This window comes from Corythoichthys intestinalis, chromosome 16 (assembly GCF_030265065.1).
Source record: "Corythoichthys intestinalis isolate RoL2023-P3 chromosome 16, ASM3026506v1, whole genome shotgun sequence".
NCBI classification, from domain to species: domain Eukaryota; kingdom Metazoa; phylum Chordata; class Actinopteri; order Syngnathiformes; family Syngnathidae; genus Corythoichthys; species Corythoichthys intestinalis.
The window spans coordinates 29403459-29530558 of NC_080410.1; the positions used below are offsets into that span (position 1 = coordinate 29403459).

Here is a 127100-nt window from a genome sequence, read left to right on the forward strand (position 1 = left end):
GGGGACACAACGAGGCGGTCGGGATTGATTGTGAATTGATTTGTGGCTTAAGACACTGAAGTCTTCTTCTGGTTGTCAGTGTGTCAGACTGAGAACTCCCTGAATGCCCCGTTCAGAATCAGCTAGTGAGTTTTGTGCAGTGGTTATCATTATTTGAAGATTTGCCTCAGGCTTTGCCTTCACTTGAAAAATATCCAACCACAGCAGGGAATTCTGGGGAGAAACTCAAAAAGCATTTTCTTGTTGTTTAAGGCTTCTTTTTCATTTGGTGTACAAGTTGTAGTTCAAGTGTTACGGTCTGAATGTCTATTTCTTTCAATGGCAGTGAATGAGTTAAGGATTCCCATATATTTTTTTGTTTGAATGCACGTAACATCATTTTTGTGAGTCGATTGTATTAGTAGACAAAGAAGAAGAAGCATTATGTAGCAAATGTCTGTGCGGAAATGATAAGCGGCCGTGTTGTTGAATGAAGTTGTGTAGTCATCAATTGTTTGGCACGCGTGCTGGGCCACCAAAGCAAAGCTCTCCCGATAGATTTACACCAGGAGCACAGCCAGGTGTGTCGTTCATCATCTGATAACACACACACTCACACAAACACACACCCACACACCATCAGCAGCAGAGTCAATGAAGAGACAACAATTGTCTCACCTCAACAAGCTCTTAATCAGGACTCATTCCAAATTCAGCTCAAGCACTGGAATCAATTAGGCTGCCATTGACGGCAATAGTCGTTCAATCTGAAAACCCCCAATCAAATCAACGGCAGTGGAATGCAAACAGGAAGTGGAACCCAATTCCAATAAAATAAAATACGGAAGTTCAAGTTGTGCTTTTGTTTTGCGTGCTAGTTATACAATATACTGTATTTCCATTCCTACATTTGATACCATGTTGTGTGGGAGGCGTGACGATGAGCTGAAATTCAATTGAAAAAGGACAAATATTCCTCTGCAGGCTGCAAGTAATAAAAGTCATAAAACGACAAAGACGACTTCCATAATGACAGATCGACTTCAATAGTGTGGAAAAAGTTTTTTTATGCTCCTCTTTTTCCTGTCTTGTCCATATTCATTCTTCTCGTTTGGGTTGGCTTTTTCTGAAGTATTAGGCTTCAAAAATTGGTGTCGGAACAAAACATGCAAACGTGCAGAGCATCATGGTCAGCAGGTGTTGTTTTCGTCAACAAAGTGAATAATGAAATACAGTGGTACCTCGACATACGATCGCTTTGACACACGATCTTTTCAACACCCGACGTAAAATTTGACTCAGGATTTGTTTTTACAGCCAACGACATGCTCGAAATACGACGATTTATGACAGTGCTTCAGTTTCATTGTTTTCCCGCAACACAGACACACGGCCGATTTTCTTGTGAGAGAAATCAACATGGGTTCCAAGAATGTTAGTGCAGGTGGTGAAAAAAAGGAAAAAGGTGAAGCTTACTATTGAAATGAAGATGAAAATGATAGAAAAATATGAGCGTGGTGTGCGCGTCCGTGAACTAGCTCGACAATACGGCTTATAATGTCTAGGATCTCGACAGTCCTCCCCTGACCTCCGTTCGCCAGTCTTTATAAGTTAAGGTAACATTTATTATGATTGTAACATCGCCAAAAAATCGCCAGCCTCGTCATATCAAGAAACAATGTGATTTCCTTTTTTTTCCACATTCCGTCTCTCGTGGTTGAGGTTTACCCATGTTGCCAATTACAGGCCTCTCTAATCTTTTCAAGTAGGCGAACTTGCACAATTGGTGGTTGACTAAATACTTATTTGCTCCACTGTATATAGCTGTGAGGTGCATTACCTGTGAGTGTGTGCGGAGAAAAATAAAGGTTGAAAAGTGAGCTAGACTCCTGTGCTGATTTACTGAAGCACCATTCAACTGCCAATTTCTGCAAGCGCTACAGTATTAAATTACAAACTTATATAATCTACTTAATTAGACCAACAAAATTGTATTCTGTACCATTATGCAACGAAACTCAATGAACAACAGGTGTCTAGCCAATAATACGATACAGTTCACTTCACTTAAGCTACACAGCTAATCATAGCATTGACTGTGTTGCGCATAAGTGCCCTGCCAATACACGCCGTGCAGGTTCGCTAGTTAACAACAGTACAGCGGAGTTAACAAATGCTAACCCGTTATCATGGCGAAAGGAACAGGCAGCAATACTACACTCATCAAGCCAAAGTAAAAAATAATTTGCGGTTCTTTTTTAAATGGAATGACTGTCGGGGTATGTGCAAATAGAAGAACAAGCTATGAAACTGAGATTTTTTTTTTTTTTTTTTAAACCTGTCCTATATAGCTTCTTAGGCACAGAGAACATGAATCTTGAGTGTCCTTTATTGTCTGAACAGTTTTAATGTTAGAACTTGATGTACTCCCATTGTGGTTGTCCATCCATTATGTTTAATTTATTAACTCACCCATGCCACAACAGGCTCTTCCTACTACTCTTCCTATTAGAGATGTCCAATCATGTCATTTTCAAAGTATAGGAATCGGCAAAAAAATATCGGCCATGCCTTTCTTTAATATATATATATATATATATATATATATATATATATATATATTTTATTAAATCGTTTTCTAATTGTATTTAACGTTACAGACATAATATGTTACACTCATCCAGAGTCTTTAGTGTAGGCTTAAGGTAGGGTTATCAAATCTATCCCAATGACGGCGGTATTTAAAAAAAAAAAAAAAAATTATGTATCACGTTAAAATATTTAACGCAATTAATGCATGCGTTGCACAACCCATTCACGCATTGTCGCGCTCAATCTGTAATGGCGCCGTTTTAACTATATAGAGAGATAAAAGGCAGCGTAAAATGAGTAGAGTGAATTTTGGCTGCCTTTGGAGCCTTTTTTTTTTAATAGGCTAAAGCCTTACAATCCCTCACCCTACGATTAGAAATATCATGGGAAGCAATGTGGGGAAGCAAGGTAACAATTGACAATTTTCTTAACACCTTATGTTATTCCCAACGCAGAGAACATATATCAATTGGTAGCACTACGCACAGTCATGGTTCCACTTCCCATCACGCATTTGGGTTGAATGGCTGCAGTATCATTTACTGAAAGCCCAACAAATACACTAGATGGCAATATTTAGTCACAATATACAAAGTCACAAGTCTTTCTATCCGTGGATCCCTCTCACAGAAAGAATGTTAATAATGTAAATGCCATCTTGAGGATTTATTGTCATAATAAACAAATACAGTACTTATGTACTGTATGTTGAATGTATATATTTGTCCGAGTTTTATTCATTTTTTTCTTAATGCATTGCCAAAATGTATATGATCGGGAAAAATTATCGTGAATGATTGGAATTGAATCGGGAGCAAAAAAAAAAGCAATCGGATTGGGAAATATCAGGATCGGCAGATACTCAAACTAAAACGATCGGGATCGGAGCGGGAGCAAAAAAACATGATCGGAACAACCCTACTTCCTATAGTTAAAGCAGCACTCTCGCGTATAACATAGTACACATCTCATGAACATCGAGATTTTTCTGTTTTTTTCATTTTAAATGGGCAAAATCAATTATACTAAAGGTAAACTAATAAAAATTGCCGCTGTAATTTAATTCTTTTAATAAGCCATGTAACCTGCTCTGATCCAAAATTTTGAACAGGCGTGATACTGATGTGTGGCCAGAGAATACACATCTGATGTTGCTCACAGTGGTCCTCAGTGTGTTTAAGGAGCTTGTGTATCTGCTCAGACACATGAAAAAATAGAGTGAACATTGATCATAGCAGTGTTTGGGTCGTGTCACTCATGTGAAATGTGCTGCCCCTCTCCCTCACCCTCCTCACTGGAGGTTAGAATGTGCTTCAAGCTAGACTGCGCTCCATCTTGATTGTTTGGAAACACATGATTTGTTTTCTTATCTTGGCAAGACAGAATATGCAATGTTGCTTTAGCCTTTAAATGTCTGTGCTGACTGATCATCACACACTAAGGCCATGTCTACACATAGCAGGGTTTTTTTTAAACTGAGGATCCTGCCCTAATACATCGGGGGAAAATAATTATGTCCACACAAGCACATTTGTAGAAAAAAAAGCTTCCGCAGCCAACCGCAGTCTCATTTTTAAGTACATTCATAGCAATGCACGAAAAAAATAATTGTCCACAATACCCCCGTCCTTCGCATGTATTCTTCAATATGAAGCACTGCAACAGTTTGTAAATAAATGGAAACCAAAAAAGCATCTGTCTAATTTACTCCAAATGTAACCATTGGTCTCATGTGTGACGTAGGGACAAAGTTTGTTGCAGTCAGTGATGTTTCCACAGTTAAATCTTCGGTTATCTGTGTCCACATGATAGCACCACAAACGCAGAATTTGCACATATTGTTCTTTGACGGCGTTTTAAAGAAACCCTCGTTTGCGTGTGGATGATAGGCGAAACCTAGAAAAAGTTCTTTTTGCCAAATACCCTGCTAGGTGTAGACATGGCCTAAATGTAACTTGGCGCTTTAGCGTAGCGTTTGTGTTCGCGTTAGCATTAGAGATGTCCCGATTGATCAGCATCCCGATCGATCGGGTCCGATCACGTCATTTTCAAAGTATCGGAATCGGCAAAAAAATATCGGCCATGCCTTTTTTTAATATATATATATATATATATATATATATATATATATATATATATATATATATATATATATGTATGTATGTATTTTAATTAAATCGTTTTCTAATTGTATTTAACATTACAGACATAATATGTTACACTCATCCAGAGTCTTTAGTTTAGGCTTAAGGTAGGGTTATCAAATTTATCCCGATAACGGCGGTAATAAATTTAAAAAAAAAAAGTATCACGTTTAAATATTTAACGCAATTAATGCATGCGTTGCACGACCCACTCACACATTGTTGCGCTCAATCTGTAATGGTGCCATTTTACCTATATAGAGAGATAAAAGGCAGCGTAACATGAGTAGAGTGAATTTTGGCAGCCTTTTCAGCCTTTTTTTAATAAGCTAAAGCCTTACAATCCCTCTCCCTATGATTAGAAATATCATGGGAAGCAATGTGGGGAAGCAAGGTTGCAATTGATCTTTTTCTTAACACCTTATGTTATTTCCCAACGCAGAGAAGATATATCAATTGGTAGCACTCCGCACAGTCATGGTTCCACTTCCCATCACGCATTTGGGTTGAATGGCTGCAGTATCATTTACTGAAAGCTCAACAAATACACTAGATGGCAATATTTAGTCACAATATACAAAGTCACAAGTCTTTCTATCCGTGGATCCCTCTCACAGAAAGAATGTTAATAATGTAAATGCCATCTTGAGGATTTATTGTCATAATAAACAAATACAGTACTTATGTACTCTATGTTGAATGTATATATTCGTCCGAGTTTTATTCATTTTTTTCTTAATGCATTGCCAAAATGTATATGATCGGGAAAAATTATCGGGAATGATTGGAATTGAATCCGGAGCAAAAAAAACAAACAATCAGATCGGAAAACATGCAATTTGTGGCTTCTACGTGGATTTTATTTCAAAATAATCTACTGCTTTTCCTGCTGAGTGTGTATTATCGTCACAAAGTTAGTGTTGTTCTTGTAGATGCTACAATATATCTATGTTCGTTGAAAATTTTTGGAAACCTTTACTTATTTTTGGCCATTTTTTTTCTTTTAATTATAGACAAGTTTCCAAGGTACTTCCACTTTACTTTCTTATTTTTGCAAGCAACTTCCGTTTTAGGATTTCTCCATTTAAAACAACGGTGGAAGCTGGAGTAACATTACTCATCAAATCCCTTAAAAAAGACAATTTGGAAATACCACATCCATTGCCATCATCACAACAGGGGAGAGCAACATGTTCGTGAAAGCAGAAGCTCGTGCCACCACAAAGATCGGGTAGCCATGTTGCCACTGTGTTATGGAAGGTATGTCTACATTTTCATGTGTCCGGTGCTCAAAAAATATTAAAGCTAAAATCTTGCGCATGAAACAACTTGTTGCCTTTGATACTGTTATTACGATGATGATTGTAATTATGATGTTCTTTAATATTATTTACTATAACTACTGTATCTGCTGCTAGCCTGTTGCTAATCAGTCGCGTAGATGACACAATTATGTCAATGCATAAAAGCAAGTGTTACAAGTTTTTTGTTCATTTGTTTACAGGTGGAAAACAATGTTAAGCAAGGGAAAATAAGTTGATGTGCCTCACTTACTGTACGTTGATGGACATACAGTACTGTGCAAAAGTTTTAGACAGGACACCTGCCTAAAACCTTTGCACAGTACTGTATATATTTTCTTTTAATTATTAAATTTATTAGGATCATGGAAGCCTCCACTTGGGGAAAATATATACATACAGTATATCCTGTATATACATAATATAATAAAAATATACAGTACTGTGCAAAAGTTTTAGGCAGGTGTCCTGCCTAAAACTTTTGCACAGTACTGTATATCGTGACTACATGCATTCTCCCCGTGGGCGGCAGAGAGCTTGGGCCTGGAGACGGTGGCTCGCCTTACTGAGGATAGCGAGGAAAAAGCCCGTCTGGAAGCTGCCGAGGGTCTGTGTAATGTCGGGTCAAAGTTTGGCGAGGCTCTTAAGCCGCTCCGGAGCTCTGCTGAGTGATATCACATTCTCGTATGCTATTTTTCAAATTTTTATAAAAATTGTGATTTATTGACCTGTTTTGCACATGCACCGATCCTTTTAAATAAAACAAAAAATGGAATCATGTTGTCCAAATGTTTTATTGCGATCAATATCTGCAATAAAAAAGAATGACATAGTATTTTTTTTATATGTACAATACATACCTTTTAGTATTTCCTTGTAACAAAATCCGTGTCAGCCCTTCTGCATTTGGAAAATGTAATATAATTTGTAATTTCACCTCATTTTGGTCAGTTAAGTGGCCGGCATATCAATCTATACCTCACGTCAACACAGGCTGACAGGTTGTTGTAATTTTGTCCACGAATGATCAACGAAGTGATAAGAACAATCATACAATCTCATCTACGTCTCATCTACGTCGTGTTGAATTCATTTTTGGAGATTCCGTGGGTTCTTCTGGCTTGATTTTGCAGTTTTAACTTCGCAAACACGCTGCTAACTTCAACCGCAACTCATGAGATTTTTTCTAAACCGGAAGTTCGAAGCAGAAATTTTCCAAGATGGCGCCGCCCATATTTCGCTCAGGAAACTTGTTTATACAGACAAAAACATTTTGAGTTACTGTCGACTAAAACTAGACCAAATTTGTGTGACATTTCGTCGACTAAAACTCAACATAGACGAACCCAGTTTAAAATGATGTAAATAAAGAGTAATAAGTATTTTCGTCCAAAAGACAAACACAAATAATAAAAGTGCTGCCAAAAACAACACTGGAGTCAGCACGTTAACAAAAGCATTCGTATCACAGTACAATTGTGAAAAACATGATGTCAAGGTCAAATCATTTTCAAAAATTGATGTCATGGCACAAAACATCGATGTCACCTTGCCGCTCAGTTTCACGCATTTTGTATTCCGAGGAACAAGCGACTTGTTTTCACTTGTTTTTTCTTTTGCTCCCGCGGCAAGATGCCACCGCGCCGTTTATGGATCGATCGGTCGTCAGGGGCCGGCGAACTGGACTTTGTCGGAGGCACCGGGCCTCGGGCTGTGTTTACCGCCACGAGGCGAAACGAGTGTCGAGAGACGAGCGGCCGCCGTCCTCCCAGGAAGCCGCCGGCCAAACAACAAATTGTGGCTAAGCGCGCTTAATGAGGACAAACGGAGTGCCGTGCGTGATGTGACCTCGGGCCACCGCAGATGCTTGCACGCTAACATCTAATTGGTGGCCGTTCATCAGACTCAGAGAAAATAAAAAAAGACCAAAGACTCTCATCCAGTTGCTTGTTCACATCCCTGTACTAGTGTAATCTCTGAACTCAATAGTGGACCAATTTACTGTATACGTGTCCGCTTGATATCAGTTTGAAGGTCCATGTACAAGTGGTGTTAGTGTGAATTGTTAAAACACTACAGTACACTAGTGTAATGACAAAAGCACACTTGTAGAACAATTGAAACTACTAAATATTAACTAGTGGTCACATTTTTTTCTTTTTTTGTATTTGTTAAAATTATTTGTTTTTTCTATTTATACTTTTTAATTTTTTTGCAACAAGTATTTTTTTTTTTTTTCCTTAATCTTTTTTTTTTTTTTTTACAATTCCCATTTTTGTCACTTTTAAATGTTTGTTTTCAAGTCTTTTTTTTTTTCAACAATTCCCATTTTTGTCACTTTTAAATGTTTGTTTCAAATCTTTTTTTTTTTTTTTTTTTTTTTTTTTGGCATTTGGTTTGTTTGTTTTTACGAATATTTTTTTTTCCACTGCTTTTTTCAATTCCTACACCAGTCAGACAGTTTTGGCATCCTATGTTTCGCGAGTTGTTTGTTGTTCGTATGTCAGTGTAGTAATCTAAGACACGTTTTTTTCTTTTTTCAGCCCCATTAATCTCAGTTCAAGTCTTGTCCTGTGACTAAAAGGATTAAACAAAGAAGCTTTTTGGAGGTTTTTTTTTTTTTTTTTTTGCGTACAGATTTAATGTCCAACCGCCTCACCTGTCGCCAGTTCGACTTCACTAGCTTTCCGCGCGCGTACATGAATTATTTAGCTGAACATTATGCAAATGAGTCAAAACTCCCCACGCGTGCGAAGCCTTTTGACATTTTGATGAGACTCGTTTTCCTTTTGCTTTTTGTCGACGGAATAATAAGTACATTTGCAACATTTACGCTAATCCAAAAGGATGCATTGAATGATTTGGGAGGGTTAAATACAAAGTACTCCATGTTAAAAGGTAACACTCGCTCGCTTGAGAACTCACCAATTCTGAAATTGATACATCGAGGCCATGAAAAGCCAGGAGTGCAAAAACTAAATAAATAAATACATCTTTAAACTAGGGGAGCACTCAGAGAGAAGACGTCCAGCTAAGCAGTCAAATTCAAAGCATCACCATTTTTGGTAGATTGCGCACTCTCCTTTAAGTATGAAACACGTTATTATGAAATCCCTTTTCTGACTTAGGTGACACCAAAGGCAAGGCAAGGCAAGGCAAGGCAAATTTATTTATATAGCAAAATTCAACACAAGGCAATTCAAAGTGCTTTACATCACATGAAAACCATAAAAATCACATTTAAATCAACACAACGTAAAAACCAAGACAAAAGATCGCATTTAATCACAGAATAAAAATAAATAAATAAAAATAAAACATAAATAGAAATAAAGCAAAAACTACTACTACTAATAATGATTGAAATCAGCAATGGAGATAAGCACAAGAGGAATAGAAGGCAGGTAGATTGAAATATATAGACAGTTATGGATATGCAGTGCTAAACAAAAGCGTTTTTAGCCCTGATTTAAAGGCAGTTTGAGCATACTTCAGACGTTCGGGTAACTTGTTCCAGAGGTGAGGAGCATAATAACTAAATGCTGCCTCACCCTGCTTGGTTCTTGTTCTTGGAACATGCAGAAGACCCGTTCCAGACGACCTTAGGGGTCTAGATGTCTCATAGGAATCTAACAAGTCAAGCATGTATTTTGGTCCAAGGCCATTAAGTGTTTTGTAGACGAGCAGTAGTATTTTATAGTCTATCCTTTGACTCACTGGAAGCCAGTGTAGCGATTTCAAAACCGGTGTAATGTGGTCCAGCTTCCTTGTATTTGTGAGGACTCTGGCTGCAGCATTCTGTACAAGCTGCAGCTTCCTGACTGATTTTTTATCAAGACCTGTAAATATACCGTTGCAGTAGTCCAATCTGCTGAAAACGAATGCATGCATAAGTTTTTCCATGTCTTGTTGAGTCAGAAGCCCCTTAATTCTGGTTATATTTTTTAGGTGGTAATAAGCGGATTTAGTGACAGACTTTAGATGGCTATCAAATTTTAGGTCTGAGTCAATAATTACGCCAAGGTTTCTGACTTGATTTGTAGCTGTAAGTGACATTGTGCTAAGTTGGCTGCTTATCTTTGACCTTTCCTTTTTTGGCCCAAAAATGATCACCTCTGTTTTCTCCACATTTAACTGGAGAAAATTCTGGCACATCCATTCATTGATTTGATGAATGCATTTACTCAGGGAGACTAAGGGACTATAATCATGTGGGGACACAGAAATGTACAGTTGTGTGTCATCTGCATAGGCGTGATAGGAGATGTCATACTGTTCCATTATCTGAGCTAACGGAAGCATATAGATGTTAAATAAGAGCGGTCCAAGAATTGACCCTTGAGGGACTCCACAAGTGAATTTGGTTCGTTCTGACTGATAATTTCCGATTGACACAAAGAAATCCCTATCATGTAAATAGGATGTGAACCACTGAAGAATAGTGTCAGTAAGCCCTACCCACTGTTCCAATCTGCTGAGTAGTATGTTGTGATCAACCGTGTCAAATGCGGCGCTGAGATCCAATAGTAGCAGAACAGATGATTTGCCTGCATCGGTATTCCGACGAATATCATTTAGGACTTTGATAAGCACAGTCTCGGTGCTGTGTTGTGGCCGAAATCCAGACTGAAATGAGTTAAAAAGATTGTTTTGGATCATAAAAGTCTGGATCTGTTCAAACACAACCCTTTCGATAATTTTCCCCAGGAATGTCAGATTTGATATTGGCCTGTAATTACTAATGGTTGAGGCATCCAGATTAGGTTTTTTTAGGAGAGGTTTTATTACTGCAGTTTTTAAAGTCTGAGGAAACTCTCCTGTTTGGAGGGAAGTATTTATAATCTGAAGTATGTCTGGGGCTATGCAATGAAAAACAGTTTTGAAAAAGTTTGAAGGAAGGATGTCAAGGCAGCATGTTGTGGGCTTTAATTTCGACACAATTTCTGTTAAAGTGGCATAGTCCAAGAGGCTAAACTGTCTAAGATTGACGTGGGGGACATGTTGGGAGGCATTTAGTGTAACATTTGTTAATCCGGAGTTGCACACAGTCTGTCTAATCTTTAGTACTTTGTTTGTAAAGAATGCTGCGAAATTATTACAGGACACCTCAGATGCCAATTCCTGAGGTATTGATGCTTGTGGGTTTGTCAGTTTGTCTACAACAGAAAATAGTGTGCGAGTATTGTTGGTGTTTCTACTAATGATCTCTGAAAAATATGATTGTCTAGCATTTTTCAGTTCCTGGTTGTATTTGCGAAGACTCTCTTTGTAGATATCATAAAAAACTAGGAGTTTGTTTTTTCGCCATCTGCGTTCTGCTCGTCTACAAACTTGCTTTTGTTTTATAGCTAGTATGGCATTTCTCCAGGGTGACCTCTTCTTTCTTGACAAAGTTTTTGTCTTAATCGGGGCAATAGTGTCCATTACAGTCATCACACCGGAACTGAAACTATTTACAAGTTCTTCCACTGGAGCTATTGTAGGGGTTAATAATGAGGCATAGGCCTGTGTGAATAACGCACATGTGTTATCACTTATGTAACGCTTCCTAATAAACTCTGTTTCCCTTTTCAGAGGATGGACAGGGGTGGTCATTTTAAACATAATGCAGTAGTGATCAGACAGAGCAACATCATTCACTGTGACCTCAGAGATGTTAAGACCTTTGGATATTATTAAGTCCAGTATGTGCCCTCTGTTATGTGTTGGAACTGTGACATGCTGAGATAAACCAAATGTATCCAAAATATTTAAAAGCTCTCTAGCACATCCTTCTTCAGGATTATCAACATGAATGTTAAAGTCACCCACTAAAACAACACAATCAAAGTCCATGCACACGGAAGACAGTATTTTGGTAAACTCATCAAAAAACATTGTGTTATACTTCGGTGGTCTGTAAATTGTTACCAAGGCAGCTCTGCAAGGGCTTTTTAGCTGACTACACCAAATTGTGATGACTAGGGATGGGGATCGAAATCCAATTCCGAACCGGAATCACAATGAAAAAGCCTAAACGATCCCTTTAACGATTCCCAAAGACGCGTGTTGCGTCATCACGTGACGTGTCTTGTTGTCCAGATGCATCAAACTAGCATGGCACCAAGAACCACTCGCTCCAAAGTTTCGCTACACCAGGAAAGAGGGTGGAAATGAAAGGTTACGATTGGGGTTGTTCCGATCATGTTTTTTTGCTCCCGATCCGATCCCGATCGTTTTAGTTTGAGTATCTGCCAATCCCAATATTTCCCGATCCGATTGCTTTTTTTGCTCCCGATTCAATTCCAATCATTCCCGATAATTTTTCCCGATCATATACATTTTGGCAATGCATTAAGAAAAAAATGAATAAAACTCGGACGAATATATACATTCAACATATAGTACATAAGTACTGTATTTGTTTATTATGACAATAAATCCTCAAGATGGCATTTACATTATTAACATTCTTTCTGTGAGAGGGATCCACGGATATAAAGACTTGTGACTTTGTATATTGTGACTAAATATTGCCATCTAGTGTATTTGTTGAGCTTTCAGTAAATGATACTGTGGCCATCCCAAATGCATGATGGGAAGTGGAACCATGACTGTGCAACGTGCTACCAATTGCTATATCTTCTCTGCGTTGGGAAATAACATAAGGTGTTAAGACAATGATCAATTGCCACCTTGCATCCCCACATTGCGTCCCATGATATTTCCAATCATAGGGAGAGGGATTGCAAGGCTTTAGCCAATTAGAAAAAGGTTCCAAAGGCTGCCAAAGTTCGCTCTACTCATTTTGCGCTGCCTTTTATATCTCTATATAGGTAAACCGGCGTCATTATAGATTAAAGGTGACAATGAGTGAGAGGGTTATGCAGCGCATGCATTAATTGCGTTAAAATATAAAAATTAATTGCCGCCGTTGTCGGGATAAATTTGATAACCTTACCTTAAGTTTAAACTAAAGACTCTGGATGAGTGTAACATATTATGTCTGTGACGTTAAATACAATTAGAAAACGATTTAATTAAAATATATATGTATATTAAAAAAGGCATGGCCGATATTTTTTTGCCGATTCTGATACTTTGAAAATGACGTGACCGGCATCTCGATCGATCGGGACATCTCTAGTTACGATCGTTTAGCACGAACATTGCAGCCGTAAACATAACAATGACAGCACGTAGGTTCAAACGCTCGAAAGTGTGTATTCACTTCACAAGGAAAAATTACAACAAAGAGACATGTAGTCATTGCAAGGTGGAGATAACTGCGTCGGGAGGGAATACGACTGTACTGTCCTCACCGAGACGCTAAGTCTCAGTCCTGGCTATACAGCGAGCTAAACTCCCAAATGACGATGCAGAAGACGTTGGTATAATATGCTGACTTTATTTAGCCGTCGTTATGACACCATCACTTGAAGAGTGAAACTAAAAATAGAAATTAAACAAATCAATTTCGTCCCCAATAACAAACAGGTTTGCATCAACATAAATCAGCGATGATTAGCTGCTAACACAATAATAACACAAACGGTTAGCATGCGTTCGCTAGCATTAGCACATCGTTCAAACCACTACACAACTGGATTTAAGTGTCCGATCGCGAGTGGAAACACACAACAACAACACAAAAGATGATACGTACAGGCGTTGCCTCTGTAAATATTTTACAAACATTAACAAAGAATGTAGGCTCGTAGCAGCGTTTCCCTCTCTCACTAACTCGCTCACTCGCTTGGATGCTTTGTAGCTGCACTTCTTCTTCACGTGTGAGCGCGCTTTTCTTCACGTGAGCGCGTTCTTCTTTGCGTAAGGAAGCGCAAGGGCGCCCCCACTTGAGCGTGAAAGCACACTAAAAACTAAAAGGCATGCATTTCAATATAATGGTAAATAATCCACTTTAACACATATTGCCAAAGGCAGAACAATGACCTGTATGCCAATATATACCTTTTTTTTTTTTTTCTATTAGAAAAATGTTTCAGTAAAATGTTACACATTCTTGTGTATTTGCCACTTATTTCCACAGTTAACATTGAGACTTTGGGCCTCTTTTGACCTCGTTATGAGTTTGTAAGGTTGTGACTTCTGATTAAACAAATGCGATGCCAATCAAAACGTTTGTTCTTCTTTTTCCCCCAATTTGAATCGATAAAGAATCAAATCGTTAAGCAATATCAATAATGGAATCTGAATCATAAAAATCGTATCAATTCCCACCCCTAGTGAGGACCTCTGTTTTACATTTAAAAAAATATCTTGTAAATTTGATAATAATCTCTGTCTTCGTCCTTGAGTTATCATGAAAATCCTTTTCTGTCCTCTGTGACCTTTGACCTCATGACCCCAAAATTTAATCACATCTACGGTTTCATATTATAAATGTAATTTAGTAATGCAATTTAGATAATAATTCATTTGTTCTAGAGTAACCGCGGAATTCCATTTCTGACCTCTGAGACCTTTGACATCATTAACTAAAATGTAATCACCTCCTTTTTTCCCATATTACAAACATATTCCATGGGAGGCACTGGTTCATGAAACACCTATTCCAATGTGGCTAAACAGTATAAAAATACTACTTATGTGGCCATGCGGCCAGAAACGCGCTGCCCACTGATCACTTGTCACGGACACCCTTCAGGCCAATTAAGATGGAGGAGTAGCCTTTAATGGCGCTGCGCCTGCAAACAATCATTGTTATTCCACACTTCACACATTCATGCCGTATGATCATCGATCATCTTGTCGAACCTGAAAGGTGATTGCAAATACTTTTACAGTTGTATGGTAATAAATTTTCAGCAAGATTTGTGAATGAGGAAAGTTTTTATATACAGCGTCATCATGGATCATCATGGATTTTTGATGAAAACACCCAAAATATGTATAGCTGAATTGATCTATGAAAAATGAAATCAGCTATGTTAAATCAAAGCTATTTGCCCATGAAGGAGAATTATTTGTCATGTTTTGTTGCCAAAATGTGTAAATTGATACTGTCATTGGAATGTGTTTCGTTGAATAAATTGTTCAATTGTTATAGACCCTACTCACCAACGTCACAGAATGACGTGTCGCTGTATCCAGCCGCCATATTGTCCGTCATTGTTTATCCGTATTCTCAATGGTTTCAATTTGTCGTGCAATTTATAGTGCAATTCATGGAAGCCCCGGTGCTTTCAGACGCTGTAAACTCATTGGATGCGTTGCATAAAAGGCGTTATGTGGAAAAGCTTCAGTCTATCCATTCGCCAGATCCATATTTGATGGCTAAATCGATATTTTTCGACCCGCTGTCTTCGCCCTCTCTGCCTGACATCTGCTACCCTGATATCTACAACTATCTTGTCCACAGAAAATCAGCCTATCCTCACGAAAGTTTGAAAAACTTTAACAGCAGCACTCTAAGCAATATTACCCCGTGTGACCCTTTACTTCCAATTTTCTAAAATGGCGACAATCAATTAAAAAAAAAGTTGACTGTGATGGCCGACGCTTCAAGGATAGGTGGATATTGGACTATTTCTTCAATAAAACACGCAACAACTGTGTCTGCCTCATTTGCAAAGAGACAGTCGCTGTTTTCAAAGAGTTCGATGTGACGCGATAATGATATTACCGAACAAGACACGCTGACATGTACGACATTACAGGGAAGATATGCAGCGAGAAATTATAGCAACTTGAAGCTAGTTTAATTTCACAGCAGCAGTATTTCGCAAGAGCCCGAGTGTTGAAAGAGAACGCCACAAAGACGAGACTGTTGAAATTATGAATTAAAAAAATAATAAAGTAAATGTGACACACAGAAGGGCTTGCTAACATTTGTTTAAATATATTGTTCTATGTAAATCAGCCAAGGTAGCCCCCCGCATTTTTACCACACCAAATCTTGCCCCCTTTGCAAAACTTTTGGACATACCTGTTTAACTGATGATCCGTAGACGAGGCCAGCTTCTTTCACAATGGTACCAGCTAAATATTATTCAAAATATAATGATGGTGGAAGAAATAAGCATCTTGAATTTGAAACTGTATGTTGTCAGCGATTAGCCTCGCAATGATCTTAATTGTGGTTGTCAGCCCAAAACCCTTTAAATATATATTAAATGCATCTTACCAGATATAAAATGACTACTACATAATCTGTTGTAATCGTTTGGAGCCCAGTTTTCTTGTCGAATTGCAGCAGTCCATCTTGCTCTCCTCTCCGGGTCTCTCCCGTCTATCTTCTCTGTTATTGCAACCAACCGCCACACACGCCTTCACCATTATGATTATTAATGTTAATGAGCAGAAAAACACGCCATAATAGGAGGAATTTACGTAGCGGTAATGCGTCAACATGATGAGTTGACGGACAATATGGCGCGGAGGCGTGGTTGTGACGTCATGTGAGTAGGGTCTATAGCAATTCATTGCGTAATTTCAGCATTAATAGTTTATTAGAAGCCCCTTTAAACATTATCAAAAAAATGATACATTGTGCATAATTCTTCATTTAATATTAAGGGAATTAATTTCACTAAATTATTATATATTATAATTTCTCAATTATTCATATTTTTAGGCAAAACTAGGTAACCTTTCAACCTTTATAAAATCTTTTCATAACATTTGTGATAATAGGTTGTCTGACAACTAGTTGAACGACACCTCTCTTATTTCTTCAGTGGGTCTGTATCGCTTTCACCAACACTAAAATAGAAGAGGGTGGCAGGAATCCTGCCACACACACAAAAAAAAATTACAAATGTGCTGAGTGCTTTACGGCATAAGTCACCTTCCCCTTTCCCCATTCATTATAAAGACCGAAGTCGATGCTTTCGTGTGAATTCTGTAAAGATGGCAGAGCAACAAAAGAGACAAAAAGTTTTTTTGAGGAGGAAAAAAAGGAAGGCTACCAGGATATACAGAATAAACATTGGCCAGGCTTTCAATCGCTGGCGTGAAACCCGAAACTCGTTTGCGCTGACGAGTTCAAATAGGATGGGGGGGTGGGGGGTAACTACACTAAGCCACACGTCATGTGCTATTATTTAGCCACAACTTGATTCTTTACCTTATTTCATTTCATCCTTCACACAGCCGCTTGATAGCAGAAATGTTTAATCTATTTGCAGGCAACCGGGAGATTTTTTTTTTTTTTTGATTGATTGATGAATTTACGACACTGTGGGTGTGCACTGGTCCCCATGTGAAATACAGCGCTGGTCCTCATGGGAAACGCAGTCTTCCTTAAGGCAAAACACTACCGCAAAACTGAAACCTACCAAGTGTTGCTTTAAGGTGTTTATTTTGTAACATTTCGCAAATCTGGCAAAAATGTAGCTCAAAGCTTAGTTTATTTCAATTTAGTAATTATATTGACAGGATTACTTGTGTGTATTTTCAGCAGGTTCTGAATTTGTTCGCAGAGGATTAAAATTTTCAGGAATCACAAATTTTTGTGAAAGAGGCACTTCGTCATCTGTGCTTTTAAAAAAAGCTTTCCCTTCCATCCACAAACGCTCGCTAATTAAGACTTTTATGCTCCTACAACATTGTATAATTGTGTGTGTCGTAAAAAGCCTGCTGTCACCACAAAAAAACACACACACTATTGTTTGTGTGTTGTTGACAACGGCATCCGTCCCAGTCGGTTTTTGTCTCTTTGCCGAGTCGGTGCTCGCGTGCTTTTGCGTGCGCCGTTTCATCAAAGTGGTCTTTTAATTTCCCCCGACCGCACTTTGCATGCGTAACAATTGATTATTGCACACTTTTATTCATTTGGGCTGCACTCACACACTTTGGCACACATGAGAGCTTTCATGCAGGCTCCTTGTTGCTCTCTAGAGTGGGTAGTTTAAAAAAAAAAAAAAAGAAGGAAAATGTTCCTTTGCACAACAAAAACTGGTTCTGTTTTAGTTATCAATGATCTTATTGGCTGCCACAGATGGTGATAGACATCCCATCCATTTGGAGTGAGACGATTGGCAGTGAATCCAAATGGATGGCACTGAAACAGGGTAATTCCCAGTTGTACCTAGAGACGCACTGAGAGAGCAGACCTCCGCCTATTTGGCCCTAGTGTTTGAACTCTACACTGCTGGCCTAAAGTATTGGCACCCCTCCAATTCTGTCAGATAATGCTCAATTTCTCCCAGAAAATGATTGCAATTACAAATGCTTTGGTAGTAATATGTTCATTTATTTTGCTTGCAATGAAAAAAAAACACAAAAGACAATAAAAAAATAAAATTAAATCATTATCATTTTACACAAAAGTCCCAAAATGTAGCACAAACTTTAGACAAAATAACTGCGAACAACCGCTTCTGGTATCCATCAATGAGTTTCTTACAATGCTCTGCTGGAATTTTAGACTACTCTTCTTTGGCAAATTGCTCCAAGTCTCTGAGATTTGAAGGGTGCCTTTTCCAAACTGCCATTTTCAGATCTCTCCACAGGTGCTCTATGGGATTCAGGTCTGGACTCATTGCTGGCCACTTTAGAAGTCTCCAGTGCTTTCTCTCAAACCATTTTCTCGTGCTTTTTGAAGTGTGTTTTGGGTCATTGTCCTGCTGGAACACCCATGACCTCACACTTTGCCCTACGTTATGCTGCAAAATTTGTTGGTAGTCTTCAGACTTCATAATGCCATGCACACAGTCAAGCAGTCCAGTGCCAGAGGTAGCAAAGCAACCTCAAAACATCAGAGAACCTCCACCATGTTTGATTGTGGGGACCATTTTCTTTTCTTTGACGGCCTCGTTTTTTTCCTGTAAACTCTATGTTGATGCCTTTTCTCAAAAAGCTCTCCTTTTTTCTCATCTGACCAGAGAACATTCTTCCAAAACGTTTTTGGCTTTCTCAGGTAAGTTTTGGCAAAGTCCAGCCTGGCTTTTTTTATCTCTCTGGGTCAGATGTGGGGTCTTCCTGTGTATCCTCGCATTGAGTCCCTTTTCATTCAGACGCTGACGGATAGTACGGGTTGACACCGTTGTACCCTCGGACTGCGGGACAGCTTAAACTTGTTTGGATGTTAGTCGAGGTTCTTTATCCACCATCCAGGCAATCGTTCGTTGAAATCTCTCGTCATTTTTTCTTTTCCGTCCACATCTAGGGAGGTTAGCCACAGTGCCATGGGCTTTACACTTATTGATGACACTGCGCACTGTGGACACAGGAACATTCAGGTCTCTGGAGATGGACTTGTAGCCATGAGATTGCAAATGCTTCCTCACAATTTTGCTTCTCAAGTCCTCAGACAGTTCTTTGGTCTTCTTTCTTTTCTTCATGCTCAATGTGGTACACACAAGGACATAGGACAGAGGTTGAGTCAACTTTAAAAGTGTGATTTAGTTATTGCCACCACCTGTTATGTGCCACAGGTAAGTAACAGGTGCTGTTAATTACACAAATTAGTAAGGGTGTAACGGTACATGTAATAGTATTGAACCATTTCGGTACGTGGCGCTCGGTTCGGAATGGACGCGTACCAAACAAGTTTCTGACGTAATATAACCCTTACTTTTCGAGGCTGTGAGTTGTTCGGGCTACAGTTTCTTTGTGTAGATTACATATTTACTCCGTCTTCTCTACTATAATGAGGACCAACAGGGTAGGACAGTATAACCCATAAATGTCAACGGGGCGACAACGTGGCCGCCGCGAGAACGCAGTGAAACGCGGGCGTGAGAGTCAGTCAATGCACACCAGTCGCAGTGCTGTCGCGTTTTAGACGCGTTCCAGAAGCGGCTCAATGCGACGCACGCAAAAAGAACGGCAGAGTTTATTATTTGACGTGAGACGCGGCCCTTCTGCGTCAATACTACTACTGCCGGTAGCCACTCGTGTAAAAATATGGTGGATCCGGTCGATTTTCAAACTTATATGCAATGGTAACCTACTTTTAGAGTCCATCAGATCTCTTGAGTGGTAGATCGGGGCACAGTTGACTTGTCTATGTTGATTTATTGCTGTCTTCTCTGCTATAATAATAACCAACACGGCCCCGTGTTCGATACAAAACCCTCCTACCACAACAAAACAAGTCGGAACCAGTATTCACATAGGAACTAAAGTTATACAACATAAAATATACAATATAAATGAATACATCACATTTGACAAATATAAACACATAATAAAATAAATAATAGCCCATTTAAATAAAATAAATTGAAATGAGCTAAAACACATGTAATTAAATAAAAAGAATAATACACACATCCTGCTTACACAATTAAATTTATTAATTTCTGTGTGGCGCTTTAACTTCAGAAAATCCACCAATAAAGCTTTTGAAAACCGTTCATAAGACCAAAAAAAATGTTTCATTGAGACATTTCCTTTGTAAAATACATGTTAAAATCTTTGTCATTGGGATTGCTATTTTCTTTAGCACAGGACTTCTTTTTTTCCTCTTTCTTTCAGAAATAAAGCTGACCAATACGCGGGGTCTGAAAGGCAAATTGTTGTTGGATTATCTTTAAATACCCGCTACTTTTGGAGCAGAATTCTAGCTTTGTATAGGCTAATGTGCCTATTGTTGAAAGCACAAAAGTGTGTAATAAACAACTAGCACATATGTATTTTGCATTTTGTTTTCTTACTGTACCGAAAATGAACCGAACCGTGACCTCAAAACTGAGGTACGTACCGAACCGAGATTTTTGTGCACCGTTACACCCTTACAAATTAGAGAAGCATCACATGATTTTTCAATGGGTGCAAATACTTTTGTCCGGCCCATTTTTGGAGTTTTGTGTAAAATCTAGGGCTGTCAAACGATTAAAATTTTTAATCGAGTTAATCACAGCTTAAGAATTAATTAATCATAATTAATCGCAATTCAAACCATCTCTAAAATATGCCATATTTTTCCTGTAAATTATTGTTTGAATGGAAAGATAAGACAAGACGGATATATACATTCAACATACTGTACATAAGTACTGTATTTGTTTATTATAACAATAAATCAACAAGGTATGGCATGAACATTATTAACATTCTGTTAAAGTGATCCATGAATAGAAAGACTTGCAGTTCTTAAAAGATGAATGTTAGTACAAGTTATATAAATTTTATATTAAAACTCTTAATTTTTTTTGTTTTAATTAAGTTTGTAAAATTTTCATTCAAAAAATAAATTAGTAGCTCGCCATTGTTGATGTCAATGATAATTATAGTGCTGAAACCCATAAAATCAGTCGCACCCAAGCGCCAGCAGAGGGCGGCAAAACACCAAAAAACAGGTAACAAGTAGAAATGACACTTTGCTGTCATTTTAAACTGTTTGAGCGGGGCATGTGCGTTAAATGCGGCTAATATTTTATCGTGATTAATTTACAAAATTAATTAACGCCTGTTAACGCGATCATTTTGACGGCCCTAGTAAAATGATAATGATTTTTTTTTTTTCACATTCTCTTATGTGTTTTTTCATTTCAGGCAAAATAAATGAAGATATTACTACCAAAGCATTTGCAATTGCAATCATTTTCTGGGAGAAATTGGGCATTATCTGACAGAATTGCAGGGGTGCCAGTTAGAGCTGGGAATCTTTGGGCACTTAACGATTCGATTACGATTACGATTCAGAGGCTCCGATTCGATTATAAAACGATTATTGATGCACCCCCCTCCTTTTTTTTTTGTTTTAATGTTTTGTGCATTAGTTCTAAAATTGTTCAAAAATACTCTCAGGCTAAACCAAACTACTATTTCAGTATCAAGTTAACATATAGCAGTAAACAAATATACAAAAATAACAGAATAAAAAACTCCTGTCCCCATTCTGTATCAGCAGCTTTAAACTACATTCAATTAATTTAATGTTGTGAATCAACCGTTAAAGTTGTTAAAATTGCTCCCGTTATTCCATAATTTCCCTTTTGTCTACTTTCGACATGTGAAAGTTTTAAAACTATTTTAAAGATAGATTCAAGTCAATATTTTACCGATTTGGGAGTATTTTAGATAAAAAGTTAATTAGGTTCGCTTGGAAGGTTCGCTACAACAGCCTTGCAGGAAAGTGTACTGCTTTAAGATGGCGGCCGTTTACTAACGCCCCTATCTAGCTTTTTGTAGATGTGCTGCTAACGCTACCGAATCTATAATGCATCTAGTCCTATATAAATGATATCTACCGTAACATTTTGCGGATGTACTTTTGTAGCAGCTTTTCGGCAGCAGTCAGGTATGTTGTTGTGTTTTTTATCTCGTGGCATGAGTTGAGCTAGAGCCGTGAGTTGAGCATTGGCATTACCCGAGGGGCCGGGTAATGAGAAGCATGATGTTTAGCTACTCTCACTCAGTTCTTCATTGTGCCGAAGACCGCGCGGCACGCTGAGTGTTTTGTACTTTCGCTTTACTTGGCATATTTCAATAATCGGAATTTGGATGTTTGTGAATCGTTCTCGAATATTCCACGGCCGAATCGCGAATAATCTAAGAATCGGAAATTTTGCACACCTCTAGTGCCAATACTTTGGGCCAGCAGTGTATTCTGTAAATTTGATAATAATCCTTTTGTTTGTTCTTGATTTACCTTGAACACAAACATACAGACTAGAAAAAAACCCCACTGCAAATGGAATTAACTCTTCCATGTAATTACAATTACAATTATACCCTGCAACTTATCTTGAACTCAAATATACAGAAAAATTCAATTTGGGCCTGTGACCGCATGACTCCAAAATGTAATCACATCTTTCAGTTCATGTTCCAAACACCTACTGTAAATTTGATAATCATCCCTTTATTTGTTCTTCAGTTATCTTGAACACCAACATACCGACAAACGGACATATTGAGCCGAATACATAACCTCCCCTTCCTTAGGTTTTGGTGGAGGTAATAAAATGGAGGTTTATTGCCATCAGTGTCGTCGTTGGGAAGGTGACAGCATCTGGCATTGTCTTCTGTGTGTCCAGGAGCGCTAAGGGAGGTGAGATGAGGATGAGGATGAACAGGCACCACCTGAATGATGACGTGGAAGAGAGAGAGAGGGCGAGCGAGAGGGCGAGCAAGCAAGCAAGGGAGGGAGGAGTCTCCTCCCTCCCTCCTTGACTCCTCTTTCAGTTTGATCAGCAGAGCAGTCAAGTCGCAAGTGGTAAGTTCTTATCTTTGGCATTTTTGCATCACCCGTACAAGGACTAGCTTTTCTTACTAGTGACGTTTTCCCACAACTCTTAAGTATTGCATGACTTTTGTGCAGAAACAACCAAGGCACACCTCACCACCACCATTTCTGTACACTAGTAGACTGTCTGTGTTCCAAGGGATGTTCTTTCCACTACTTTGTGAATAGAAGAAGGATTTGAGTGCACTAGTAGAGTAGTAGTAAACTAGTTGGGGATATTCTTTCCACTAGTATTTGTCGTTTCAGAACACTGGAGGAATGACTACTTCTTTCTAATAGTGATGTTCTTGGTCCATCCGGAGGGAGGACACCATATCTCACTCGCTTTGTTGTTCTTTTTCTTGGTGAGGACACTGACTTAAATTGCTACCCCTCCATTTTTCGTGGAGGATGCAGAAATTTTGGGGGGTTAGTATATTCTAGGGATCCAATCCAGGGCTTCCTGTGTGGAATTTGCATGTTCTCCCCGTGCCTGCGTGAGTTTTCTCCAGGGACTCTGGTTTCCTCCCACATCCCAAAAACATACGTGGTAGTCTGATTGAACACTCTAAATTGTCCGTAGGTATGAGTGTGTGCGTGAATTGTTGTATTTTTCATTGCACCCTGCGATTGCCTGGCAACCAATTCAGGGTGTACCTGCCTACTGCCCGGAGTTAGCTGGGATAGGCTCCAGCACCCCTGCGACCCTCGTGAGGAAAAGCGGCATGAAAAATGAATATTTGAATATTCTAGGGATGTATATGCATTGATTCTGAGAGCCAGACTTTTCATTTTTGGCTTTGTGCTGATTAACTTGATTATTTAACTGCGGACTTATTGTTACCTGTAAATTCCAAGTTAGCCAGCAGAGGGCAAGTGCGCTCTTCAGTTGTGCTTGTCGTGTCTCTGAGATGATGAGACATTTTTGGAGTGAGCCTGGCGGTTGTAGTTTATTTGAACTTGTTTCCTGTACTGCACTAGAAGAATATCCATGTGATTTCTGCGAACTAGCAAAAAAAAAAAAAAAAAAAAAAAACTAAGGTGCTTTAGCAAAGTGAAAAAAGTGCCATAGAATTTCTGCACGCGACAATAGTTGAACGACTAGATTGAACTTGTAGAATGTGTGATTGAAATGCACACTAATGAAAAAAAAAGTGAATTTGTAGAGTGTCTTATTAGGGATGATCTTTTCACTACCGTTTGCCATTTCAGTGCACTAGTCGAACAACTGCCTATTTCCCACTTCTGTTTGACATTTCAGTACTACAGTTCTAGAACAACTAGGGTACACACGTATGTCTGTTATACTAGTTATTTTCTTTACACTACTTTCTGCCATTTTGGCAAACGAAGTAGTTTGACTTTCTCTTTCTAATTGTGATGTTTTTTCCACTTCTGTTTACATTTCTGCACACTACAGTCAGAGAATGACTAGTGTGCCTTAGTAGAATGCACTTCTGAAAAAGAAAAACTGGAGTGCACTAGTAAAGCAACAAGCACTGTAATCGTGCCATGTTTTCCTACATTTCATTTCATTTCTGCAGTTGTAGAACAACAAAGAGACAAGGATGGTACGTAGATTAAACCGTGACAATTAACAGAAGTGTTCGCGTTTTGTGGCAAAGGTCCGCTGGCTGACAATCCCGAGCACGATTCCGAGGATGCTGCGGCGCACGGCGCCAGACCTCTGCGCCGGGCCGGGCGCCCGAGAGAATCTCCCGGAAGTGAGACGGCGCCGGGGGCGGGCAGCATGAAGCCCCTCCTGCCGTTGCTGGCGCTCCTGCTGCTGGCGGGCCACGCCCCTGCCGACAGGCGCCCGGGAAAAGCCGGCGGCGGTGGGAGCTCTGGCGCCCCCGGGCTCCGGCACGACACGTGCCTGGGCTACTATGACGTGAGCGGGCAGTTCGACAAAGAGTTCAGCTGCAACAACACGGACCACCGCTTCTGCTGCGGCAGCTGCTTCCTGCGCTTCTGCTGCGCTGACCGCGCCAAGCGTCTAGAGCAGAAGGTGTGCACCAATTACAACACCCCCGACTGGATCAAGACACAACCGCCCTCGCCGGCGCCCACCGGTGATACCTATGACCCCGAGCTGGACCGCACCAACACCACCGTCTATATCAGCTGTGGCGTGGTGGCACTGGTCGTCGCTGTTGGAATCACCGCCAAAGTGGCCTACGACAAGGCCACCAAAACCCCCCAAGAGATGAACGTGCACAGGTGGGTCCCATCACTCTTTGCCTGCCACGGATGTCCAATTCATTTGGACTGGGAGCGACGTGACTTCATGTTTCCATCAAACGGATTGGACGTCTATTGTTGTCAATGGCACTAAAACAGAATCATCCACTGCCAGTCCTACCAGTCCGAATGGATTGGACGTCTAACACCGTCAATGGCAAGCAATTAGTTAATTTGCGTTTATTGAGAAGACCACTCTAAGCAATGTAATGACCATGCAAAAATATCTATCAAAAAATATGAAACAATATCACACATTAGAATAATAATACCGTATTGGCCCGAATATAAGACGGTGTTTTTTGCATTGAAATAAGATTGAAAAAGAGGGGGTCGTCTTTATATTCGCGGTCTAGACATTATACCCATTCACGACGCTAGATGACGCCAGATATCATTGAAGCGCTGTACTGTTATGACAGATCTGAGTTACTCTCCCCATTCATGACGCTAGATGGCGCCATATATCATTGAAGCGATGTTCTGTCATGACAGGTCTCAGCTACTAGTTTAACCAGGTTGCATTATTTTATTCCAATGTTTTTCCTTATTCAGATTTGTTTCAAGACTACAGTTACATTTAGACTTCACTTTGATGGTTAATGCAGTTATTGTATTGTTGTTTCATCACAATAGATTGGTTCATTTACGTTTCAAAAACCAGAAGCCATTCATTTATGAATGTGATTGGACTTTAGTTTAGGGTTGTTCCGATCATGTTTTTTTGCTCCCGATCCGATCCCGGTCGTTTTAGTTTGAGTATCTGCCAATCCCGATATTTCCCGATCCGATTGCTTTTTTTTTTGCTCCCGATTCAATTCCAATCATTCACGATAATTTTTGCCGATCATATACATTTTGGCAATGCATTAAGAAAAAAATGAATAAAACTCGGACGAATATATACATTCAACATACAGTACATAAGTACTGTATTTGCTTATTATGACAATAAATCCTCAAGATGGCATTTACATTATTAACATTGTTTCTTTGAGAGGGATCCACAGATAGAAAGACTTGTAATTCTTAAAGGATAAATGTGACTTTGTATATTGTGACTAAATATTGCCATGTAGTGTATTTGTTGAACTTTCAGTAAATGATACTGTAGCTATCTGTTCTGCCCAAATGCATGATGGGAAGTGCACCCATGACTGTGCGTAGTGGTACCAATTGATATATCTTCTCTGCGTTGGGAAATAACATAGGGTGTTAAGAAAAAGATCAATTGCTACCATTCTTCCCCACATTGCTTCACACGATATTTCTAATCGAAGGGAGAGGGAATTTAAAAAATGCTCCAAAGGCTGCCAAGATTCACTCTACTCATTTTACGCTGCCTTTTAGCTCTATATATAAGTAAAACGGCGCCATTACAGATTAAACGCGACAATATGTGAGTGGGGCCATGCAGCGGATGCATTAATTGCGTTGAATATTTTAACGTGATAAATTAAAAAAAATAATAATAATTACTGCCGTTAACGGGATAAATTTGATAACCCTACCTTAAGCCTAAACTAAAGACTCTGGATGAGTGTAACATATTATGTCTGTAACGTTAAATACAATTAGAAAACGGTTTATTCAAAAAATATATATATTAAAAAAAGGCATGTCCGATATTTTTTTGCCGATTCCGATACTTTGAAAATGACGTACTCGGACATCTCTACTTTAGTTTACATATTTAAATGTTCAGATATTAAGATTTGAATGAGGCAAAATAACATGCTTTTTCTCTCAAATATATTGTTATCATCATTTGTTTCAGATGTACTGTAATTATTTTCTGTATAAAAATTAATTTGGTGTTCAAAAAGTCTTTTTTCAAACTTGAGTCTTGAAAAAGAGGGGGTCGTCTTATAATCAGGGCCGTCTTATATTCGGGCCAATACGGTATTTATTATTCTAAAACTGATGAATAACGCATTTTTGTGACTCAAAATACAACATTAATTACTTGGTTTTTGATTTTCAGCACATATAGTTTCACTTTCCGCCACGTTTTCACATTGTTGTTATGGGTTGTTGTGGCATGTGGAATTTCAAGGAAATAAATGCGTTTCATTCATTTGGAATAAGTCTAACATAGCAAAACATGTGGAGAAGCACTGTGAATACTTGTTTAAGTCATTGCTTTAATTTCAAAACACTGAAGTTAAAATCAAAGAGTGCAGCACACTTTCCGGAAAATTTCTCAGCACTTTATTTTTGGAGGAATTGAAAGCAAAAACTTTGCCAATGAGTCAAATGCCGTTTGTTGAATAGCTGAGCAATTGTGTGAGGGTGTGAGCCGAATGTTGAGGCGCTGGCAGACCTTTTGCTTTGTGTGACCTTCAACGCACGACGAAAGCGCTGAATTCTCTCCTTATTGATCAGCTTTTTGTATCCAGCCGAGAGTGAGAGAAGGTGTGTGTGTGGGGGGTAGGTGATGCATTGCCTCTCGGCTGGAGCTTCTCGTGTTGCGCTCGCGTCACAGCCAGACGGCCGCAATTTGGCCAAAATAGAAGCAGGAGAAGAACACGATGGGATCCTGCCACTTTATTAGGTACACATGCTAATGCAAGACCATCCATTCGCTCTGGCAATGAACGATCATATTTCAGCGCAATCGACGGCGACAGACGTACAATTCATCCATATGGCAAATGTATGTTAGTGCCATCAAATCGATAGGTATGAATAGAAAATACCAGGGTTCTGCAATTTCTACGCGACGAAACGTCCTTCACGATGCTCAGGGCGCTTGCGCAAGCATCCGCACGCATGGGCACATTGGTTAAAAGCGGCGAGTTCTCCCTATTTTTGTTTTGATTGAGTTTTTTTACCTTTTCATCGCCTCAAAAATACTTTTTGCATGTATTTACCTCTCATACTTTTAACTAGGGGTGTGACACAATATCAACATGGTGATATATTGTGATACTTTGTATCCCAAAAGGTTATCGATATGCTCCTGCCAAGAATCGAGATATCACTTTAAAAAGAAAAAAAAAAAAAAGAACCAATAAGTTGCTACCAAAATCTTCCACCATAATGGTGTCTCAATTACCGTATTGGCCCGAATGTAAGACCAGGCCAAACCCCCTCTTCATCAAGACTCAAGTTTGAAAAAAGACTTTTTGAACACCAAATTAATTTTTATACAGAAAATAATTACAGTATATCTGAAGCAAATGATTATAACAATATATTTGAAAGAAAAAGCATGTTATTTTGCCTCATTCAAATCTCAATATCTGAACATTTAAATATGTAAACTAAAGTGCAATCACATTCGTAAATGAACGGCTTCTGGTTTTTGAAATCTAAATAAACCAATCTATTTTGATAAAACTACAAAATTGCAATAACTGCATTAACCATCAAAGTGAAGTCTAACTATAATTGTAGTATTGAAACAAATCTGAATAAGGAAAACATTGCAATAAAATAATGCAAACTGGTTCAACTTGACAGTAGCTGAGCTCTGTTATGACAGAAGATCGCTTCAATGATATCTGGCGCCATCTAGCGTCGTGAATGGGTACAATGTCTATGGGTACAATGTCTAGAACGCAAATATAAGACGACCCCTGCATTTTCAGTCTTATTTCAATGCAAAAAACACCGTCTTATATTTGGAACAATACGGTAACTCTAAGGCTGCATTGACGGTGCTCGACGCCCAAACCATTTAGTTGTTGTAGAAAGTTCATTTGAAACCAGAGCATTCACAGTCATTCTGTCAGATTTTCAGGGCATTTACAGGTCACTTGCTGTTCATTTTAGGGCATTTACAGGTCATTTCCTGTTGAGTTTGAGTCACTGCCCATTCATTTGGGTGATTCCCAGGTCACTTCCTGTTCTGTAACTCAAAATAAACAGGAAGTGACCCATGAAATACCCCAAAATCAACAGGAAGTAACTGAAAATCAACAGGTAAATGACCTTAAATGGCCCAAAATTACCTGATTGCCTGGCATTGGCTGTCACTGACGGCCATAGACGTTCAATCCGTTTGAACTGGGAGGGATGGCAGCGAATGAACGAATGTTCATTCGCTGCCACCCTCCCAGTTCAAATGGATTGGACGTCTACTAGTGACAAAACACATTCCAATTCACAGCAGAAACTTGTTTTTCTGTTTATTAGTTGTTTGTAGAATATCCTAGAATGATTTCCTGACCAATGTATCGATAATCGTTCTATCGCCATATCGTCAGATCATCGTTATCGTGAGCTTTGTATCGCAAATCGTATCGTATCGTGAGGTAACAAGAGGTTCCCACTCCTACTTTTAACCATTGCGTTTTCTTGTGGTAGCTTTAAAGCAGTGTTGATCTGTTGACCTCATTAGTCATGTAGCGTATTTAAACCGTCCTTATTTGATATAACTATATTTAAGTATTTTATTAAGACATTTTTAGTAAGTTCTGCATGTGTGCATTTAAACAAAACAAGTTGAAAGCGCACGGTAGTACTCTGGGTGTCAAATTCGCCTGTTTCACCGATGTAGCACATTTTGACTGAACACCGTATTTGCAATTTAGTTATACTGCACAATTTTTTTTTTTTTTTAAGCTCGTATTGGAACTTTTTTCCTTTCTATTTATTTCTTCGTTCATGCCATAGTTGTCCTTTTCACTTTTTGTGAAAAGTTTTTTTGCTTTTTTTTTTGAGCATGAAATCTGCTGTACAATTAAACAATATTAAGAAATGATTTAACTCATAGGTTGCGTTTGACGACGATGGATGTCAAAGTCAGAGATGTTGAACAGTTTCACAGAATAGATAAACAAAAGAAAACAATAGAACGTAAAAATATAAAAAATAAAAAGAAAATAAATGCATAAAAGCTTTTTTTATCTATATATAAAAATACTAATACAAAAGAAAAATACTCAGACTTAAAAATGTGAAGAAATTTTAAGTGCATTGAAAATGTTTTTTCCTTCAATTAAAAACAACATTTGAAAATAAATAAGCAAAAAAATCAATAAATATTTGCAATAAAAACATGTTAAAAAACTGTTAATGTGGTAAACATTTCTTGAAAAAGTTTGCAAAATTAGGGCGTGACACATTTGAAATGTAACTCTGTGAAAGATGACATGTTTTGACATCTGAGAAAGGCGCTTCTGGTTTTTATTTGGCTTCATGTGAGTCATCAATTCAAGAAATGGGATTTAACATCCAAAGCATCATGCATAAATAATGCTTTGCCAGTAACTTGCCTCATTAGGTTGCTTATGTACTGTATGCATATATACTCGATATACGGATAACAGTCAAATGTTCTGCCTGGAATTCATATCTTTGTTGTTTGAAGGGATATGGAACAAAAAAAAGGCATTCATTGTCGGGAATGCTATGAGTCAAAGTATCCCACATATTCTGCACTTCATTTTTTATATACAATTTATTATTCTGCTATTTTTTAAAAAAAAAAAAATTGTGCTTAACTTCTTTTGCATTTTTAATGCGATTCATATCTTAAAATATTCACAAAAGTCACACAATGGAGAGGCTTGTATTCATTTGAGCCTAAACTGGCACCTCCCAAAAAGCCCCATTCATTACAATGGCACATTTACTATTTCAGCTTCAAATTTACTCATCCCTTTGTCATGTCATTTGCATGTTTCCCATTTGAACATGTTAGATAAGCAATTCGCATTGTTCACATGTCCCAGATTTTGATCCCCAAAACTCCATTGACTCACAAACATTTTTGTCCTATATTTGTTTGGGCACATTTACATCATCAACACTTGTGGCGTTCCTCAGGGCTCGTTTGTTTGACCACTGCAGTTGACATGAATCAACTGACAGACATCATTTTGTGCTCTGTCAAACTATCACAACATTTTTGCATTTTCGACTAAAAACCAAGTGGGACACTGCCAATCAGGCCGCCTGTGTCGACCGAGCTCAAGCCTTCTCCTCCTGGAAGGGAAAAACGCTATTAATAATCACGGAGGCTCCCCAAGTCGCACGCACGTGAAAATTGGAGTACACGCTGGCTCCAGGTCCTCGTTGACACACTTTTACAAACCGGGTCGCTAATGACTTCAATTACACCATCTCGTTAACACACCGTTTAACGGTCTTTAGCTCATTGGCTGCCATTGACGGCAATAAACGTGAAGTTTATTTGGATCCAATACTCTAGCGTAAGGCTAACACATTTTGTGATACACCATTGACAGACGAATGAAATTAGCATTGATGCGGCAGTTCTAACCCTTTAAGCAACAGATATAGTAACACAAACAGGGAGCCGCACATGTAGACAGACAATCTAAAAGTATTCACAGGCATTGCTGTCACAGATTACTTGAAAAAGTAACTTGATTACTGATGACGCCTCAAAAAATTAATCTAGTTACTTTACTGATGACTTTATTATCAAAGTAACTTAGTTGCTTTAAAAGTAATATATCGGTTACTTTTTACTTTTTTACTTTTTAGAAAAATGATATCACATTTAATTGACTTTCCGATAATTGAAATTTAAAGGGAAAGGTCAGAATTTTTCACATAAGGCTTAATCTTCAAGTTAGCGGAGGTTTAATTAGTCGATGGAGTTGATTTCAACCACCATTGACTCGCGCTGTCTTAGCCACTCCGGAGCCTTTAAACTAACAAATAACTGACAAACTACATGGAATTTGTTGAAATCAACCCCACCGACAAATTAAACCCTGCTAACTCGAAGATTAAGCCTAATATCAAAAATTCTGAATTCCGGGTTGGCGTTTAAGGGTTTGGGTTAATATCAGTGCCAATGTAAAACAATGCAAATTGACTGCACATGATTCAACAACACCCACAACCATACACACGCTCGGTCAATTTGGCCCCAAAACAAGGCGGCAACTAAGCACTTTACACTCAATCGGACTTAACAACACATCCCAAAGATACTAAACGAACACGTCACCTCACGGCATTAATGCACAAGACGGATATAATGTATAAAATGCTTGCCGACCATTGCAATGGCAAAGCTACGAAACGGCTGCACATGCAGCGGCTCCAACCTATCGCTGGAACCCTTCAGAATGAAGGAAAAGTACCAACTTTCATTCATGGACGCACACAGATCAACATTCCCTCGCACATCTCAACAGGTGGCTGCACTTGGCTCGAATGTGCATCCGCGCTGGTACACGCCTTTCTCAGTCCCAAAACACTTAGCGCGTGTGACTCGAGACCAAAACAGGAAGTAACTGTGAGCGGTTACCATGGAAACGAACACGTAGCGGGAACCTTTCTAACATTTTCTATTCAAAATGCTCTTCGTACATGACTACAATATTCTTAATTCTACTTACATTATGAGTCAATAACAAAATAGTAACGCACTTTAATCAGATTAGTGGTTTGGAAAAATGGACGCGTTAGATTACTCATTACTAACAGAAAGCAATAAGATTAGAGTAACGTGTTAATTAGCAATGCGTTAGTGACAACACTGCTCACAGACACATTTTCTTTATCCTCTTGGCAACCAACTACTTCAACCTATGGTTGTTTGTTTAACTTTCCATTCATTTGAAGTATACGACACGACAAGTCCAAACCCTGGCCCGTAGACTTCATAATATATTGACAGGACGCGGGGCCGATTAATAGGGGGTCTGTCTTCATCAAAGCTGACCGAGTGGAAACAAAGACAAAGAGCTTTTTATGTAGAATATTCTTGTGAACAATGCTTAAATCCCTGAAATCTTTATGGATATGGACGGAAAACAGTCTTGATTCTTGTTTAAAAGCAAAAAACGGGCAGTTAGCATTTATTTTACGTAAATATGTCGAATGTGCTGCTTGTCTTTAAGCCACTGTGGCGCTGCCTTATCATCACAAAGAGCTTTTTATGTTGAAAATTCTTGTGAAAGAGTGCTTAAATCCCTGAATTCTTAATAGATATGAACGTAAAACAGTCTGTATTCTTGGTTAAAAGCAAAAAACTGGGCACTTAGCATTAAAGATGTCCCGATCGATCAGGATGCCGATTGATCCGGTCCGATCACGTCATTTTCAAAGTATTGGAATCGGCAAAAAAAATATCGGACATGCCTTTTTGTAATGTATATATATATTTTTTTTAAAATTTAAATCATTTTCTAATTGCATTTAACGTTACAGACAAAATGTCCTACACTCATCCAGAGTAGTTTTGGCTTAAAGTAGATCTATCAAATTTATTGCGTTAACGGCGGTAAATAATTTTTTTTAACTAATCACGTTAAGTAATTAACGCATGTGCTGCACGACCCACTCACGCATTGTCGCGTTTAATCTATAAAGAAGCCGTTTTACCTATAGATAGCGCAAAAAGGCAGCGTACAGGGTGACCCAAAAAAAAGTTTACACTGCCATAATACAACTTAAATGCCATTTTTATTCATCTTAGAATTAGAATTGAATCACAAATTATACATTTTTGTAAAGAACATGTACAGTACACTCTATTTTTCAATGTGTCCTCCCTTAAGTGTCACAACAGCCTCCAGGCGCCTGCGGAACGCTCCTTTATGTAGGATGCTGTCATCTTTTCCCAAGATCTAACAATGGACCTCTCCAAGGCTGCCACGGAAGTTTGTGGTTTCTTACAGGCACTGTCCTCCACAGTTGCCCATATGCTATAATCCAGGGGATTGAGATCTGGACTCTGGGGTGGCCACATATCACCTTGTCAATCAACTTTTTGGTCCGCACAGATCTTCACTTCCAGACCCAGGTTTTCGTGAGGCTGTTCCAGTATCTTTCAGCTTCTTTTTAACTTTGTAGACTGCACATCTGGATATTCTCAGATTTGCTGCAATCTCAGTAGGTGTCAGACCGGCACGCAGCAATTCAGGTACAGCTAAAGTTTTCTTCATTTTCAGCAAAAGCACAGGAATTGTAGAAACGAGAGATTACCAGCTGCATTGAGTGACCTTAATGTATCACTTAAGCATGACAACCCATTTAGATATGTTTCAATGGCTTTTAAACAAGCAGTCAACTGAGTGTAAACTTTTTTTTGGGTCACCCTGTATAATGAGTAGAGAGAATTTTGACAGCCTTTGGAGCCATTTATATTTGGCTAAAGCCTTACAATACCTCTCTCAGCAATTAAAAATAACGTGGGAGGAAGAAAGGTAGGAGTTGATCATTTTCCTAACACCCTATGTTCTTTCCCAACGCAGAGAAGATATGTCAATTGGTGCCCCTACGCACAGTCACGGTTGCACTTCCCATCATGTATTTGGGCAGAAGTTAAATGGCTGCAGTATCATTTACTGACAGCTCAACAAATACACTAGATGGCAATATTTAGTCACAATATATAAAGTTACATTTATCCTTTAAGAATTACATGTCTTTCTATCCGTGGATCCCTCTCACAGAAAGAATGTTAATAATGTAAATGCCATCTTGAGGATTTATTGTCATAATAAACAAATACAGTACTTATGTACTGTATGTTGAATGTATATATTCGTCCGAGTTGTATTCATTTTTTTTCTTAATGCATTGCCAAAATGTATATAATCGGGAAAAATTATCGGGAATGATTGGAATTGAATCGGGAGCAACAAAAAAAAAGCAATCGGATCGGGAAATATCGGGATCGGCAGATACTCAAACTAAAACGATCGGGATCGGATCGGGAGCAACATGATTGGAACAACCCTAGTTAGCATTTATTTTACCTAATTATTCCGAATTATGACGCCAATGCCGTAGCGGTTAATTTCTACCATTGATTTTTTTCACACTGTTTCAAAATACATGCATGGTATGAAAAATATAAAAATGACCTTGAATCCTCGAACAAATCACTCCTGAGACAATCCTTTCTGTTTGTATGCGGTACAACTTTCGTACTTTTTCAACCTAAATCCGGCGTTGGAAGGCTGCATGTGTTTGAGAAAAACTGCGACCGAGTTCGATCGACTGAAGTGGAGTGTGGGACGGCCCCCTACTTGAAGGCATGGCGCAGTGTCTGGGGAATGTGTACCGTCAATATCATAATGAAGTCTATGCCTGGCCGTTTGATTGCAGAGCTCTGGCGGACATCTTGAGGCAGCAGGGCCCCGTTCCCATTTCGCAGTATGAGCATGACAACATCGACGCCATCTTAGATGGCTCGCCTAAAGACGAGACGCCGCTTCGCACCTCCAAGAACAACTACACGCCCGTGCACACAAAGTCCTCCAATCATGGTAAGTCATCCGTTTGCCATAGTGCACTCTGTACATGTGCGAGTACGCTCAAATTGGGACGCAAACGATCTTGCCGTTCACCTAAAAGGCCTTTTTCTGTGAGCGCTCCGGGGACCGCTCACTAAGCGCCCTACTAGCCTGTCCCAGATTTAACACTGAAACAGGACAGCGCCATAGCCACGTGCTGCTAAAAGCCAAACGTTACTGATCCCTGACCTCACCTTCGAAAGTCAAATCAATGAAAGTCAGCCAGTAAGCTGCAGTTATTCTAGTTTTTCCTTACAGAGGATAAAGAATATATTGGATGCATGCGATTTTTGTTCTATTATCTGTTTTGTTTTCATGTATCAGTTGCTTGAAGGATTTCTAACGCCGAGACACTGATGCTAATCAATAGCCCTTCTAGGACGTTTCCTGTTATCTCATGGGTTGTGATTGATGGCGGTAGATGTCAGTCATTTTTAACTTGGTTTAAGTTCAAATGGATGGGACTTTTATTGCCGTCAATTATGGAGGACCAGGAGATGGAAATGAGACAGAAATGTCCCTCCAAAACCAGGTGATTTAGGGTGAACCCTAACCCTAACCCTGTGCTGTGATTGTTCATTCTTTGCATTTTTTGTCCAGCTCAAGAATGTCAATGATTTGACTAAAACACCTTGCAACTCTTTTTGAATGGCAAGGGAATTGGCATAATATGTCTCCTTGAACCTTTCTAGCCAAGCTGATCTTTTGTAAAAGACAAAGTCTTAACTCATTTGCATAAAACCTCCACTTTAGCCTATCTCCAACGCCTTCACGCGCTCATTCATGCATGCTTGTGTGCGTGCGTGTGTGTGCCATTGATTAGTGCTGACTGGGTGGAAGTGCAGTGTGTTTTTGGGGGAATAATTGGCGTGCGCCCCCACACAGCATGTCTTGATTGTCTGGCCGCTCGGCTAAAAGGTGGAAAGCGTCCAAAGTGACTCACTTCCTTCATTAAAAAGCACAAAAAGAAAGAAGCTCCTCCGCACGGTTTTGTGTGTTAAGTGATGGCATCATGGTGTCGCTATGGTTACCCATCGGCGCGTGTGTCTCAGCAGGCCATTACGGGATGGAGGCCATTCGCGGCGGAGGCGCCGACTTGCTCGTCTCGTCCGGCTTTGTGACGCTCGGACGAGGACACCTCAAAGGTAAGAAAGTACAAGAGAGTTTTTTTTCTTCTCAAAATAATCCGCAAATTTTCACACTGTGTTTTAGCCTCGTTAAACGGCGGAAGGGAAAAAAAGCTTGAGTTAAGCGCCACCCATGTGTGACGGGAGATAAGCGCTAATTGGACAAAGCGCCAGCCTTGGAAGTGGCTCAAAGGGCCCGTTCAAAGATGGCTGTCTTCCTTTTCAATTTTGAGTTGGAGTCCTTGAGACTTTTTAGTGCGACCTGTTGTGATTGACAAGTCCTTCAACTTTGTGTCAATGGGCTAACGACCTCGAAGAACAGAATTTGGGGGTCAAATGTGAGGCTCAAGGGCCAAATGCGGCTCAATAGATAATATTTTGCGTCCCCAATTTGTAGTACTACTTTTGCCCTACGTGTTTCGCGATATTTTTTTTTCGTTAAGTTTTGTTCTTTAAATCTGTTGTGACCTCACATAGCTCAGCTCTTTGGCTGCTGTTGACATCAATAGACGTCTAATCGACTTTGTGACTGGGACTGGATTAATTAGATCGCTTCCAGCCCCACCCAGTTGAAATGGATTGGACGTCTATTAGCAGTGTTTTCAATATCAGTTTCCCTCTTTTACGAACCACCACAACACATTTTCTGACATGGGCTTGCAGTGAATTAGCTGATGAGTGAGTTAGCTAATGCTAACTTTTGAATAGATGTCCACTGTAGTAACCACTGTCCCTGAAAGTTGAAATAAAGCTGTTTATGTCCAATCCATTTGATGATCATGCGTAGGGGTGTGACAAAATATCGAAATGGTTATATTCGTGATACAGTGGGGCAAATAAGTATTTAGTCAACCACCAAATGTGCAAGTTCTCCTACTTGAAAAGATTAGAGAGGCCTGTAATTGTCAACTTGGGTAAACCTCAACCATGAGAGACAAAATGTGGAAAAAAAACAGAAAATAACATTGTTTGATTTTTAAAGAATTTATTTCCAAATTACAGTGGAAAATAAGTATTTGGTCACCTACAAACAAGCAAGATTTCTGGCTGTCAAAGAGGTTTAACTTTTTCTAAGGAGGTCAAGCGAGGCTCCACTCGTTACCTGTATTAATGGCACCTGTTTTAACTCATTATCGGTACAAAAGACACCTGTCCACAACTTCAGTCAGTCAGACTCCAAACTCCAATATGGCCAAGACTAAAGAGCTGTCGAAGGATACCAGAGACAAAATTGTAGACCTGCACCAGGCTGGGAAGACTGAATCTGCAATAGGTAAAACGCTTGGTGTAAAGAAATCAACTATGGGAGCCATTTTTAGAAAATGGAAGACATACAAGACCACTGATAATCTCCCTCGATCTGGGGCTCCATGCAAGATCTCACCCCGTGGCGTCAAAATGATAACCAGAACAGTGAGCAAAAATCCCAGAACCACACTTGGGGACCTAGTGAATGACCTACAGAGAGCTGGGACCACAGTAACAAAGGCTACTATCAGTAACACAGTGCCCACCGGGGACTCAAATCCTGCACTGCCAGACATGTCCCCCTGCTGAAGAAAGTATACGTCCAGGCCCGTCTGCGTTTCGCTAGAGAGCATTTGGATGATCCAGAAGAGGACTGGGGGAATGTGTTCTGGTCAGATGAAACCAAAATAGAACTTTTTGGTAGAAACACAGGTTCTCGTGTTTGGAGGAGAAAGAATACTGAATTGCATCCGAACAATACCATACCCACTGTGAAGCATGTGGGTGGAAACATCATGCTTTGGGGCTGTTTTTCCGCAAAGGGACCAGAACAACTGATCCGTGTAAAGGAAAGAATGAATGGGGCCATGTATCGAGAGATTTTGAGTGAAAATCTCTTTTCATCAGCAAGGGCATTGAAGATGAGACGTGGCTAGGTCGTTCAGCATGACAATGATCCCAAACACACAGCCAGGGCAACAAAGGAGTGGCTTCGTAAGAAGCATTTTAAGGTCCTGGAGTGGCCTAGCCAGTCTCCAGATCTCAACCCCATAGAAAACCTGTGGAGGGAGTGTAAAGTCCGTGTTGCCCAACGACAGCCCCAAAACATTACTGCTCTAGAGGAGATCTGCATGGAAGAATGGGCCAAAATACCAGCAACAGTGTGTGAAAAGCTTGTGAAGAGTTGCAGAAAATGTTTGGCCTCCGTTATTGCCAACAAAGGGTACATAACAAAGTATTGAGATGAACTTTTGGTATTGACCAAATACTTATTTTCCACCATGATTTGTAAATAAATTCTATAAAAATCATACAATGTGATTTTCTGATTTTTTTCCCCCATTCTGTCTCTCATGGTTGAGGTTTACCGATGTTGACAATTACAGGCCTCTCTAATATTTTCAAGTGGGAGAACTCGCACAATTAGTGGTTGACTAAATACTTATTTGCCCCACTGTACTTTGTATCCCCAAAGGTTATCGATATGCTCCTGCCAAGAATCGAGATATCGTTTTAAAAAGGTGTCAATGTCTAAATAAATAAATAAATAAATAAAAAGGAACCAACAAGTTGCTATCAAAATCTTCCACTATAATAGTGTCTCAGTTAACTCTAAGGTTGCATTGACGGTGCTTGACGCCCAATCCATTTAGACTAGAAACATTTGTTCATTCGAAACCAAAGCATTTACAGTCATTCTGTCCGATTTTCAGGGTATTTACAGGTCACTTGCGGTTCATTTTAGGGCATTTACAGGCCATTTCCTGTTGCGTTTGAGTCACTGCCTATTCATTTGGGTGATTCCCAGGTCACTTCCTGTTATGTAACTCAAAATAAACAGGAAGTGACCCATAAAATACCCTAAAATCAACAGGAAGTAATAGGCCTGTCGCGATAACAGATTTTAGTGTGCGATAATTTATCTCATAAATTATTGCGATATGCGATATTATTGCCCCCCCCCCCCATTTTTTTTTTGTTTTATATTTTTTAAACCAATTTACAATAACACAGTGAGAATACAGTATATATTAATAGACCAAGTGCACCCATTTAAATGTGATGTTCACTCTTAAGTTCAAAAGTACTTTCTAAGAAATCACAACTAAAAACAATAGACCATGCGTCTTTTGAGTAAAAGACGACAATATTGATACCGCACAGAAACACAGAATTAATAAAATGTCTTTTTCAAGAAAATAAATTAAATTGCACCTAATACATTAAGCATTTAAGCAAAAGAAAACTTTTCCCCTCATACCTTCTGCTAAGGCGTTCTATGTGTAATATTCTGATTGTATGTTTTCCGAGGCACCCTGAACGCAACGGGGATGTTGTTTTGTTCAAGTGACGCGGCAGTGAGAGAGAGAGAGACAGCCTGCCGACTGCCGAGAGCCACAGGTTGAGAAAGTGTTGTTAGCGCAAAAACAAAGTTGTCAGCACGTCGTGTGTTTGATATCATTGCCAGAAAAACACACATAATAGGACACCATACAGCTTCCTTTGATTGTTGTCCTTATAATGATGATCTGCTGCATCATAAATCACTTTGTGACTTTCCACCTCCATGATGGAGCGTTCTTCGTCCATGTTCGCTGGTTAAATAGAATAAGGAATAAAGAACTGGGCTGTTGACTCCAGGCCCGAATGTGCCTATTTTGACGGATGCGGATCCGGCAAAAATAAAAAATAGCTTAAACCATCCGGCGGGCTCCGGTACGGTGGAGCTGGTCCGCAGTCAATCCTGACGCGGCCGGTTTACGTTGAACAATAGGATATAATGAAAACGGATTGGCTCCGGCGCTATTTTTTTTGCCCGACCCGGAACGAAGATGCATTTTATGTAGTTGGTAACAAGGAAGCCAAACTTTTAACAGCACGTCTGCCGCACGCACGCGCACGCACGCGCACGCACGTGCATGCGAGGTGATAAATCGGAGTGGAAAAATTATCGCCTTCATTTTTATTTACCTTGCGATAAATGGAATTATTACATATTGCGACAGGCTTAGGAAGTTACTGAAAATCAACAGGTAAATGACCTTAAATGGCCCAAAATTACCTCATTGCCTGGCATTGGCTTCCACTGACGGCCATAGACGTTCAATCCGTTTGAAGTGGGAGGGATGGCAGCGAATGAATGTTCATTCGCTGCCACCCTTCCAGTTCAAATGGATTGGACGTCTACTAATGATAAACTCATTCCAATTCACATCAGAAGCTTGTTTTTCTGTTTATTAGTCGTTTGTTAAATATCATGAAATGATTTCCTGGCCAATGTATCGATAATCGTATCGCCATATCGTCAGATCATCATTATAGTGAGCTTTGTATCGCAAATCGTATCGTATCGTGAGGTACTAAGAGGTTTCAATGCAGATTGCAATGGTATTAATTTTTTTTTTTTTTAAACCTGTCCTGTTCAGCTGTTTGAACGGAGAATGGAAGTCTAAGTGACCGGATAGTCTGAACAGTTTTAATGTTTCACGTTGAGAGTCTGACATACTCCCTTTGTGATCATTCAACATATCTCATTTATTATGACAAAACAGCAAACAGGAAGGGGTTATGGGGGAACAAAAGAAAAGAAACACAAGAGAAGAAAGAGAAGAAACACAAACAACAACAAGAAATACATTGAACGCCTAACTACGCTAACTACCAATATGTTGGTGCTATCGTCAGCTAAATGTATTTCCGGTTAACACCATGTAGGGGGGCCTGTTGACCAGGGAAAGAGGGGGAAGAAGGTGGGGGAGTCTATAAGCTAAGTGATAGAAAGGAGTAGAGTGTACACAAATCATCTCTGTGATCTAGAACCCAGTAATCGTGTGAATCCCTTGTGAGTGTAAGCCCATTGGCGACCGACCCTACACCGCCCCAACGCCAATCCCGGCACCGGGACCCCCCCGCCCGAGCATGCTCAATAACATCCAGCCGCGTGCGAGCCCCGCCGGGCAGCGCAGCCCATCCCTCCTCCCGCAGCACTGCAAAAGAGCCCTCGCCCCCCCCCCCCCTCGGAATCCAGGGTGGCCCCCCGGGCCACCCGCGTGCCCATCTACCAGCCCTCGGGGATGGCAAGAGGGGACGCACCACCAACCCCACGCCCGTCCCCAACCCCGTCCGCCCACCCGGGCCACGAGCCGCCGCCCCAGCCCCCCAGCCGACACGACACGCCACGGGGCCCCCAGCGGCCCACCAAGCCCAGGGCAGGGCAGGGTCCCCTACCGTAGCAGGCAACTTCCAGACGATACTCCAGCGTCTAGCCAGCGATCTGCGGCGGAGCACAGGGCAGATACCCATTTAGAGAAGGAAGGGGAAGGCGGAGGCAGGAGAACGCCGAGGAGCCGCCGTGGGGCGACGCGAGACGGGAGCCACGACCTCCCACGTATTAATTGTTTTCTTAAGAGCACTTAATGATTTATGTTTAGGAAAAAATGACACAAGATTAGTTAGGGAGAAATATTTTTCATTTTTCAGATACTCCCACCATACATTTCAGCTATCAAAGCAGTGCAACAAATAAAGTGCTTTACATTAGCCTTTTTAAGCAATACAAAAGATGAACAGATGATAAAAATAACTATAAATGAGGTATGCAGATCAGCTGGTTAGTCTTTTTTTTCAAAGCTAATTCAAGTAGCATTTTATTAAACAAATTTAATACATGAATTAAAATGCTAACGATGGCATATGTTAGCCTAATTGGTTGACCAACGTTACTAACTGTTATGTACGGTGACGTTTAAGATAGAATCCCATTTAGAATACTCGCTCAAAAGACGCTTGGTAGGCGCAGGAGGCAGCACTTTTTTCTGGAAAAAAGCACCAAGTGTGAACACGGCCTGGTACTAAATAAACAATGCTATATGAGCTGATGTTTTGAGCATGCTTGCAGTAGGCAATACTACAAGGCTAACAAGGTGATTTCCTGCTGCTTGTAGTGGGAACTGAGTTTACATTTATAACACAAAATCAAGTTCACACGCACAAACACAAACAAATTTCTTTCAAGATTTAAAGTTTAAAAGAGTGGGTACTTAATTGACGATATGTGTCACTAATTATAACATACCTAATCTCTGTCTGTAATCTTCAGATTGGATATGTGTTACCAATTCGCCCTCGTTGGTAATTGGCGGTGCTTTCAACTCTTCACCGTAGTGAGGAGTGGGCCGGCGATTCACGTTGGCTCGTTGTCGTCGGTTGGCTCGGTTCGTCCGATTTCCTCCTCATGAAGGCGGCGGCGTGCATTGAAAATACGATGAGGCATCGGATGGCTTTTTGTGGGTACTTATATTAACAAAACAAAAGCATGTGGGGGACGCAGCACTTGAGTCTGCGCTAACTGCGCACTTTTTCCCTCTCTCGCTCGACCACTTTCTTCCTCGCTGCTCAAACTGACAATGCCGGTCACATTAAAAGTAACAGCAGTCCCTTGGGGGTGCCGGCAACATATGACTTTCTTCAGAGATTCTTTCTCCATTCGAGTTTCTCCCGCGATTGTCTTCTTGAAGGTCTTCTTCTGTCGCAACCAGGATGTTTATGCAGCGAATAGGGTTACAGTGGCGAGTAGCGCCATCTACTGTCGGAGAGTTTGAAAACGAAACGAACGAGTCTCGGCCCAAAATCAGATTGTTTTTTTTTTGCGTGAGAAATTGGATGTGTGGCGTGTGTGCATGAGAAAACGGGCAATTGCGTGGCCCAGGCCAGGCCATTTGGGGGCCCTAAGCAAAATAATGCAAAGGGGGCCCATATTTTTGGCCCACCATTTCGTCACAGTGTACTGTGAAACCCATACATGCAATCCAACCCATACGTCCATATTTTGTATATTAATCAGATTTTGTTGCACTGCATACTTCAAACGTCTCACCCCAAATGATTGTCAGTACTTACAGTGGATAGCGCCAAACCTTTTTCTAAAAGAGGAAAGAAAGAAGTTAAGGAAGAACTTTTATGTTTTTTTAAGCTTGTAATCAAGTATCAAAACTCAAAAAAGTCAAATAAAGCAAACTGTAGTAAACAAAAAAAAGTTTTTTTTAAATAACAATTAAACAATTGCCAGATTCGGGGCCCCCAAGTGGTCAGGGGCCCTAAGCAGCTGCATAGTCTGCGTATAGGCTGGGCCAGCCCTGGCCTAATCATGCGTGTTTGTCCGAGCACTTCGTAGCTTGAAGTGGCATCTCAAAGTGACAAAGTGACGCTTCCTGCGCGCCAAGTGCCAAATGACGGTCGCATTGTTCTCATCTGTGATTCATCGGCATCTCATCCACACGTCTTCTCCTCCTCCTTCTTCTTCTTGTTCTTGTTACAGCACAGCACTCCATCGACGAGTCGGCGCAGCTGTCCTGGCAGAACGAGCTGGACCTCCCGCTCTCATACGGTATGTCCAAAATCTCTCCCTCAAATGTAAATCAAGTCTATTAAGTCACCAACAAATTAAACGCCTCAGAATATGTCGCGCCTAATAAACAATAAAGGTTCTTTCCAATCAATAAGCGAGGCTGCGCGAACAAATGAAATTAGCATTTGGAAAGGCCACACACACAAATATATAAATACACAGATAAATAAATTGCGTATGTATGAAAATGTCAAAGCTGCTGCGTAGTGAGAGTAAATCAGGTGACATTTTCAAACAATTAAATCACGTTTCATCAATCAAGCTGGAGGAATTGCCCTTGTGTTGTACAATTCAACTGCAAAAGCTGGACTGAAACAAGACCAAACCCGAAACAGGACCAATAACAGGCCCTTGTGAGTTAAACAAGTCAACATTTACGAAAATTGATGCTTTGCGCTTTCTCAGCTGATTTTTCATTATAAAATTTCAACCAATCGATGCTTGTGATTAACGTGGGAGTCCAGTGGAAGATGTTGTGAAGAAGCTTGTGTGTGTGCGCATGAATCCCAAGCAGCACATGACAAGCAGGCATGCAGCGTGAACGTAAACACGTTGCCATGGCAACATCACGTATGTGTATTTGTGTCATGTATGTTCGGTTGTATGAAAGGAAAGTGCGGCGCGGACCGGTCACTATGCCGAGCGAACATCACACTCAAGATCGCGGAATCCTGTTAGCGAGCGCGTTGGCCTGACGTCCATACTCACGACGTGCTACGAGGACGTGGACGACATTTTGTGTGGGACACTACACAAAAATACTGGATACTGTATTTTAACCCTTTCAGGGAGAGTGGTCACTAGAGTGCACAGCTATTTAAAAGCTGACACTTAAGACCATTAAAAGATGCAAATTTTGGAGTTGGAATGTGTCGGTATGAGATTTTGACGGCATGATAACCTTTCACAAAAATACCGCAGTTTCACGGCAGCATGGTATTGCAATGATAGCTCTAAAATGTGTTATTTTGAGATGTAATGGTTTTCCATTCCACAGATTTTTAAAAAAAATTTCACAACATATTTGCAAATCGGAACATCGACATGAATATAATGTTAAGATAAATAAATAAAATAACAAAAAAATAAATAACTGAAATATTTTAAAGGAAATTTTGAATAAATAGAACTTTTAGACTAAACCCACACCCACAGCTCAAGTTGCTCAACATTTAGAAGAAGAACCCTCGTTAATATAGAACTGGACCTAAACAATATAAGATCAAATTGATTTTATGTAGAACACACACCACTACTACTCTTAATATTAATAAGTTGAATATTAATGGAGAGCGAGAGGAAGAGACACAGCCCGTGTGTATGACTCGTATCATTATTTACACATTACACACACCCTCTCTCAACACAGAAAGTCACCAGAGAGGAGAAACATTGCAGGCTGTATTATGAAAATGTTATTTTGAACAGTTTAGAATGGCCGAAGACCATGGGCATAAGTTTGCATAGGGACGGTAGGGACAAAACACTTTTCAGGATGCTCAAATTATCCCCACCAACTTTTAAGCAACCTTATTTGCATTATATAATGACTTCAGTTATATACTGTAGGTCATTTTTTAGATTGTCTTCCTATATGTTGTAAGGATAGAAGTGATCCTACCATTATTAAGTGAATTACAGTACTTTCATTATGTTCAGACTTACACTGACCCCTTTCCACTCGCTGAATGTGCCAGTCAATTTTTTCGCCTCAAACTCACGTTTTATTGGCTGATGACTTGACACCCCCCCCCCCCCACACACACACACACACAACCATTCACAGCCCAACAGAAATACAACATTCCGCCTCCCTCGCCCCCTTCAAAGACAAGGGATATTAGAAGTTTATTTTCCGGCAGCAACAGCCACTGTAAGTAATGTAAAAAGACATTAATGTTGTGGAGGTGGCGAACACTCCACTAATTTTGCTACTGCTACAGTGCTTCAAGACGATTTTACTCTCTGAGATTTCTTGAAATAAGAAAAACAGCTAACTGAAAATAAGCTTAACAGACTTATTTTAAGCAAAAGGTTTTTAAAGTTTTTCTTATTTAATCTTAAATGAAAAACTTGTTCGTCAGAAATGTTCTTAATTCAAGAATATTGTTCAAAACATTATTTGAAATAATTTTTTTCTTAATTCAGGTGAAAAACTACCAACTTTTAAGATGTATGGGCTCAATACGAACAAATAGTTACAGTATATTTACTTAAATTAAGTAGATGAATCTGACTCATTAATCTGTTAACTAGCCTTCAACACTCAAAAAAAGATGGAGAAAATTATTTGACTACATCTAACAAAAATGATCAGATTAAGACGTTATAAATTTGCAGTGTGAAAGTTAGTATAGGTCAATACAGATTTTTTTTTGCATTAATCATTTAGCCTAGACATGTCCAAAGTCCGGCCCGTGGGCCAAATGCGGCCCGTGGTCAAATTTCATCAGGCCCCCAGCACCTGTCAAAAAATCAATAAAGTCTGGCCCGCACAGAGACTTAATAAATTGGTCAGCAGTACTGCTACCAGCAAATGAACTAGCTTGCACACTAAATTTACCCACTAAAAAGCAGCAGCACTCTAAGCAACATTATCCTGTGTGACCCTTTACTTCCAATTTTCTAAAATGGCGACAATCAACAAAAAAAAAGAAAGTTGACTGCGACGGCCGACGCTTCAAGGATAGGTGGAAATTGGACTAGTTTTTCTCTAAAATACGCAACAACTGTGTCTGCCTCATTTGCAGAGACGGTCACTGTTTTTAAAGAGTTCAATGTGAGGCGATATTACCAAACAAGACTCGACTCACTGACATGTACGACAAATTTACAGGGAAGATACGCAGCGAAGCGAATTGAAGCAACTTGAAGCTAGTTTAATTTCACTGCAGCAGTATTTCGCAAGAGCCCGAGAGTCAAAAGAGAACGCAACAAAGGCTAATTGCGAGATTGTTGAAATTATTATTTTAAAAAATAATAAAGCAAATGTGACACACAGAATGGCTTGCTAAAATTTGCTTAAATATATTGTTCTACGTAAAGGACATCAGCCAAGGTCGGCCCCCCACATTTTTACCGCACCAAATCTGGCCCCCTTTGCAAAAAGTTTGGACACCCCTGATTTAGCCTATCAATTGATTAGGTTCATATTGGTGAGGATTGCAGCCCTGACCCCCATTCACCAAATATGTTTGGTCTTATTAATGTCCCGTCCCCAGCAAAAAGTGTACATGCAGGTTATGCTGTTATATCGTCCCTACCAATATTAAAACCAAACCTACGCCCTTGCCGAAGATTATACAAAAGTAGGCTAATGGTAGAGATGAAACTAGTTAGCCGCCTTGGCATGCTAACTAACCACGTTATCTGCCTCGTTACCAACGTTATAGTACGTTACAGTATTTGTTTTATCACCCCTAGACACACTAAACCAGCTGGAGTGAACTCTCGTAGCTGGTGGGAAACGTTCATGACAGCGTTTACTTACCTTAAATTTTGTGTAAAGTGATGGATGATGGTCAAGTAAATGTGAAATCATGTTGGAGGTCCTGCTGTCCTTCCTCCTCTAAGCCGCGGCCGTCAGTTTCTTTTCGGTAGCCGAAGTACTCCCATACTAGCGACTTTTTTTTAGGGGGGGAAAAGCTCAGGTATAGTTTCAACAATTTCAGCCATTGTATCTATTCTACAGTACAGCGACAGATTTAGGACAGAGCAACAACCAGAGGGGGAGGGGGAAGCGCTGCCGCTCCAAGCCACGGATTTGTCGCTGCATTTTTGGGATATAAAAAAATAGCTAATACCATACTACGGTATGACAGAACATTTTAGTGGTTTTGAAACCGTGACATTTTCATACCACGGTAAACCTTGAAACCGGCACATGCCTATCCTGGAGAAATAAGAAGTATAAATATGGAGGACAAAAGGTACTCCTACAAAAAGAAAAAAAATGTCGGAGAAACAACAGGAATTGATGAAAATGTGGCGCACTTGGGCAAAAGTATTGGGACACAGACAAGAAATGAAGAAGTGTCAAATTTTAGGAAAAGTACTGGAAAACCAAAAGAAAGTCAAATTTTCAAGTTTAGACAAAAATGTTGGAGCAGTCACTTATGGACAAAAAGATCAAAAAAATATTGACAGTGGGAATGTTAGACAAAAGTATTGGGACATGGACAGGAAGTGACTTTCTTGAGTTTGAAGAAAAGAAGTTTTCCAGTTTGGACAAAAGTGTTGGGACACCTAAGCAAAGCAAAACAAAAATGTAGAAAAATGCAAATTTGCCATCAAAGAAGCAGGTTGAAAGGTTTGTGAAGTTTAACACCCAACACCCACTTGTCCTTCTGTGTCATGTCGAACATAATTGTTGCTGTCCAGCAACTATTGGTTTGGTCACATCAGACGCTGGTGGTGATCCATGTCATTATCTGAAGAGCTTGCTTCAAGTTGAAAGGCAAAGACCAGTAATTGCACCATATTCCGCTCTAGCTTTGATGCCGCAATTTTGCAGACAGTCTGTGTGAAAGAGACGATTGTCAGGTGGCTGCAATCAAGACTCCTGACATATACAAAGGATGCTGATGATGATTGCGTCCCGAGTTAAAGTCACCAGCAGGTTGGCGTCATTAGTCATGTTTGCTGTGAATGAAAGAAGCTGCTGCCCACTCGCTTCCTGTGACCCTTCATCCCACACGCGCACAAACAGCGTTAAGCTTCGTTCATCAGAGCCGAATTAGAAGAAACATCATGGAATGCCTCCTTGTTTATTTCAATTGTTTGTCTAATGAGGACTGAACACACTAAATTGTTTCCTAGGTATAAGTGTTTGTGCACGAATGGTTGTTTGTCTCTCATTGTGCCCTCTGATTGGCTGACAACCGATTCAGGGTGTACCCCGGCTACTTCACATAGCTAAATGGGATTGGCTCCAGCACCCCCACGACCTTTGTGAGGATAAGCGACTCGGCAAATGAAGAATGAATGTCTTTAACCCTTTAACACCTAAGCCTATTTTGGCCGAATTTGCATGCATTTGATGTTGCCTTTATATTTCAAAGAAAAAAAATGTTTACAATGGCCAAGTTGGGTCCCTTTTTTCAGGACACCTTGAACTTCATGTCTAAACTGTTGTTTTCTTCACTGACCAATTATAATCCACATTTTGGACCCAAAAAAACAAAAAAATCCCTAAATCGTTTTTCAAAATTTGTAATGTTGATGTCCCATTGACAACCAAACATGCTCAACCAACCGTTTTGAAGCTTGGTAATATTAATTCAACTTGTTAGGATAAACATTCAATAGAAAAAAATAAGATTGAATAGTTTTATGTTTGACAATTCAACACAAACAGCAGGTATGGTCATAGGCGTTTTTGGCCTTTACACATACTATGGTCAAAAAAGGTTATATATACTGTGTAAAATAGTGAGAAAAAAAATTATATATAAATCATCATACACAAAGAGGGTTTGGAGGATATCTCTTTGTGAAGTTAGGTGTTGTACCCATCACCTTATCAAAAGTATATAAGTACATGCAATCAAACTTCTCTAACACACATCTACATAAAAATTGAAAAGATTATAGTGAAGAAAAAATATATATAACATTGAAAAAAAGTATTTTAAAAATATTGACAAGTAGTTCAATTTTTCAGGCATGCGACCCAATAAAGTTTTTTTGGGTTTTTTTGCGCACTCAATAAAGCTTCTTCTTGAACAGGTCACGGAGCTGCGACTCATCCCAAGAAAACGACGACAAATAAGGCTCATCTTCTTTCTTGAGTTAATGAAATAATGCATTAGCTTGCGCTAAATGTAGTTTTAGATTCATTCTGCACGTTTCAAAGTCGCTCGCGCGGGGCGGCTGTTTTTCGGCACAACACCGGCCGTTGCTTGCTTCGCATGCCTCCCTTTCAATAGTTGGCGCCTCGCTCGAAAATTTATTTAAAATGATCACATTCGGTTCGTCCTTCTTGACATAACAACATCTCTTGGGATATTTAGTCTTTTGTGCTGCTTTCGGTTTTGAAAAAGGACAAGAAATGATGGAAATATGGAGATGGATATATGGTCCATGCAGCATTTTAATGCATATTTATGAGTGCAATAAAACTATAAAACTCAAATGACATTATCTCCCGTTTTTCTTGGCCGATTGACTTCAAATAAAAACTGGTGTGGACATCAACTTCCACACTTTCAAACGAGACCAACCAGCGGCACGTAGGTGACATAATTACAGCGTGACGAAGCTTCAAAGACGATATGCGTAAACGCGTCGCTGCCGACACGTTCGGTGTTAAAGGGTTAAAGGACCTTTAGTCGCTTTAAATCGGATTTAAATCAATTCCTTTGTATTTTAGGCATGGGTGCCTGAAACTTTTTTGTGGGTCTTCTTTATTTATTTATTTATTTTCTTTTCAGGCGTGACAAATCCAAACAAACATACAGCATTCATTTGTGTTTACATTTAGTTCAACCCGAAAAGAAAAGGGCAGACGGGAGAAGCCGAAGCTTATTGAATCCCGTCCCCAGTATACCATAGGACGCAGAAATTATCGAATAACAATTTTGACATTTCAGATTGTGTAATGATTACAAGGTGTTTTTTCTCCTCCCCTTGATTGTTCATTTTCCCAATAGTCATTGTCGATTGCGGCGATTTGTTCGTTATGTTGATTAAATCCAGTAGATTAGTTTAGAATTCAGAGGTTAGTTCATTCTGTTGATTCGATCCATAAGATAGGGAATAGCTGAGGACCAATGGCAGGCCGTGTCCGCCACCCTCTTTCGCCGATTTAATCGATTTTCATTCTTTGCTGCATTCCGACGAACACTCAACCCCAAGTTGCGCAGCTCCGTAGTAATTTTCATTACCATTCTGGTTGTGGCATTGTTGGATGCCGCTAGGTCATTCTTCACCTGTAATATATCATCACAGGCCTTGTTGAGGCTGGCGTGCACTCCAGCGATAGCGTTGACGGCAGTAGTGGCCAATTCCACTGATCTCATTTGGCTTTCCAGCACTTTCATGATGAACCGACGAATCAAGTGGGCTCCGAGCCCCTGCAGAAGAATTGCAGCCAGCAGCGCAACAAAAAGATACACATCCTCGATGTCTTCAACTTTGAGTGTGGTCAGACACGGCGGCAGCCTTTTTCCCCAGCTATCCTCTATAAATCCAGACTTGAAAGTGTTGCCAGGGCATGGGCGTTGTCGCAGGATACTACTACTCATGGTGGTCATGTCTACCAAATTTCATTTTCCTTACTCAGACTAGTTTCAGTTGCATAATTTTTTTGTAATAATATAAGGCCCCCCTCGAAACAAAGAAATTGATCCTAAATGGCTAACTTGCTGTGTCTTTTCAGGCATGGCTCTATAAGACTTTTTTTGTGGGTCTGCTCATTGTGGTCATGTCTACAAAATTTGGTTTTGCTTGCTCACATTGGTTTTAGGGGCTGAATTTTTATACAACTCAAAGCACACCTTTAACCAAACAAATTGACCCTTAACGGCTACTTGAAGGCAAAAATACCAACTTGCTGTGTTCTTTCTTGCATGACTCCTTCAGACTTTTTTTGAGGAGCTACTCAAGATAGACATGTCCGGCAAATTTCATGTGGCTGAGTCAAATTGGCTCCAGGGGCTGGATTTTCCAAAAATTCCTTCCGTGCTGGGTTCAATGTCGCCCATTTCTGTCCAGAAGCACAAAACAACAGCACACAACTCACACACGGTGAATGACTAGAATAACACAAACGCACACACAGTAAATCAGCGCCGGTGCTGCCGACTGTGAAATTAATTGAAGTTGTGATGCGGGGGCTGCAGAGTATCATCATGATCATCGTCAGCCCGAGGAGACCAGCAATATGAACGCATAACAACAACAAAAATGTTTGCGCATTTTGGAGCAGCTTCAGCAAACTTGAAGAAAAGCCGTCGCTTATGTTGTTTACCACCAATTGTGAGTAAGCAGGATGATGCAAGAACATTGTAAAACTTAGCTAAGGAAGCCAATTAGCTTATTCACTGCCACTGACAATGACAGACGTCAAATCCATTTGAAATGGGTTCACTAGTTTTGAAACATTTAAAGATTTTGAATGTTTGTGGGGCGTTGATGGCAGCTACTGTATTTTTCGGACTATAAGCCGCTACTTTTTTCTCGCCATTTCTACCCTGTGGCTTTTATAAGGAAGGGCTTTATTTATGGATTTTTTTTTTGACAAGCGAGCTTCATATTTTCTTCTTAATAATAATAAAATTGGATAATTAGACATATTTTTAAAACATGGCTTTCCAAATTTTGCCACGACATAGCTCTCAGCTGCTATGCTAGCACCGATAAAGTGTGCTAGAAGCTTGTCAGGATTACTGAAAAACTCAGAATTTTATAGATTAATATAGGTCCATCTGACACTATACAGAGGTATGAAAAAGTATCTGAACCTTTTGGAATTCTCCCATTTCACCATCAAATATGACCTGATCTTTGTCAAAATCACACTGATGAAAAAAAAACCGTGTCTTCTTTAACTAAAACTACCCAAAAATTTATAGGTTTTCAATATTTTAATGAGGATAGCATGCAAACAATGACAGAAGGGGGAAAAATAAGTAAGTAAACCTTCAGCCTAAGGAGACTTAAAGAGCAATTCAAACCAATTTTTACCAAACAATTTAAGTCAAGTCTGTGCCCAATCACTGATGAGTGGTTTGAAGCTGCCCTGCTTACTAGAAAACACACACACCTGGTAAGAATTGACTTGATGAGAAGCATTGTCTGCTGTGCATCATGGCTCGGTCAAAAGAGCTGTCTGAAGACCTGTGATCAAGGATTGTTGATTTGTATAAAGCTGGGGAAGGACACAAAACCATCTCTAAAAGTCTGGATGTTCATCAGTCAACAGTAAGAGAAGTTGTCTACAAATGGAGAGAGTTCTGCACTGTTGCTTTTCTCCCAAGGAGTGGCCGTCCACCAAAGATGATGTCAAGAGTTCAGCGCAGAATACTCAGAGGGATAAAAAAGAACCCGTGAGTGTCTGTCAAAGACTTACAGAAATCACTGACACAGTCCAATATCTCTTTGTACACATCAACTATATGTAAAACTATGGCTAAGAATGGTGTTCATTGGAGGACTACACGGAGGAAGTCACTGCTGTCTAAAAAAAAATTTGTTGCTCGTTTCTTGCTCGCAAAAGGCACTTGGACACTCCACAGAAGTTTTGGCAAAATATTTTGTGGACTGATGAAACTAAAGATGAATTGTTTGGAAGTAACACATAATGTTATGCGTGGAGGAAAAATGGAACAACTCACCAACATCAACACCTCATCCCCACCGTGAAGCATGTTGGAGGGAGCATCATGATTTTGAGCTGTTTTGCTGCCTCAGGGCCTGGACAACTTGCAATCATTAATGGAAGAATGAATTCAAAAGTTTATCGGGATGTTTTGCAGGAAAACCCGAGGCCGTCTGCCAGACAGTTAAAGCTAAAAAGAGGATGGATGCTGCAACAAGACAATGATCCAAAACACAAAAATAAATCAACTTCTGAATGGTTTCAGAAGAACAAAATACACGTTCTGGAGTGGCCAAGTCAAAATCCAGACTTGACCCCATTGAGATACTGTGACATGACCTAAAGACAGGGATTCATGCCGAACATCCCAGGAATCTGAATGAACTACAGCAGTTTTGTAAAGAGGAATGGGCCAAGATTAGTCCTGGTCGATGTGCCAGACTGATCTGCAGAAGCATCTGGTTGAAGTTATTGCTGCTAAAGATGACAAAGATCAGATCACATTTGATGGGGATTTTATGCAGAAATGTGAGAAATTCCAAAAGGTTCAGGTACTTTTTCATCCCACTGTGTGCTGCTACTAAAGAAAAATTTTAAATGGATGAACATCCACTATTTGCGACGACAAAAGAACGAGAATCTAGCGCTGATTAGCCGTTTTCTTTGCAAATGTAGTGACCTGTTTTTTAAGGTTAGTTTTTTTTAAGCATTCAGACAACTTGTGTTGGTGATGTTGATGCGTGTTTATCTGGTTTATAAATATATTTTTGATCAATGAAAGATTTCTGTCTAACATCTATGTAGATATCCAATCTGAAGATATGGACACTTGCGGCTTATAGTCAGGTACGGCATACAGTGGGGCAAATAAGTATTTAGTCGACCACCAATTGTGCAAGTTCTCCGACTTGAAAAGATTAGAGAGGCCTGTAATTGTCAACATGAGTAAACCTAAACCATGAGATACAGAATTAGGAAAAAAACAGAAAATCTCATTGTTTGATTTTTAAAGAATTTATTTCCAAATTAGAGTGAAAAATAAGTAAGTAAACAAGTAAGATTTCTGGCTGTTAAAGAGGTCTAACTTCTTCTAACGAGGTCTCACGAGGTTTCACGAGGCTCCACTCGTTACCTCGTTAATGGCACCTGTTTTAACTCATTATCTGTATAAAAGACACCTGCCCACGACCTCCAAACTCCACTATGGACAAGACCAAAGAGCTGTCAAAGGACCCCAGAGACAAAATTGTAGACCTGCACCAGGCTGGGAAGACTGAATCTGCAATAGGTAAAACGCTCGGTGTAAAGAAATCAACTGTGGAGGCAAATATTAGAAAATGGAAGACATACAAGACCACTGATAATCTCCCTCGAGCTGGGGCTCCATGCAAGATCTCACCCCGTGGCGTTAAAATGATACCTAGAACGGTGAGCAAAAATCCCAGAACCACACCGGGGGACCTAGTGAATGACCTACAGAGAGCTGGGACCACAGTAACGGCTACTATCAGTAACACAATGCGCCGCCAGGGACTCAAATCCTGCACTGCCAGACGTGTCCCCCTGCTGAAGCCAGTACACGTCCAGGCCCGTCTGCGGTTCGCTACAGAGCATTTGGATGATCCAGAAGAGGACTGGGAGAATGTGTTATGGTCAGATGAAACCAAAATAGAACCTTTTGGTAGAAACACAGGTTCTCGTGTTTGGAGGAGAAAGACTACTGAATCGCATCCGAAGAACAGCATACCCACTGTGAAGCATGGGGGTGGAAACATCATGCTTTGGGGCTGTTTTTCTACAAAGGGACCAGACCAACTGATCTGTGTAAAGGAAAGAATGAATGGGGCCATGTATTGATAGATTTTGCGTGAAAATCTCCTTCCATCAGCAAGGGCATTGAAGATGAGACGTGGCTGGGTCTTTCAGCATGACGATGATCCCAAACACACAGCCAGGGCAACAAAGGAGTGGCTTCGTAAGAAGCATTTCAAGGTCCTGGAGTGGCCTAGCCAGTCTCCAGACCTCAACCCCATAGAAAATCTTTGGAGGGAGTTGAAAGTCAGTGTTGCCCAACGACAGCCCCAAAACATCACTGCTCTGGAGGGGATCTGCATGGAGGAACGGGCCAAAATACCAGCAACAGTGTGTGAAAAGCTTGTGAAGAGTTACAGAAAACGTTTGGCCTCCGTTATTGCCAACCAAGGGTACATAACAAAGTACTGAGATGAACTTTTGGTATTGACCAAATACTTTTCCACCATGATTTGCAATAAATTAATTAAAAATCAGAAAGTGTGATTTTCTGTTTTTTTTTTTTTCCACATTCTGTCTCTCATGGTTGAGGTTTACCCATGTTGACAAATACAGGCCTCTCTAATATTTTCAAGTGGGAGAACTTGCACAATTAGTGGTTGACTAAATACTTATTTGCCCCACTGTATATGTGGATTTATTTATAAAATTTTGTGAAATTTGGCTCTTGGGGCTTACAATCAGGTGCGCTTTATAGTCCAGAAATTAAGTTAGTTTAATGTGTGTGTGATAAGTGGTGATATGCTAATTTATTGTGTTTGTTCATTTTTACAGTAACTCTAGTTTGTCTATCACCGTAGGTAGCAGCCAATGAGTTCAAGCCCCTGAATTAAAAAAAGTGATTTTTTTTTTTCTTTTTGGGAGTGTTTGTCTCCCATGCAGTGAAGCTCTATTTGAGCCTGTGGTGTCCCTGAAGCACACAATCTGTGCTGGCCCACATGAGGACCCTTTTCTTGCCTTTTGCGTTCCCACTCTTGCTTCCTTTTTGGGTCACACTGCAGCAGCAGCGGTGGCAGCAAGAGTTCTACTTTAACTGTACTTGTACTAATGTCATCGACGTCGCCGGAACACTTTTATGTCATACTCAGCGGCGAAGGACACAGCCATGATGCGCCAATGTTACAAAATCTTTGTGTTATGAAAGCGGCTGTTATGATTAAATGTGTTTTTACAGTGGTACGATGATTTACGAGCATAGACTTCACTGTCAGTTGACGGGACACTGGACTGCTCCGTAGGGGGCGTATTTTCAAAAACGTAAAATCTTTTAAAAAACGGAGTTGCTAGCAACCTAAAGCCAAAGCAGGCACCTCCCCTTAGGCATATATGAGTCTCCATGAGCAGCGGCATAAAAAAATTCAAAGTCGCCCCCTAATAAAATCCAGATTAATTAATTTTTTATATAGGCATTACAAAACTTAAAGTGGCTATAAAATTCTCAGATTTTAAGCTAGGTGCACAAAAATCACCAAATGCAGAGATAATCACCTATATTTTTAGGATCATTGCACTATTTAACATATCATATAGGTTTTTGCCCGAAATAATGACTTTTTTTTTTTTTTTGTGCGATTTCGACATTAATTTTTCAACAACTAATAAATTACTCAATTTTCAAGTCAGAAACTTAATACTTGGGGAAAGCATGCAGAATCATCTTAATTTTACTCCCAAAAAAGCAAATTTTGCAATTTTCTATATACAACCTTATCAGACTTATTTAGGTTGAATTCTGATATCACTCTTGCCTCAGAACGTCTTGCCGGCTATTTGGCCCTCCTCATTTTTAGATTGAAATGTTACATAAAATAAAACACGTAAAAGACGATTTTTTTTGTATGGATACAGAAATGTTTAAATTACTAGGTTTTTTGCCCCCCCCCCCAAAAAAAAAAAAAAAAACGGGCAATTGGCCGAAAAATACCTGATTATTTGAGTGTAGAGTTACACTATTGTGTATGGATACCAAATCCAACATGGCCGCCATCACAAAACAAAGAGCTTTTTAAGTTGAAAATTTTTGTAAATAAATGCATAAATCCCAGAATTTCTATGGACATGAACGTAAAACCGTCTAGGTTCTTGGTTAAAAGAAAAAAAAAAAACGGAACATTTATCATTCATTTTACATCGATATTTCAAGCTAAAGTTTGACACTATTTTCTTCCATTCATATCATTTTTCCCACAACATTTTAAAATGCATGCATGGTGCTATTTAATATAATAATAACCTTGAATCCTTGACCAAATCACTCTTGAGACACTCCTGCCTGCTTGTATGCACGAAGACCTTCGTCCTGTTTCCACCTAAGTCCGGCGTTAGAACGCAGCGTGTGCTTGAGTTTATCGTAATGAAAGCATCCACAATGCTCTGCCTGGCCCGGCCCCTACAGGAAGCCGTGACGCATTGTCTATAGGAACCGTCTCTTCAACTGAGAGTGAAGTTTATGTAACGAGCTTTTTCAGGTACGATTTTGTGCTTTTACTTGTGAAAGCAAATAAACACTATACACTGCGATTCCGCGGCTTATATTGGCGTCAAATTTCGCGGAACAAAATTTTTTCATCATTGTTGCGTCGGTGCCATTAGCCAGTTCGTTAGCTGCATGCTACTGCCTGTTGCTAGGTGACGTGGGATCTATCACCATCAATGGTAGTGAATAAACACAAAGTGTAGTATTACGCAAGCGTATAGTTTGTAGTACTCAAACATGTAAACAAGCAGAAGGAAGTGGAGATCAAAGTGGGGATTTCACTTTTGACTGGAGCCAAAATCTTGTTTTTCTTTGATTTATTTTTGCGCTTGCCAGTTAACATTCCAGTCAAATCCCGTTTGATTACATGAGCAAGTGGCAATTAATTGACGCTCTTCACGTGTCACGACACTCCGCTAATCAACTGCGATTGTGTCAAGATGAGAGTGAATATCAAGATCAACTTGCTGTTAAATTCAATTCATTAGAAACTTAACAAATGTCCTTTGAGAGGCCAGTCAAAGCCGATTTGGAAATAGAAAGAAATATTAATGACTTCATCAGAACAAACAAGCACACCCGTCCGCCATGATGCTGATATTCAATCAAGTCGTATTTCACCACGCGCGTGACCTTGGGAATCGGTTCAACTCGTAAACGTATGTGATGCGCATGCTAACTAGCTCATTAGCATCTGCGCTAATAAGGGATTATATGCGCGTAAAAAAACGTGTTTTTTTTAAGATGCTGACTTTAGATTTGTCGAGACTTTTTATGATGTGTATAACAAATATTTAATTTTATATGCTCTCTCTCTCTCTATAACTATATAATTTAGAGATTTAATACTATCAATAATACAAGTTTTATGATGAAATAAATAGATAAATGCATTTCTAAGCATTTCGTCTGTTCCAATTCTGCAGAGACACACTTGTTTTTCTGTTTTTCCATGTTGTCGTCACCTTTGGTGTGAACCGCATCCCTATATTTTGTTGCTAGGGCTCCATTGTACTGTGTAGAAGCGGAAAGCTTTCTTTTTGTAAAAGGCCAACACGTCTGCTCTTGACACGCACGCGCGCACCTTGAACAAGAGCTTTTCTTCTGGCACCATTGGCATCAAAGCTTTCGAAGGTCTCAGCGTGAAACCAAGCTTCATGACAAGTGTGTGAAAAGGGCCACGTGAGCGCAAATGTTCTGAAAACACCTTCACCTGTGGCACTCTTCCAAACAATTTTCTGGCACTTTTTGTAAAAATTACTTCAAAAGATTTACAAACTTCATTGATTGACAACTTGGTCGCTTCTGGAACTAGCCCTCATGGTCTAAAATTAATTGAAAATCTATTGCTGTCAATGGCACTCAAACATGGCTGTCAATCAAAGGTGATAGTAAAAAACAATCAAAATGAGAAAAATGTAGCTTTGTGAGCACTGAATGGCGTACCACAAGCAACACGTCACATCCGTTCATTAATATTCATGACATTAGCTACTGTTGCTAAGTAGGGACAAGCCACCGTTTGTCCCTAATAGGAAATGAATGGAAATCGTGTACGAAGGAGATGTTTACAGAGCTAAACCTACCAATTCTCTCCGAAAATGATGTGCCTGTTGCCAAATTCACTGGCAAAGATGTGGAAGAACATAAAAATGTTCAGTTAAAGAGATGGCTTGAGTGTCGAAGCCTGAAAAAGATGGAAAAAAACGAGCCGCCCTAAGCATAGCCTTAGCTTTTTTATCGACGCGACTGACAATGACATTCTCCTTTTTCAACAAGCTGTCCTTTATCATCAGCCCTGTCTTTCTTATATATCCTCTGTTTGTCCTACGTCTCTGACCGTTCTTGGGGGTAATTTATATTGTTTCTTTAGCATAGCGATCGCAAATGCAACTCAGTGACAGCCAACGAACACTTTTAATTTTTTCATTGATAACAAATCTTAATTCTATAATTTATTTACACTTCCCCCTCACTAAAGTTGTTATATATATAAAACAGAAACGGTAACAGTGGCAGTCAGATACCATTGTAATTCTTTTTAGGTCATTCATTGTTAGACAGAAGCAGTACGGCACAACGTTACGCTAAAAAAATAAGCTAAAAATATAAAAATGGCTTACCTTTGTGTCCTCTGAAAGACCATGCCAACCCAACAAAATGTGCATATGAAGTGTGAATGGATTCACCGAGCTGGTGTTAAAGTCCGCGCAAGTTGATTCGGTCTTCACATTTTTTCCTCCCGAGTTTTTGGTTTCCGGAAACGTATGAAGAAAACATCCTTCATGTCTCGTAATGTCTAGAGTCATTTCTACAAGTTCCAAAAAAGCAATGAGTGATCGGCATGTTCGTTATTGAAAGATTACCGGCAAAAAGTAGCACTAAATACGTTGTTTCTATGCGAGGGCGGGTCTATAATGTCCCACTTCGGCTTTACTTCCGCTTTACGATGCGACGTCACGGTCTAAAAATAGCATGCGTGCGGTACGCCACTGGGAGTTTGTGACATTACTGGAGTTTGTGTGGCGCAACTGGGGGGTGAGACTATCAATCAAACCTTATAAATAAAGATATACCATAATTTCCCGACTATAGACAAAGTTTCCTGAGCGAAACATGAGCGGCGCCATCTTTGATTATTTCTGCTCCAAACCTCCGGTTTAGACAGAAAAACATGAAGTGCGGTTGAAGTAAGCAGTGGGTTGACAAGGGAACAAGGAAATACTACAAGGTATGTACACTGCTGGCAAAAATTATTGGCACCTTTGCAATTCTGTCAGATAATGCTAAAATACTTTTGGCCAGCAGTGTATAAGCTGCAGCGGTTTTCACTGTATTATGTGATATTTACACCAAAAGATATTAACCGGCAACACTTTATTTGACAGCGGCATCATAAGACTGTCATATGACTATCATAATTATGACATGACACTGTCATGAGCATTAATAAATGCTTATGACAGTTGTAATTTAGTGTCATCTGGCCAATTATCTCACTTTTGAATGAATGTAAAAGATCCAAGCTGGACACAAATGGAGTTAGTGACAAAATTTGCCGGATGACACTTAATGACAACTGTCATGAGCATTCATTAATGTCCATGACAGTGCCATGTCATAATTATGACTGTTCTATGACAGTCTTATGAGGCCACTGTCAAATAAAGTGTTACCCTTTAACCCAAATTAATCAACAAATAACCCGCACTGGACTATAAGCCGCAGGATTCCCAAATGAGGGAAAAAGTCCAAAAATTACAGTAGTCGTTACTGGTGCACGATAATTATTGGTCCGATAATTATTGGTCCGATAATAGGAATTATGACGTCATCCCAATAAATCCAATAACATTATTAATAGGACTGATAATACTGTATGTACTCTGCTGCGCTACACACCAGTATGGGAAATCAGTTGACCATTTGCGGGGCATTGTTGCCACCTGCCGGTCAGAATAATTCGCTGCATCTATTTTTTGTTTTGCTCACAAGCTCATTCACTTACACAGAGCGGTGTCTAGCGGTAGCATTGACAATCGTGAATGCTTTCCGCCTCGGAAATATATGTCTGTAAGCATTTTATGTTTACTATAACATATGGATGTGCAATATATGTTTACTTCTGTGGTGAAGGGTCATATGTACAGAACTTCATAAGTTGTGTTATAGGAGCCAGCCAATTCTTAAGGCTAGTAGCTCAAGCTTGTGTGCTATGCTTTACATATATTAGTTGTGTATATAAATGTATTGTGCAGTTTGTTGTATATTGAGTATTGAATATGTCTATTTTTCTGTTGTATTTTCACAATATTAAGACAAGTGTCTTCCCAAAAAAGCAAGAAAAGACCAAGCTTTGTGGTTTATGGAAGTGCATTCATTTTTAGATGGCTGTCGGGCAGTGCAGAAGTGAAACGTACTGTTTTGGGCAGTACATGTACTGTAATATTTTTGGCATGGTGTCGGTGGATTGGGATGTGTGCGTTTGTAAATCAAGCGCTCCCTTTCTGTGACGTCACGCTCAAGTGTGCCGCACGGCTAGCGAGAAACACTTCTTAATAATCCACTGAAAAGATGACAATCGCTTCGATGGTGTTTTAAAGATTGATATTGATTATTATAAGGAAAGCCATTAATCCTTTTTGGTCTACCATATTTTTGTTATGAGGAATGAGTGATGAACCTTACTATATGATGTTTGCATTTTACAGCGTTAGTTATAAGTTAGTAAGTTATTGAGAGGCCTTTTGGTTACTGATAGGCTTGCTGTCCTAACCTGTCTCCCAGATTAAGAAAGTTGTTCCATGGACCAAGACCACAACAGTCTCCTCTCCTGTAGCACCAAATATTTTCATTTGATGACAAAGCACAATACCTGTTGGGTTTATGCTTAAGTTCAGTGCTCATTATTCAGGAAACACATCTTCAATTATATTGACTAATTGATTGTGATTGACTCAAATTATATTTATTTGAAAAAATAAATATTGGCACTTTATTTGAAGTCAAGACTATTCTTGTCTTTGTTTTGTTCATAATAATGTTCATGTCATTATGAAAAATCTGGTGAGGTCAAAGGCAAAAATCTATGTTGAATCCACCACTAGTTTTTTTTTTTTTTTAACCTGGTGTTCAAAAACTTTGGTGAATATACATTCAAAAAATTATATATTTATTATCGGTTATCGATATCGGTATCGGCTTTGAGGAGCAGGAAGTTATCGATATAGGTATCGGTTTCAAAAAATGGATATCGTGCACCCCTAGTAGTCGTATAAGCTTAAAACCGGTCTTGGTTAAAGGTTCATTTTGAAGGTCTACGTCTAGTCTCAGACTTTACTCCCAAAAGACTCAGTGATGGATTTCGTCTAGGTCTCTGTTTTGGTCTTGTTTCGTTCATGGTCTTTTTTCAATCAGGGATTCGGTCTTGGTGTTGGTCTTTTTTTCGGTTTAGGTCTTGCTATTGTTTCAATCTCCATTTTGTCTTGGGCTTAGTCTTGTTTCAGTCCAAGTCCTTTTTTGTTCTTGGTTTTTCTTGGCCATGGTCTTGACTATCAAAAGTGTTGATCTTGACTAAATATAATTTATTACTAGTTTTGCTCAGGTCTCAGTTCCAGTACTGAGCATAACGCTAATAACTAACGTATTACACCAAAACTTTTTTTTTTTTTTTTAAATCATGTTTGATGGAAAGGGGGGGCGACATTTCAAGAGGTGCAAGAAAATTGTCCGGAAAATGAGATAAAATGTTCGCAGATGTTGACAAGGCTGACAGTCAAGGCTGGCAAATCAATAAATATTTCAAAGCAACACAAATGCACCTTTGCGGACTTCAAAATCTGAGTTTATCCAATTTTTCATGGCATTCTATGATTTATTGCTACGTTGATGTTCAGAGCTGACAATTGGGGGTCATAAATCCATCAAATCAAAACCGCTAGATTACTTTTGAAGAAAAAGTGGACATTGACGTGGACATCGATGTCATTCCTCTTTATTGGCATGTGGGTAAAATTGTCACGTGGAAAAGAAAGCGTGAGGAAGCGAAGAAGAGGGCACACTGCAGGGAGAAATCCAAGCAAATTAAATTCCCCGTAAGAGCACTTGACCTCCTTACCGGGGCGAGGGTGGCGGGGCTTTGGCAGCCGCTGAACGCCATCTTTGCCCCTGGTGGACTCCTGGCCCACTTTGCCACAACAAACTCTTCTTTTACTTCCTGTGTCGCACATCACGACTTCAGTTGTTGCGTGCTTTTACTTCCTGTTTCTGTTTGCTATGATGTTAGCTTCAAGCTAACAGCTGTGGGCTTTGCCCAGAACTGTGATGTCACTTCCCGCGCTTCTGCCGCCTTTTTTATTCCTTTTTGGATGTGATGTAAGTGAGGAAGTGACCGTAGTTTGCATGTGGATGTGTGTGTCCTCTACATTGCCTCAAGTCACTGGAGACGAGCAGCGCACTAAAAATGAAGAAGAAGAAAAAAAATCAAGGTGATTGGGTGCACGATATTTGGGTCGTTGCTTCCTGGCAACAAAACCGAGTGCATACGTTCCACTTCTGTGTGGATTGGGCCTCCATTTTTGCTTTTCAGCACATAACGTGCTATAGTCACTTTACTACAAAACAAAAGTGCCTATGCCCCAATGTGAAACGGTCTTAATTGGTCCATTTTCTATCCCTGGTCTCTTGTGACTCATTTGTGTTGAAAATAATGGTGGTTGCACAAAATATTGGCACTTTTTTACTGGAACCTGTGCACATTGCGACTTCACTCCACACAGAGTATCTGTAAAAGAGCCGTAACACTAGGAGAGGGAACCTCTTGGTACCTCACGATACAATACGATTTGCGATACAAACCTCGCGATAACGATGATCTGACGATGTAGTGATACAACGATTTTCGATACATTGGTCAGGAAATCATTCTAGGATATTCTACAAAACACTAATAAACAGAAAAACAAGCTTCTGCTGTGAATTGGAATGAGTTTATCACTAGTAGACGTCCAATCCATTTGAATTATGGCCGTCAGTGGCAGCCAATGCGAGGCAATGAGTAATTTTGGGCCATTAAAGGTCATTTACCTGTTGATTTTCAGTTACTTCCTGTTGATTTCGGGTATTTTATGGGTTACTTGCTGTTTATTTTGCATTACAGTGTTGGGCACATAACTTAATTAGTTCTAGGTACTCACCACTTCTTCCAAAAAGTAACTGAGTTAGTAACTGAATTACTCTATAGTAAAAGTAACTAGTTACCAGGGAAAGTAACTATTTCCGTTACTTTAAAAAGAAATTGTTGGATGTCAAAGAATTTGAAATTTTCTGAGCATTATTCAAGTCAGTTGAATAGAGAAGAACGGACAAGTAGTTGTGTTATAGAACCTTGTAATATTTATTGCACCTCACCAGCAACATATTTATCCTACACTTGAAGTGCAACAAAAATTAACAGATTTGAATTGCTTACCACAGATGTCGACAAAACCTTTGCCCCGGGACATAAATTACACTTTACATGCACGTTCTTTCCTTTAATTTCGACCAACTTGAAATAGTGTTTATATCGCCACCTCGTAAAGGACAAATTTTCCTCTGAATGCTCTGCCATCATATCCCTCTGCATCTGTTTTGCGTGTGTGTGTTTGCCGCACGCGCTGTTCCGGTTTGTGTGTGAAAACACCGGCTCTGAAGTACGTGCGGTATCAGGCACGAGCATTGACGTCACAGAATGGGGGATCACGTGAGATTTGACAACAACCCAGCCATAGTGGAAGCAAGTCTGGCTCGCGGGACATTAAACTTTAACTTGCCAGTTCGATAAAGGGACAAACTCGTTACTAAGGCAAAGAACAGATATGTGATCAAACTTAAGGATGTGAACAATGTTGACCCTTACAAGCAAGCCGAAGACAAATGGAGTAAAGATGTCGACGGGCTTCCACAATTATGCAAAATGAACATTCTGCTGTATTTATTGTTTGGTGTATGTTACTAAACTCATCAGCGATTCCGAAATTACAAATCGCTAAAAACTATGAACAGTTTTGCTGCGGATGGGTGCAGAACCAGCACATTATGACCGTATCAAACGGCAACTCCATCGTTCTTGCAAAGGTAGGCTATGTGTGTTTACTATTTTCAATGCCATGAACCTGAACGCACCCCAAGTCTTGGATGACAAATAAACAGAGTAGACTCACTACGGCTGGTAGTTTCTTCAGTTTATTCAAAGTAAGTAATGCACCGCTTTTGACCGTCAGTAACGGTAACGGCGTTGTAACGGCGGAAAAAATAATTAGTTAGATTACCCCGTTACTGAAAAAAATAACGCCGTTATGTAACGGCGTTATTTGTAACGGCGTTATTCCCAACACTGGTTACAGAACAGGAAGTGACCTGGGAATCACTCAAATGTATAGGCAGTGACTCAAACTCAACAGGAAATGACCTGTAAATGCCCTAAAATGAAAAGCAAGTGACCTGTTAAATGCCCCGAAAATCGGACCGAATGACTGTGAATGCTCTGGTTTTGAATGAACGAACGTTCCCAGTCTAAATAGATTCGGCGTCGAGCACCGTCAAGGGCAGCTTTTTAAAAAACTTTATTATATAAATTGACACCTTTTAAAACGATATTTCAATTCTTGACAGGAGCATATCGATAACCTTTTGGGATACAAAGTATCACAATATATCACCATTTCGATATTTTGTCACACCCCTATGTAACACACTGCGTTTTAACATGGTTTAAAAAATGGACCTTGTTTCCTGTTTGCTTCCCGTTGTGTTGTCACTGTCACGCGTCAACACTTCTTGTAATCTCACTTCTACGTCCTGTAGTGCTGTCTTATTGAACAATTCTCCTTCCTCTTTTGTTTTGTCCTTGCCTTTTACAGTTGCTGTGTTTCCTACTTATGCACAATTATTGGGTTTTGTCGTCACCTCTCACATTTGTACTGTTTTTGCCCAGTTTACTTCCATTGTTGCCTCTAAGAACAATTTAACTTGGTTTTTCTTATGTCAAGTTTGGACTTCCTGTTTTGTTTTGATTTTGCATATGTTCCATTGATAGACTTCATAATGTATTGACGTGACACGGGGCGCGGGGCCTGATAAATAGGGGGCCTGCATTGTTGGCGAGTCTGTCAAAGCCGACCAAGTGGAATCACAGACAAAGAGCTTTTTTCGTGCAAAACTCTTGTGAATAAATTCTTAAATCCCCGAATTCTTTATAGATATGGACGTAAAACAGTCTTGATTCTTGGTTAAAAGCAAAAACAAACGTGCAGTTAGCATTTATTTTACGTAAATATGTTGAAGTACAATGCTAGTCTGTTAGTAAATGTAGCTAGCAGCCGCCTTATGTAAACAGAGCTTTTCTGTTGAAGATTCTTGTGAATAGAGTGGGGCAAATAAGTATTTAGTCAAACACCAATTGTGCAAGTTCTCCTACTTGAAAAGATTAGAGAGGCCTGTAATTGTCAACATGGGAAAATCCCAGAAAATCAACAGAAAATCACATTGTTTGATTTTTAAAGAATTTATTTCCATATCAGAGTGCAAAATAAGTATTTGGTCACCTACAAACAAGCGAGATTTCTGGCTGTCAAAGAGGTTTAACTTCTTCTCAGGAGGTCTAACGAGGCTCCACTCGTTACCTGTATTAATGGCACCTGTTTTAACTCATTACCGGTATAAAAGACACCTGTCCACTACATCAGTCAGTCACACTCCAAACTCCACTATGGCCAAGACCAAAGAGCTATTGAAGGACACCAGAGACAAAATTGTAGACCTGCACCAGGCTGGGAAGACTGAATCTGCAATAGGTAAAACGCTTGGTGTAAAGAAATCAACTGTGGGAGCAATTATTAGAAAATGGGAGACTTACAAGACCACTGATAATCTCCCTCGATCTGGGGCTCCATGCAAGGTCTCACCCCATGGTGTCAAAATGATAACAAGAACGGTGAGCAAAAATCCCAGAACCACATGGGGGGACCTAGTGAATGACCTACAGAGAGCTGGGACCACAGTAACAAAGGCTACTATCAGTAGCACAATGCACCGCCAGGGACTCAAATCCTGCACTGCCAGACGTGTCCCCCTGCTGAAGCCAGTCCACGTCCAGGCCCGTCTGCAGTTCGCTAGAGAGCATTTGGCTGATCCAGAAGAGGACTGGGAGAATGTGTTATGGTCAGATGACACCAAAATAGAACTTTTTTGGTAGAAACACAGGTTCTCGTGTTTGGAGGAGAAAGAATACTGAATTGCATCCGAAGAACACCATACCCACTGTGAAGCATGGGGGTGGAAACATCATACTTTGGGGCTGTTTTTCTGCAAAAGGACCAGGACAACTGATCTGTGTAAAGCAGTACTTCTCAAATGGTGGGGCGCGCCCCCCCAGGGGGGCGCAGAGCGATGCCAGGGGGGGCGCGAGTGACCTCGGGGAACATGCTTTTTTTTTTTTTTTTTTTTGCCGTACTAGAATAAAGTGTACTTGCACATCCACTCCGTGGGTGGCAGTGGCGCTCTCATTTTCAAAGTGCGTGCAGTATTTTTGAAGTAAGCAAGAGCACACGGAAGAGACTCATGCAGAGCTGGACTCACGCAGCGACCCACTGTCTTCTTCGGTTCTCATGTGTCCGGCCGAGAAGTGCCGTTTTCGGCTTGGGATCGTCACGACCACCGCCCTCACCTACGGTTCTCCCTCGGCCGCCGAGAATGCGCTTTTTTCGGGCCGTTTGCCTTTGACTTTTAATATAGTGGGAAATGAGGAAAGACCACTGTTTACTGAGTCTAAAAATGATTATAGCGGAGAAGCCAAATCAGTTAAGACGCCACTTAAAGACATTAGACCTCAATCTCATTGATAAGCCGCTTGATTGTTTTTCAGCGAAAATGTGCCGAATATTGCCAATTGTCACAATCGTCCCGCTTTGTCAGTGTTATATCAGTAAACCAGTGAGCACTGTGGTGAATCAGCGAAAACAAAAACTTTCCTTCTGTCCAAAGTCCCCCCCCCACCCCCCCTTCTATTCAGTTTTGGGTTTTTTTCGGTCAAATTTTTTGGCATGTTGTCCTGAAGAGTAAATGTTTCTAATCAATTTGAATTTGTTATTATTTACTGATTTTATTACATTTTATTTTTCAGTATCAAATGGTCAAAAATGTACCTTGAGTGTATTTTTACAGTTTGGATGTGACTTTTTTTTTTTTTTTTTAACTTCAGGCAAATTGATGCGCGTTAAGTCTTTTCTGTTACAAGCAACACAATATTAAAAAGTTATACTTTATTATAAGTTGATCTATGTTACTTTTTTTCTTTAATAGAAAAAAAAGGACACAATGTTAGGCTGAGGCGTACTTATAATAGTAATATAGACGAAAGATACTATTTACAGTGGCGGCAGAGAGTTGGGGGGGGCGCGAAACATTTACGTCTTTCTTGGGGGGGCGTAACAGAAAATAATTGAGAAGCACTGGTGTAAAGGAAAGAATGAATGGGGCCATGTATCAACAGATTTTGGGTGAAAATCTCCTTCCATCAGCAAGGGCATTGAAGATGAGACGTGGCTGGGTCTTTCAGCATGACAATAATCCCAAACACACAGCAAACACACAACAAAGGAGTGGCTTCGTAAGAAGCATTTCAAGGTCCTGGAGTGGCTTAGCCAGTCTCTAGATCTTGAGTTACAGAAAATGTTTGGCCTCTGTTATTGCCAACAAAGGGTACAAGACAAAGTATTGAGAATAACTTTGGGGATTGACCAAATACTTATTTTCCACCATGATTTGCAAATAAATTCTTTAAAAATCAAACAATGTGATTTCCTGGGGGGGGTCCACATTGTCTCTCGTGGTTGAGGTTTACCCATGTTGACAATTACAGGCCTCTCTAATATTTTCAAGTGGGAGAACTTGCACAATTAGTGGTTGACTAAATACTTATTTGCCCCACTGTACATGCTTAAATCCCTGAATTCTTTACGGATATGGACGTAAAACAGTCTCGAATCTTGGTTAAATGCAAAAAATCAAAAAACAAACAAACGCGCAGTTAGCATTTATTTTACGTAAATATGTCGAAGTACAATGCTAGTCTGTTAGTAAATGTGACTCGCGGCCCCCTTATGTAAACAGAGCTTTTCTGGTGAAAATTCTTGTGAATAAATGCTTAAATCCCTGAATTCTTTATAAATATGGGCGTAAAACAGTCTCGATTCATGGTTAAAAGCAACAAAACAAAAAAACGTGCCGTTAGCATTTATTTTAGGTAAATATTGCAAGCTATGATGCCAATGCAGTAGCGGCTAATTTCTCCCACTGATTTTTTTCACAGCATTTCAAAATGTATGCATGGTACGAAAAATACAATAATTGCCTTGAATTTTCGAACAAATCACCGCTGAGACAATCCTTCCTGTTTGTATACTGTACAACGTTCGTACTTTTTTGAACAGAAATCCGGCATTAGATTGCCGCGTGCGTGTGTTTATGAATAGCTCATCTTGATGTGGGCGGCCCCCTACTTGAATGAGAGGCGTAGTGCATGACCGATCTGACCCAGTCAGTACCATTATGAAGTCTATGGTTCCATTCCTGCGTAAACTTCCTACATGTACATTTCTCATTTGTCTCATTTTTACTTCCTGTTTTTCTCATGTCATGTTTGTTCTTCCTGTTTTATCACATTCTGACACATTTCTATTTAAGGTTTTCCTCCTGTCATATTTCTATGTCCTGTTTTATTGTGTTTTTACACATTTCCATTTCCTGTTACCTACTTGTCATTTTCTAATTTGTTTTCTTTGACACTTTGCACATCTCTACCTTCTGTTTTGTAATTTTATATCTCTTTTCCACTTTCTTTGTTGCTCTTGGTGAAAGTGGCAAGACTTTGCTGTCAGAACTCCCTGACGTAAAGGTTGCCAGGGAGCTAGTTTCTTCTTTTATTGTTGTTGTTTTTTTTGTTTTTTTGTTTTTTGGGTGGGGGGGGGGGGGGGGTCAAACCTCCTAAAACCACCGAAATGCAAAGAAAACTGCTTTTGACAGAGTTATACCTATAACAAATAGCAAAAAAAAACCACAACAGGTTTTACACATGCATTAACCTACTACATTACACTTACTGTACCACAAGGCATACATGAGAAATTCAAAATTGTATTTTTTTCAATGATTTGCAAAATAAAAGTTAACAAAAACACCAGTAACCCCAAAATCCATCTCTTAATTTTTCCCCCTCATTCCTCAAATGTAAATGCATACCTCAATTTTAACAATTTAAGAACATAGGAAGTATATTCAAATTGAAAATAATGTAAGCATTGGCTTACGTTTTTTAAGTAATGACATGCATTCACAAAAATAAGTACAAAAAATTACCCACATTATGCACAGTGAAATGGAAAATATTTTGAAGATGAAGCCAACATTTACTTTTCTAAATTATCTGGAAACATATACAGAAACTCCCCGGTTTACGAACGAGTTCCGTCCGTACGCTGGTGACGTAACCCAAATTTCCGCATATGTCGGAATTAACCCTTTAAGCACCCCTGAAGCCTGAGTTATGCTTCTGCGTTGCAGTGATGGCGTAGCGACTACGGCATCAATGAGCTTTGATAGTTCTGCAGCTAGGGAACACGTTGCTCTGTAGTTGACCGCCAAGCCACTATAGAGGTGTGGCGTTGTGTTTGTACGGTTTTGAGGGACTCTTGTCGACTTCCTCTAGTTTTCTTCCGGTTACACAACAATGCCATTGGAGATGGAACGCTTGAATGTGGATCTTCAGCTCATCAACATTGAACAACAAATGCTGAGGCGCAGGCGACACAGAAGATGGTTGCGGGGCTGGTCTGTCCGACTTCATGCTGCACAAAGACTGGCAGTCACAATATGAATTCTAGCATCGGGTGGAAGCCAGCAAGCTGTGTTGTCCAGCGTTTTGTCCGATTTCTTTGCCGTGTGCCGTTTGCCATGCCTACAACCAGCCAGTGGGAAGCCATAGCAGATTTCTGGCAGCTATGGAACTTCCCAAACGGCGTTGGAAGCCTTGATGGTAAACACGTTATCATGAAAGCACCGATGCACTCTCAATCAGTGATGATGTATCAAGTTTGTGAACTGTCTGTTGTTGAAAATTAAACATAAAATAATTCTTCTGACACCAAACCTGTGCTTTATTTTCATCATTTGCTTGTCATCATGTACTTTCATTTTCATTATCATTTTACTCAAAACTCCAAAAATGGCCCGGACAAAGGTATTGGCACCCTTTGAAAAATCATGTGATGCTTCTCTAATTTGTGTACTTAACAGCACCTGTTACTTACCTGTGGTGGCAAAAACTAAATCACACTTGCAGCCAGTTAAAACGGATTAAAGTTGACTCAACCTCTGTCCTGTATCCTTGTGTGTACCACATTGAGCATGGAAAAAAGATAGAAGACCAAAGAACTGTCTGAGGACTGGAGAAGCAAAATTGTGAGGAAGCATGGGCAATCTCAAGGCTACAAGTCCATCTCCAAAGACCTGAATTTTCATGTGTCAACCGTTCGCAGTGTCATCAATAAGTGTAAAGCCCACGGCACTGTGTCTAACCTCCCTAGATGTGGATGGAGATGGAAGATAAAAATTGACGAGAGATTTCAACAAAAGATTGCGCGGATGGTGGATCAAGAACCTCGACTAACATCCGAACAAGTTTAAGCTGTCCTGCAGTCCAAGGGTACAACAGTGTCAACCCGTACTATCCGTCAGTGTCTGAATGAAAAGGGACTATATGGTAGGATACCCAGGAAGATTCCACTTCTGACCCACAGACATAAAAAAGCCAGGCTGGAGTTTGCCAAAACTTACCTGAGTAAGCCAAAAACGTTTTGGAAGAATGTTCTCTGGTCAGATGAGACAAAAGTAGAGCTTTTTGGGGGAAAGGCATCAACATAACATAACATAACATATTACAATATTGTAATATCATATGGTGCAACACATTTCCAACCTATCTAAAAAAGCTTGAAACCCTACAGAAAAAAGTCATACATGCCATAACATGGTCTGGGTTCAATGCTCCTACTAAATTAATATTTCACCACCACCACCTTCTGAGGCTAAAAGAACACAACTACTTTCAAAATGCTTGCATAATGTATCAGGTCATCCATAAACTAAACCATAAATCAAGTGATCTCATCCCAATCAGTACTCCTCAGCACACATATACTACGAGAAGAAAAAAATCACATCACTGGAAAAAGCAGAAGTCTTAAGTCTACAAGCTTTGGCATTGTATGCAGAGGACCACAGATCTGGAATTAACTGGACGAAACACTTAAAATGTCACACTCCATCTCTATTTTTAAGAAAAAACTGAAAACTCATCTCCTTGCTATGTATGTTTAATATGCTGTCTTTGAATAACATTCCTAAGGTGTCACATGTCAAATCCGATGTAATCAGAATTTTGAAATTTCCCATAGTTAATTGCATGTATGTGTATGAATGTTTGTATGTGTGTGTTGTTTGACTGGGCCCCTACTAAAAGCTTTAAATAACTTATTCGGAGTGTCCCTTTCATACATCTTGTCAGATGAACTGCTTGTATATATGACCATGTTCATGTGTGTACCATGATACGATGTGTGAATAAACTAAACTAAACAAAACATAAAGTTTACAGGAAAAAAACCGAGACCTTCAAAGTAAAGAACACGGTCCCCACAGTCAAACATGGCTGAGGTTCCCTGATGTTTTGGGGTTGCTTTTCTGCCTCTGGCACTGGACTGCTGGACCGTGTGCATGACATTATAAAGTCTGAAGACTACCAACAAATTTTGCAGCATAATGTAGGGCCCAGTGTGAGAAATCTGGGTCTCCTTCAGAGGTCATGGGTCTTTCAGCAGGTCAATGACCCAAAACATACTTCAAAAAGCATAAGAAAATGGTTTGAGGGAAATCACTGGAGACTTCTAAAGTGGCCAGCAATAAGTCCAGACCTGAATCCCATTGAACACCTGTGGAGAGATCTGAAAATGGCAGTTTGGAGAAAGCACCCTTCAAATCTCAGAGACCTGGAGCAGTTGGCCAAAGAAGAACTATCTAAAATTCCAGCAGAGCATTATAAGAAACTCATTGATGGATCCCGGAAGCGGTTCTTCGCTGTTATTTTGTCTAAAGTTTGTGCTACCAAGTATTTGGCTGAGGGTGCCAATACTTTTGTCCGGCCCATTTTTGGAGTTTTGTGTAAAATGTTTTTTTTTCATTCTCTTTTGTGTTTTTTTTTTTTTCGTTGCAAGCAAAATGAATGAAGATATTACCAAAGCATTTGTAATTGCAATCCATTTTTGGGAGAAATTGAGCACTATCTGACAGAATTGCTGGGGTGCCGATACTTTTGGCCAGCAGTGTACACTGACACTTCTTGGAGATGCATGGCAGTTTTTAAAAATTTTTTTTAAAAACATGGGGTTTTGACAGTGGCCGTCATTTTCGGGATCAAAGCATTGTTCTGGCCCCGAATCTTTTACCGTAACGGCGTACCGGCCCATTCCGGGCCACTTTCACCCGTGTTTATTGCCCTCTAGCACCTTTCCTTTACTATTCTGGAATTTTTCTTTGTTCTGTTCATGGTTGTTGTTATGAATTTCTGCTGTTCAAGCACTCGCGGAATCATGATTATTATGCTGCGATGGATTGTTCCAGGCTACGAAGAGATCTTTGATGAATATTCCAACCAATATTCTAATATTTTACAAGCAAAGACGCTCCTTTCTGTGCTCTGGGAGCAAATAACAAAGACATTTGCATATTTACTGTGTCATTAATAAAGAATATTGCGAGTCGCGTCCTGTCGGACATCATATTGATACTTTTGTTAATAATAACTTTTGATCTTTTAACAAGAGCGGAAGCCGCGTGGCACCAAGGGCTCATTAACTCATCACTCGGTCCATTAACTTTCTCGCACCTTTGATTCCCTTGTGCGTGCGTGCTTGCGTGCCTGTGTCTGGAATCTTCTCGTGCTCCGTGATGTATTTTACATGAAAAAAATGCTGCTGAGGAGCTAGCGAGCGAGCGTCTAATTAGCAGCAAGACGGAAGACGGACAAACGGGAACAACATGAAAGTGAAAACTGGATGTTCAATGACAGCAGGAGTCTTCGCATCAAAGACATACCAGAGTGCATTCGTTTTGGACTTGTTTTTCGCTTGCAACATCAAGTCAACCTGACATTTCCCGTCTCAACGTCCCGCGCGAGTAACGCGTACAATTAGTGTGTACATTGAGGCTTCCACAGCAAGTGTTCTGGGACCTAAATGGACTCCTAATTGGACTCGTAAATGATGTACGTTGTAACACTCCTGCTGGGTTACATCACTCGCACCAGCGAGTTAAAAGAATTGGCCCGAAATGACCGAGTTCTTCTTCCTTTTCTGCTCTGGCTCCTTAAGAATGTACTATAACTCACTGGTTGACATTGACGGTGATAGACGTCCAATTTGTTTGAACTGGACAGGATGGCAAACGATCGCAAATTAGTTCACTTATGAGCAGGGTGAAAGTGGCTGAAGGTCGACACAGAGAGAGAAATTTTATTAATTTTTTTCCTTTCTTTTTTTTTTGGGGGGGGGCATACTTCTTAAAATACTGAAATGAAAAGAAAACTGTTTTAGGACGTTTATTTCTATAACACATACAATAACTGATTTTTATTCAAAATTGTATTTTTTCAATAATTTGCAAAATAAAAACAGCGATATCCCCAACCTTCATCTCCTAATTTTTATTTTCCCTCATTTCCTCACATACTAATTGCCAAATCTAGATTTTAACTACTTAAGAACAAAAGATGTATATTAGAAGTTAATGTAAACATTTACTTTTTTTTAATAATAAAGATATAAGGAACATACATTCAGAAAAATAAGTACATATTACTTATATTATGGCGAGTGAAATGGAATATATTTTGAAGATGGCGCAAACATTGACTTTTTAAATCATAAGGAAATGAATAAGTAGCCTAACATAAATGAACAAATATAACTCCAAAGTTTGCATTACCAGCTAAGATGTTCTGAACCTCCCCATCAGAGAAAATAAAAATAAATATGATAAATAAGCCTCCTCAACTCTTTGATGATGATGATGATGATGAAACTTTTTTATTTCGAGCATGCACACACAAAAGAAACAAAAAACATACAATATAATTCAACAAAAATAATTGCACTCGAAAGGGAGTGGGAAGAAGAAAAAACTTATTTTATCCCACCCCTGATCTTATTATCCAGCATCCTTACTCGTGGGATACTCCTGTCCACACAATGAAAAAGAAGAAAAAAGGAAAAACAGACAAAAACAACTAAACCAACAGACAACCAACTAATGTTGGCTCATTCACAATAATTTCAATATTTACACCAATTGACAAAAACAGCACATACATTGTCAGCAAATGTCATTATATTGTGACCAGACCATATTTTTATACAACGATTTAAATTTTTGGATATTCTGACACTGCTTGAAATGATTGTCTAAATTGTTTCAGAGTTTCACTCCACATACAGACACACGAAAACGTTTGCAAGTAGTTCGAAATCTTGGCAACATAAAATCTCCAGAGCCTTGCAGACTATGGATATTCTCACGAACCTTAAATAGGTTTTGTAAATTATGTGGCAGTAATTCATTTTTTGCTTTAAATAGCATTATAACTGTATGATAGTTTACAAGATCTTTTATTTTTATTAGTTTTGAGTGAGCAAATAAATGGTGGGTGTGATCAAGAAATCCGACCTTATGTATGATTCGTACCGCACGTTTCTGCAATGTGACTAATGAATCTATGGTAGATTTGTAAGTGTTCCCCCACAATCAATACAATACATGGAATATGGGAGCACTAGAGAACAGTACAAAGTGCGGAGTGCACGGTAATCAAGATATGATTTCACTTTGTTTATTAGTGACAGGCTTTTGGAGATCTTGGTTTTGATTTGTCTGATGTGGGGTTTCCATGATAATTTACTATCTACAATAACTCCTAGAAATTTGAATTCATTTACATTCCCGTTTGGGACCCCATCAATCTTTATTTGTAGTTCTGAGTTATATTTTAGGTTACTAAATATTTTTACCTTTTACCATTACCTTTGTCTTATTTAAGTGATAATTTATTTATATCCATCCATCTCTTTAATTTACTTAATTCCTCATTTACGGTAGTTACCTGTTCATTTTGGTTTCCACTACAATAGAATATGTTTGTGTCATCTGCAAAAACTATAAATTACAATAACTGAGCTACAGTATATATATCGTTGATATAAATATTAAATAATTTTGGTCCTAAAACGTTGCTGTTAAAGATTTGATCCATTTTATGTTGCATTGCCCTTTTTTTGTCTCATCAATTCAACAACCTTTATTTTATACTTGAACAGCATTCCGGCCCCGAATCTTATACCCGAACTGCGTTCTGGCCCTGAATCTTATACCGGAACTGCGTTCCTGACCGTTCTGGCCCACTTTCACCCCTACTTATGAGTTATTGATGTTAGCTAAAAGCTAAATCGTTTTTACAGATTTACACTAAGTGCGACCTCTTGTCATGATTGACAGATATGACTGAAAGCGTCCGACTGATTGGACGCTGTTGTGCTCTAATCATGCATTGGTGATAATGTCAATGATTGGACGCAGCGGGAGGACGCAAATGTCAACATGCAGCCAAACAGCGTGACATTGCCGTGTAAATGCCACATTTTCATCAACGTACGAGCGAGGCGCCCGAGTGGCCGTTTGAAGGACACCTGACCAGTTACGAGCCCTCTGATTATTTTAAAGGTGTTGTTGACATCGTTCTGAACAAGGAGTGTGACAAAATATCGAAATGGTGATATATCGTGATACTTGTATCCCAAAAGGTTATCGATATGCTCCCGCCAAGAATAGAGATATCGTTTTAAAAAGGTGTCAATATCTAAAAAAAATAAATAAATAAAAAGGAACCAACAAGTTGCTACCAAAATTTTCCACCATAATAGTGTCTCAGTTAACTCTAAAGCCTGAGTTATGCTCCCGCGTTGCAGTGACGGGGCAGCGACTACGGCGTCATTCGACATTCGATGGTTGGTGACGCGTTGCTCTGTCATTCACCGCCAAGCCACTAGAGTGGTGTTGTGTTATGTTTGTACAGTTTTAGGGCATCCTTGTTGACTTCCTCTTGTCTAGTTTAACGGAGAAAAAAAAATAGACAATGCAAGATGGAACGCATGAATGTGGAGCTTCAGCTCATCAACATTGAATAAATGTTGATCATACAAACGTTGAGGCGCAAGAGACGCAGAAGACGGTTTCGAGGCTGTAAGTCCAACTTTTGATGCCGCATAGAGTTCTTCTAGCCTCGAGTGAAAACCAGCTAGCTGTGGCGGCTAGCTTCAAACTGGCATCGAGCACTGCGTCCAGCATTTTGTCCAAGGTCTGCAAAGCAGCCCGATTTGTTTGCCGTGTCCTACAACCAGCCAGTAGGAAGCCATAGCAGATTTCTGGCATCTATGGAACTTCCCAAACTGCGTTGGCAGCCTTGATGTTAACGTTATCATAAAAAGCACCGAGGCACTCTCAATCACTGATTATGTATAGTGTGTGAACTGTCTGTTATTGACAATTAAAGATCTAAACAACTCTTTTGACACCAAACCTGTGTTTTATTCTTCATATACTTGAAGTGTGACACGTAAATAAGTCACAGACTCACAGCAAACATATGTACACAATAAAAGTGCACCAACCAAAAATACAACATAAAGTGATAAAAAGCTGGCAGTTTTTGGCCGACTGGGTCACCGCTTCGTGTGGCCACTCGATTCCGAACGCACACGTCTCGGTGGTTCTTCCATTTTTTTTATTCAATCGCTGACCTTGCCATTTGGCAAACTTTATGATGTCTTGACGAGACTTGCTCTTCGATGATACTCCCGTCGGCTTGGTCCATTTTTGCGTCTAGAAAATTAATGTTTTACAATGGCGGTGATTTTGCGCTGAACTGGAAACAACAGTCTGAGCAAACCAATCACAGTCCATTGCCGCCACGTCATATACGTTGACGTGACGCTAGGGTTTGAAAAATCAATAGGACCGCGTCAGGCTACGGCGCAGGGTCGTAAATCGGGTCTTCCTTGACGCTGCAGGTCTGACTAGGAAGTATAACTCGGTCTTAAGGCTGCATTGACGGTGCACGATGCCCAATCCATTTAGACTATGGGTTTTCAGAGCATTTACAGGTCACTTGCGGTTCATTTTAGGGCATTTATAGGTAATTTCCTGTTGAGTTTGAGTCACTGCCTATTCATTTGGGTGATTCCCACGGCACTTCCTGTTCTGTAACTCAAAATCACCAGGAAGGGATCCATAAAATACCCCAAAATCAGCAGGAAGTAACTGAACATCAACAGGTAAATGACCTTAAATGGCCCAAAATGACCTCATTGCCTGGCATTGGCTGCCACTGACGGCCATAGACGTTCAATCCGTTTGAAGTGGGAGGGATGGCAGCGAATGAACGAATGTTCATTCGCTGCCACCCTCCCATTTCAAACGGATTGGACGTCTACTAGTGATAAACTCAGTCCAAATCTCAGTAGAATCTTGTTTTTCTGTTTGTTAGTTGTTGGTCAGAAAATCATTCTAGGATATTCTACAAATGTATGAATAATCGTTGTATCGCCATATCGTCAGATCATCGTTATCGTGAGCTTTGTATCGCAAATCGTATCATGAGGTACCAAGAGGTTCCCACTCCTATTCTGAACAGTTAGAAGTTTCTAATTCCTGTAGGGGCTTTCTACTTGCTGTTTTACATTTCAACTTCATGTTTTGCTGTCACACCACTTTTCAGTAAGATGTTTTGTTCATGGTAAAAGCGGATCGCTTACAGTGAGTCACATGACACTCGGCGAGGATAGCGGCAGCTTTGTGTGATGTTCCTTCTGACGTACGAGAGAAGACATCAGATAAATCTGTGATTATCCTCGCTGGACGCTTCACCAACCCTGGAACCCAGACTGCGAATCCTTTTTTTAATAACATTTTTTATTTTATTTTTTGGGGGCGGCTTTTTATTACTAACCGCAACTTCTTTTTTTTTTTTTTTTTTTTTTTTTAAGAAACATTTGGGAGCGATCATCCACCACCGCAAGCACTCCCGGTCAAAGTTGGTTAAACATCTATCACCGTCAATGACGGTCACATAGTTAATTTCCTGTATCCTGTATTGACATTTTAACTTACTGTAGCACTTCCTGTTTCATATTTTTTACTTCTTGTACCCATAGGCGGAGTTTGACTTTTGGGGCAGGGAGGGGCACAACATGTTGATGACCCCAAAACGCAGTGTCAGCAATGAAATTAACTTACAAGAATATTTATAATAATAAGTTGACAATAAGCGGTTTTTGTTTCCCCTCATTCTTGAGGGGAATTGTAAATCAGGTTGCTTAAGCAATACTTTTCGCCAAGATAGCCATCCATTGAATTTGGTTCACCTGCCGGTGTCATGCCAATGGAGTTACCCCAGTCAAAAATTCTATCCCCTGGGCGGAACCAGATGGAGGTAGATTTGTGCCTTTATTATTCAATCAAAAAATTGCTTCAATAAAAAAAAAAAAAAGTTGCTTACATCAAAATACATATTTTCAACCAAAAAAAAGTCGCTTCATACAAAAAAATTGTTTTTTCTCTATTTTTCTTTGATTCCTTTATTTATTTATTTATTTATTATTTTTTTTATTGAAGCAACTTTTTGATTGAAGTAATGTTGATTTGTGTTTGGGCCACATTTTGGCTAAGACATTTTTCTCTATTCAATCAAAAAATAAGTTGCTTGAAAAATATATAGATTTCAAAAAGAAAAATCGCTTCAATCAAAAAAAGAAAAATTTCAATCATAGAAAAAAGTTTTTGAATGCGAAAAAATATTTGAGATTGAAAAATTTGCATTTGAACACTTAATTTTTCATTGAAAAAGTTTTCTTTGATTGAAGCAATCCTTTTTGTGTTTGGGCCATATTATGATTAGGACATTTGTGTCTAAATCATTCAACCCCCAACAAGTTGCTTCAATCAAGGTATAAAATAAAAATATATATATATTTATTAAAATATATATTTTTTAATTATATGCAAAGCAAATGACTAAGGTGCTCGACATCAGAAACTTAATACTTGAGGAAAGCATGCAGAATCATCTTGATTTTACTCAACAAAAGCAGAATTTGCATTTTTTCTATGTAGAATCACAACGTATTAAGGTTGAATTCCGATGTTACTATTGCCTCCTAGTTGTTTTTAGATTGAAATGTTACATAAAATAAAAAAAGCGTAAAAGGTGATTTTTTTTTTTTTTAATGGACGCAGAAATGTATTACTATTTTTTTTGCCTAAAAATGGGCAGTTGGCCGAAAAATACCTGATTATTTGAATTTAAAGTTACGCTATTGTGTATGGATGCAAAATCCAACATGACGGCCATCACAAAACAAAGGATATTTTAAGTTGAAGATTTTCGTTAAAAAATGCATACATTACTGGAATTTCCATAGATATGAACCTAGAACAGTCTAGATTCTTGGTTAAAAGCAAATTTCAAGCTAAAATTACACTATTGTATAATCCAATGTGGTGGCAGCCACAAAACAAAGAGCTTTTTAAGTTGAAAGTGCAAGCATGGGGCTCTTTTACGTATATTTTAATTACCAGTATCTTGAATCCTCGACCAAATCACTCTTGAGAAAATCCGTCCTGCTTGTATGTGGTAAAAATGTTTCGTCCTGTTTCCACCTAAATCCGGCGTTTGAACGCAGCGTGTGTTTGAGTTTTTCACGGTCAAAGCCAACTCAGCTCTGCCTGGGCAGGCCCCCAACAGGAAGGCGTGGCGCAATGTTAGTGGGAGCCGTCTTGTCAAATGATAGTGAAGTCTCTGCTTGTACTATCATCTTTACTGTACTTTTCAACTTCCTGCGGCATTTCTGATTGCTCATTTTCATTTCCCTGTTGTGTTTGTCTGCGCGCATCCCACAGGTAACCACCATCACCATGACTACCAGCACAGCCACGTGGACCTGACCGCGCTTACGCCCAAGCTAGGTAAGAACACGATTTCTTTTTTTCTCTGCATTCTATGAATGCCTAGTGAGTTTACACTTGACATATCGCTTTATAAAAAAAAAAAAGTGACATCCCGCCTTAGCATTTAGCGTCCAATCCCGCATCCTTTTTCGCGCCAGCTATGATCCGTCCGCCATGTGTTGTGTGTGCTTGACGCTTGTTCTTTGGCTTTTGTCAGCAAACCGACACGCGCGTCACGGTGAGTCCTCCTGGCCGCCCGCCGCCATCTTGTCTTGTCTTTGCCCCGCTCTCCGGAACCCTGATACTACAGCCCGTGTAAAAAAAAAAAGAAGACCGGTTTATTGGGTTTGCTTTATTTGCATGTTTTCACCCCATTTGTTTTGGTGATATTGTGAAGACGTCGAATGATGATAATGGGTGTTGATATGAAATGTTGACTTTGCCCCATTTTCCACTCACAGAGCGAAATCCACGGAGCAACAACATCCTGACAGCGGCAACGGAGCCATACGACTTGTCACTGTCCAGATCCTTCCAGAACCTTAGCCACCTGCCGCCTTCCTATGAGATCGCACTCTCGGCAGACTTGAGTAAACACACAAATGCCCTCCGATGTCACATGCTAATGTTGCTCATGCTAGACACGTTTTTGACATGCTTGGCTCAGTTGTCTGCGCGTTCCACTGCTGTAGTGGTGGTCTGGGTTCGGTTCCCGCTTGGAGCAACTATATACATTGGTATGAAAAAGTATCTGAACCTTTTGAAATTTCTCACATTTCTGCATAAAATCACCGTCAAATGTGATCTGATCTTTGTCAAAATCACACAGATAAAAAAACAATGTCAATGTTACACTCATCCAGAGTCTTTAGTTTAGCCTTAAGGTACCGATAACGGCGGAAATTAATTTTTTAAAAATGTATCATGTTAAATATTTAATGCAATTAATGCATGCGTTGCACAACCCACTCACGCATTGTCGTGCTCAATCTGTAATGGCGCCGTTTTACCATTTAGAGAGATAAAAAGCAGCGTAAAATGAGTAGAGTGAATTTTGGCAGCCTTTGGAGCCTTTTTTTAATAGGCTAAAGCCTTACAATCCCTCTCCCTACGATTAGAAATGTCATGTCATGGGGAGCAATGTTGGGAAGCAAGGTAGCAACTGATCTTTTTCTTAACACCTTATGTTATTTCCCAACGCAGAGAAGATATATCAATTGGTAGCACTACGCAGAGTCATGAGTCCACTTCCCATCATGCATTTGGGTTGAATGGCTGCAGTATCATTTACTGAAAGCTCAACAAATACACTAGATGGCAATATTTTGTCACAATATACAAAGTCACAAGTCTTTCTATCCGTGGATCCCTCTCACAGAAAGAATGTTAATAATGTAAATGCCATCTTGAGGATTTATAGTCATAATAAACAAATACCGTACTTATGTACTCTATGTTGAATGTATACATTCGTCCGAGTTTTATTCATCTTTTTCTTAATGCATTGCCAAAATGTATATGATCGGGAAAAATTATTGGGAATGATTGGAATTGAATCGGGAGCAAAAAAAAAGCAATCGGATCGGGAAATACTCAAACTAAAGCGATCGTGATCGGATCGGGAGCAAAAAAACATGATCGGAACAACCCTATTTATAGGTTTTCATATTTGAATCAGGATAGTATGCAAACAATGACAGAAGGGGAAAAATAAGTAAGTGAACCATCACATTTAATATTTTGTGGCCCCCACTTTGGCAGCAATGACTTCAAACAGACGCTTCCTGTACCTGCAAATCAGTCTGGCACATAGATCAGGAAGAATCTTGGCCCATTCTTCCCTAAAAACTGCTGTAGTTCAGTCAGATTCCTGTGATGTCTGGCATGAATCGCTGTCTTTAGGTCATGCCACAGCATTTCTATGGGGTTCAAGTCTGGACTTTGACTTTGCCACTCCAGAACGTCTATTTTGTTCTTCTGAAACCAGTTACAACAGTTGATTTTCTTCTGTTTTGGATCATTGTCTTGTTGCAGCATCCATCCTCTTTTTAGCTTCAACTGTCTGACAGACGTCCTCAAAACATCCTGTTGAACTTAAAAATTAATTCTTCCAATAACGATTGCAGGTTTTCTAGTCCCCGAGATAGCAAAACAGCCCCAAATTATGATGCTCCCTCCACCATGCTTCACGGTGGGGATGAGATGTTGCCCTGCTCTTATGTTGGTGAGCTGTGCCATTTTTCCTCCACACCTGCCATTGTGTGTTACTCCCAAACAACTTTGGTTTCATCAGTCCACAAAATATTTTGCCAAAACTTCTGTGGAGTGTCCAAGTGCCTTTTTGCATTAAACGAGCAACAATATTTTTTTTCACAGCAGTGGCCTCTAGAGCTGGGAATCTCTGGGCACCTAACGATTCGATTACGATTACGATTCAGAGGCTCCGATTCGATTATAAAACGATTATTGATGCACCCCCCCTCCTTTTTTTTTTTTTTTTTTTTTTTTTAAATGTTTTGTACATTAGTTCCAAAATTGTTCAAAAATACTCTCAGGCTAAACCACACTACTATTTCAGTATCAAGTTAACATATAGCAGTAAACAAATATACAAAAATAACATTAAATAAAAAACTCCAGTCCCCATTCTGTATCAGCAGCTTTAAACTACATTCAATTATTTTAATGTTGTGAATCAACCGTTAAATTTGTTAAAATTGCTCCCGTTATTCCATAATTTCCCTTTTGTCTACTTTTGACATCTGAAAGTTTTAAAACTATTTTAAAGATAGATTCAAGTCAATATTTTACCGATTTAGGAGTATTTTAGATAAAAAGTTAATTAGGTTTGCTTGGAAGGTTCGCTACAACAGCCTTGCAGGGAAGTGTACTGCTTTAAGATGACGGCCGTTTATAACGCCCGCATCTAGCTTTTTGTAGATGTGCTGCTAACATTACCAAATCTATATTGCATCTAGTCCTATATAAATGATATCCACCGTAACACTATATGGATGTACTTGTAGCAGCTTTTCGGCAGCAGTCAGGTATGTTGTTGTGTTTTTTTATCTCGTTGCATGAGTTGAGCTAGAGCCGTGAGTTGAGCATTGGCATTACCCGAGGGGCCGGGTAATGGGAAGCATGATGTTTAGCTACCCTCACTCCGTTCTGTCCCGAAGACCGCGCGGCGCGCTGGGTGTTGTGTACTTCCGCTTTACTTGGCATATTTCAATAATCGGAATTTGGATGTTTGTGAATCGTTCTCGAATCTTCCACGGCCGAATCGCGAATAATCTAAGAATCGGAAATTTTGCACACCTCTAGTGGCTTCCTCCATGGAGTCCTCCCATGAACACCATTCTTGGCCATTGTTTTACATACTGTATAGTTGATGTTTGCATAGTGATACTGGACTGTGCCAGTGATTTCTGTAAGTCTTTAGCAGACACTCTAGGGTTCTTTTTTACCTCTTTGAGTATTCTGCGCTGAACTCTTAGCGTCATCTTTGGTGGACGGCCACTCCTTGGGAGAGAAGCAACAGTGCCAAACTGTCCATTTGCAGACAACTTCTCTGACTGTCGACTGATGAACATCCAGACTTTTAGAGATGGTTTTGTATCTTTTCCCAGCTTTATACAAACCAACAATTCTTGATTGCAGGTCCTCAGACAGCTGTTTTGACTGAGCCATGATGCACATCAGACAATGCTTTTCATCAAGACAATTTTCACCTGGTGTGTGTTTGAGAATGGGCAGGGCAGCTTTAAACCACTCATCAGTGATTGGACACACACCTTACTTCAAATGTTTGGTAAAAATTGGTTTCAATTGCTCTTTAAGTCTCATTAGGCAGAGGGTTCACTGACTTATTTTTCCCCCTTCTGTCATTGTTTGCATTATCTCCTCATTAAAATATGAAAACATATAAATGTTTGGGTGGTTTTAGTTAAAGCAGACACTGTATTTTCATCTGTGTGATTTTGACAAAGATCAGATCACATTTGATGTTGATTTTATGCAGAAATGTGAGAAATTCCAAAAGGTTCAAATACTATTTCATACCACTGTACGTACTGAAACTGAAGTCCAGTTTACTTAAAATGTGGATTTTGACAACTTAATGGAAGTCTAGTTTACCTCAAGGGGAAGTTCGGAATTTTTGACATTAGGCGTAAACTTCGAGTTAGTAGGGGTTTAATTAGTCGGTGGAGTAGTTTTCAACAAATTCCGTGCAGTTTGTATTTGTTAGTTTCAGGGCTCCGGAGTGGCTATCGCGAGTCAATGGTGCCCGCTTAGCATGCTAATAAAAAAATGATATTAGCAGATCTAACATAGACAAATACAGTAAATTCAAAATGCAGTTCATTGTTTGAAATACCCATGCAGCCAAAACAATGTCACACCACACTGCTATATTCATTTCCTTCTGCAGGACTATTTTTTTTTAGATGCGTAATGTGACCACAATCGAGATGAGCGCTTCGGCCACTTATGCTTAGTCTGCTGGGGATTCTCTTTCGTTCCCCCCCCCAAAAATAAATAAATAAAAATCAGCGGTGAAAAAACGATCTGATATCACTCCGCCCTGCTTGCCTAGACAGCCCGTTCCCTGTAGATTTGCTGGATTACAAATTCTGCTGTTCATACTAGAGCTGTCCCGACTAGTCGACGTCAACGATGACGTAAATCCGTCGACGAGCACAACATCCCGTCGACGGTTAATGAAGGGTTAAAAAATATATATGCGTGTAAAGTTCAGAATGTCAGACGCTTTGTATGCAAGCGGGGAAAGCGGCACAAAGCCAAAAAAGTGCACCAGAGTGTCCAAAACATTGACTTATTTCAAAGAAACAAAGGAGGGTACACTCTTGTGTCCTGTCTCTTCAATGCCAAGCTTGGCTGCACGTCGGCAGTGAATAAACACCTAAAGCGCCGTCACCCAGTTTGTAAGTCCATCTAACTAACTAACGATATGTTTTATTGAAGTTTCTAAGCCTGTCGCGATATGCAGTGAATCCATTTATCGCACGGCAAATAAAAATAAGGGCGGTCATTTTCACGGCTGCGTTTTATCGCTGCGCGCGTGCGTGCATACATTGGTGCGTGCGTGCGTGCCGATGGCATGAGACTCCAGTTCCTTTTTCTATCAACACAATGTAGAATTAAAGTTCAGACATACAAAATAAAAAACACATCTATATTAAACAATGTAACGTTAGCACTGCTACACTGAGGTGAATGGGGGAAAAAGGCAACCTACTTTAGCCTGCTATAAAACATTGGCAGTCGTCTCGAGAAAGCATACTTGGGGTTAAAAGGTGACGCTTCAAACATGAAAAATCGCTGGTGAACACCATTTGCAAACGAAAACAAAAATCTATTACTTACACTACATGCAATGACAAAAAGTGCTTTTTTTGCGGAGTGTAAAGCTGAAGTTGGCGGTTTAGCGAACGTACTTCCGGGGAACATTTCAAAATAAAAGCATGTCATGTTCGTCATATAAATAGCGATTTCTGGAGTTAATCCCACATACTTCAGAATTCAGATTCTACACTAAGAATACCTTTAAAATGTCACCCTTTATGAAAAATCTGATTGGCAATGAATAATTATTATAATTATAATACTATTATATATAGTACTATATTATAATATTAATGCTAGGTGGGTTTTTTAAGAATTGTTTGAATCATGTTGGAAAGGCGAAGTCAGTGTTCTGAATCTGTTTACATTCCTTTCTTTTGCACTAGTTAATTCTATCAGCATTTGAACTCATTGTTTATTTGTGATTTATTAGTTATTTACGTGTTTATTTGTACTTTAATAAATAATTTAAGTGTTCCAATATGTTTTTGTGAATTGATAAGCGTCAACAAAAATTTCATTGCTCAATTAGTAAAAAAAATTTTAAAAATTTAAATCATTAGATTAGTCGACTAATCGTAAAAATAGTCGGCTGACTAATCGGGAGAAAATTAGTCGTTTGGGACAGCCCTAGTTCATACTACAATTATTGACATGCAATGGTAAGTTTTAATAACTATATCTTGAAAACCTAACTAACACTATTGATTGCATGGTTCATCGGTGCGTCTCATGCGTGCATATATTGTTTTTTATTGGTATGCTAAGCAGGAGCCATTTACTCACGCTTGCTTAGACACTCCGGAGCCCTGAAACTAACAAATAGCTGACAAACTGCAGACTGTTAAAATCAACTCCACCGACTCATTAAACGCACGCGAACTCGAAGAGTAAGCCTTATGTAAAAACATTCTGAACTTCCCCCTTAAAAAGCTGAGTTCAAATTACTTTATGGAAGTCTAGCTTACTTCAAATCTTATATTCAAACTATTTATGGAAAAACATCCATTTAACCCTTTCATTCACAAAGACTTTTTTAAAAAAAAATTTTTTAACCGTTTAGAGGGCACTCATTTAATTCGTTGGCTGCATTGACTGAGAGGGGCAAATGAATGAACATTCATTCGCCCCTCCCAGTCAAAATCGTTTAGACATCTAGCGCCATATGAGCGTTCACAGCCAGCCCTCTCAGTCCAATGGCATGCTATGACTTAAATACTGTGATAAGTTTTTAAAAATCAAATTTAGTTGGAGACGTAATCAGTCTAATTCAGTTTTTATTCATTGTAATTTCATCAACTTAGTTTTTATTAACAATGTTATTTATGTATGGCGGAAAACACAGACAAGACTGAAAAAGCAGTTTCTGCTCTTGCACTCCTCTTTAAAAGAAACTGCTGTAATTTAAGCTAAAACAACTGTTGTGTTTGATAGAACAGTATGTCAATATGGTGCCATAGCAGATTCATGGCGCATTAAGCCCCCGAACTATTTTTAATTTGTCCCTTTTACCCTGAAAACCCGCGTTTACAGACGTCGCGCAACCGCTTTTGTTTCAACCCAGCCATAAAACGAAGGTAATTAATCATATTTATTATTCAAAATGTCTGTCGTTTTTAGCTTAGAAAAATTAATTGGTGTCTCATATTTCGTTTTTTAAAAAAAAAGAAAAAAAAACACTTTAAAAAAATATTCACTCACATATTTCAAACTTGTAAACAAATCACGTCACAATGAAAAAAAATGGTCTGTAAAAAAAAAAAGTCACGGATATCTACCTCATAACTATCGGTTACTTGTATTTTTTTTTGTTACTGTCGCTTTTTCTCCGATATGTTAGATGATAAATAATCGATCCAAACAAAAAAACAAATTTTTTAAAAACCTTTTAAAGGGGTAAATATATGACAAAGAAAATCTAGACCACTCCTTGATGTCTGCAATTTCTGCATCGCGACCCTTGTTATGCTACCATGTTTCACCCATAAAATCCCCCAAAAATCCAGCCGTAGCCATTCACAGCTGTGTCTTGACACTCAGTGATACATGCTACATGGACTTTTTTGGATCGAAACAAGGTAAGTACGCGATAATGTCTCGTTAAAGTCATGGCGTCTGTAATTCTGCTCTCTCATGCTCTCACCTCCAGATAGGGTTTTACTGTTTAAAAAACATTTTTTTTTTAAAATGCCCTCCTGTTCAAAATGTTTATTCCCCCAGAAAATTGAGATTTTAAGTATCACACATGCATATTGGACAGTTTTGAAAGTTGGCTAAATTGGGGTCTCAGAGCGGAACTTCAAGTCACCTGAGTGTTTTCCACCATATATATTTATAATTATAAAGAAAATAATATGAAAAATACGTTTGTGGACCATGAGTGCTAAAATTGAAACAATAAATATATAATTAAATGTATAATTAACTATATGTTATAATTTTATATAGGGCTGCAGCTATCGATTATTTTAGTAGTCGCATCGATTAATCTATCAACTAGTTAGTTCGAATAATCGAGTAATCGGATTAGGAACATTTAATGTGTTATAGAATCGATTTCAAGTGATGTAAAACAAAGTAGCAGGTCTTTGTTTGCACTTTCACAAAAGGGTATTTAATGCAAATACACAATAAAATGTGTGTTTCTTTGAACTATGCAGAATGGCACTTTCATTTAAAAATAATTTAAAATACCTGAGCTTAGCTCAAACGGTATTAAAAAAAAAAAAAAAGTCACTGTCGAAGTACAACAAAAGAACAATTGGCTAACTTGCATAGCTAAAGTCCGCTATCTTAAATGCTATGAAATGCTAACGTTTATTTTTATTTTTTTCGTTTTTAATTTTTGACAATACTTTTAACAAATCGATCAAACACATATTTCCACAAAAAAAAACAGCAAAATATACCTACAAACTAAATTACAAATGCAGAAAAAACCATATTAGATTATGTTGGTTTTCAGCTGGATTCAGCGATGTCAAATGAGATATGTCATATTCATTGTTGCCCCTAGAGGGCAGTGTATCCACCCAAACCAATAAAACTAAATGCAAACGCTTTCAAAACAAACCATTACAACGCCACTCTAATGAAACGAATACTTGAAGCAGCTAAATTTGATTCAAAGCTTTTTTTTCTAATCGAATTACTCAAGTTAATCAATTAATCGTTGTAGCACTAATTTTATATCTTTTAACCGCCAGTGGAAACCAACGAATTGACGGCTACGACTGCTTTTGTGTGTCAGGTGACAAGGAAGTGGACGACTTCTACGCTAGGAAGCATCTCAATTTCACCGGACGAGGCCACGCCCACAAGTTGAACGCCGACCCGCCGTCGTCGCATCACCACCATCAACATCGTCAACGTCCTCGTCGCGTGCAGCGCGCCATGTCGCAGGACCATGTCCTTTCCCCGCCGCGGACGCCTCGTCGCGGGGACTACGGTAACGCCGCCGCCGCCACCTATGGAGGTGGTCGCCACCCGTCGGAGGAACTACTGCTGTCAGCCGAGCGACTGCGCTCCCAGGATCCTTTGCTGTCTCCTGCCGTGCGCCGCGACAAGTTCCGGCAGAAAGCCATGGCCCGCGCCATGTCCCACGCCGACATGCTGATGCCTACTACGCCGGTCCACGACCGGCACCGCGTGGGTAAAATGCTCTCAGAGCCCGGCGACGTTTACGACGTGCGCCCCAGCGCCGCCAAGAGGCAGGCCTTCGCCTCGCGCCGGACGCACACAGTTGACCACCTGCACTTCGGGATGGGACTTCATCACGGGACCAACGAGGTCACCGTTTGACCACAGCGGGACCCCTTCCTGTTCCGTCTCCTCTGGCAGAGCCCTCGACCAGTCCTCCATTTTGTATCAAATTCGACGTCAGATAAGCTTTCCGGATGCTAAAAGGACGCCGTCTTTGCAACGTTTTTATGCGCGTCTCCTCGGCCTTGCTAATGCTACCGATGACCTCGTCGTTAGCTCAAACAATGTCATTATTTTCGGCCACAAAGGAAATAGCGAGAAGCGAAGGTGTCATGGTTGGCGTCCGCGTAAATCCAACCGAAGAAGTGAACATTTGACCACTTCCTGTCCCTGCTCCTCCACTTCTGGCGCAGAGACGCAACACAAGGGCTTCAAGCGGCTCCTCCATTTCCGTCTTCTTCTACGACTCCAGTTGCCGCCTTATTTTCAGTGTTCCCGCCGCCGCGCAAATGCTAGCCATGATGTCATTGTTAATATTAGCATTCTTTGACGTCACTATTCAACAAAATCATCATTGCATTGCTCGTGCGGCCGCACCAGCGCTAACGATGGTGTCGTGATCCGACAATGATGTCACAGGTTACTCTTCATACGGCTGCAAAAGATGACATCATCATTAGCGTCCACTTGTAATGCTTGAATCTTATAAATAAGTTTGTGAAGGCGATGTAACCTTTGCGTGCCGAATGCTAAAATGCATCATTTTAGCAACATTTTTATGAGCGTTCCCGTAGCCACGCTAATGTTACCGAGAACCCTGTCATCAGCTCAAACGCTGAAATGGCTTTATTATCAGAAGCCACAAAGGAAACGGCGAGAAAATTGGCGCACGTGTAAATATGAACGACAAGATGAGCATTTTGCCAGTTCCTCTTCTGGCTTCTCTATTTCCTGGCACAGAAGCGTAGGCCTTCCTCTTGGCGTGCAGCGCAAGGGCTTCATGCGGCTCCTCAGTTTTGAAACCGAGGACATATTTTTGTCTTCTTGTACGACTCCAGTTGGCGCCTTATTTTGACCGTTGCCACCACCACACAATTGCTAGCCATCATGTCTTTCTAAGGGTGTAACGGTACATGTATTTGTATTGAACCGTTTCGGTATGGGGTGCTCGGTTCGGAACGGAGGCGTACCGAACGAGTTTCTGACGTAATGTAACCCTTACTTTTCGAGGCTGTGAGTCGATCGGGTTACATTTTCTTTGTGTAGATTATATTTACTCCGTCTACTATAATGAGGACCAACACGGACATTATATAACCCAGAAACGTCAACGGCGCGATAACGTGGCCGCCGCGAGAACGCAATGAAACGAGGGCGTTAAAGTCAATCAGACAATGCACACCAGTCGCAATGCGGCCGCGTGTTAGACGCGTCCCAGAAGCGGCGCAACGCGACGCGCGCGAAAAGAACTGCAGAGTTTATTATTTGACGCAAGACACGGCCCTCCTGCATCAATACTACTAGCTAGGATCGGGCAGACCGGAAGTCACTCGTGTAAAAATACGGTGGATCCGTTCAATTATCAAACTAATATACAATCATAACCCACTTTTTGAGTCAATCAGATCTCTTGAGTGGTAGATCGGGGCACAGTTGACTTGTCTTTGTTGATTTACTGCTGTCTTCTCTGCTATAATAATAACCAGCACGGCCCCGTTTTCAATACAAAACCCTCCTACCACAACAAAACAAGTAGGAACGAATATTCACATAGGAACTAAAGTTATACAACAAAAAATATACAATATAAATGAATACTACATCACATTTGTAAAATACAAACACATAATAAAATAAATAATAGCCCATTTAAATAAAATAAATTGAAATGAGCTAAAACACCTGTAATTAAATAATAAGAATAATACACAGATCCTGCTTACACAATTAAATGTATTAATTTCTGTGTGGTGCTTTAACTTGAGAAAATCCACCAATAAAGCTTTTGAAAACAGTTCATAAAAAGAATGATTCATTGAGACATTTCATTTGTAAAATACATGTTAAAATCTTTGTCATTGGGATTGCTTTTCTCTTTAGCACAGGACTTCTTTTGACCAATACGCGGGGTGTGAAAGGCAAATGGTTGTTGGATTATCTTTAATTACCCGCTAATTTTTGAGCAGAATTCTAGCTTTGTATAGGCTAATGTTCCTATTGTTGAAAGTACAAAGGTGTGTAATAACAACTAGCACATTTTGCATTTTGTTTTCTTACTGTACCGAAAATGAACCGAACCATGACCTCAAAACCGAGGTACATACCGAAGCGAGATTTTTGTGTACCGTTACACCCTTATATCTTTCTTAATGTTTTATTAGCCTTGTCAAAAAACTAATCGCTAGCATTTGGGTGCGTCACCACATCAGCACTAACGATGACATCGTTGCGAGTTGTGCGGCCTCGTTAACATAACGTCAACATTCGCATTCACCATGCTACGCTAAAATATTGTAAATAAGCTTGTGTAAACGCTTTCCAACTTTTATCAAACTTTTGAATATAGATAAGACGTCCGTCATACGCTCACGGTTTTAATGGCGCAACGTTCCCCGTCCGGGTGTACGGGAAATATTTGAAAGATGGCGGCCAATCAGGGGGCTTGGCGATGTCGCTGGTCACTGCCTCTTTCGTGTAAAACAACTTCTGTTTGGACGGAAGCTTTTCTGTGTGAAGAATAAAGGGGGATGGAAATCTGTTTTAATACCTACTGTGTGCGAGGTATCTCTTTGGCCCCGCCCCTTCCTCTCGTCTCCTGCCAATTAGCAGCCAGAATGTCCTCCTGTTGTCATGTTGCTGTTTACTTGATCTAAGTTCTTTGACAAACTTCAATAAAAACCAACTTATTACGTTTGACAAGTGTCGATTAATTGATTGGTGTTTTTTCGTTGTTGTTGTTGTTCGTGGCATGCTTTTTAAATGTTGTGCCAGTTTTATTAGCTTTTAGCAACCGCACAGACCGAGGATGGGGTGACCTCAGTCGCCATGGCAACGCGCACACTGCGTCCCAACCGATCGATTGTATCGATCGCCCGCCGTGGAATTAGCCTGTTAAGTTAATGAGGGTGGGCTTGGGGAGGTTCATCACGTGCTACCTGGCAAGCCTGAGATTTAAAAGCCTGGTTGCCATGGGAACCCATGGTCTTCCATTGACAGCGATAAACGTCAGATTTGAACAGGGAGTGTTGGCAGAAGTGATTGTTTCAGTGCCATAAGGGTAATAGACGCCCAATCTATTTGAACTGGGAGGGGATGACGATGATCTAATAATGAAATGAGTAAGCAATTCTTGTAGAACTCCAGAACCTCAAGAATCTATTGGAATCCCTCCCTACAAAAGATAAATGAATCAATTTTCCGTGAGAAAAAGTATTCCCCCACAAGTACCCCTGAAATATATGCCTTTATTATGCTCCCGTAGGTTGGAGACCATAGTCCCGTGGTTCGGCGAAGGTAAAGAAACGCAGAGCCCTATTTTCGTACGCTGATTAAATCTAGGCAAAGTAGCTTTTTAGACCAGGTTTTGGACTGGTTTGCTCCCATTTTACAGGCTTGAATCCATTTCTTTTGACTGCTAGTCCTCGATCTGATGAGAAGAGGAACTAGTTTGCTCAGTGGAAGGTTGACTTGCACTTGGTAAAAGGGAATACAACAGCCAATAAGGCAGCATGGTCTCAAATTTTGACCTGTTTATAAAGCACGCTTTCAAAAAGAGAAAAATTTTGAACAGGAATGTGCTAAATTATTAGCTTGCTAGCTTAGATATATGGATTTTGAATTTGAAAAAAAAAATGCTTTATTAACTCATTCCGAAGGGTTTGGTGAATCCACATGTGAAACTAGTAGGGTTCGTTAACTTTAGCAAGGATAGGAACCACTCACACAACATACTCATACTGAGATAGAAATGAGTGGCAGTGCTGCCCTCTGCCGGATATAAGCGGTCATCACGTAAGAGTGGCTTTTTAACAGCCTTTTATTTTACACTATTCTGTGTGTGTTGAGGCTGTGTGTGTATACAGGCCTTTAACTTTATTGTGTTCACGAACGAAAAAAATGAATGCTGAATTTTAAAAAATACAGAAGAAAACGATCAAAACAAAATGTAAAACTATCCAAAATATAACTAGTCCTTGTTTTCATCTGTGTTCCTAATGCATAAAAAAATATACAATCTGAAACAAATTTCTAGGTTTTTTTGTTGTTGTTGTTTTTTCATTTTCCATAACTGTGTTAAAGTTCAGATGTTATTGTGTGTTGTTAATAAATAAAAATTACAGCATAAAAACTTGAATTTTTAAAAATTAACTATAATTTCTGCAATCCAAGGCTCCGGCCTTCCTGTGTGAAGTTTGCATGTTCTCCCAGTGCCTACGTGGGTGTTTTAATGATACATTTTCTTCTGTTACTAACTACAACAACACAAATTATGCGAAAATCTTTCATATGACTAGATTGGAGGCATGTGACAAAATATTGAAATGGTGCTATATATTGATACTTTGCATCCCAAAAGGTTATAGATACGCTCGTGCAAAGAATCGAGATATCGTTTTAAAAAGACGTCAATGTCAAAAAAACACAAAAAATGAATCAACAAGGTCCCACCAAAATCTTCCATCATATTAGTGTCTCAGTTAACTCCGTGGCTGCCATTGACGGCGCTCGTCGCCCATTCCATTGAGACTGGGAAGGGCGAAAGAACGTTTGTAGACCGAAAACAGAGCATTCACAGTCAATCTTTCCGATTTTCGGGGCATTTACAGGTCACTTTCTGCTCATTATAGGGCTTTTACAGGTCACTTCCTGTTGTGTTTGAGTCGCTGCCTTTTCATTCCCGGGTCACTTCCTGTTCTGTAACCCCAAATTAACAAGAAGTGACTCATAAAATGCCCCGAAATCAACAGGTAATGACCTGAAATGACCCAAAAATGACCTCGTTGCCTGGCATTGGTTGCATTGACGGCCATAGAAGTGGAGGGGCCTGCTTGAAGTGGAAGGGATTAATTTGCTGTCACCCTCCCAGTTGAAATGGATTGGACATCTACTAGTGATAAACAGCAGAAGGATAAAGATAGCTGTTTTTTCTGTTCATTAGTTGTTTTATAAAATATCCTAGAATGATTTCCTGGCCGATGTTCCGATAATCGTTGTATCACCGTATCTTGAGACTAGAGATGTCCCGATCGATCGGTCGATCGGGTCCGATCACGTCATTTTCAAAGTATCGGAATCGGCAAAAAAATATCGGACATGCCTTTTTTTAATATATATATATTTTTAATTAAATCGTTTTCTAATTGTATTTAACGTAACAGACATAATATGTTACACTCATCCAGAGTCTTTAGTTTAGGCTTAAGGTAGGGTTATCAAATTCATTCCGATAAAGGCGGTATTTAATTTTTTAAAAAATGTATCACGTTATCACGCATTGTGGCGCTCAATCTGTAATGGCGCCGTTTTACTTATAAAGAGAGCTAAAAGGCAGCATAAAATGAGTAGAGTGAATTTTGGCAGCCTTCGGAGCCTTTTTTTAATTGGTTAAAGCCTTACAATCCCTCTCCCTACCATTAGAAATATCGTGGGAAAGCAATGTGGGGAAGCAAGGTAGTAATTGATCTTTTTTTCAACGCAGAGAAGATATATCAATTGGTAGCACTACGCACAGTCATGGTCGCACTTCCCATCATGCATTTGGGCATGGCTACAGTATCATTTACTGAAAGCTCAACAAATACACTAGATGGCAATATTTAGTCACAATATACAAAGTCACATTTATCCTTTAAGAATTACAAGTCTTTCTATCCGTGGATCCCTCTCACAGACAGAATGTTAATAATGTAAATGCCATCTTGAGGATTTATTGTCATAATAAACAAATACAGTACTTATGTGCTGTATGTTGAATGTAAATATTCGTCCGAGTTTTATTCATTTTTTACTTAATGCATTGCCAAAATGTATATGATTGGGAAAAATTATCGGGAATGATAGGAATTGAATCGGGAGCAAAAAAAAAGCAATCAGATCGGGAAATATCGGGATCGGCAGATACTCAAACTAAAACGATCGGGATCGGATCGGGAGCAAAAAAACTTGATCGGAACAACCCTACTTGAGACCATTGTTATCGTCAGCTTTTTGTCGCAAGTAATATCGAGAAGTTCTCACCCCTACTAGATTGACAGTGAATGAGTTAAAATGACGCCAAACTTATATTGGTATACAAAATACCATATGTTTGGATAGATGGATAGACCCCCTCAAGTTTATGCAGTATAAAAGGATTTGGTGTGCACTGTGCAGTATATGTGTCAGTGTGTGACTGCAAAGTGTGTCAACACCATTCAAAGTGTGACGCTGACACACACACTTATTGACAATAGCTGACTGAGGATCAATACACATACTAATAATGCTGATAATGTCATCAGCAGCAGCGTCGGCTCCTTCCCGGAACATTTGCGGACCTCCTCAAGGGAGACCAGAGCCCGGGACGAGAAAGAGGAGGAGGAAGATGAGGAGGGCGGGATGATCCCTGAACAGGAAGTCTTCTGCCGCCTTCTAGTGCGTTCCGCCGCTCGCCGCCACCGTCGTCCGGATTTTCCGATGCTTGGACTCTCCAGAGGAACTTTGACGCAAAGGTAACGAACATTAGTTTGCCAATTTAAGGACGGCAGTGAGTGATCATGTTTCAGTGTCATTGACGGGGATAGACGTCCAATTCATTTGGATTGGGAGGGGCTGCCAGCCTTCTCAGTCCAAATGGATTGGACGTCTATTACCGTCAATGATAGCCATTTCGGGGAAGTTTAGGAATGTACTGTACATATACTATAAACAGAGTGTGTGTTGCCCTTGGGAGTAGAAATAATGGGCAGCAGTAGAACTATTTTATAAGTCTGCTGCTTTCAGTGCTTAAATTGTGGCAGGACACTATTTTGTAAGATGCAAGTGCATATATTTGAGGAATTTGAACCACCCTTCATTTTCAAAGTGGTGGAATGAATGAAATGTCATTAACTTTGTTATTGTTATTAAATTTCACTAACAATGTTAGAATTTTCTTTTTTTCTTTTTATTGTTTTTTTTTTTTTTTTATGTATTATAATTTTAGTTTTAGTTTTCATTTTATTCTTTTTAGTTTTTGATTATTTAACATAAAGTCTGTACAATATACAGTGGGGCAAATAAATATTTAGTCAGCCACTAATTGTGCAAGTTCTCCCACTTGAAAATATTAGAGAGGCCTGTAATTGTCAACATGGGTAAACCTCAACCATGAGAGACAAAATGTGAAAAAAAATAAAAGAAAATCACATTGTTTGATTTTTAAAGAATTTATTTGCAAATCATGGTGGAAAATAAGTATTTGGTCAATACCAAAAGTTCATCTCAATACTTTGTTATGTACCTTTTGTTGGCAATAACGGAGGCTAAACATTTTCTGTAACTCTTCACAAGCTTTTCACACTGTTGCTGGTATTTTGGCCCATTCCTCCATGCAGATCTCCTCTAGAGCAGTGATGTTTTGGGGCTGTCGTTGGGCAACACGGACTTTCAACTCCCTCCACAGATTTTCTATGGGGTTGAGATCTGGAGACTGGCTAGGCCACTCCAGGACCTTGAAATGCTTCTTACCAAGCCACTCCTTTGTTGCCCTGGCTGTGTGTTTGGGATCATTGTCATGCTAAAAGAACCAGCCACGTCTCATCTTTAATGCCCTTGCTGATGGAAGGAGATTTTCACTCAAAATCTCTCGATACATGGCCCCATTCATTCTTTCCTTTACACAGATCAGTCGTCCTAGTCCCTTTGCAGAAAAACCCCAAAGCATGATGTTTCCACCCCCATGCTTCACAGTGGGTATGGTGTTCTTCAGATGCAATTCAGTATTCTTTCTCCTCCAAACACGAGAACCTGTGTTTCTACCAAAAGGTTCTATTTTGGTTTCATCTGACCATAAAACATTCTCCCAGTCCTCCTCTAGATCATCCAAATGCTCTCTAGCGAACCGCAGACGGGCCTGGACGTGTACTCTCTTCAGCAAGGGGACACGTCGGGCAGTGCAGGATTTGAGTCCCTGGCGGCGCATTGTGTTACTGATTGTAGCCTTTGTTACTCTGGTCCCAGCTCTCTGTAGGTCATTCACTAGGTCCCCCCCGTGTGGTTCTGGGATTTTTGCTCACCGTTCTTCTTATCATTTTGACGCCACGGGGTGAGATCTTGCATGGAGCCCCAGATCAAGGGAGATTATCATGGTCTTGTATGTCTTCCATTTTCTAATAATTGCTCCCACAGTTAATTTCTTTACACCAAGCGTTTTACCTATTGCAGATTCAGTCTTCCCAGCCTGGTGCAGGTCTACAATTTTGTCTCTGGTGTCCTTTGACAGCTCTTTGGTCTTGGCCATATTGGAGTTTGGAGTTTGACTGACTGAGGGTGTGGACAGGTGTCTTTTATACGATAATGAGTTAAATCAGGTGCCATTAGCACAGGTAACGAGTGGAGCCTCGTTAGACCTCTTAGAAGCTCTTAGAAGAAGCTAGACCTCTTTGACAGCCAGGAATTTTGCTTGTTTGTAGGTGACCAAATACTTATTTTCAACTCTAATTTGGAAATAAATTCTTTAAAAATCAAACAATGTGATTTTCTTTTTTTTCCACATTCTGTCTCTCATGGTTGAGGTTTACCCATGTTGACAATTACAGGCCTCTCTAATCTTTTAAAGTAGGAGAACTTGCACAATTGGTGGTTGACTAAATACTTATTTGCCCCACTGTAAATAAAAATTGGAATAACGCAGATTATGAGTAAATCAAATCTGAAATAAATAAATGAAATATAAGTAAATATTTCATTAATCTTATTTCAGGATGGATTTATTTTCACCTTTTTTTTTTTTATTTATTTGTTTATTTAGTTAGTTTATTCATGTTTCAACATGTTTTTCTAAATTTGTCTACAGTGATCTCTCGTTTTTCACGGTTAATGGGGTCCACAACGCGATAATTGAAAAACCGCAAAGTGGCGCGCCCCCCATCCACAAAAACCTTTTTGTTTGTTTTTGTGTGTGTTCAATGTATATATTCAGATTTAGCATTGGAAAGAGATATATATGACTTTATATAAAAAATGTCTTTATTAAATGCTACATTGAGTGAGTCCAGTCAAATCAGCTCAAGCTGCTTACTTGCACACAATGAGTTGCCACAGCAGCTGTTTAACGTTAAAGTTAAACGATGATTGACGCATGCTGTGCTTTGAAGTCCCCTTTTCTGGCAAGTTCAAATATTAAACATCTGTCAATCATTGTTTTTTTTATTGAAAAATCTGCGATGGACTGAGGACACGAAGTTTGAAGCGCGAAGTAGCGAGGGATCACTGTACTTACATTTTTTATTTCAACGTTTAATGATTCAATTTTGAATAAAATAGATCAAAATTTGAAAATCTTTAAATTCATAAATCTTAACATAAATAAATATATAACTAGAAACACTTTGAGAGAGCAGACCTCCTTTTCTGACCTTCGACCCAATTAGCCAAAGATTTAATCACATTTTTCTTTTCATGTTACAAAACTATCCTGCAAGTTTGATAATAATCCCTTTATTCATGAACACAAACATTCAGACAAACAAACAGACATACGATACCAAATGACCTCCGTCTTCTGTAGGTCAAGTTAGTCAAGTTAATATAAGTTATTATAAAGTAGAATAATAATGATTAAAATAAATATTTTTTTCATTTACATTTCATTTATTACAGCTATAATTATTTTTAGACACAGTAAACAGTGGTCTTTCCTCATCACCCACTGTATTAAAAATCAAAGCTAAAAGGCAAACGGCACGAAAAAAGCGCATTCTCGGCGGCCGAGGTAGAACCGTAGGTGAGAGCGGTCGTCGTGATGATCCCAAGCCAAAAATGGCACTTCTCGGGCGGCGACGTGAGAACCGGACAAGACAGTGGGTCGCTGCGTGAGTGAGTCCGGTCGGAAAACGGCTTTCGAAAACGGTGGTGGCACACTGCTCTTCATATCTGTTTTCTGTGTGCGCTGAGTGCTCTTCCTTAGTTCAAAAATACTGTGCGCACTCTGAAAATGAGAGCGCCACTGCCACCTACTGAGTTGTTGTGCAAGTACACTTTATTCCAGTATGGCAAAAAAACAAACAAAAGCATGTTCCCCGAGGTCACATGCACCCTCCCGGCATCGCTCTGCGCCCCCCCAGGGGGGCGCTCCCCACTATTTGAGAAGTACTGCACTATAGTAACATAGTACATTCACCGCTGTCTTGCTTCCTTTTCTCCTCTTCTGCTTTTTTTCTTTCTTTTGTCGCTTCCAGAAGGATAACTTCTCTTCATTTTGGATATAAGCCAATTTAAAAAAAATGAAATGAGAGCTCACTCAAGTGAGTCACGTGGTGGGGGGTTGAGCAAGTGAAGGGGCCCCTTCAGGGAACTCAGACACAAGGCTTTCACTGGCGTGTGCTGGGGGCCCTAGGCAATTGCCTGGTTTGCTTAATGGGACGCGACGCCTCTGCTTATATGTATCTTATATGTATCTCTCTCCAATGCTAATTCTGAATAAATACATTGAACACAACACACACAAAAAGGGATCGCTGTAATCTAAATTTTTCATTAATGATGTATCCATGAATTCAATTTTAGCACTCCTGGTCCTCCATTCTGATTGATTTTCTGGTGTCCAGTCAGCAGTCTTTAAAAGCTTCCCGACATTGAAAGAAGCGATTCTTGTTCTCCCGCTACCCCCGCAGGAAGTGATGTCGGGCGGCCCCGAGAACATCGCGCTGGGTGAGCGCGGGCTGTCTCAGTCACGCGACCAACTGACGCCGGCCAGCCGCACGGAGAGCACCGTCTTCAGCCTGTCCCGCAGCGATTCACTGTGGACGGCCGAGGCAGCACTGCCGGGCCGCTGCCAGCTCTTTTGGTTTCCCATCCACTTCATGTCCACGGGCGGCGGTTTCCTGGCTTGCGGCGTCATCATCAGCGGCCTCTACTTCGCCGGCCACTGCCGCAGGGTCAGCAACATCCTGGGTCCCGCCCTCCTCTCCGTCGGACTCATGGTTTTTGTGGTGGGCGTGGTGCTTATTCCCATTACTAGGGACAATCTACGTCGCGCCGCCAAAAAGCCGCTCGCCTTCCACCGCCATCCCGCCTTCAATGTCTGAAATCTCCAGATGCCCTTCATAGCCATGTGCATCTCATTTGTTACAAATGGGAGGGCTGGCACTCAATGAGTTAACTTATGATGAGTTAACTCATCACTTGCTAAGTGAGCCTGGATTAAACCATAGCAGTGAATTAGTTAACTTCATTCATTCATTTTGAGTTAACTCATGGCACTGAATAACACGTGTTAACTCATGAGTCAATTCATTCTTTCTGAATTAATTCATGGAAGTTAACTAATTCATTCACTTATAATGTGACCTCATAGCAGTTCACGAGTTCAGTTAACTCAATAATTTATTCTCTCATAATGAGTTAACTCATGGCTGTCAATGCGCTAACCCATGAGTTATCAACTGATCGCTGCCAGATCTCCCTGTCTCAAAGGGCTGGACGTCAATCGGAGTTAATGGTAGCTAGCGAGGTTTACTCCCCATTATAGATGCGGGTAAATCAAACTCATTTTTGGCCATGCTGCAGATTCACGTTCCTCTCAGAGCTCAGTAAGTCGCAAAAAGCCACGACACGCCTCACGCTGGTAGAAATATTTGGTTCTATATACTAATTGTCGCTGATGACAGCCCATGAAAATGTTGCCGAGTCTTCCTTTTGCTTCCGTGGAAGGACGCCAGAGAGCTACTGGGAAATGGTTTGGATCCAAAAGTGCACTTGAAGGCGGGACTAATTCCATGTGATGTGATAGACTTTGTATGAATTATTAAACGCATGGTTGATTTTTCTTCCTCTTGAGCCAGCGGCAACACACTTGGACTTGGAATACACCCGTGTTTCATTGTCATTAACGGCAATAGACGTCCAATCCACGTGGACTGTGAATGATTATGTATAAGTGCTCTAACAGCGATAGAAGTCCGATCCGCTTGAACTGGAAAGGGTTGGCAGTGATCGAAGGATATTTTCAAAAAATTTTGTTATTCAATTATTAACTACTACCACCAGTGTTGTTAATAATGGCGTTATTTTTGTCAGTAGTGAGTAATTTACTGTATTGGCCCGAATATAAGACGGCCCTGATTATAAGACGACCCCCTCTTTTTCAAGACTCAAGTTTGAAAAAATACTTTTTGAACACCAAATAAATTTTTATTTCACACAAAAATACACACGGTCCCAGGGTTCAACTGGGACTGTGTGCTTTGGTCAGATGAGACCAAGATTGAGCTTTTTGGCAACAAACACTCTAAGTGGGTCTGGTGTGCCACGAAAGATACGCATGCTGAAAAGCACCTCATACCCACTGTGAAGTATGGGGGTGGGTCAGTGATGCTGTGGGGATGTTTCGCTTCCAAAGGCCCTGGGAACCTTGTTAGGGTGCATGGTATCATGAATGCTTTGAAATACCAGGACATTTTAAATCAAAATCTGTTGCCCTCTGCCCGAAAGCTGAAGATGGGTCGTCAATGGGTCTTTCAGCAAGACAATGACCCTAAACATATGGCCAAATCTACACAGAAATGGTTCACCAGATACAAAATCAAGCTCCTCCCATGGCCATCTCAGTCCCCAGACCTTGTTTTGTTGGCAAAAGGGGGTTGTACAAAGTATTAACACCAGGAGTGCTAATAATTGTGACACACATTATTTGATGTCAAATAATTTTTTCTTTATGTGAGATTTTTTCCCCACTGAATGAATGCACTTGTATTGAAGGTTGGATTTTTCTCTTTTTTCCATTAAGGTCCCCTATTATTTGAATAAAAATAAAAATATTAGAAGCTAAAAAACACATCTTTTTCAGGGGTGCCAGTAATTAGGGAGGGCGCTGTATTTGAGGGAAAAAGCATGTTATTTTGCCTCATTCAAATCTTAATATCTGAACATTTAAATATGTAAACTAAAGTGCAATCACATGAATGGCTTCTGGTTTTTGAAATGTAAATAAACCAATCTATTGTGATAAAACAACAAAATTGCAATAACTGCATTAACCATAAAAGTGAAGTCCAACTGGAACTGTAGTCTTGAAACAAATCTGAATAAGGAAAAAAAATTGCAATAAAATAATGCAAACTGGTTGGACTTGGGAGTAGCTTAGATCTGTCATGACAGAACATCGCTTCAATGATATCTGGCGCCATCTAGCGTCGTGGATGGGTATAATGTCTAGACCGCGAATATAAGACGACCCCCTCTTTTTCAGTCTTATTTCAATGCAAAAAACACCGTCTTATATTCGGGCCAATACGGTACTTTTCCCATCTTTGCAGCGCCGTTACCGTTACTGAGGATGTGAAGGCGCGTGTTACTACAATTTGGTTGAATGACGAGCGAGATGCCTGAGAGACACGGAGAGAACAGAGCGGGAGGGGGTAGGGGGAAGGGGGTTGTGACCAGAGGTGGGTAGTTGTGCGTTACATGTACTCTGTTACATATACTTGAGTAACTTTTTGAGAAAAATGTTCTTCTAAGAGTAGTTTTACTAAGCCATACTTTTTACTTTTACTTGAGTAGATTTGTGAAGGAAAAACGCTACTCTTACTCCGCTAATTTCGGCTACACAAGAGTCGTTACATTTTTCCTTTTTATTCTACGTAATATTTTTTTTTTTTTTTGCCAGCGATGCCAAGAGTAGCTCTACCGATTTCACCAATGAGACGTCGCAACAATGATTACATGACTTCATTACAACAATCTGACGCAAGCTTGCCATTCTATGATCACACGGGCCTGTTCAATCACGTGGCGTCTTTAAAGCCCCGTAAAAAATGTATTTTTGTAAAGTATTTGACATCGAGTGCTGCCCTAAACATTAATCGAAAGCGCAGATTTAAACCTCTCTCCCGGTTTTTATTTGGAACCGATTGACCACGGAAAACCGGTGATATTATCTTTTTAATTTTATAATAGTAACTATAAAGGAAGGATTCACTATTCAAACCAGGAACTATTTTCTCCACTAGAGGGCACTCATCCTTTCTGGACAAATAATGCTTCATTTATGTCTATTATTTCTCTCGCCGGAATTCAATGGTTTTTTTTTTCTTTTTTGTACTTCTGTAATGGGTTATCTTACAGTATCCTTATAACAATGGTTCATATAGATAAGTTTGTGCTAAGAGGAAAAAATACAATTGTTAAAAAAGAAAAAAAACGTTACTCACAATGTAACTCATTACTTGAGTAGTCATATCACTGGATACTTTTTTACTTCTACTTGAGTACATTTTTTGGATGACTACTTTTACTTTTACTTGAGTAATATCATTTTGAAGTAACATTACTCTTACTTGAGTTAAATTTTTCGGCTACTCTACCCACCACTGGTTGTGACGCCGTTGCAAACGCGATGCTAGGTGGCTCGGAGTGTTAGCATAGCATTCGCATGCTCGCTAGCATTAGCATTTAGCGTGGCAAGCGTCATCTTAAACTCTTGGGCAACTGTATTTTTTTTTAGATAGTTTGTGGCGTTCAGGTGGGTACAATGAGAGGCGGGTAGATTAGCCAAAAACTGTACTCAAGTAATAGTAAAAGTAGTCATCCAAAAAATGTACTCAAGTTCAAGTAAAAAAGTATTTGGTAAAAAAAATATATATATATTCTCACGTATGAGTAACTTCGTGAGTAAGTGCTTACATTTTTTGTTTGATTTTTTTTTAATTTTTTTTTTAAGAATACTATTTTTGTCTGAGCACAAAGTTATCTATATGAACTGTTGTAATAAATTCCAGCAATTGAAAAAAAAAAGAAATGAAGCATTATTCATTCAAAGAGCATGAGTGCCCTCTAGTGGAGAGAATAGTTCCTAGTTTGAATAGTGAATACTGTAGTTCCTTCATAGTTACTATTATTAAATTAAAAGGATCATATCTCCGGTTTTCAATGGTTATTCGGTGCCAAATAAAAACTGGGTGTGAGGTTAAATACTTCAATTTTTACAGCGTTTTAAATACACCACGTTATTGAACAGGCTGGGGTGAACATAGAACGGCAAGCTTGCGTCTGATTGGTATAATGGAGTCATGTGATTATTGTTGCGGCGTCTCATTGGTGAAATTGGCAGAGCTAAACTTGACACCACTAGCAAAAATCAATCAATCAATCAATCAAGCTAATATGTAGAATAAAGAGAAAAAATGTAACAACTCTTGTGAATACGAAGAGGAGAAAAAGTAGTGTTTTTCTTCACAAATCTAATCAAGTAAAAGTAAAAAGTATGGCTTTGTAAAACTACTCTTACAAGTACATTTTTCTCAAAACGTTACTCAAGTAAATGTAACGAAGTACATGTAAAGCGTTACTACCCTCTGGGTACAATTAATTGAAGATAATGGATGTGTTTTCCTGTTGAGTATGCTTCGTCATCACCAAGTGGGTGATGTCCTTGTAGATGCTACAATATAATAATAATGTTTTTGTTTTTTTATCACCAAAATAAGTCACTTGCCCTGTACCTTTCTTGAATGACGTATCTATAAACATTGTGTGATTCTTTTTAAATCAAAACAACTAGAGCAAAGATAGGAGATTCTGCGCCTCACCTTTGTTCCGCAATCCGCAAAATCAGCTGAATCCGCAGTCCATCTGCATGCTATAAAGCAATGCTGTATTGTGAGATGCTGACCCGGTTAACGTCACATTCGCAATCTTCCTTAACCCGAGACAAGGGCCGTAAGGCACTCATTTTCATGGCGCGCGATTCAAAAATTCAATGAATAAAATGATCGCTTTCACACACATCCAAGCGGTCCATTTCATTTAGGAGCATAAAATACCATGTGAAATATGAAATAAACATGCTTTTTATTTCATATAAGCAGTTTATCAATGGTAGTGTCTATTCTATCCTTAACCCTATATTGCCAAATGTTGATACACCTAAAATTTCATGATTTTGAGACTAATTCCGAATTTTAAAATTTCTTTTTGAAAACAAAAATGATGGATGCAAGTCAACACATGCATCTGCAGGTTCCATGAAAAAAACAAACAGGATTTAGCAAGGGTTATAGATATCTGAGCGCTTATTACACATATTCATTTTGACTTTTCTTTTTACAAATTTGAAAAAAAGGTTTCATTAGGACCTTATTTTTCAAATTTTGGGATTCTCTGATGATTGTTTCATAGTGCTGGCATGAAAGGGTTTTAAACATATGGGAAGGCAATTTAAAGCAGTAATGTGAAGTAATTTCATAACATGCCAAATAGGGTCACAGTTAAAGTAATTAAACATTGTCCAACAAATAAAGCATGAAAAAATAATTTATATGTTGTATATTTGACAAAATAATCGCGTTTCCGAAGTTCGAGCCTGAAAGGGGACGAACCCGGAAGTGATACATCACACCGGGAACAGCGATGGCAGCTCCATACATACGGCCGCCATACAAACAATGATTCAAACAGCGATATAAGCGATAGATCGAGCGCAAGGGAGGAGATCCCAGTTTTTGAAGAGTTGGAGGAAGAAGAGGAGCTTGGAATTTTATGTTGGACCACTTACACTTACACTTCCACTCACTTTATTGAGGCAACAATAAGAAAACAAAATGATAGCGGCCTGCCGCCACATTCGACCGCGAAGTTTTGCTTCTCGCTGATCTCCTCCTCGCCTCCTACTACTCCAGCGTCTCTTAAACGGATCGCGCATAGTGTCTTGTTATGAGCTTTTTGTTTACAAATGTATCGAACACGACGTGCTGACAACTTTGTTTCTTTATTAACACATGGAACTAACAGTACGAACACAGTTCGGGGCTCTCGGCAGGAAGTGGCGTCTAATGGCGTGATGAAATGTAGTTTTTTCACACAAGCGAACAGATTACAAAGCACCACTTCAGTGTTGTCCCGAGACTACATTTCCCATGATTCACTGCGTGACCTGAGCGCTCGCTGATTCGCTGCTAGACATTAAAACCAACAGCTTGTTGTTGTCACCTCTCTAAAACACAAACTAGAAGGCTATCAGGCGATCACCGTGAAAGAAACGCCGAACCGTACAAATGCAATGCAATGCTTGAAGCATGAAGGTGGAAATACATAATACAAATACAAATAAATGTGAACAAACTCACCGGCGGTGTGTGTCTTTTACTGCAACGTGACCATGAATTACCGCGACGCCGACCCGCTTATGTGCACATCCACACCCCTTTCCCGATTGACAGTAGATTAACCCTTTCGGACAAGATCGTAGATGACGCACAATTTAAACACGCTTAACCTAGCGAACGCAACAACAACTATGATCGGGGATTGCCACGAGTTAACTTTCGGCTAACGTCGCTAGCTTATACTTTTCATTCTACAACAGTTGGCAGCCCTGCTTTGACAACATCATCAGTCATCTATCCAAAAATCACACTTACAGAGAGAACAAAACATCGCCACACACCGCCGTGGCATCTTACCGAGAAGCAATGCAACAAACAATACTGTTCTATGGCAGACTTCCCTCGCACTTCTAGGTGTGACGTAATTTCCGAAGATTGCCGAAGAAAATCATTTTCGTTGTCAAGGGCATTGCTATGGGTTAAACAAAGAATCTGGAAGGGTTGCGTTTAAAAAAAAATAATGAAAATATGCTTATAACCAGGGATGCACATAAGTGGTCCGCATGCGCGCATGCGTACTTGACATAGACAAACGCGCTGGCCCTCAACGGCTTCCATACGCTTTTGCGCACCGATGGCTGACCACTGTATTTGCGGCTGACACGAGAAAATCACTTCTCAAAATGTCAAAGAAGCAGGCCCCACTGAGTAATTATTTCCGTGTTCCCCTACTCCCGTCAAAAGACAGACAGACGACAGAGACGTCACCGGAGCTACGGGAAAAAAGGACTTTGGTTGAAAAGTGGCTGCAGGAGGTACCATGGCTAGAAGCAAATGATGCTCGCACGGAAATGTGGTGCAACATTTGCCATGAGAATCCCAATGTCGTTAATAAGAGCAGCGCATTTTATGTAGGGTCAAAGAATTTTAGCCATCCAAACTTTGAAAAGCACGAAAAAAAAACAGAGCATGTGGCAATTAACCCTTTAACACCTAAGCCTATTTTGGCCGAATTTGCATGCATTTGATGTTGCCTTTATATTTCAAAGAAAAAATTGTTTACAATGGCCAAATTGGGTCCCTTTTTTCAGGACACCTTGAAATTCATGTCTAAACTGTTGTTTTCTTCACTGACCAATTATAATCCACATTTTGGACCCAAAAAGACAAAAAAATCCCAAAATCTTTTTTCAAAATTTGTAATGTTGATGTCCCATTGACAACCAAACATGCTCGACCAACCGTTTTGAAGCTTGATAATATTTATTCAACTTGTTAGGATAAACATTCAGTAGAAAAAAATAAGATTGAATAGTTTTATGTTTGACAATTTAACACAAACAGCAGGTATGGTCATAGGCGTTTTTGGCCTTTACACATACTATGGTCAAAACAGTCTATATAGTGTGCAAAATAGTGAGAAAAATTTTTATATATATCATCTAACACAAAAAGGGTTTGGAAGATATAACATTGAAAAAAAGTATTTTAAAAAATATTGACAAGTAGTTCAATTCAAATTTTTCAGGCATGCGACCCAATATTTTTTAATTTTTTTTGCGCACTCAATAAAGCTTCTTCTTGAACAGGTCACAGAGCTGCGTCACACACAACGTCACACAGCCTACTCTTTCGCCGTTTGCGCTCTACTGTCACTTCTACTCGCCGAGACGCCGATTCATCAGAGGAAAACAACGACAAATACGACTCATCTTCTTCCTTGAGTTAATGAAATAATGCATTAGCTTGTGCTAAATGTAGTTTTAGATTCATTCTGCACTTTTCAAAGTCACTCGCTCAAACCAACCGGTGTTGTGCATTTTTCAGCACGACACCGGCCGCTGCTTGCTTCGCATGCCTCCCTTTCAATAGTTGGCGCCTCGCTCGGAAATTTATTAAAAATGATCACATTCGGTTCGTCCTTCCTGACATCACAACGACTCTTGGGATAAGTAGTCTTTTGTGCTGCTTTCGCTTTTGAAAAAGGACAAGAAATGATGGAAATATGGAGATGGATACATGGTCCATGCAGCGTTTTAATGCATATTTATGAGTGCAATAAAACTATAAAACTCAAATGACATTATCTCCCGTTTTTCTTGGCCGATTGACTTCAAATAAAAACTGGTGTGGACATCAACTTCCGCACTTTCAAACGAGACCAACCAGCAGCACGTGGGTGATGTAATTACAGCGTGACGAAGCTTCAAAGACGATATATGTAAACGCGTCGCTGCCGACACGTTCGGTGTTAAAGGGTTAAGCAAACTATCGATGTCAGACAGGACCCCACTCGCCCTATGGACAAGTGGCGGAAAAAAGTTATTGAAGAACAGCGCCATGCACTGACAAACGTGTTTTTGCTAGCATTTCACAAAGCTAAACATGCACGTTCAATGAGCTCTTATGAGGAGGACATCCAACTTTTACAAAGGCTTGGAGTTAATGTGGGAGCCGCATATGAATGCCCTTTATTTTGAATTAGTGCTATTATGTTTATTTCTTTACATTTCACTTCAAAGTAATGGCAACTTTGTTGTGCCAGTTGATGTTAATCAAGCGTTAATTGTTTGTATAATTAATTAAAGGTAATTGGCTCTAAGTAAAGCTTGTCATAATTTTATCGCATCAGGCGGGTCGGCTATCAAGCTCAATGAGGACCAAGTCACATCTCCAGGTCCTCCTCTGAGAACCTGGACCAAAAAAAATATGTGCACCCCTGCTTATAACTATTTAGCCATTGATATTATTCAAAAACATGGTTGGCCAACCTTACTTCACATTACTGCTTTAAATTACCTATATAACTGGACTCATCATAAGGCAAATAAGATTGCTTAAAAGTCGGTGGGAACAATTTGAGCACCCTGAAAAGTTGGTAGTGTTATGTCCCTACCGTCCCTATGCAAACTTATGCCCTTGAGTGGAAGTGATTGTTTCCTCTTTAATATGTGCTGTACATTTGACTGTGAAATCAGCTTTCAGGATTTGCATTGTGCATAAGTGGGATCATGTGTGCACAGGTGGGTGTGTTTAAGCGCTCTTGTGTAACATCCGGGGCACACCTTGTTTTCAAGCGTGAGGGCGGCGTCTCGTATGTGTCAGGTGAGCATCCTCATCCATTTTCTTCCTCTTAGCACGTCGTCGTCCGTTATTTTCTTCTTCCTGCGCAATGTGACGTCATCCCTTTGATCGAAATGAACGCGAAGGCTTTTCTGGGCAAATGTGTGCCGCTCATCTTTATCGCTTTGGCGCTGGACTTGGTCGGCCTGATTCTACTGCTGGTCGGCGTGTTCGCGGACGTGCGCGCCAGCGACGGACAGTTCTACGGCGACTTCTTGATCTTCACGGGTGCGCTAGCCATTTTCACCAGCCTGGGCTTTTGGGTCTTCTGGTACGCGGGCAACGTGCGCAATGCGCCGGGCGTGGAGCTCGACGGCCGCGCGGACGGGTTGGCGGCGCGCATCGTTCGCAAACTCTCCGAAAGACTCAGTCGGAAGATGGCGGTGACGAAAGTTGCGGATGACGTGCGCCCACGCGACGAGTTTGCGGGGGACTCCAGGCCTCACCGGGCCGGCAGGGTCACGTGGGGAAAGGCCACAGCTTATGACTACTACAATCGAGACGAAAACGACAACAAAAGCTATGATAAGAAAGGATATGACAACGAGAAGGGATTCGATAATTATGGCTACTGCAACGATGATGTCAAGTCCAACAACCAAGAAGAATGCAAGCATGCAAACTGCAAAGAGGAGGGACGTAACAATTATGAAGTTGTGCACTTCTAGGATAAAAAGGAGATAAATAAGTCTGATGTTAACCTTCAAAAAGTCCGAGTGCTCAACCAAAATGAAGGAAACTAAGTCTACAGCAATGAATAAACGCAATCAACAATGAAGGATACATTCACAGACATTAACTCATTCACTCCCAGCCATTTTCACCGGTGCAACCCCCTTCGCTCCCGGCCGTTTTACTGGATTTTGACTGATTTTGCAAAGCCCACAGAAAACTCTGTTCTGTTGCTATATAAACATGGAACCCACCAAAGGAAAGATTAGACTCTCTTCTTTCAGCAGGAAAAAAAAGTTAGTTCATATCTCTTTCCATTCTTTAGAAATCAGCATTAGAAAATAGCTTAGTTTAAGCAATTTTCCCATTACTGATGAAAAAACAGAGAAATTGAACTTTTTGTAAAAGCATACATTTCAAACATAACTTTGACTTTTACACAGCTATTTTTTGTTTTTGTGACATCCCAAACTTCTGAATAATATTTCCCTTCTACAAAATAACATAAACAACAAGACAAATAGAGCTTTTGATAACAGAGTAACAATTTATTTACACATATCTAAACTATTGAACTGAGAGATGACGCTGTTGTGGCGGCAACAGCCAGGGTAAACTTTTCCCTCATTGCCCCCTGTCTCATCAAGATGGATTTTTTCAGTCTTTCTTTTGTGGTGACCACTGCCTTGTGGCGGAGTTCGCTTGGGGAACTGGTATTCCTGGGGGGAACTGGTTTGGCCGTGCGCGTTTCTGGCTGAGTCGCGGGACACTGGAGGGTGTTGGGGACGCGAGCGGCCGAGCACGGCGGCGCAGGCTCTGCTCGGCGAGCAGCACGGACTCAACGGCATCCTCCGCTGCACTGGTGGTTCCGGTTGTTGTGCTCGGTCGTCCGGCGCCTGGCACCCCGGGCGTCCTCCCGGTTGTTCTGCTCGGTCATCTGCCGCCTGGCATCCTGGATGTCCATTCGGTCGTCTTCCACCAGCGCCCCGGCCGTGCGGCCCGGCCGTTCATTCCGTTGACTCGGGTTGCGGGTCTTACCAAATGCGCTACTGCCCTCCAGTGGCCAGTTTTAATGCTTTAAAATGGATTTTCAGCATTGCGCTTTGGAGTTAAGTTGCATCAGAACCTAGAGATGTCTCTTGTGAAAAAAAAACCGTAAAAGATATATAAATACGTCTTTGGGACACTGAAACAATTTAAAATAGAACATATTTATACGTTTTGGGGAGCAAATGAGTTAAATGGCGGCCATGTTGGTAGGGGCAACATTCTCATGCATGGCCATTTAAAGCAACACTATGTAACTTTTCAGTTTTGGTCAATTTTAGCGACGCATGTGGACAAAACCGGTAGTGTTTTGCTTTAAGGAAGAATGCGTTTCCCGTGAGGACCAGTGCACAGTGTCTTAAAATCCTGATCTCCTGGTTGTCTGCTGATGGAATAAACGACATTTCTGTTTCCAACAGCTGTGTTAAGGTTGAATAGTAATGAGGTAATGAATCCAGTTCTGGATAAACAATAGCATGACACGATGCTGACAATGACACACTTGCCAATGTTTATTCCCGAATGTCCTTTAATCCTGGTAGCCTCCCTTCTTTTTTTTGTGTGTGTCTTTGGACAAAACTTTATCTCTTTTGTTGCTCTGCCATCTTTGCAGAATTCGCGCAAAAGCCTCGCATTGACTTGAGAAAGACAGGAAGTGACGTATGCTGAAAAGCAGTCAGCGCATTTGTAGTTTTTTCCATAGGCGGAGTTTGACTTTTGGGGCGGGGGGCACAACATGTTGATGACCCCGAAACGCAGTGTCAGCAATGAAATTAACTTACAAGAATATTTATAATAATAAGTTGAGAATGAGCGTTTTTTGTTTCCCCATCATTCTTGAGGGGAATTCTAAATCAGGCTTCTTAGGCAATACTTTTCGCCAAGATCGTCATCCATTGAATATGGTACACCCGCCGGTGTTGTGCCAATGTAGTTACCACCGTCAAAAATTGTACCCCCTGGACGGAGCCACATGGAGGTAGATTTGCGTATTTATTATTCAATCAAAAAAAAGTTGCTTCAATTAAAAAAAAAGTTGTTTCAATCAAAATATATATTTTCAACCCCAAAAAAAATCGCTTCAATAAAAAAAATGTTTGAATGCCAAAATAAATTGTAAACTCAAAAAACTAAAAAAAAAAAAAAAAAAAATGCATGTGAAAGCTATTTTTCTTTAATTGGTTTTTTTTTGGGGGGGGGGGGGCATGAAGTCGTTTTATTTATTTATTTTTTTGATTGAAGCAACTTTTTTGATTAAAGTAATGTTGATTTGTGTTTGGGCCACATTTTGGCTAGGACATTTTTGTCTTTATTATTCAATCAAAAAATAAGTTATTTTTGAAAAGAAAAATCACTTCAATCAAAAAAAGCAAAATTTTAATCATAGAAAAAGTTTTTGAATGCGAAAAAATAATTGAGATTGAAAAATTTGCATTTGAACACTTAATTTTTCATTGAAAAAGTTTTCTTTGATTGAAGCAATCCTTTTTGTGTTTGGGCCATATTAAGCGTAGGACATATGTGTCTCTATCATTCAATCCCTCAAAGCGTTGCTTCGATTAAATTTTTTTTTTTTTTCAATCAGAAAAAAAAATTATTTGAAAAATAAAATTGCCCTCCCCTAAAATTTTTTTAAATGAAAATTATTTGCAAAGCAAATGACCGTCTAAGGTGATAGTCACATGACCTGTTCGAACATTTTTTTGACCCGTTATAAAAATATATTTTTTTGTTAATTTCATTTTTGTTGCAGTTTTATTGCTTTACAGTTTTTATATATATATATATATGAAAGTCAATTACATGCAATGACACTTCGGCCACCGGGGGGGGCTGCCCCCCCCTAAAATCCGGTTATGGTTTTTCGTGTGGCAGCGATACAGACAACCTCAAGAAATAAATGAAGTGTTATTCAATTAGTTGTCAGTCAACATATCATCACAAATGTTACTGATATATTTTAGAAAGGTTGAAGAGTTATTTAGTGTTGCTTTAAATCAAATTCTACTTTCCTTATTTCACAACCTATTTAAATTCTTCAAAGCCAAAACGTTTTCTATCAATACAGAATATAAGAACATGTTTCTGTGCCACCGACAGCTATAGAAGTTTAATCCATTTTGACAGGGGAGGGGTGGCAGCAGTCATGCAATTCCCGTCAATGGCAGCCAATGAGTGTAATTGGACTTAAATATTTAGTGATACAATTGTGGGCTTGAATGGAGCTGGGAGCACCCCCCCTGAAGTTTCCATGGCAACTGACACAGCAAAACAGCCGAGTAATGTTTGCTCTTTGATTTTCCATCTCGTTACAGCCGCTCAACCTGTTTTGCTTTGTTGACTGTACAAACACTAGGATCCTGGCACACTTTACTGCACATGTGACGTGATTGACAGCGGACTGGACGTCAACTAGGGTGACAGACAAACTTTTTTTTTCGGGGCGGGGGATAACACACAAACTTCCTCCTCAAAGTGATGACGCACAGTGTATGTTATGGACTAAAGCCAATGTACGGCAACTTGATTTACGAGTTTTTCTTTGTCAATTAACCCCTTAGCTACCATTGACGGTGATAAACGTCCAATCCATTCCAAAACAATGTATGAAGCTGATATTTAAAAAATAAATACTTGAAATGTAATAATATTTGAGCATTTTCTTGAAAAAAAATTAAAGGATGATTTTTCTATAATCATATTTGTTCCGTCAATGAAATGAAAACTAATAACCCTTTTTTTTTTTTTTTTTTTTTTTTTTTTTTAATTAAATAAAATTTAATTCTGAAACAAGGAATGACAATCACATTTTTGTACTTTAGACCAGTGGTCCCCAACCTTTTTTGCACCTGGGACCAGTGTAATGTGGGCCTTTTTTTTTTTTTTTCACGGACCGGCAGTATGTGGCAGAAAATTACAATAAATGTAAAATAACAAGACGGGGCTAAAAACGAACATTAAGTGCAGGAAAAACATAACTCACCGTACACTGAATCAACTTTTTTTTAACAGCGACCTCTCCGAAAACTTGACGGCAAATATTGTTGGTCTCAGGCATAATGAGTTCTAAAGGTTTCTTGGCTTTAGCAATACGGTTCGCCATGAGGTATGATACTCTCAGTCTCAGTGTATTCACGTTTGTTTCCTCAATTGCTAGCTTTTACCAACGTATTATGCAGAATGGACTTGGTTGTAGGCTCCTCTTTTGGCTCAACAGTTGGCCTTTTCCATGTAAAAAAGCTGTCCAAAGACATCGACGCCAACAGCAGCTAACATTACTTTTTACATAGACTGATGCTGGGCCGTTATAGGTGATCACAGCCAACCACTAGATGACGATGTACACAAATCTCTAATCGGATAACAATGGTACCTCTACTTAACTTCTCTACATACAGAATTTTCAGGTAAAGTGTGACTTTAGGACGGCTCGCGAAGGGTGTAACATAAAACAAGCCACACAAGTTTACAAGTGGACACAATTTACACAAATTTATTCACAATAATCAAACTCGCAATGAATATATGGTGGAAAACACTCAGGTGACTTGAAGTTCCGCTCTGAGACCCCCAATTTGGCCAAATTTCAAAACTGTCCGATATGCATGTGTGATACATCATTGGAAAGCTTAAAATCTCAATTTTCTGGGGGAAGAAAAATTTTGGACTGGAGGGCATTTTTTTTTTTTTTTTTTTTTTTTTTTTTTTAAGTTTTATAAACAGCAAAACCCTATCTGGAGGTGAGAGCACGCGAGAGCAGAATTACAGACGGCATGACTTTAACGAGATATTATTGCTTACTTACATTGTTTCGATCCAAAAACTGCATGTTGCATGTATCACTGAGTGTCAAGTCACAGCTGTGAATAGCCACTGCTGGATTTTTGGGGGATTTTATGGGTGAAACATGGTAATATAACAAGGGTCGCGATGCAGACATCAAGGAGTGGTCGAGATTTTCTTTTTCATATATTTACTCTTTTAAATGTTTTTTTTCCAATTTTTCTTTGTGTGGATCTATTATTTATCATCTAGCATATCGGGGAAAATGCGACCATAACGAAAAAATACAATTTAGTGATAGTTATGAGGTAGATATCCGTGACGCCATTTTTTTCATTGTGACGTCATTTGTTTAAAAGTTTAAAATCTGCGAGTGAATAATATTTAAAGTCTTTTTTTTTTTTTTAACAAAATATTAGACATCAATTAATGATTCTAAGCTAAAAATGACAGACATTTTGAATTATAAATATAATTACTTACCTTGTTTTCATGGCTGGGTTGAAACAAAAACAATTGCACAACGTCTGCAAACGGGGGTTTCCAGGGTAAAACGGGCAAATAAAAAATAGTTCGGGGGCTTAATGCGCCATGAATCTGCTATGGCAGCATACAGACATATTGTTCTATCAAACACAACAGTTGTTTTGGCTTGAAATTCAGCAGTTTCTTTTAAAGAAGAGTGCAAGAGCAGAAACTGCTTTTTCAGTGTTGTCTGTGTTTTCCGCCATATACAAAATGTGGAAGAAGCGCGGCTTCAGGGTAAGCCCAGGCCAAAACAACATATAAAAGGAACTACACTTTAACCCCACCCGCTAACTAAACCCTGATCGTAAAAAGGAAAGAACAAAAAGACAGCCACTACCCTAGCTTCCTACTCTAAACAAAACAGGAGAAAACGGGTTGAACAAAAATGGCGGCTTACCCCTACTGCTTCAGTGCTCTTATTTACAGTGGTGAACAAAAACGATCCGATAACGAATAAACACAAAAGACCTCACCGAAAAAGCGGGAATGTATGAAACTAGCGATCAAACGCACACGAGAGTAAATGGCGAGCAAACAGCTGGCAAGGAGGACCACGGCACAAATGCGACCTCCCAGAGTGTTGACAGCGGCAGGTTTATGAAGCTTGGCGCCTTTTCGTCGTGGTCAATCATCGGCGGCAACGTCAGCGGTCGGTTTCGGCATCGATCAGCTTGCGTCACCGTGGGAGGGGAGGCAGTCAGCTGGCGGAGGCGACAATCAGCAGACTGAAAGAGTCTCAAAAAAAAAAACTAAACGGCCAGGGTCGTCACATAATGGAAAATCTTGCCTCTTGTTAAGAAATTTCAGGGTACAAAAGGCAAAAATACAGTGCGACTGGTACTCGCAGCTCCCAGAGTTTACTGAACATAGCATACTTATAGCTGCTCCGCCATTGGCTATTACCAAGCATTCCTGGCATCCAAATGGCTAAGAGGGAGCTCTACTGTATGTGTATGTGCGTATCTCAAGGTCTTCTTCATTCGCACCTCATGTTCCGACAGCTTTACATGACTGTAATAACTTTCATTCTTTACTCCATTCTTGTTTTTTTACATTATGCCCAACTCAGATTTTATGTTTATTGTGTTATAATCAAATTGTAACATGCATTTCTAGTTCTAATGCATTTTTATGCATTAAGAAAAGATTTATGTATGAATTTTGGGTGGTTTGGAACAGATTAGGGCGGGGAAGGGCAGCCCGTGTGTTGAGAGCCACATGCGGCTCTTTAGCGCTGCCCTAGTGGCTCCCTGGAGCATTTAAAAAATGTTTGAAAATGGAAAAAAGATGAGGGAGGGAAATATATTTTTTGTTTGAACATGGTTTCTGTAGGAGGATAAACATTACACAAACAATCTTAACGTTTCCCAATGCTGCAAAAAGGTGGAGAATAATATCACATTTCAACATTTCTCTCAACGAAGATTTGCGTCACAGCCTGCAACGCACGTTTCTATCAGCAGGGCAGCTGTTGTAAACCAACCTGGCGGCGCTATGACAGGACATGGATTCCAAAGCGAAAAACAGAATAAAAACTGAGGAGAATAGAGGATTCAACGTTTCTTGGGGCGAATCAATCAAATTTTCCATTCACTTCCAATGGAATTTACAGTGCATTGATGCCATTGACAGCCATGTATGTCGAATCTAATGATGCCAATGTACTTCGATTCCATTAACACATATGTAAGTCGATCTCATTGACGGCCATGGACGTCCAAATTTCCCATTCATTTCCAATTTATTCGCATTGCATTGACGCACAAGTACACAATTGCAAATGACGGCTATGCACGTCCTTGCCATTGACAGCCATGTATGTCGATTCTATTGGTGCCAGTTTACTTGTACTCACTCCATTGACGCATATGTAACTCGATGCCATTGACGGCCATGGACGTCCAAATTTCTCATTCATTTTCAATGGCATTTACTTTGTTTAATGCCATTGACGCCCATGTTTGTTGATTCTATTGATGCCAATGTACTTGGATTCCATTGACGCAAATGTAAATCGATGCCTTTGACGGCCATGGACGTCCAAATTTCCCATTCATGTTCAAAGGCAAAAAAACAAATGTCCCTGAATCAACATGAAATGGCCAGATATCAATAGGACGTGTCCCCCAAATGTCTCCAAATGACCTGATATGACTAGGACACGCCCCCAAATGACCTGATATGACTAGGACACGCCCCCAAATGACCTGATATGACCAGGACACGCCCCCCAAATGTCCTCAAATGATCTGATATGACCAGGACACGACCCCCAAATGTCCCCAATGACTGACATGACTAGGACACAGCCCCCCGAATGTCCCCAAATGACCTCATATGACCAGGACACCCCCCCAAATTTCCTCAAATGACCTGATATGACCAGGACACGCCCCCCAAATGTCCTCAAATGATCTGATATGACCAGGACACGCCCCCCAAATGTCCCCAAATGACTGATATGACTAGGACCCAACCCCCAGATGTCCCCAAATGACCTTATATGACCAGGACACACGGGGCTAAGCTCTGTATCGCCACACAGCAAAGACCCAGAGTAATTTCTCCAGAAATTGCAGTTTGCAGTTTGTTGTTGTTGTTTTCAAATCTTCAAAATACAAATGACATCAAAATTCGGATTTTTTTATTGCATTTCTTTAATTTTATCAAAGCAATTAAACATAATTCATTAATATCGTAATGAAGTTAATCTTGAGGCAGTATCGGACGGCAACAACAAGTAGTCACGTGGTGCGTCATTCTCTATAGAATGCACTGCAAGGAAAATAAACATTTAATCATGAAGGCTCATTATGTATTTATAGCCAACTTAGTAATTTTGATAGTAGGCCAATATAGATACAGTGCCTTGCAAAAGTATTCGGCCCCCTTGAATCTTGCAACCTTTCGCCACATTTCAGGCTTCAAACATAAAGATATGAAATTGAATTTTTTTGTCAAGAATCAACAACAAGTGGGACACAATCGTGAAGTGGAACAACATTTATTGGATAATTTAGACTTTTTTAACAAATAAAAAACTGAAAAGTGGGGCGTGCAATATTATTCGGCCCCTTTACTTTCAGTGCAGCAAACTCACTCCAGAAGTTCAGTGAGGATCTCTGAATGATCCAATGTTGTCCTAAATGACCGATGATGATAAATAGAATCCACCTGTGTGTAATCAAGTCTCCGTATAAATGCACCTGCTCTGTGATAGTCTCAGGGTTCTGTTTAAAGTGCAGAGAGCATTATGAAAACCAAGGAACACACCAGGCAGGTCCGAGATACTGTTGTGGAGAAGTTTAAAGCCGGATTTGGATACAAAAGGATTTCCCAAGCTTTAAACATCTCAAGGAGCACTGTGCAAGCCATCATATTGAAATGGAAGGAGCATCAGACCACTGCAAATCTACCAAGACCCGGTCGTCCTTCCAGACTTTCTTCTCAAACAAGGAGAAAACTGATCCGAGATGCAGCCAAGAGGCCCATGATCACTCTGGATGAACTGCAGAGATCTACAGCTGAGGTGGGAGAGTCTGTCCATAGGACAACAATCAGTCGTACACTGCACAAATCTGGCCTTTATGGAAGAATGGCAAGAAGAAAGCCATTTCTCAAAGATATCCATAAAAAGTCTCGTTTAAAGTTTGCCACAAGCCACCTGGGAGACACACCAAACATGTGGAAGAAGGTGCTCTGGTCAGATGAAACCAAAATTGAACTTTTTGGCCACAATGCAAAATGATATGTTTGGCGTAAAAGCAACACAGCTCATCACCCTGAACACACCATCCCCACTGTCAAACATGGTGGTGGCAGCATCATGGTTCGGGCCTGCTTTTCTTCAGCAGGAACAGGGAAGATGGTTAAAATTGACGGGAAGATGGATGCATCCAAATACAGGAACATTCTGGAAGAAAACCTGTTGGTATCTGCACAAGACCTGAGACTGGGACGGAGATTTATCTTCCAACAGGACAATGATCCAAAACATAAAGCCAAATCTACAATGGAATGGTTCAAAAATAAACATATCCAGGTGTTAGAATGGCCAAGTCATAGTCCACACCTGAATCCAATCGAGAATCTGTGGAAAGAGCTGAAGACTGCTGTTCACAAACACTCTCCATCCAACCTCACTGAGCTCGAGCTGTTTTGCAAGGAAGAATGGGCAAGAATGTCAGTCTCTCGATGTGCAAAACTGATAGAAACATACCCCAAGCGACTTGCAGCTGTAATTGGAGCAAAAGGTGGCGATACAAAGTATTAACGCAAGGGGGCCGAATAATATTGCACGCCCCACTTTTCAGTTTTTTATTTGTTAAAAAGTTTAAATTATCCAATAGATTTTGTTCCACTTCACGGTTGTGTCCCACTTGTTGTTGATTCTTGACAAAAAATTAAAATTTTATATCTTTATGTTTGAAGCCTGAAATGTGGCGAAAGGTTGCAAGGTTCAAGGGGGACGAATACTTTTGCAAGGCACTGTACATACAACATGTGTTGCCTTAATTATAATGCTTCTATAAGGCTTTTAATTTTTTGCAGCTCCATACATATTTGTTTTTTCGTCATTTGGCCGAATATGGCTCTTTCAACATTTTGGGTTGCCGACCCCTGGATTAGGGCATTTACATGAAAAACGTCTCTTCTTACAGAATTTTCAGGTTAAGAAACTACTTCCAGAACCAATTAATTTCGTAAGTAGAGGTACCACTGTAGTCAATAGAGTAGACAGGCATATTGATGTGTCAAGACTCAGAGGCACAGGACAGATTGCAGTCGCTAACAAATGATTTATTATTTCTTTGCGGCCCGGTAGCAAATGCGCCACCGACCGGTACTGGTCCCCAGCCCGGTGGTTGGGGATCACTGCTTTAGTCCAAAGCTTAAAATACATTTTTAAATGAATTTTGAATCGTTACACAATCTCATTCTCAAACCAGTTCATAACCCCCCAAAATGCACCATCACAGTTAATTTATCAATTGATTCATTGCATGACTGTACTTCAAACCAAAGTTTATAATTTTCTTTAAATTCTAAATAATCTTAATGAATCGCACGATCACAAATTTTGTCAATAAAAAAAACTCCGATGAGGTGCATTTTTGTACTTCAAAAAAAGGATTTGCTCTTATCATTTCTTTGCCTGTAAACAATTTCTTGACATGTCATAAATGATATTGATCAGGAAGGCAACGTTAACTATGATTTGTTGAATGCCTGACACACTGATTATGGCGTAATACAGTCCAAAGTCATCAAGAAGGTGCAGAACAAGTCAGGCCAGCGCCGGAATGAAGTCTGACTTCTTCTCGAACCGGTCCTTCCGCTCGAGTGTTCCTTGGGACTTTCTGCATCCAAGCAGCCCAGTCGTCATCCGCCCGGTTTGGCCATGGAGACCAACAAGTGTACGTCCTTGTTCCTGGGTATTGCCGTGTTCCTGGACGTGGTGGGCTTCCTGTTTTTACTGGTGGGCATCTTCGCCCCGCTCAGGTATTGGGACTTCTTCGTCTTTTCCGGACCCTTGCTGATCTTCCTCAGCATCTTCCTGTGGATCTTCTGGTACTTGGGCGGCCTGGTGGTGCCAGAGGAGGAGCTCAACCTGCCCAAAGCCGACATTCTGTGACCGCAAGCCAGACCCGGACGGCGTTTCCCGGTTTCGGGATTACCTACAGGTCAACTTGAAGACTTGTTATGCCAAGATGTCCTCGTGAACGTCCACTGAACGGGAAATGGAAACAAACGGTCCGTGGAAAAGACCCAGAAAAGGAAATGTCTACAGTTGATGTTCAAGAAATTTTGAGCAAAGATCTCTCTTTTGATGTTTTTCTCCTCTAATGGATTTTTTAGTTATTTTCCTGCTGGAGCTCAAGTGATGACGATAAGTTTTGTGAAATGCGGGCCTATGAAGACCACTGGGACTTTCTGGGTTAAGGGTTACCGAAATAAACTTGACTTCATGTGAAAAAAGATAACAAATAGCTTTCCTTAAAAGGGTTCAAGAAGTGAAATTGAAGACTTTTAAAGCCTATTTGCACCTCAATTTAAGTCAAATTTTGGGGTTTATTTCATGACCAACCGCAAAAAAATATATAGAATGTCAGAAAATGCATTTGCAGTTATTTGCATTACCTGACAGAAAGGTTTTTTTGACACTTGGACATTTCTTAAACCCAGTTAAATGCACTGTAGCACAATTTCAAAGTGAGGGAATTGAAGACTGACCATTCAAAATTCATGGCCTTTATAAGAAACTTTATCAAGATTAGACAGTTTAAAGTCTTTGTGGGAATCCTGACAAAAAAACAAACAAAAAATGCTTTTCACGTACATTGTATAAAAAAGAGAAATGTGCAACATTTTCAGAGTGGTCAAAATGACAACCAAGTAAAATGAAAAAATGGAAACTATAAGATTCTCATCCTTTACCATTGTAAGCGCTAATATATAAAGTTACTGTGTGGTCAATGTAAAAACAGTTCATTCTTTTTAGAGCTGATTTGGCAAAGCAGAGGTGGGTGGAGTAACCAAAGATATTACTCAAGTAAGAGTAGCGCTACTTCAGAATGATATCAATAAAGTAAAAGTAATCATCCAAAAATGTACTCAAGTACAAGTAAAAAAGTATTTGGTGAAAAGAATACTCAAGTAATCAGTAACATTGTGATTACTTGCTTACGTTTTTGTTTGATGTTTTTTTTTAAACAAGTTATCTATATGAACTGTTGCTATATTTATACTGTACAATAACCCATTACAAAACCACATTACACCAAAGTAATTAAAAAAAAAAAATCATTGAAATCCGTCAAGAAAAAAAAAAAGACAGAAATTAAGCATAATTTGTTCAAAGAGCATGAGTGCCCTCTCGTAGAGAAAATATTTCCCAGTTTTAATCGTGAATAGTTCTTTCTTAGTTACAATTATGAAATTAAAAGGATCATATCTCCAGTTTTCCGTGGTCAATGGTGCCAAATAAAAACTGGGAGAGGGGTTTAAAGCTGCGCTTTTGAGTCATGTTGAGGGCAGCGCTCTATGTCCAATACTTCATATTTTACATTGGCTTAAAGACGCCACGTGATTGTACAGGCTGGCGTGATCATAGAACGACAAGCTTGCGTATGATTGGTATGATGGAGTCGTGCTTATTGTTGCGACGACTCATTGGCGAAACTGGTAGAGCTACTCTTGGAATCGCTGGCAAAAAAAAAAAAAAAATCCAATATGTAGAATAAAAGGGAAAAATGTAACGACTCTTGTGTAGCGCAAAGTAGCGGAGCAAGAGTAGCGTTTTTCTCAAAACGTTACAAGTAAATGTAACTGAGTAAATGTAACCCCTGAATGGACCGTCCGATTGGGGGGAGAGGGGGTGCAAGTGGAAATATTTTTGCGGGTCCTGGGCTAAAAGACATATTTTAACTAGTGCTGTCAAATGATTAAAAGATTTAATCTAGTTAACCATATGTCAACCGTGTGATTAATCATAATTAATCACATTTGCTCTTCGGGGGAAAAAAATCTAGGAAAATACTATAATTGACTTAAAATTTGTGTCAGATGAAATGTATGACGTATGAACGAATTAATACTTAACCAAATAGAGTTTTAATTTTTTTTTTAACAACTCAGCTCGTATAAAATAAAATAAATTGTCAGTATTATACAGAAAAGAGCTTAACAGATTAAAGTGCGTCAGACTAACAATGTGGCTCAAGTACCGTTCGGCATATTGCCCAAAAATAACTGCCAATTTAAAGAGTAGACAAGCACAATACAGTAACAATAGCTAGTGTTTCAAAAAATGTGTAAACAACTTGTCTGTTAAATTAAACATTTCACACAAATAAATGCAGCATTTGCAGTTTTACACTAAATGGCCTGAAAGCTGTGTGAGATTTAAAACAATAATAATAATAATTTGTCAATTTTCACACACTTAACTGAAAAACATTACTCTAAAATGTGTGTAAAGGTGTTTTTAAAAAATAATAATGATTTGTCAATTTTCACACACTTAACTGAAAAACATTACTCTAAAATGTGTGTAAAGGTGTTTAGAAACACTGCTTATGTTAGCCAGTCATATCCTTTTTTTTTCGTCCAGTGGTCTCTTGTCAGCGCAACAAACGTAACTCTGGCTAGTTGCTCCACCTTCGTTGCCTTTTCATTTTCAAAAAGTTCATGAATTTTTGTGGCAATAGTTGCCCGTGAAGGTGTTCTGTATGTTGGGTCGCCCGATGCTATCTGGATGAGATTTTCAAGGCCCTTGTCTTCGACTAAGTTAATGGGTCTACAGTCTCTGGCTACCCATCTAGCGATAGCAGTAGTCGACCTACTTGTTGTCCTTTTGTTGACAAGTCCGAGTCCCCACTCTGCCAGTGCAGCTTGATGACTGCGGCTTGTTTTGCGGTGTTAGCGTCATTGCTAACACTAGCAAAGATATGCTTTACCCAAAAGGTGGTACTTTAGGCTGGTTGTGCTTCGATGGAAGGGCAGTTCATCACAGCAGTATGTGCACACAACTTTTGTTTTATCCAGATTTCCATTAGGCAGCTTTTTAAAACGGAATTTGCCATGAAGCAGTCCTGGGTCATCATCCTCACTCATCGTGGCTTGCTGCATTTTGTCCTGCATTGCCGCGCGGAGAATGTAAACATCACCGTGTGGGACTACGGGAGGCAGTTGTGGCCAAACTTAGTGTGAGCGGTAAATCGCGTTATTTATTTTTTTTATGCGCTAATATTTCCAGATTAATCATGGTCGTTAACGCGTTACTGTTGACAGGCCTAATTTTAACACTTAAAGGGGATGTTCAGAATTTTTAAAGTTTGGCTTAAACTTCAAGTTAGCGGGGGTGTAATTAGGGGGTGGAGTTGATTTCAACAATTTCCGGCAGTTAGTTATTTCTTTATTAGTTTCAGGACTCCGATAAAAAATAACATATGCATGCATGAAAATCACCGATGACCCATGCACTCAATAGTCTTGGCTATGTTTTCAGCATGAAGTTATTAAAACTTACCATTGCATGTTATTAACTACAGTATGAACAGCAACATTTGGAATCTCGTAGTTCTGTAGGCTTCAGAGCGGTATGATATTTTTTCCACCGGTGTGTTTTTGTCGTAGCCATCAGTAAGTATCCACATTTTGTATTGTTCCCTGTTCTTCACAGGGAATTTGTGGAAACTCTCATTTGCCCATTTCATCTGTTTTCACAGTCTCTAAATGCACGTTTCACTATGTTGCACTATGTTTCACTATGTCTTCAGTCAAGACTCTGTAGACTGATGCTGAATTCGAGGAAGGTGGGAAATTGGAGTTTTCCAACCTCCGACAAGGATAAATATCGTTGGAACGCCATTCGAACTGGGGGGCCCTAGTCGTGAAGTCAGAATAAAAAGTACCGAGTTGCTTCAATCAGATGTCACTTGACAAAATGCGCTGCCCGTCGAAAAGCAGACCGTCAACAGTAAAACTAAAGAAGGCAGTTTACAGTGCGGTCTATTTACCTTAGCCATCGTTTTTCTTCCACCATTTGATCGCTTACGAGAAGCCATGTTTGCTGGAGGTCAACATGTCTTTTGATGGCCAAAATAAAAAATGCTTTTGGAACGCTCTGAGGGCACAACTGGTACCATTCCAGTGGGATAAGTCCGACTTCCCACCTTCCTCGAATGCAGCATGAGCACGAGTGGCCAAAACATTCCTCTCTATTGTGGTCACATTACGCATCTAGAAAAAAAAAAAATTCCAAGAAATAAATAAATTACGGCAGTTTGGAGTGACATTGTTTTGGCCGCAAGAGTATTTTGAACAACGATCTGCATTTTTAATTTATTTTACTATGTTATGTCTGTTAGTATCGTTTTTTATTGGCATGCTAGGAAGGGACCATTGACTCACGCTAGCTTAGCCACTCCGGAGCACTGACATTAATAAATTACTAACAAACTGCATTTGTTGAAATCAGCTCCACCGACTAATTTAACCTCCGCTAACGCAAAGATTAAGCCAATGTAAAAAATTCTAAATGTCCGATTTAAAAACTAAATTACAGCTCCGCGGATCATCTTTTTTTTACCCTCTCCTCACCCAACCATGGCCACTTTATGCTACAAACCGGGCCCCCCTAGAGGCCCGGGTGCGGTCGCATCCCCCTAAGATCTGCCCCTGGATTTGGCATTTTTGCACTGAATAATCATATTCTTAGCATTTCGAAAC

General features: G+C 39.8%; 3 protein-coding genes across 4 annotated transcripts; all 3 read left to right on the top strand.

Annotated features, from left to right (window-relative positions):
- Positions 1-23094: 23094 nt before the first annotated feature.
- Positions 23095-93340, top strand: LOC130904826 (protein shisa-6-like). Of its 2 annotated transcripts, XM_057817878.1 has the most exons (10): positions 23095-23126; positions 23403-23500; positions 24761-25355; positions 35421-35581; positions 36661-36753; positions 44021-44089; positions 81316-81381; positions 81581-81601; positions 81825-81953; positions 89981-93340. In XM_057817878.1, exons 3-10 carry the CDS (start codon positions 24886-24888, stop codon positions 90529-90531), a joined length of 1560 nt encoding a protein of 519 aa, XP_057673861.1. In that variant the 5' UTR covers positions 23095-23126; positions 23403-23500; positions 24761-24885; the 3' UTR covers positions 90532-93340. The 2 variants fall into 2 exon arrangements, with proteins under 2 accessions (XP_057673861.1, XP_057673863.1); XM_057817880.1 differs by lacking the exon at positions 23403-23500 and having other exon boundaries at positions 23108-23126; positions 36664-36753.
- A 3742-nt stretch (positions 93341-97082) lies between these two features.
- On the top strand, positions 97083-101802 carry LOC130931756 (phosphoinositide-interacting protein-like). The gene is made up of 2 exons (XM_057860755.1): positions 97083-97142; positions 101286-101802. Exon 2 carries the CDS (start codon positions 101292-101294, stop codon positions 101697-101699), a length of 408 nt encoding a protein of 135 aa, XP_057716738.1. The 5' UTR covers positions 97083-97142; positions 101286-101291; the 3' UTR covers positions 101700-101802.
- A 9001-nt stretch (positions 101803-110803) lies between these two features.
- LOC130904386 (transmembrane protein 238-like) lies at positions 110804-115230 on the top strand. Its single transcript, XM_057817112.1, has 2 exons — positions 110804-111805; positions 114872-115230. Exon 1 carries the CDS (start codon positions 110912-110914, stop codon positions 111503-111505), a length of 594 nt encoding a protein of 197 aa, XP_057673095.1. The 5' UTR covers positions 110804-110911; the 3' UTR covers positions 111506-111805; positions 114872-115230.
- Positions 115231-127100: the final 11870 nt, after the last annotated feature.

Coding starts and splice junctions, on each gene's coding strand:
- LOC130904826 (XM_057817878.1), top strand. CDS start 24,886: ATGAAGCCCCTCCTGCCGTTGCTGGCGCTCCTGCTGCTGGCGGGCCAC. Junction 81,382..81,580: donor CGCGCTTACGCCCAAGCTAG/GTAAGAACACGA, acceptor GGCTTTTGTCAG/CAAACCGACACGCGCGTCAC. Junction 81,602..81,824: donor AAACCGACACGCGCGTCACG/GTGAGTCCTCCT, acceptor TTCCACTCACAG/AGCGAAATCCACGGAGCAAC.
- LOC130931756 (XM_057860755.1), top strand. CDS start 101,292: ATGTCGGGCGGCCCCGAGAACATCGCGCTGGGTGAGCGCGGGCTGTCT.
- LOC130904386 (XM_057817112.1), top strand. CDS start 110,912: ATGAACGCGAAGGCTTTTCTGGGCAAATGTGTGCCGCTCATCTTTATC.